This window comes from Lygodium microphyllum, chromosome 7 (genome assembly GCF_053477565.2).
Source record: "Lygodium microphyllum isolate KBCC chromosome 7, Lygodium_microphyllum_v1.1.10, whole genome shotgun sequence".
Lineage (NCBI taxonomy): Eukaryota > Viridiplantae > Streptophyta > Polypodiopsida > Schizaeales > Lygodiaceae > Lygodium > Lygodium microphyllum.
Window position 1 is genome coordinate 59640652 of NC_141141.1, and position 127799 is coordinate 59768450.

The window sequence follows — 127799 nt, forward strand, 5'->3', positions numbered from 1 at the left end:
ATTCTATGGCCTTGATTTTCCTTTTTCTTCCTATATGATGGCATATTCAAAATATTTTTAATCTTTTTACATATGTAAGAGGAATTGGCTCAAGGACCTTAGAAAATATATATCTCAATCTTTTAAGAATGATCATGTCCTTATCCATTAGGGTCAATCTATGTGCATGAGCAACACAAATGTAAGCATCTTGAAAAAACTCAATCAAAAAGTCTATTATAGCCTCCTAGATGCAATTAAGAGTTGTTCCTGCCCATCTAAAATTGTTAAGATAATGCTTATCCTAAATCTCCCTATAAAGTCTCTAAAAGGGAAGCTTTAGAATTGCATTATTAAGAGCCCTTATTGCCTTCTAAATCTCTCGGAGGCATCTTAGACCCTGTGGAAACTTCCTCTTTCTTTTACATGCCTTGATATTTTTTATTGCCTTTGTAGATTGCTTAATCTTTTGAGGCAATTGTCTAGGATAAAAGTTATGCTTCCTTGTAGTTGTCTTTATTATTGTCATATTGATGATAATATTCAACTCTACAACCATCAAAAATTCCATTTATAAACCCTAAATAAAGAAAAAAAAACTTCAAAGCAACCAAATTTTATCATCTCAAGTCTTCATGCACTCAAATTATAAGGTCCATGGTAGCAAATATACCATTTAGCAAAGTTCATGGGGGCTCAACAACATGCCTTTCACCCATTGATATCCACATTATTGGATGGATATAAAGCTTGCTTAACAATCCTCAAGAATTTTGTGCTCTTGTGTATGAGTTGTAGTCAACCCAAATACCAAATGAAACCCCAAGCTTGAGTGGATCTTTAGAGCGACATTTGACAGGGAAGATAAATTTCTATTTGAAATCCCCTATGGATTGTCAAAGTAATGCAAACTTAAAAAGTCATTGCAAATTTTCTTGCACCCATTATGTGGTAAGGCACTTACATTGTAGGACAAGACACCTTAGATTATGATTGTATGTAGTTGTTAATTGGTTGCACAGCTTCAAAGACCCCTTTTTTTAGCATGGTTTAGCTTTAACTACCAAAAGTGGCAGGAGTCCTAAGGACAATAGCCACAGTACGCTTATTTTCTTTTATGATCATTTCTTCCAGCCATGTTTACTATTTTCTTGCATCATCAAGGCTTGACTCCATCAATATTTGTTTTCAACACCTAAGCCTTCAAATTGAGGTATGAAATTGTTGAAAATCTTTTCAAACAATCTTTAACTAATAGATTACATAGAAAATATTTTATCCTTATTGATGAAGATTGATTTATAAACCATGGCAAGTGAGTTGTTTCATCAACTTTGTCCAAATCTCCTATTTTCAAAACATTTTTACATACTTTTATCAAATACAAGATAAATCAAATTGTTTTGATGATATTTCATATAGTATTGCATTCAATATGTAACTTATTGTAGATGATTCAATTTTCTAAATTTTTGATACTTTGTCTCATAAAGCGCAAGTCAAAGTAGAGGGGGCAAAAGGTGTTGTTCTGTTTTTCTTTTCATGAGATACCATAAATTCTCGTGATATTTTTTTCAATGTAAAAAGAAATAGGCATAATTTAGGACTACAATGACCAAGAGAAGGCTTTCTTTGAAAGGCATGGAACATATGTTGTGGAGGAGACAAGTGAGGATAGACTCTTTAATTTTCTTCACAAAACAGGAAACTCCTCACGATTCAACTCCATTAGGGCTATACTTATGTTCCTCTGATTTGAAAAGAGAGGATGATCTTGTTTAGAAGCTTCAAGTCCACATGGAGTATTATTCCAACCATGTAGATACTCTTACAATTGATGGTTATGTGTATTATAGTTGTGTAATTAAAGCAACCGATGCGCCTCGGACAACTCTTATAACTACATGGAATCATATTGATCAAGAGTTCAAGAAGCATGAAGTGAATTTCCCTCATCACAAGAATCAATAGCAATCCCTCCTTATTGACAAGGATATGGGATTTTTGGTTTTCCTTCATTATATGGAAGTTCATCTTTAAATATAGTGCAAGAGGAAAAGGAAGAATATGATGCAAGTCTAGATAAAGAAGTTGAAGTGAGAGAATAAATATTTCAAGAGGAGATTGAAAACCAATTGGTACAAGTTTTTGATCATATTGTGTTCAAGAGAGAACATCACAAAAGTGGAGGAGAAGGAGATAGATTTGAATGCCGAGATTGAACAAGACCCTCTTCTTTGTGTGCCAACATTCCCAAGTTACCTCATTAACAAGACAAGATATGTATCGCTCAATGATAATAAACATATTTTCAATCTTATGGAAGTTTATTACTTGACTATGCTCACTTGCAATTCTTAATGTGGAGAGGAAAATCTTTCAAGATAGCTCCATAGCTTCAAAGTCATGTGTTGATCACATTGTGGACTATGAAAAGAAGGGGTTTCCCACCATTAAAGAAGAGTTCTCATAGGTTCCTTGGCATTGAAGACATGGGGTATGAAGACAAACTAATGCCTCCTTAAGAGGAGAAGCCAAAGAAATCAATAGATCTTTATGATGAGAGTCTTATTGAAAAATATGAAAACCCCAAGGTATATACAATTTTTTAAATATTTTTATTTTGTAGAATTATAATTTCTTATAAGGCTTAGAGAATAAGTGACTATCATTTTCACTTATTGAAAAAGGAAGTCTTTTTTGCTAGCTATGCAAATTGAAATTGAAGAACATGAACTCTTTCTTGGAAGATTCAAGGGCTCTAGGCCACTAAAGCTTGGAAAGAGTTCGAACCTGAACTACTATATTGAAAGCTTAAATAATCAAACAATTGCAATTTATAATAATAAGTTGTAAAGCTCTCAAAGTTTGCTAATAATGACCTTAAAAGATATTTCCAAAGGAGTGAAAATTACCTTAAAAGTGATTGGATCTCATGCTTTCAACAAAGGAGTGAAAAGTGTAATTTTGGTGGAGGAGCAAGAAGCCATAAGATTTTTGGCTACATGCCTAGTTATAGTGGATCTAGAGCCAGATATTTTACTTTAAGCTTCTACATATTTTCCCTTGTGGGAGATAACAAAGGTTTGAAGCTCCTCGAAGGCTATAGAAAATAGGAGTTCTTGAATGTAGAAGGCTTATTGAGTGGCGTGAAACCGAAGACCTCTCTACAACAATAGAATCAAACTGAAAGATATAAAATATTCAAGGGTTCCTTGAAACCCATCTTTTTCCTTTTCTTTTCCTAATTTGTAGCCATTCTGAAAATATCTATTTTGCACAAGAGTGCAAATATCCCTCTTTTCTTTTTTGAATGACCATTTATATAGTTGTTGCCAAAGATGATATATCACATGAAGTGGTTGTCTCTTTAAAGCTTGAGTCTATGACAAATTTGTCTATAGAACCATTGAAACATCTCTAACAAGCCATTTTCTTTGACTCTTCTATCTTTGTGTCTTTTGTATTTGAAGTGTTTTGTTCTTGCTTAATGATGTGACTTCTCTATGCCTTGAGTCGATCACATAGATAGAATTCCATATTGCTTGATAAAATATAGAGTATGGTTATATAAAATATATTGTATAGTTAACCAATAAAGAAAGTGAATTTAAAATCTTATTTAAGTGAGACAATAAAGACACATAAGAATACATGCTTCTTACCATATAGTAATTAAAGCATTGATAATCCCAGCCTTCTATCATTGTCTTTTTAAAAAGATTTAATTAGTCTTTCAGATCACCATCTTTCCATTCAAATTTGTCTCACAATAAAAATTTCTCCATTCAAATTTGTGACCCCACCAATAGATGGCTTTTTACTGACAATTTTCATCATTAGACTTTTGAGGATCCAGATAAATGAGAATATCATCTCCATATAAACCAATAAAAATAAACTTCCTCAATCTTGGTTATACCATCTTTTCTAGCCAACAAGGAATTCGACTTCCAAGTAAATCCAATATAAAGATGAACATGCTTTCCAATTATTCTAAAAAGTGCATGAAGTGTATAGATATGAGCATTGGCCAAAGAAATATCTTAAATCTGCTTGAAGTGTGGGTCCTTGACATGCCTTGAGGGAGCTCTATTCCAATTACTTGGGTTCAACTCTACAACTAGAGATATGTAGTTGAGGTAGGGATATCTAGATTTGGCTCCCTTTGACACATTATACATGCATTTGAGTGTCTTCTAATGCCCAACTATGTGTCATCCCATTGAGATATCTAAAGAAGGCAAACAAGCTCTTCATTGAGAAAGTGAAACTCTTGACAACATTTGGATTCAAGTGTGGTTTTAAATAGTATTCAATGACTTAAATTTTCACTTTTAGATTTATTGCGTACTCACTTTTTGGTTACATTTAGCCTATAAGCATTGACCTTCTATTAATTTCAAACAAGGTGGTAGTTCTAATATAGCCAAATTGTTACACAAATCCAAGAAGGGACTACCAAGAATAGCAATAGTTGATCCAATGACAATGAACTGTTATTTTCCTTAACAAGCACAAGTGCACTCACTAGGCTATCTTAATTTATATTCATGTATATCGAAAAATTGTGGTGGTATAAATTAAAAGACAAAACCAAGCAACTCACAAGGGTTTTAAAGATTTAAGTTTGTATCAAGAAAAGATTTTTATTTCATGAATCTTAATTATTTCCTCAAAGTGAGTGATACCTTCCATAAAATGATTGAGATTTAAAGATGAGACAATTAAAAATACAACAAGGTGTAGTTATCTAGAGATGCAATTAAAGGTGGGAGATTTCACTTCAATTTTAATATATTGAAGTTTTAATATGAAGAATTATAGACCTACCCACAAATGATATGGTAGACCAATAATGTTTTTTTGGTGCTACATGTGTGAGGACAACATATCATCGTTTATACTATGTACAATACCTACGTAGTATAAAGTTCTATTTCAAAGGTGTAGACATTGTTGAAACTATATAAGCATTCTTTTGAATGCTTGAACTTAATAAAATTCAACCACAACATTCTCCCTTACTTTGCTTCTTACATGAAATTGGGCTTTAACACATCTAGAAAATGAGAAGTGCTTTTACCTTTGATTCAACAAAGAATTTCCAAGTCAATTATTTAGTATTAGCATATATTTTCAACTCTAATATAGCTACCCTATTTCTTGAGATTATGCACATGACTTCAATCAATTTTTATGGGATGTTTCAAAAAAGTACCATTTTTAAACTAGTAACCATATTTTAGTTGTCACTATTTGCATGACCTTTGCATGCATGTCAATTGTACATTTATCTAAAATTTTATCTAGTGATCACCACACACACACACATACATGCATCTCAAGTGTGTGCACATGCACCCATCTTGTGAGTACTCTACATATGTGGGTATTCCTTCATGTGGCAAGGATTCAAGGATAGATATTTTGGGCAACTTGCCTTTGTAAGAGAAGTTTAATCTTGAAGTTCGCTTGGGTAAGGTGCACTTGTTCTTTGATTAGAAAAACTAGTTCATGTGGTTCCTTGGTGACCTATCCCAAGTTTTCAACAATTGCTCAAGTAGACGTGTCCCATTTGGGTGGAGGTTGAGTGATACTTGATTGTTTATTGGTCATTGCTACAAGATGCCATGGCTACCATAGGCGAGGTTTTGGTCTCTCCAAGTCTTTGGGCAACCAACCACAATCGCTTATATATGTTTTGGGACATAACATGAAAGCAGCCTAATTTGTGGCTTATCAAAGGGGAAACTTTTGCTAGTCATAGTTTCTCATGTTGTAAATTGGAACACTTTATGGCCGAATGTTGTGATCAACAAGAGGGACTTATTGACTTAAAGAAAGATGATGGCATGCTTCATGATGGTTATGGCATGGATTCTCATACTATTGAGTGGGATTCGGATAAACATAAACAACTAGTTTTGCCATCACCTACTATTGACTCTAGTTGGATAGATGTGCATAACAAAAAAGTGAAAAAGCATGATGTTGTATAGCATCCTAGCACCTCAATGGCTCTGTATAGGATTCCTTTCAAACATATGTATATCAAAAAGGACAAGCACTCTAAAAAGCAACTTATGAATGACAAAGGGCCTTCTAAATTAAAATTGTTTTATAGTTTGAGGCCTCAAGCTAATCAACAACATGATCCACCTTCACGCCTTGCCTTTGACAAACAAGGCAAGATAATTACCCTAGGTATAGGAGGTATCCCTATTCCACCTAAAAGAATGTTAATAAACCATCCACCTTAAAGTAGTTTTTGCAAGGCAGCATCGATGCGCACACTGATGGATTCTTGCCCAAGATCTTGGAAACGAAAGTTTTACCACAATACATACTATTTGTTCACTTTCCCTGCTGGAGTTTGCAATAGTCAAATAGCCAAGATGAACCCCTATTATTAGGGTGTATCAAGCGAGACGTTTGGGGACCAAATCCCATCTTCTAAATAAGCTAGGCAAGAAAAGCCTATTCCATGTAATCCAAGGCTTTCTCCAAGTCAAGCAATATTAAGATCATTCTTACTTTGTGTTACATAGAGTCAATATCCATTTGCACATTTATGATATTATGTAAAGCATTTTTCCCCTTGATAAACCCACACTAGCTTGGGTACACAATGTCAAGAAGATACCCATGCAAACAATTAGCCAAGACCTTGTATATACTACCCATTAGCAAAATGGGTCTCCGATGCTTAAGCATTGAGGGTGAGTGAACCTTCAAAATTAATTTAGTGACACTCTCTTTCCATAAGGCAATAATAATTCCCAACACCGAAATTTCCTAACACAGTGATCCAAGGCACTACTAGATGAGTGGCATAGGTTTCAAAGAGTTGACTTCTAAGGCCATCCCAACCAAGACTTTTGTCCTTGGGTAAATGCAAAAAGATAATCATCACCTCATCTTGACGAATATCATCCCTCAATCTAGTAGCTATATCAAGGGGAACATGATCCTATATTAATTCATAAAACATAGGACGAGAATTAGTAGTTCCATCCAGAATGGGCTATTGTGATCCAAATAGATCTATGAAGTATTACTGGCACATATGCATAATAGTCTAGGGATCTATGACCATTTAATAATCATAATTTTGCAACCACACCACATTTCCTCTACAAAATAAGAATATAACCCTCGATAACACTTATGCAACTAACAGTTATTATCCTTCAATCCCTCTGTCAAAGCTGCAATTTTAGCATGTTGATAATTGTACAACTAAAAGTGCTTAATGAGATTAGCCAATTGCACCCAAATAGTAAGACCAACAAAGCATTCCCTTGGAGAATCAACCAGAAGAGATCAAACCAATGCCTACAATCCCTCAACACCATGCAACCTTTACCTTCTGTTGAGAGTGGAAAAAGACTGAATTTTTGATTGATTTTTCTTGTTTTTTAGGTCTGAATGATTGATTTTTGATGGATTTAGAGTGATGTATGGTTGTTAATGGAAGTGTTTGAGAGTGTTTTGGATTATATTGATTATGTTTTGGAAGTTCATGATGATTCTTAATAGAAATATAAAGCTATGTGATGATCTGATAGGTTCTGATTGGTTCTGATACCTTCTGTATAGCTTCTGTTTTGTTTTGATTTTCTTATGTATGAAGCATGGATTGATGATTAATGAAGGTTGAAATATTTTGGAAGCTTATTGAATAGTTTTTTATAGTTTGGAATGGTTTTAGTATGAGTTATGAGGATCTATTGTTCTCTGTTGACCTTCTGTAACCCTCTGTAAACCTTTTGTAGAGCCTCTGTCTCTGCTCTGTATCTGTTCTATATCTACTCTATTCATGTTATATTCTGTTATATAGATCTTTTGTAAGTGTTATGTGGAATGTATGTGTGACTTTGAAAAAGTTTTATAACTTTTTAAAAGGATGAATCTAAGTTCAAAAGAGCTAAAACAAATGGAAGAAGTAGCTGCTAAAGGCTGAAGAGAAGATTGAAGTGACAATGACTGTAGTGAGCTATGAAGAGACACTGTAATGGCTCTGGTGCCTCTTCGACACAGACATACCTCTTGGGAGGTGCATCCACGATCTAAGAAGGATTATTGAGAGTCATTATTAGAGTATTATAGTGAGGAGATGATGTACCATTGAGAGAGAGAGAGAGAGAGAGAGAGAGAGAGAGAGAGAGAGCCAGAGATAGCCAATTCTATCAAAACAGTGTAACTGTATATGAGAGATTGAGAGAGAAAACTATGAAGACATTGAAGATTAATACTATGTGATTGATTTCCATTCAAAAATGGTATATTCCTTTATGTTCGTTGTTCTATTAAAGGATTCTATGAAGATGTTGAAGATTATGGTTGATTCTATCAAATCCGTGGGGGATATCTACTATGATGCTGCGTAAAGATTTGCAATTTTCTTTGTTTTGGTCATCAAAAGAATATAATAAAAGCTTGTTAATGTTACAAGATAGATTTTCTTGCAGTAGAATCCCCTTTTCCTTGGTGTCTCTCTTGGGGCTCCATGTTTTTGGTGCTCAGCCGGGGAAGCTTACCATCAACAAGCATCAGAAGAGGTTGAAAATGAAGAAAATGGCATTACCAAGAGAGAAGAATTCAATGGATGCTTGTAAAGTTCCTTCTTCCACTAAAGAGTTGGAGATCCCTATTGCCAAAGCCACTTTCCACAAGAAGTTCATCTCACAATGGCAAAAACATATTACCATCATGATGCATGCTCTATGGGGTGGACTGTTTCCTCTTCCTGTTGAGGCAATAGAAACTTGCATCTTGGTGGCAAATTGTTTGAAAACAAACTAAAGAGAAGAAGCAGAGAGAATGACTATCCATGGAATATTTAGTATCCATTGAGAAGTTTCCAAACATCATCAAGTGGGAGATTGTGAAGAAGCTTCAGGAGAGTCGTGATCTATGGAAGTTCACGAAAACAAGAAGGAAAAGAGTTGGAATTTGTTCATGAATGCTCAACAGCAAGATATGTGGGATGCTTGGTACACTAACAATCTTCTGTTTGTCCAATTAGCAACCCACTCGAAGTTGATAGACAGAATGTTTTTCACAACATACACTGTTGAAACCCTCAGAAGCTGGCATTATTATAATGATGACACAACAACGATCCTAAGAAGAATGAATTTTGATACTTTCAAAACGGAATATCTCCCCTTTTGTAGTGGTTTGAAAGCCAAATTCAGAGATGTTGAAAAGAAGGAAGTAGAACAGATATTAGCCAGAGAATACCCCAGAGACTGAAGCCCTCTCTAATACTATCATGTTGAGTACAGATCAACTGGTTGGAGCCAACCCCCTGATGAATGGCGCAATCAAGAGGCAAGTGTTAGCACAAGTCCAGAGGTACGTAAGAAGAGAGAAGGCAAAAATCAAGGCTGAGAACGAGCTTGCAACAGAAACCTCCCTTGATGCCCTAAAAGCACTCTTTACAGAAGTCCCCATGGCAACTCAAGGTCCCCTTCCTAGTCAGATTCGTCCTGGAAATATTGATGACAAGCCAGCAAATGTAGTCCCATTGCCAATTTTTAAGGAAGAGTACAATGAAGACCCTGATCTTCATGTAGCAGAATTTATGGTAGCATGTGTAGCTAACAATGCTAAAACCCCTGAGCATTGGTTAGCAATATTCCCTGCCACTTTCAAGGGTGCAATGTTTCAATGGTATAAGAGACAAGCAGCAGGAAATTTTGGCATATGGGACAATCTGAAGTTAGCTTTCCTCACTAAATTCAAGTGTGAAGGTTTTAAAGAGCGGATGCGAGAAGAGTTCATGAACCTAAGTCAATCCTCTGGAGAAAGAGTAGAAGCTTATGTCTCGCGAATAAAATCCATCCTAAAGAGATGGACTAACCATCATTTGGATGAAAGTATCCAGAAAGGAGTGTTTCTCATAGGCCTACGACCAAAAGTTTGCAAGTTCGTGGAATTGAGAAGACCAGTCAATCTGCAAGCTATAGTGCAAGGTGCAAGATTATAGGACGAAGTTGAAGCAAGGCTATCAATGACTCCCAGAAGAGGAGTCTTACCTTTTCCCATGCCAGGAATGGTATACCCACCAAATGCAGTCCCAGGGACGGTTCCCTACCCCTATCCTCAAATACAAACAGTGCCGCAGTATAATGCATATAATCCACTATGGTCACCACAGAAGACAGTGCCTCAAATGATGGTTCAACCACAACAATAGTTGCCTCAAATAGTTCCTCCAATGGAAACTCAACAAAAGTGAAACCCTACCAATTGGAATCAACAATCCCAAGTCTCAATAGGAGCTCTGAATCAGAACCAGAACAGAGAACCTTCTGGATCAACCCAACCAATGTATGCAGTAATTACACAAGCTTCCCAAAACCCTACTACAAGTACTTCAAGAGATGAAAATGTGAAGGACTACTTATCTAACTCAGTTGCGAGTATCAAGAAAGAGCTTATGGATGTGATTACAGAGCAGCTACAGACACTGAAGGTGAATACCGACAATATATCCATCCCTACGGGAACTGAAAGAGATGTGATGCGCTCTAATACATGGTGTGGAAAGAGTCATCAAGAGGGACATTTAGCCACTGAATGTACCCGAAAACCAACCATTCCTGGAGCCTTCTGTTCCTATTGTTTGCGGAAGAACCATACAAAGGATATTTGCTCTCTGAAAGAGATGCACGAATGAAGACAAAAGGATGAAAATGTAAGATTCAACTTGCTAGAATCCAAAATGACAACACAGCAAATTGGACCAAAGCCTAGGGAGTTTGGTCCTAATTTTGGTCCAAGGAGGTTTCTCTCTCAAACTTACATAAGACGACAATCAGGTGGATGGTCAGAGATCAAAGGTGGAATGTTATAGGTGTGGAGAAAAGGGTCATATCTCCCCAAATTATCCAAACCCTTGACGATCTATGGATTACAAGCCCTTATGAAACCGATGCAAAGAAGAAGACCACACTACAAAGGACTGTCCAATTCCAGCCCCTGTAAAGGCCAATGGCACTAATAGCCAACAGAAGGTACAAGATCCTGCCTCCAATTTGGTAGAGTTGGAAGTTGCCGCTATCACGTGCACCAAGAAGAAGAAACTAGTTGTTCAAAACGAAAATAATTCTCCTGCCAAGACTGTGAAGTTCAACCTACCAACAAAGGGACAGAGCAATACAGGACAAAATAGTGCAGTATAGAGTACTGCGGTGCCACAAAGAGTCATAGAGACAGTCCCAAAAACAAGACCAGAGGTCCAAGAGATAGACGATGTAGAAGCACCTCCAGAAACAGAAGAAGTATCTATGCTTCCATTGTTAGAAGAAAGAGGAAAGATGAAAATGGGTGTAGCCCCATTCCCCAACAGGCTGGAGAAGCCTATGGATCCTATCAAAGATTATGACTTGGTCAAAGACCTAGACACTTTTAAACCTAAATTAACATTTTGGCAGTTGCTGATGTTTTCTTCCAGCTACCAAAAGAAATTCAAAAGCATCTTGACAAGAAGACGTGGACTAAGGATTGATTCCCCAACAACAATAAAGTCCAACAGAGCCCCAGAGCCTATAAAGAAAGTAGATGTGGCTAACGCTTTCCTAGATCCTGGAACCCTAGAAATTAGTGTATAGATAGAAGGATGCTTTATTTCAGATGCATTGATTGATGGAGGTTCATCAATAAATATAATGACGGATGTGACAATGAAGGACTAAGGGTTGCAAGGAATTCAACCTACATAGTGGCTTATCAGATTGGCAGACCAAAGCAGAATTAAACCGTTGGGTATCCTCCCATACGTAAAAGCAATCCTTGCAAGAAAAGACTATTGGCTGATATATTTGGTGGTCAAACCAAATTCTTATGGGACCTCATACCCTCTGTTGTTGGGAAGACCTTGGCTTTTTGAAGCGAGAGCTAGGACAGACTGGTTCAAAGGAACCCTAACCCTAGGCAGAGGACCCAACAAAGTGGTGTTGAAGTTGTATGGATTGCAAAAAGGCAATGGATCTACATCCATCGAAGTCATAAAACTGACTCCTCCAACAAGGTAATAGATGGTACATTAGGAGACGAAGAGATTGTTAAACAGATCTTTCCCAAGAAAATAGAGGCATAGTCCCTAACAGTGGGCATTGTAAGCCAACTACCAAGGGAAGAAAAGTCCTTGTCCATGGGAGAATACCTCCTACCTCAACTAGAATTGACTTTTGAAATCACCTCTAACAGTGAAATAGAAGCATGGATATATTGTTATCCATGTTACATATCAGTCACAGAGATAGTAACAAAGACAGAGCCAGAGACAGAAGCAGAAGCAGACGCAGAGGCAAAAGATCTGTTATTCTCCTACATAGCCTCTATAGAAGCAAAGACCAAGCCTCCAGAGGAAGAGGATAAAAATGATGCTGATGAAAACGAAGCAGGTTATGAAAGTGCAGTTGAAGAAGATCCTCTGATAGTGGATGATCTTGTTGATGTCCCTACAGAGACCTCAGAGACCAAAGATCTTGGGATGTTGGATGGAATGACCATGGTTCCATTTGGATTGACCAATGGACCACAAAGTATGCAAAATCTGCATAAGCAATGGATTAAAGGCATAAAAATTAAGTTCACCAGTGGCTCTTGTCGCCCTGACCGTTCAGTCCAGAGAAAAGATGATGATGATGCCCCTGCCAACAGAAGCCAGAGCCATCAAAGCCTCGGCTTCTAGAAGGTCCGTGCTATATGACATTCCTAGACGCATCCTCTGAAGATGAATCCCGAAGTCCAAAAGAAATCACTACTCACAAAGAAGCAAACAAAGCTCTAATACCCTTCCACCAACCTCAACAGACAAATAAGTCATATGTTCAAAAAGAGAACACTAGTTCTAGTGGAACATCAGACGATGACACTACTCCCTTGAAAGAGTCAGACCTCTATCCAGAAGCAATCCGTGGGACATTTATCTGCAAAGTGGAGGGTGAAAAACAAGTGACGTTCTTGGATACTGACGGTATTGAACGTCACCTAAAAGTGGGTCTCAATCTTCCAGAAGAGGAACTAGCGATCCTGCGAGACCTACTCAAAGAGAACTTAGACGTGTTTGCTTGGTCGTACAAAGACCTAAAGGGGATTGATTCCACAGTATGCCAACATCACATTGACCTAGAGCCCGATGCCAAACCTGTAAGGCAAAGACAAAGGCGTATGAATCCTAATTATTCTGCTCTGGTGAAGACTGAATTATTGAAGCTTCTTGAGGCCGAGTTCATATATCCCGTGGCTAACAGTGAATGGGTTTCGCCCATTGTGGTAGTACCCAAGAAGAACGGGAAACTTTGAATATTTGTAGACTTTTGAAAGCTCAATTCAAAGACGAAGAATGATCATTTCCCTCTCCTTTTTACAGACCAACTATTGGACACAGTGGTAGGCCATGAGTTGTATTCTCTCTTGGATGGATTCAATGAATGTAACCAAGTCCAAATTGCAGAAGAAGACCAATCCAAAACAACTTTCACCATAGAATGAGGGACCTATGCCTATAGAGTGATGCCATTTGGGCTCTGTAGTGCTCCTGCAACCTTCCAACAAGTAATAATGGCTGCCTTCGAGAATCATTTGCATGATTTCATTGAAGTGTATTTTGATGACTTTTGTATCTATAACTTGATCGGACAGCACTCGGGACACCTAGAGCAATGTTTTGACAGATGCCGAGAGTATGGGATTTCTCTCAACCCCAAAAAATGTGTCTTTGGCGTCTCAGTAGGGGTTCTTCTGGGGCATATTGTCTCTGCACAAGGGATTGCAACAAACCCGGCAAAGATTGAGAAGATTGCCATCTTGATAGCACCAACAAACCTCAAGCAATTGAGAGGATTTCTTAGCCATGTGGGCTACTACAAAAGATTTATTGCATATTTTGCAACCAAGGCAGCCCCTCTGCACAAGCTCCTAAGGAAAGATGTTGATTTTCTTTGGATTGATGTGACTGTGAAGAAGCCTTTAGTACCCTAAAACAGTGCCTTATCCAAGCACCTATCTTGCAGCCCCCTGACTGGACGAAGGAGTTTCACGTGCACACAGATGCATCAGTTCAAGGGCTAGGTGTGATGTCATATGTCGAAAGGGCCCCTCTAAATTCGATCAACCAATTTATTATGCAAATCGGAAGGTCACTGATAGGGAACGGAACTACACAGTGACAGATCTTTGAGTGCTTGGCAATGGTGTTTGCACTAGAGAAGTTTCGACACTATCTATTGTCAACACATTTTAAGTTCTACGTGGATCATAAAGCCCTGTCCTTCCTGATGAACAAAGCAGATGTTAAAGGACGACTGATGAGATGGTTGCTCCTATTCCAGGAGTTCGATTTTGAAGTGATCACTAAGCCTGGCCATTCCTATATCCTAGCCGATCATCTATCACGGATCCCTCAAACTGCAGAAGAGGAACAGGATGATCCAGATCTTCCTGATGCTTCCTTGTTTCTAGTTGAAACAGTTACTCCCTGATATGCAGACATAGCCAACCTCCTGGTGACTCAACAGTATCCTCCTGGCATCTCAATCCGTGAGAAGAATAAGCTTATGTTAGAACCAGTCCCCTACACTTTACTAGGCGGTGCACTGTACAAGAGAGGCAAAGATGAAGTGTTGCAAAGATGTGTTGCAAGGGATGAAATTGGCATAGTATTGAAAGCATGCCATGATGAACCATGTGGTGGACACTTCACAGGAGAAGCGATAGCTAGGAAGGCTCTGTTGGTGGGATATTGGTAGGGCTGACCCTCCATGAGGATGCATATGACCACTGCAAGAGATGTGATGCTTGTCAGCAAATGGGGAAACCCACCAAAACAAGTGCCATGCCACTGCAACCTATTCTTCCCCTAAAGCCGTTCGAGAAGTGGGGGATTGATTTTATGGGTCCCATTGATCCACCTACCCAATGAAAGCAGAACACAGATACATTTTAGTATGTACGGATTATGTCACAAAGTGGTGTGAAGCTAAAGATCTGAAGCGGGATGATGGTAACAGTGTAGCTCTGTTCATCTACGAGAATATTATCACCCATTTTGGCACTCCCCTCGAGCTAGTAAGTGACAGAGGTACTCCTTTCCTTAACAAAATCATGGAGGAGCTGATGTAGTTGTATAAGATCCACCATCGCAAGTCCACTCCTTACTACCCAAAGCCAATGGCCAAGTTGAAGTCACCAATCACATCCTCTGCTCGATCCTGACAAAAACGATTGCCGCACATCGTCGCGACTGGGACAATCGACTTACAGAGGCCCTCTAGGCATATAGAACCTCCCATAAGGCAACTACAGGACAAACCCCTTTCCTGCTAGTGTATGGTACAGAAGTTCTCTTCCCTGTTGAACTGGAATTTCCCTCTTTACGAGTGGCAGTTAAAGAACGCTTGGGAGATAATGAGTCACTGCAACGCCGCCTCCTGCACTTGAAATAGTTGGATGAGATATGGGGGATGGCCCTACAGTGTATGAAAACTACTCAAGCGCGATGCAAGGCCTATCATGACAGTTTCATCAAGCACAAGGAGTTCAAAGAAGGTAATCTTGTCCTAGCCTATGATTCGAGATTTTGCAAGTTTCCTGGTAAGCTTCAACAACAGTGGATGGGCCCGTACAAGGTACTTGCTGTCAATCCTAATGGCTATGTTCAAGTGCAGACCATTGATGCCTCTAATGATCCTTTCTTGATCAATGGCTATCGTCTGAAGAAGTACTTCCCTCCTTGGGAATCTTGGCAATCATAGTCAACGTACCCTCTCCCTTTTGGGCGTCGCATTGTCCTTCTCTTTGTGCTTCTGATAGCCCTTATGATTCTCCTCATAAGGTGGTCTCATTCTGCTAGCCCCTCAGAGATATCTCTTAACCCGACCTTGTTCTCTTCTCGTTTGATCCAACAACGGTGGTGAGGTTGGTCCTAACGCATGGTATTTCTACCATTCTCTTTCCTACCTCCCTGGGTATGCCTCGTCTTCAAGATCCTGATGACAACAACAACCAACAGGATCTTCATCACCAACCCCTTGAGCGATGTGAACTTTCATCTTAATAGGATGGGAACATGAGTATGGGCTACCCTCTGTATCTATCAGAGAGTGAGACAGAGGGTGGGGTGAGTGACCAGTTTTTTCCTTCAAATCAAATGAGAGGTGAGATGTGTGAACAGGAGTGTTGCACGCACGAGATGGGCCTCTCAATGCATAACGCACGATCTGTTCCTATGCACTGCACCATAAGGCTCCTTGGCCTTCCTTCTTGCATTGTATGCCGCCACAGGGTGGAAAACACTGTTGTACCATCAAATGCGCACAAGGCATACAACATTTGCACAAGTGACAGTGAGGATTACATCAATACGTTTCAGGAATGGGTTGCCCTCTATATCTTTTAAACAGAGCGTGAGACAGAGGGTGGGTTGAGTGTGACTGGTGTTTCTTCAATCAATTATTAGGAGGTGAGGATTGAGGGATGTTACAACCATTAGAGTCAGGTACGTTTCTGTTTTTCTATGCATCCACAAGATGGGTCTCTGCCATCAGCACAGGACACATCACTCTGTTATGTATACTGCACTGCACCTACGCCAGACGGATTGGACGCACTCACGCACCATTAACTGTGCACATTTGCATACTCTCTCTACACCATTCCCTTCTCAATTCCTAAATCGGGGGTGAGCTTTGGGTTTCATCAATATTACCTCGAGTGATGTTAGTAATGGGGCGACTGACTGCTCTTTCATTCCATTTGACTGATCGTGAGTTGAGTGTAATATCCCTCGTCATCGACGAATTTCCTGTGATTCCTTCAATCAGCTACCTTCCTAGGTGATGTCGCTTGATCCCTGCCACGAAGGACATGTGCTGTGAAGAAATCTTGGTACCTCCTGCAGTCGACAACGATACAAGGCACAACCTCGATATTTGACATTACTCCTCGGCAATATGAGCCAAGTTTTTCTAACCCTACACCTTCTGTTTCTCAGTGACAGTCATGTCTTAAGTGTAGGGACATTTGTGGTGGGTCTAATGTGTGGTACTAGGTCCTTGATATTCAGTTTACCCTTCCTGTTAAGGTTTTAAGTGTGGGGACGTGTCCCTATGCGTCTATGTTGCATACCCCCATACATATACCCTACTATGATCATGCATCTATGCCATGACTTCATTTTATGCTCTAATGGGATCCCTTCCCCACTCATCCATTATATTTCACCCTGTCCTCGGAGCTGTTCCTTGACCGTTTGCCTTTATCCTTTGTTTTGTGATTTTTAAATGTGAACGCACCCTACATTCACTGAGACTCACATCCAATCTTACAGCCCTGATCGTTCCTTCAAATTTTCCATTTTTTATTTTTACCAACCCCTGTTCCAACAAACGGTTCTAATGTTATTAATTTTTGAAACAATTTCTGTAAATTGGACGATTTTCCATGTGAACGCGTCTTTACTGCTTCGAAACACTAATCTAATATGCCAGCCCTTCCCTATCCATTTCCCCTGACATTTTTCCTTTTTACACCCTATCCTTCCGATGCACGGTTGGTCTGCTACTAATTTTTACAGGTTTTCGGGCTCTTTTCGCGCCTATTTTTCACATTTTTCCATATGAACATGCCCTATTTTCATCGAACTTCTAGTTTAATTTGACATCCACGTTCCACTATCTTTCCCCCACTTTTTTATTTTTCCTTCCCCCTCTTTCGACTATCGGATTTTTAGTTATTAATTTTTTTGAGTGTTTTTTGTGTCTTTTTTGTGTTTTTCCCATGTGAACCCCTCATAGTTCCCCCAAACTGAGTTTTGATGCGCTAGCCCTGTGAGTCCCTTTTCCCCAGACATTTTTCCTATTTATCGCACTTCATTCCGGCAATTGGTTCTTCTCATATTAATTTCTTAGTTCATTTTCGAGTTTATTTTTTGGGTTTTTTCCATGTGAACGCGTCATATCTTGATCAAAACTATGTTTTGCGGTGATAGGGTTGTTGGACACATTATTCTACATAATTTCTTTTATTTTCGTACTTCATTCTGACGCACGAATTTTTCGATATTAATACACGTATGTGTTTTCGGGTCTATTTTTTGCATTTTTCCCATGTGAACACCCTGATTTTGCCCCAGAAGCAATGTCGCATTTTGCTATCATCTTTCCCTCGTTTCCCGACACGTTTTTCTTTTTTACGGTTTTTCAATCCGATGTACAATTTGGGTTTTATTAATTTTTCTTCATTTTTGTCGTGTAGTCACGTTTCTCGTGTCGCGCGTGAACGTCCCTTTTTTGGTTTTAAGCGCCTCGGGACTCCCCCTGGCGTCTGTGACTTGCGTGTTGCCATCCCCGTCCTGTCTAATCCCACCAATGTAAAAAAATTTTACTCCCGCCGCGTGCATGCGCGCGGGACGGGGATGCACTCACTTTTTTTTTCCTTAAAACAAACACACACAACACCCAAATTTTACAAAAACAAACAAAACACACAAACAACCACTCACATTAAAACTAAATAAAACCCAAAAACTCAAACAGAACAAAATACAAAACACAACACATACTAACACCCAACTTTAACGAAAGAAAACAAAACAAAACAAAACAAAAAATACAAAACAAAAAATTAAAAAAAACCAAAACAAAAACAACAGCACCAACCCCAATAACAAATTACTTCTACAAAGCATCAAACCCCACACAACCCAAAAACAAAAAGAACCCCCATAACCTTCTTTTTTTTTAAACACACGAACAAAAAAAAAACAAAACCAAACCAACAAAACACTAAAACAACAATAATAATAATACTAATAATAATTTTTTAAAAAACCAAAAAAAAAACCAAACGACTTACCTGTCGTTGCCCCGCGGCCTCCTCCTCTTTGTGTCTATTTTCTCCCTCGTCGTTTCCCACACCACACACGCTTCCTTCGCCTCTGTCCCACACCACATGCCCCGTGGCCTCACGCTTCTCCCTCGTCGTTTCCCACACTACACACGCTTCCTTCGCCTCTGTTCCACACCACACGCCACGTGGCCTCACGCCTCTCCCTCGTCGTCTCCCACACCACACGCCTTCTTCGTCTCGCCCTTCTCCTCTATCGCCTTGCCTCGTCACTGCCCTCGCCCCGGCCACCCCTCTCCCTTCCCCCACCGCTACCCACACCTTTCTCTCCCCTTCCCTGCCTCCCCTCGCCACCCGGCGCGTCCATCCACCTCCTTGGGCTCACCTGCCCAACACCTTCTTGCCCCCCCCACCCTTCTTGGCCACCCGCCTGACACCTCCCTGGGCACCCTCCTTGGGCCCCCCCCCCCAAACCTTTTTACCCACCGCCCATTTTCTTACCCCCGCCACCCACTTTCTTACCCACCCTCCTTGGGCATTGCCCGCCCATCTTCTTTCCTTAACCCCTCCCAACCCTAGTTTCTCACCCCCACCCAGTTACCCCCCCCCCCCCCCCGCCCCCCCAAACCCCCTTTCCCACCACCCCCACCTGCAGCAAACACGTCAACACCCCAACCCATCAAAAACACAAACCCACCCACACGCATGCCCCCTTTCCATCCTTGTGGTACCACGTGCTCGCGTGTTCATGCGCGTATAAGGATGTGCTTATGAAGTGTTTGTGAGCTGCTAGCGAAAGTTCACACGCAAGGTCCCACATCCGCCTTGTCCGTGCGGTGGTGTGTTGCAATCGGCCGTTCACACGCAGTCATTATCAGTTGTTCACATGCACTTTGAGTACTTGCTTTTAATTTCAAAACCCTAAAAACACATTTTTTTTAAAAAAAAACTTTCAAAATTCATTTAAAATTCAAATAAATTACCAAAAATTTCCTTAAAAAATGTTCAACATTTTTGAAATCATTTGCAATATTTTCTAAAGGGAGAATTCAAGAAAATAAATTGCAAACAATTCAAAACTTTAAAATTCTTTCAAAAATACATGCAAAATAAGCAAAATCCATTAAAATTTAGTAAAAAATCAAAAATACTTTCATAAAAATTTTAAAAACTTCACAAACCCCATTTCTCCTTTTGCCAATAATTTCTCAATTGAAAATGCTTTTATAAATGGCCAAAGTATTATTTGAAGCCTAAACCCTAATTTTAATACTCCACCTCATGAAAACTCATTTTAAATTCTAAAAATAAGCTAAAAAATCATGGATAAATTCAAACACATTTTTTACACTTCTTGGATTGTTGAATTCTCACCATTACACTTCACAACATATTCACACATTTTTGACACTTGTTGGATTGCTTCTATAAATGGCCAAAGTATTACTTGAAGCCTAAATCTTAATTTTAATACCTCACCTTATGAAAAATCATTTTAAATTCTAAAACTAAGTTGAAAAATCATGGATAAATTCAAACACATTTTTGACACTTGTTGAATAGCTGAGATCTCACCATTACACTTCACAACATATTCATGTGTCCTATATTCCATTTTAATCATTAAATTTTTTATTTTTAAAAAACACCAATCATAAAAAACCGAACATTCACCAAATCACACAATCAAAACACACCAACTTTATTAACATTTTTATAAGATATTGGTTTTGTTGTTGAAAAGCTTATTCTGTCAAAACTTTTCAATTATTAACATTTTATTTTTGGGACTCATTTTCATTATCTTGGGATTGAGACGTGTGTATTCCATTTCATTGCATACACACATATCCACTTCTAGGTATTTTTCTTTTTCTCTTCTCATTTTTTATTTTTTATTACCCTAAAATTCACGATTGATTCTTAAAATGAATCCTAAACACTACCATGACATACGCGCTCACGCTAAACACACATTTTTCTAATAACTTAAAATCAACCCACCATTCACTTTGCACGCACTACGTGCGCTTCAGATGCACTTTAATTTTTAATAAAAATGAACCAGCCGTCACAAAAATGCACGCGTCGACAAAGAAGAGCACTTCAAACACATTAAATTTTTAATCAATGAATATGCATTGAGAGACCTGAGTCTGGGGATCACAGTCCGAGTTGCGTTAAAAGCATAATTTTACATTAATAAATTGTAACTAACAATTTAACAATGAACCCTCGTTTTCTTATTAAGGTTTACAACCTAATAAAATTTTCAACCATTGTTAATAATTTCTTAAAATGAACCCTTCACTAAAATCATTCCCCTCACTACACTTTTTCCCCCTTTTCATTACATACGCTTCGTGGGATAGGTACGTATAGTCCTTTAAGCTAATAATGTTTATCAAAGTTCCGGTTAGGTCCTGATTAGGTTTTTGAGGAATTATGGTTTGATTGTGTGATACGATTACGAGTGTGGTTTGTAGTTTTCTTATCTTTTTTACCTGATACGGGGTCTTGGGTGCCTGCTTCTTGCATCACATGGAGCTTTCGGTCGCATATGTGTAGAGGTCATGCCGGATTTTTTCTAGAATGTGGGTTGTTTGGGGTGGTCAATTGGTTAGTTACCTTTGTGTGTACTTATTTTGATCAATTTCTTTTTTATAGCTATTTTGTTGTTTTGCAAGCATTCTTTGTGATTGTGTGTGTTCGTGGTATGTGTATATTCCATCTGAATGGCGCCTCACGCTCCTCCTCCTGTTCAGTATGTCTCATTGATCAGTAGGTATTATTCTTCCCTACTGACTTTTGAGCCTATTGCGAAAGCAGGTCTTGCAACTTTCATGGCTGCTTCACTTCCTTTGATTCCAAACGATCCAGCCCTATGTGATGAGTTTCTTGCGTCATACAGTAAGAAATCGGGCTTGGTTCGTCGTACTTCCATGGTCTTGAAACCTAGAGGGTTAGGGAAGGCTTTGTCTCTTCCCTAGAAAGGAGAACCCTAATGTCTCGCTACATTATGTCTGTGGTTTCAAGATAAAGTGAAAATATTGCAATCTAAGATGGATTTATTATGGTCTACATTTGAGCACTTTCACGAGTATGTTCCTCTGAATCATTTCTTTTTTGTCCACTATCACTTGTTGCAAAAGTTGGCCTTCTATATGAAGCTCTCAACGATGGATCTTCCTCTTCTAGAGGATGGTTGGAGTGGGGCTTGGTCTTCTGATTTGCTGACAGAAGTTGTCCGTATGGTCTTTGATGATTCTATGATGATGGATATCATGTTGCTGTCTTATATGTATCTACAAGGTGATATGTTAATTTCAAATGATGTAGATCTCGCTTGGTATGTGGGGGATGTGGTCTTACAAGCTGTCTTATATGTCAACCATTTGGAGTTGAGGATAGATTATATGCTCCAGTGCTATTCTTCTAAAGTGGCTGCTTGCCCTAACACTTCATGGCATTCAATGATTAATTCTATAGTCCTAAACCAACGCCAGAATACAGCTTTTACTTATGTGGAGAGCACTAACCAACTGAGGCTGGATCTCCTAGCTTATCTTTCTAAGAACCATCCATTTGATTAATCCTTCTTTGATGCCTACCATCGACGATCTGTTTTAGGTCCCTCTATTCCTAGCTTATTGTACTACCAACAAATGGCCGATCGCTATGATGCTTATCTTTCCCTTTATAAATCCAACTCAGCAACTATCTTACCTCTCATTTTCCAACCTCAAGGTTTTCCTCAAATTCCAATCTTTACGTATTGTTCTTTCATTGAAGATCGAGTCTTTTTTCCTTCTCCGCCTTGCCTTTCTCTATCTATCTATATATCTTCTACTTTTCCTGCTTATCAATTGACATCTTTCATAACTGATTCGCTTAAATTTTCAGCCACTCCTTTAGCTTATTCCTTATTTTATGATTTTGCCTACCCATCTCTTCATCCTCTTTTACTTATTCCACTTCCATCTCCTACCACTTCTATTTCTCAACCCCCTCAGTTGGTGAGTGGGTACGAAGAATTTCATCATAATATTCCGAGAAGAAAAGGATGGAGCTCAACTGATTCTCTCACGGGACCATAGATTAATTGGCCATTAATTCCAAGGGAGTGGACAACTACTAGTCAAGCATACTAAAATTACCTCCATTTTTCTCACCAATATTCACAATCTCTAGATCCTTCAGTAAGATTGACAGCCCATTTTGCTTGGTACTTAGCATATATGCATAGGCATTTCCATAACGATCAAAAGGCCATTCCAAAACTTTGTATGAATGTCAATGTGAACATTGATTCCCAACAGTTGGATGTCCTATATTTTCATACCCTATGTCTACCTAGCAGATACCTTGTTTTGCTAGAATGGATATACTACCTTGAGTTCTTTCAAAATCCTCCCAAGTCATTTGTGGATGAGTATTTCTCCATGGACCGTTTTCGAAATCATCAAGCCTTCAAAAGGGATCACCTTCATTGATACCTTTGCAATGTATTTTTGATGATTCTTAATGATATATATCTCTTTTTGGAGGTGTCATTCAGATGATTGTTTTGTGTTTAGTGTTTGTGTTGTGGGTTAATCTTAAGTTATGAGATCGTGGTGATTGTCTATTCGATTTCCTTTCGAGAGATACATTTTGGAAGAATTGCAGTGGTGGTGATGCTGGTTGAATAGTTGGAGATGATGAACAAGAAACCTCTTATATCCTTTACAAATTTGATACGACTTTCAATTGTTTATCAAATGTGTTAATAAATAACAAAGGTTTTCTTTAAAAATATTCTTTTCTACCACATACAGGTGATAAGTTGGGATTGTGGTAGAGTGATTGTTGAAGATACTGAAGAAGATCAAAATTAAGCTCTTTATTGAACTTATATTCTTCTTTTCCTTAGGTCGCGAGGACGCTTCCTTTCTAAGTGTGGGGATATGTTGAGAGTACAAAAAGACTGAATTTTTGACTAATTTTTATTATTTTTGAGGTCTGAATGATTTTTTGATGGATTTAGAGTGATGTATGATTGTTAATAAAAGTGTTTGAGAGTGTTTTGAACTATATTGATTATGTTTTGGAATTTCATGATGATTCCTAGTAGAAATATAAAGCTTTGTGATGATCTGATAGGTTCTGTTGAGGTTCTAATTGGTTCTGATATCTCCTGTATAGCTTCTATTTTATTCTGATTTTCTTATGTATGAAGCATGGATTGATGATTGATGAAGGTTGAAATATTTTGAAAGCTTATTGAATAGTTTTTGATAGTTTGGAATGGTTTTAGTATGAGTTATGAGAATCTATTGTTCTTTGTTGACCTTCTATAACCCTCTGTAAACCTTCTGTAGAGCCTCTGTCTTTGCTCTGTATCTGTTCTATATCTGCTCTGTCTGTTATATTCTGTTATGTAGATCTTTTGTAAGTGTTATGTGGAATGTATGTGTGACTTTGAAAAGGTTTAATAACTTTTTGAAAGAATGAATCTAAGCTTAAAAGAGCTAAAACAAATGGAAGAAGCACTAAAGGCTGAAGAGAAGACTGAAGTGACAATGACTGTAGTGAGCTATGAAGAGACACTGTAATGGCTCTGGTGCCTCTTCGACACAAACATACCTCTTGGGAGGTGCATCCACAATCTAAGAAGGATTATTAAGAGTCATTATTAGAGAATTATAGTGAGAAGATGATGTACTATTGAGAGAGTGGGAGAGAGAGAGAGAGCCAGAGATAGCCAATTCTATCAAAACAGTGTAACTATATATGAGAGATTGAGAGAGAAAACTATGAAGACATTGAAGATTAATACTATATGATTGATTCCCATTCAAAAATTATGTATTCCTTTATGTTCCTTTTATTGAAGAATTTAATAAAAATATTGAAGATTATGATTGATTCTATCAAATACGTGGGAGATATCTACTATGATATTTCGTAAAGATTTGTCGTTTTCTTTATTTTGGTCATCAAAAGAATGAAATAAAAGCTTATTGATATTACAAGATAGATTTTCTTACAGTAGAATCTCCTTTTCCTTGGTGTCTCTCTTAGAGCTCCACCTTCGAAGGGAAGCGCAATAAATTCTCTACTATTTAGCAACTTTTTGCACATTACTAATCAACATATTGAACAATGGTATCCCTTTACTTAGACACTCTCACATCATATAGCCATCAAATATATCATGTTATAAAAATGAGGAATTGAAACACAAAGGCAATCTACCCAAGAAGTTTGCAAAAGAATGAGTCCTAAAGTCGCACATAATAGTAAAGTTATCAAGCATTTTTTTCTATCCCAATCAGTTGAGCAAGGTTGCCCCGCCGTGAGTCCTCTATTTTTTGCTCTTACAAAGCACCTTGATCTAATAATGTTATTGCACTTAGCCATAAATAAGAGAATTGATGGGCTTAGCTCCTTTGGATCAACAATTTATTGACCTAGCATTAACTAATGATATTTTGGTGATTTTGAATAATGCAAAATAATATTCACAAAGCTTTAAATATAAAAGGCTTTTTATGCTAGCTTCAAGGCTGCACACTAACACCTTCAAATCAACCCTCATGAACAATATGAAATGCAATTTTCAAGCGTTTGAATGATCAAGGAACATCATACCCAAAGGAATTGTTGCATGACATTAGATTAATTTTTTGGTGAGTATTATAAAAGCCGAAGCAATTGCATAATTAAATGTAATGGCTCTGGTGCCTCTTCGACATAGACATATCTCTTAGGAGGTGCATCCACAACCTAAGAAGGATTATTGAGTCATTATTAGAGTATTGTAGTGAGGAGATGATATACTATTGAGAGAGAGAGAGAGAGAGAGAGAGAGAGAGAGAGAGAGCTAGAGATAGTCAATTCTATCAAAACAGTGTAACTGTATATGAGAGATTAAGAGAGAAAACTATGAAGACATTGAAGATTAATACTATGTGATTGATTTCCATTCAAAAATAGTGTATTCCTTTATGTTCTTTGTTTTATTGAAGGATTCTATAAAAATGTTGAAGATTATGATTGATTCTATCAAATACGTGGGAGATATCTACTATGATGTTACGTAAAGATTTACCGTTTTCTTTATTTTGGTCGTCAAAAGAATGAAATAAAAGCTTGTTGATATTACAAGATAGATTTTCTTACAGTAGAATCCCCTTTTCCTTGGTGTCTCTCTTGAGGCTCAACCTTCGAAGGGAAGCGTGATAAATTATCTACTATTTAGCAACTTTTTACACATTACTAATCAACATATTGAACGATGGTATCCCTTTACTTCAACACTCTCGCGTCATGTAGCCATCAAATATATCAACATATTGAACGATGGTATCCCTTTACTTAAACACTCTCGCGTCATGTAGCCATCAAATATATCATATTGTAAAAAGGAGGAATTGAAGCACAAAGGCAATCTACCCAAGAAGTTTGCAAAAGAATGAGTCCTAAAGTCACACATAATAGTAAAGTTAACAAGCATTTTTTTCTATCCCAATCAGTTGAGCAAGGTTGCCCCGCCGTAAGTCCTCTATTTTTTGCTCTTACAAAGCACCTTGATCTAATAATGTTCTTACACTTAGCCATAAATAAGAGAATTAATGGGCTTAGCTCCTTTGGATTAACAATTTATTGACCTAGCATTAGCTAATGATATTTTGGTGATTTTGAATAATGCAAAATAATATTCACAAAGCTTTAAATATAAGGGGCTTTTTATGCTAACTTCGAGGTTGCACACCAACACCTTCAAATCAACCCTCATGAACAATATGAAATGCAATTTTCAAGCATTTGGATGATCAAGGAACATCATACCCAAAGGAATTGTTGTATGACATTAGATTAATTTTTGGGTGAGTATTATAAAAGCCTAAGCAATTGCATGATTGAATTTGTACAAGAGTGAAAGAAATTTTTGTTTATTGAAAATTACGAGCACAATCTTTTCATACACAACTCACAATGGGCAAGACAATTATGGTGTCCATGCCTTCCTATTATTTACTATTATTACGGTGCCATGCAAAGCATTTCTTTGGCAAATGCTGATGGATGACCTCCTTTCTTCAACTCTTTATTGCCAAAACATCTCTAATAGCACTTGTTTCTTTTCCACTACAAGCATAGACTTAACCCACTAGTTTATCTCCTACCCATTTACAAGAAAAAAGTGATCCATTTTATCCTAACCGACTAATAAGACCTATCATACGTCTACATGATTGGGTTTTTAGCATGCCAAAATTTTTAGAAATCTTACTCGCATTGAAGTGGCTCATGAAAGCATGGGATGGTGGATACCAATGATAATGAACAACTAGATCAACAAAATGCACTTCAAATGCAAAGTACTTCTTTGGCAAATGCTAATGGGTGGCCTCCCCCTTTCTTCAACTCTTTCTCGTCAAAACATTTGTAATGGCTCTTGCTTCATTTACACTACAAGCATAGAGACTTCACCCACCAATTTCTCTCCTACATGATGAGAATGATGTGGTTTATTTTGTCCCAAACATGGCACCATGTGGTAGGACCTATCATACATCTACATGATTGGATTTTTAGAATGCCAAAATATTCAAATATTGTACGACATGAAGATTATGTTTCACTTCTTGCGATTCTAGGATAGTGTGTATAATTGGTCTACTCACAAACCCTTTTATCTTTAATTTCCATTTTGAGGTACAAAGTCATATTACTCGACTAAGAAGCCCCCTTCATTGACAGGTTGATATCGTGTAGCATGCAAGCATTCTCTTCCAACATGATTTAGGTTCATGGCACACAGTAGTTTTTTTCATACCTCCACCACCTTTTCTGTCTATTTGTGACTCTTGTACTTCTTCAATAATTAATACAATTAACCTTTATGGGAAAAAACAAAACAAAAAAGAGAGTTGTTATGACATTCTTTAAGACACCTCAAGGCAAACAAAAAAGGCTATATATCAAGATTTTTGTTACAATCCACGTTGGGGTGTCATTGGCACGAAAAGCAAAACCAACTCCTAATGCTGTAAAAGTTATTAAGCACATCAAGACCCTAAAACAACTCAACGCTTAGTAGGTTGGCCACCTTTGATAAGCTCTCTTTTCTAGTCACCTTAATCTTGGTGATTTCATGACCTGCTTGTGCTTTAAGTTGTTTGCGCCGGGGGGGGGGGGGGGGGGGGGGGGGGGGGGGAGAGGTTGGTTTGTGTTATCGCGTGTCTATTGTAAGCACAAAAGTATTGAAAATGATATTACTTTGTAACTTCTTTAGCTTTGAACATGCTCATGACAAGGGTGTAATCAATCTTGTAGGTTTTGCCCAAAATCTGGATTTCCCCTTTTAACACACACACACCACAGCTGTCATTAGAATGCAAATGCCAAACAGGTCACAGTTACTGCATACAAAAGATCATATGTATATTTTCTGCAGCAATGATATATGTCATTGTAGTGGCATAGCTTGTATTTGAAACCATGGGATATTTTCGGAGTGCATATGCTGAAAAGTTACTTTTCTCTCCATTGGTCTTACTCTGGATCTTTTATCAGCTGAGCTTTTTTCAGGTTAGCTTCTGTCAGAAGCAAATGCTTTCCTAGTCTGAAAGACCAAGCGAATGAAGAAGGATGAGACATAGAGTCCATACACAATCTAACCTGGACTTAACACCATTGATAAAGTGAACACACTGCACGTAATGAAACCTACCAAAAATTACCTTAGTTAAGCAAGCTTTTATTTTATTTGAAATCACTAGAACGAGATTTAGTTGGAATTTTTACTGTGACATCTATTCCCTCGAGCATCATAACATCTCAGAATTTAATGGTATCAAAATATCCAATTAATTAATTGGGTATTGTGAATGCTGTTCAGGAAATTGCAGCACACAAATCATGGTGGCCAGCAACATGCAGATAGGTATACATGGATGTACAATCATGCCCCTTGATAGCACAAATATATTGCCTTTGGGAGTAAGTCCCTAGCACAGCCAGCAGTTTGCCAGAGAATTCTTTGGAAAAGAGCTTGTGAACACAACCTGAGGACTACTTCACCTTGAGTATCTCACCTGGATCAAAAAATGACAACTTCCAATCGTAGTCCAAATGAAGACAACTAATATATCCTTGTTGGAGTATCAAAGGATTGATTGATTGGCTTCATTTTGATTGAAGAGATCATTGGATGGACCATCCTTCGCTCTTGAAAGAAATTATTAAACTGGGTGGATTTTCATCCATGCATTCTAGAAAATCGCATGTTAAGTACATCAGCTTATTTAACTCATTTTGTTGGTCCTTTACTATGGGCAAAGCTGCAATGCATATACCAGTCTAAGGTTTCATGAACACATGGAATACCCCAAAACGTGTACCTCGGATTGACAAAGGTGTGCACATGAAGAGTATTTGGGGTGCATAAGTTGGTTGGGATCCCATAACTATAACCTGGGCCAGATAGTTGAGGCCTCCTCTGAAGTAGAACCTAAGAGTTGCTGCAACATGGTTGGCAACACTCACACAAATGATCCCAGTCCAAGAACTAGGGCAACCTTTCCCATAATCATCTCTTCCAATTAGGAGACAAGAAGAGAGAAACAGCCCAAGATGCAAAGCATATGGGATATGATGAGAACATCCCAGGATATGGCAAACACGGGCCCCATGCATCAGTTTTTGAAGCATCAATCCTATTAGATACAACCTTCCATAAGCACAACATCATATATTGGCATGAGTGTTTTAGGGTAAGGGAGAATTCCAGCTTTGCTGTTTTAGGTTAAAGGGGAATTGGAGAGGCCCCAAATTATATCCAATCTGTGTTCCCATTGTTGAGCTAAAAATGCTTTACAAACTGATGAGCTCTTTAAAACAGCCCCAAAACATGTAACAAAACTATAGTTTCATTAAAGATGCATAGTCCTAGAGAGTTTCTATGTCCCATAAGCAAAACCCTAATTTGGGAGGATCCACTTATCTATAAATAGACAAGCTAAGCTGCCCACCACTCAGCCTATCCCTTGTCTTGCAGGTTTCAGCCATCAGCTCGCCTTCTAGTGGCTGTCAGGCCCATTGTGAATGCTAACATGTCATCACCAGCCCCAGGCACCTTGTCCACCGTTGCCGCCCTTTTGTCCAGCCACTTCCAATGCATGCTGCAGCTTGTGCTTATAACTTTATTGTAGTGCAAGCCCAATCAGCATCATCTTAACCTTCCTCTATTTTCGCCTAGCTTCCTATAGCCTCCGGTGATCAACTGCCATCATCTTCAAGCAGTTACATTGCTGTGTTTACCAGTTCCAACCCCAAAGACGATTGTGTTTTGGTTTCCAGCCTATTGCCCTTCCATTTTCAGACTCATCTCAACTCCGACTGGTAGTTACAGCACTCGGGATCGGTCTCCAATGAACGTCACACATCGACACCTCCCTCAGCCTGATCCTACGAGATCCACTAGCTGTTGGACAGCTCTACCCTTGAGCATCTTGTATACTCTTTCCTTCATTTACAGCATTCGCTCATTCACTTCAAAGTCATCTTTCTTCTATGTTTGCATTTTGGCTTTTGCGTTTTGCATTTTCGTACTTTGTGTTTTGTGTTTTGTGTTTGCATGTGTTTTTGAGTTCTCTTGTGTTTCAGTCGTGTTCATACATTATGTTTCCTTTTGCAAACCCTAGTGTCTCTCCACACCCATATCTAGCCATTGGGTCTTTCATTAGTGCATCAACTTTCACCTTCCACCTTCAAGTATCTAATTATGTAACCCTCCACCAAAATTCATGGCTTACTTTTCTTCTAAGGTACTACTTGGAAAGGTGTATAGCCATCTTCTAGGTAGATCATTTGATCTTTGAGGGCTCTCCTCTTGGCAAGGAAAGCTTTCCTCTTATTCAAATCTTCAAATTCAAGGATGAGTATCCTGTTTTGTAGCGACTTTTACAATTCATGTGCACTAATGGAGGGTGTGTCCTAGATCCCCATTTAAATATATAGTGCTATCACGTCGTTCATAGTATCTCTTCTCTCTTTCCATCACTTTATGGCCACATGCAGGGCTCCAATTTTTTCCTCTTCTAGTGCACCGTTCACTAATTCACCTTTGCTTGATGGAGCCTGCTTTGCTACAATCTATTTTCAATTTTCTTCAGCATCTTCTCGAGTCTTCTTTGTTGTCCTTGCCCATGTAGTAAGTTGTCTCTCCTTGTATATTTTCAGCTCATTAATTTCAGTTCTTACCCTCTCAAGCATGGTCTTTGTGATCTCTTCTAAGTCTCATTTGGGGAGCTCAAGCTGATTTCTATAGATGGCCACTTCATTCTTCAATTCTTTGATCCATTGATTGTATTCCTCTCTAGAATACACCACTTAATATTTGCCTTGCATGAGGTGGAACATTCATGCATCTCATCATGCACTGTGCCTTCTCTTTCCATGCTTGCATCTTACATGCATGTCTTTTCTCATTTTCTGCATTGCTTCGTCATATAGAATGTTCGTTATTTCTTTCATATCCTCCGCCACCTCCACTTGTATTTAAATATTATCTCAAATTGTTTCCACCCTTTTTTGTGTGGGTGTCTTTAATCTTGTTGACCCCGCTCCATATGGTGGAACGCTTCTCATTTCTCTCCCCATGTATCGCACTTGGGTGATGATGCCTTGTAATTTTTGTGCAACAATCCTGCCATTGAAAAGGGAAAAAATGAAAAAATAGAATAAAATCAATTCTAGGCTTGCTACTCAAAGAGAGAGAGAGAGAGAGAGACACACAGAGAGAGAGAGAGAGAGGGTTGTCAACTGGTCAACTAAAGATGGTGTGGTAGCAAGGTGGCAAATGAGCTAAGATGGCCATTGGCAGCGATACAAGAAAAGTTGAAGTGGCTAGAGAGCATGGGCAAGCCTTGTGTGAATTGTGTGGGCCCACTTTTTAGTGGGGCTAGGTAAAACTAGGTCCGTTGGGTATGCTCAAGTGGCAACAAAAAGCCCATGAAACAAGTGGGACTCACAAAAATGACTATGGATGAGCCTGGAGATGACATGGAGTTGGCAACAAGGGGGTGTGGTGATTTTATGGGGGGTGTTGGGGTTGGGGCTGGGTTGAGGTGGTCTTAGCTTGAAGCTAGTGTGGCAAGGTCTACATTTGCCCTATGGCACACAACATCCCAAATAACAAATCTGCAAAGAAAGAACTTGGAAGAATGCTCAAGAAATGGAATCTTTATACCAAGGCATGAGACTCTAAGTACATCGGTGAGTCATTGCCTAAGTGGGTACTAGCACCGGCTCTCTCTCTCTCTCTTCAACAGGACTTGGAAGTAGCAAAGTATGCTAACAATGATACACGAGGAGGAAACCCAGCCTATAAATAGACAATAAACTAGATTAGGTCGGCAAGCATTTGTGTATCAAAATACAGGTCGACCAGCCAAGAAATGCATCAAATAATCAATTTCCCATAAAAGAATTATTGCCCACTAATCATCTCTGGAAAAGAAATGCCCAACCCACTAAAACACAGCCAGATGCACACATGGACTAACTAATTTTCTAACACCCTCTCTCAAATCATGGATGATTTAATACAATACCAGATACAATGATAATGACTCATCATAGTGTCAACAACAGTGACCATCAGAATTGGACCATGGATGCCCAAGCAATGGATGATCAAGCCACCACCAAGGTTCCTCAAAGAGAACTTGAAGTCAATGTCGATCGTAATAGCTCTTGAAAACAAAAAGTAGTCACATCGGCTCTCTATATCTATCAAACAATGCACCTCCAATAGCATATGTGACCATCCTATCAACAATGCCTCTTGAGCATACATGACCATGGATTCTCCGACCTCGAACCACACTGCCAAAGTGTCCCCTCATGTGAACTCAAACTAGAAGCCAATCTCACTCTCTGTTGAAAAACAACCCATCATGAACCTAAATGTCAATCCCAACTCCAGGACTTTAAACCCGGCAATCTTCAATCATTGTGTCAAGTAAGATCCCTCTCTGGATCCTATGCACCTATATAACTATATAGATGGGGCTCAACTTCCCCATCTCACCACCCTATCATACTCCCTCTAAGGCATTGAAGAGTCAAATGACTGCATCACCAACACTTGAAAGCAACAAATGGAGAGGTAACCATGCCCTTCCCCTTCTCAATAGAAGATGACTCCTTTTGGGCTTTGGCCTTTGCCTTGACCAAAGGATTTCAATCGAAGTCAAAGTCGAAGGAGAATAACAACTCATTGGATAAGTCTGTATCCTCCTTCCGCAATGCTGCTTACTCCTTGCAATCCTTGCGCAAGTCCCTTCATCTCACAATCATAGCACAAGGCCTTCATCGTCTTCTTCCTGCCACCCCTTTTCAAAGCTACAAATGTCTCATCCTACCCACCATGTTGAGATGGAAGCCTCCCATGTAACCTCAAGGACGCCTCATGCTCAAGCAATATAGAAGAAATATGAGTGAAGCTCATTGGCATCAAGGATGTTTGGGCCACTCCATCAAACTCCAGAGGGAGCTTGTAGAGTACAATCTCCACTAGATGAGCCTTTGGAAGCATGGACCTGATGCCAATGATGCATTGGATTATGTCAACATATCCCACTCGGCTATCATACCATGCTAGTCATCACTGACTCATATAGTGCAAAGATCCCCCACATCATCTTGCATGGGATTCCTATGGCCTAGAGTTGATGTAAGAGTATGCATGTGGTTGTCAAAGGCCTTATGGAGATCCACAATATAGCAATATATCCTCTATTTGTGTGCTCGACCCTCCTCGATGATGGCACATAGGGTTAAAAACGGTCAAGGGTGGAATATCCTCACTTGAAGCCAACATGCCCATTTACTCTGTGCTCATGGCTCTCAACCCATTTGCTCAACTCATGCTCAAGAATAGAACCAAAAATCTTCTTTTTCAAGAAAATAGCTACTGAACCCTCCTCACTAAAGGGGGTTCCTTTTCACACTTGAGGAGGGTGACGGACCAATGGCACCTCAAAGTCTACCTACTTGAGCTTCCAAATAGAGAGATTCCCAACTATGGAAGTGGCACTTGAGCTAACAAGTGGGACCCACACCAAGAAGCCCTCGCAGACTTCTTTTGACCATGGGGCTACCATTTGATACGAGCCATACTTGAATGCCACCGACTAGGGATGTACACTGGCCCTAGAGGGGTTAATCTTGGAGAGAGCTACAAAGATCTGTAAAGCATGTCACCCATGGCCCAAGAGATGAGGCAAAGGCAGCTACAGAGGATGGATACATGCTATCATTATGGACTTACAAGAATGCCCACCTTGCCATCTTAGTGAAGAGGGCATATTCAATATGCTTCAACAACCCATGCAGACCATCCTCGAATGGCATATAGTCCCCTCCTTGAGCCAATTCTCTCACGAATATTGTTTCCTCCCCTGGCATCACCTTGCTCTCTCATGAGATAGTTCTACATGTAGTGTGCTACCTAGCACGATTGTAGATCTAGAGTAGTCTCGCATGGTTTTATTAATTTCAGCATTTTAGCTCTAGCTTACGCAACTCTTCCTTTCTTTTGTTCAAGTGATGTATACATCAGAACCATGGCATTGTATCCATTGGTTCTCATTGCCCACTTTTGGCACCAGCATGCACGTGTGCGTGCATTTGTGTGTGTGCGCGCACGCGATTTGCACTATGATCAATCGGATCAAGAAGGATATACCTTGCCCTCTCACTCATGTGTTCAAGACCACAGCAGTGCAACCACAGCAGAAAATTTAGGGTTGCTTGTTTCTACGAGTTGCACCAACCCTGGTGGTTAGGGTTGGTGGTTTCTGCGTGTTACAACACTTCTAGTGGCCTTCAAATATCAGCCTTGCCTACTCAGTTGTATTTGCTGTTGTCAACCCCTAGACCTTGAAGTCCCTACTTTTAATTGGGCTGCAGATCTCGAAGGTGCTGTTGTCAAACTTTGCTATTACAAGCTTCAAATTTGCTACTACGAATTTGGAACTTGCTACTGAGTCAAGGCATTTGACTGCATTCTTGCACATATGGGTAATTACCTGATTTTTCTCATAAGGTGTTTCATACCGTTTGGCATTTCCATTTTGGATATTGCCTTAAAGAAAATTGGGGATTTTGTAGCTTTACTTTTGACTCGGCTCTCATGCCTCTCGGGTTTTATTTCAAGTATAATTCAGCCACACTTATGTTGAGCTAAAACACGCTTTACAACTAATTAGCATTTTTAAATAGCCCCAAAACACACTCAATGAATGAAAAACGCAAGTTTGGTGCACGGTTTGAGAGAGTTTCACGGGTCCCCCAAAACCCTAATTTTTGCAGCACCCTTCATCTATAAATAGATAGGCTGCCCACCATTCAGCCTTATCCTTTTGAGCAAGTTTCTCACTCTACCATGCAGATTTCAACCATCAGCCACCTACCATCTGGCTGTCCACTCATCATGGACTGCAGCCCATCACTATCCAGCCCTAGGCCTATTTTCAACCATCACCTTGCTATTTGGAGGTCTCCATCTACTACGTCATCATAGCACCTAATCAACTTGTGTTTTCAGCATTTGGCACCAGGCGACAAGTTGCTACAATCTCTCCCACCAAGCAACTGCTATAGTACCTGCGTTTTTGCTGTCCAATAGGCCATCTACATCAGCAAACACCTCTCCCATTGTCCTCTCATAGTTCTCTCTGCCTTGGGTGATCAGTTTTCAGCCTTCTGCGGTGGTACATTGCTGCATTTACTAGATTTCAGCCTCCAACTACCATGTTTTGGTGATTAGTTTGCTGCCTTGCATTATTCAACACTCTCTCATCTCCGACTGGTGGTTACTACACTTGGGATCCATCTCCAATGGATATCACTCTTCAACACTGCATTGCTCTGCCCTTGAGCATTTTGTACACTCTTACATTCATTTACAATATTCATACACTTCAAAGTTTCTTCTTTCTATGTTTGTCCGAGATTTGAGTTTTTGTGTTTTGCGTTTTACATTTTGCATTTAGGATTTGAGTTTTGCTCTCTCTGTCTGAGTCTATGTTTCAATATTGGTCATACATATTGTGTTTCCTCAATGCAAACCCTAGCATATCTTCACATGATATCAGAGCCTATGCTCTTCTAAAGAGTATCCTACAGTAATTGTGGAGGCTAGTCTTTGTACAAGACTCACACGCAACTCGATTCTGACTCATAATTTCTCAAGCACCTTCTTCTAGGGATCTTATGATGCCCTATCAAGCTTCTCCATCATTGGATGCTCTAAAAGGCATTATGGTCTCAAGGAGGAGGCAGACACACCTTCACCTTTACCATCTTCCTCTTCTTGCTTTGGTCATCTTATAGATGAAGAGTTTGAGTACTTGTGCATCATGTACAATTTGGTTTACACTCCAACAAGTGCTACTACTCTGTCTAGACCAATTGGTGAGATTAGCCATCTCTCTATCTTGGAGGGACCACGACATCCGAAGCATTTGGCCATCCATCTTTTTCATCACAACCAAGCCTTGTGTCGAGTTTCTATAACCCTTTTGAGTCATATGAGCCAAAACCCTCTTAGTTTTTTTCTTTTGATGTGCAAGATTCGGATGGTTTCCAATATGTTAACCTTAATAGAGGAGGCTCTCAAAGCAAACACCCTTCAAGTATATCTCTACCATCTGTTTCATTTGAGCACATAAGCTATACTTCTCAACTTCTTCCCACCACTATCTTCTCCACATTCTTATCTGCTCACATCCTCATTCCAAGCTCTTGGATTTTGTTCCACTTCCGCTCAAAGCACACTAGGGGTTAGATCTTCCATCTCTGCTCCTAACACTTTCTCTTTCTCCATTCCACCATCTACCTATCCTCCATTCGCTCCACATCTCGATGACTCGTTAGGGGAAATGCCACTATTCAATACTATACATTCCACATACCCCCGGGGTCTTTACCACATCCTTTCACTCTAGACGGCTATGATGGGCATCCCCCTCACTACGCCTGGACACGAGCTAGGTTTGTGAGTTACCATACCCATACCCAATTTTCGAGCCCAATGTGCACACTTCTCACATGCATAGTGGGTACTCCAAGATTCCCTCCTCAATGTACTATGCTCCCCACCCTATCCCCCCTATTCACCCTATTCACCCTATCCCCATTATACACCTTCTCCATCTCCTACCACTACTACTCTCGTTGCAACGGTCAAAAGGTCTTCATGAATAAGACATGTTTCACCACTTGGTCAAACTTCATGCAACAAGTGCTTGAATCTCAGGGACTTTGGGACCTCGTCCTTGGTACAGACCCTCGATTAGCTCACCTTGATCGCATTTGTTTACCGCGGCACAGAGAAGCGAGAAATGGAAAAAAGGAAATAGCAAAAGGCGCAGGACAAAAGGAAGAAAAAGACGCCTTAACCAGTAACCAGACCCTGAAAAAATTAAAAGCACAGACACGACCCTCAAGAAGTCTTAGAGTAGCCCAAGGAAAGTAAAAGAGTAAAAAGCACACCATTAAGTGTGAAAGCGCTCCCGAATCCTTGTAAAAGAGCGCCAGGCTCACTCCTGTGCAAATTGTATGCATTAGTTGGGAATAGGATAGATTAGAACGGTGGGAAATGAGAAATGGGCCTAGGCTAATGGCCGGCCATATAAAAAAGGGGATGACCGTCCATGAAAAGTGGGGCATGTATATAAAGTTCAAAAAGTGAATGAGAAGATCATTCTTGTGTGTGGCCAAAGCTTCTTCTTCTTCTTCTCTTGTTTCTTGCCTTCTTGCTTGTGCTTGAGAGAGGAATTGAGAGAGTGTGAGGGAGTGAGGGAGTGATTGTGTGAGAGTAAGGGATCTTGGAGAAGAAGCTGTCCATCTTCTCTCTTCATCTTCCCCTCCTCTCTTCTCTTGTCTCGCGCGTGGCTATGGAGGATGAAGCTCATGGGAGAGGGATTGAGGTTGCTTGAGCTTGCCTCAAGGATCGTGAAGCTACCGGTGTGCACGAAAGAGGAGGGTACTCAATCGAGCATCAAGGTAAGCTCACTACACCCGTAAGGTAGGCACTGCGCGTTAGCTATGTGAGAGGTAGCCATGGCCGCTCGGTTCGAAACACTTGAGCAATAAGTGGTTCGTAGGTCTCGGGGTAGAGCTTATAGCTCCCCTTCATTTTGGTTCCGTTGCCGGGACTGACGGAATCGAGCCTTGAGTGTTGCGCGCATCAAATCGAGCATAGAAGTAGGGTTTGCAGCACGAACCGGTGCTCAAGATAGCTAGGAGATTTAGGAGTTTTTAATCCGTGAAACAAGTGTTTTGGTTTGTTGGAAGCATTAGTGTAGAACTACCATTCTGCATCTCTGTTTTGCATTTTGGCTACACTAGATTAAGGTTAGATTAGGTTAAGAAAAGAGAAAACAAAAGGTTTTGGCTGCTGCTGGAAACAGGGAAACAAGGGATCAGATTCAAATATCACGATTCTGGGTGCCATCGACTTGTGCTACTCCAGGTGAGTCTGGTGCTTCTTAGTAGTGCCCTAATCATATCTGGAAAGTCTCTTGTGATTGTGTGTAGCAAGCGTCAAGTGGGATCGAAACGCGTAGATCTCGCGCCTGCCGCCAGACGCAGTCGAACCAGGTCTCAGTGGTCCGATTCCCAGAATCCGACCACCCAAGTCCTGGAGTCGGACCGTCCGATTCCAAGAATCGGACCGTCCGACTGAGGGAGTCGAACTATGTGCTAGTCGGACCATCCAACATTCGGATCGGACCAAACAATTTTAGAATCGGACCCCACTGCCGAATCGAACAGTCCGATCGGACGTACCACGTGACACTCAGACCGCCCATCATAGTCGGACCATGCCACGTGACACTCAGACCGCCCATCATAGTCAGACCATCAGACTTTAGGAATCGGACCCAACCCGTCCGACTACTAGAGTCGGACCAGCCCTGTCCGATTCCCAGAATCGAACAGTCCGACTACTAGCGTCGGACCAGCCCTGTCCGATAGTCCGACTACTAGCGTCGGACCAGCCCTGTCCGATAGAATCGGACAGGGCTGGTCCGACGCTAGTAGTCGGACTGTCCGATTCTGGGAATCGGACCATCCTGCCAGAAGGAAAAATAAGGATCTTTAGTTGACCCTGCCACAGACCTGACCCCCAGGACACAACCCTGAACACCCCCAAGACCCTGTTTGACCATTAGAACCTCAAAGACCAATCGAACTTAGAACAAAATAGAAAACGCAGCACACACCTTCAGAAAGACCATACAATAGCCGGGAACCGAGCTTAGAACTCAAATCAGGCTCAGAATGTGGAGAGAAACAGAGTGGAGTTCGCATTAAACGCTTTCTGCATCAGCACTACACTCTTGTATTCCACTAAGTTTGCACTGCAAGAAAAGAGAAAAGCCTGTTTTCGCACCAAGCACCACAAAAGCACTAAGCATAACGTGTGAATAAGGATTGCAGCTGCTTTCAAATAACAAGGAACACATCAGGATATCTAATAACATTAAGAAACTCACTAGTAGGAGAAGACCCCAAGACTTACAAGTGCCTGAGTGCCCTACTAGTAGGACCTGGAGAAAACACGAAGACACGGAAAGCAACAATATAGAGGATTGAACGCTGCCGGAGCCGCTTCGATTTATTGACAACCTCGTGGAGCTGGAAGCAGAAACAATGTCCGGATCAAGAGGCGAACGAGGAGAGGACCAATTAGACTTAGGAGAATTTCCAACCTCAGTCCAAGAACTGGTCCACAACTACGATCTACTCACTAGGACCGTGATCCAGGGCAGACCTACAAAGAAAGTGATAGCAAACCTGGAAGAAGAGAGAAGAGCAATCAAGAGAGCGCTAGAAGGCATAATTGCCTACAACCATGAGCAAAGGGCTAGAAGGCTACAGCAAGACGTAGATATGTACGAGGCTAGACGAGTGCTAGACCTAGCTGGAGCGGCCAAATCTGGACCGAATGTAGAGAGGGAACGGGCAACAGAGACTGACATGACATTGAGCGAACTGGTAGCAAAGCGACTCTTAGATAATATGTCCGTTGAACAGAGTGTTGAGATATCAAGCTCCACTCGTGATATGCCAGGGTGACCGTTGTGCATTTATGTCACCAACGTGTCAGTTGCAGATGTGGCTGGTACACCACCCATGAATAATAGCTACATGACAGCTATCCTTATCTACTCTAGTTCGTGGCTCAGTTAGTATGCTACCTTAGTTAGTTGAGTTTGGCTTTGAGACCCATATATAGGGTTCTTCTATTTCTTTGTACAAGAGTTATTTTTTGCTTACACAACTAAGAAGAGGAAAACTGTTTTCAACCTCCACCTTTGTGTGTATTCCCCCATTGTGCAAGCAAGAAAGCTACAAGTGAGACTCCTTCCTTCTCTCCCACAATCTTGACATGGTATCAGAGCCTTGTTCGTGGTAAGGAGCTCAAGAAAGCAAGCGAAGCTCGTGGTGTTCTGGTAAGAGGAGCAGTGTTGCTTTCATTTTCTGTTTTGGAAGCAGATCTCTGCAAGTAGCACAGCCGGAAATTGCAAGAGTGCATTGTCTCAGGTTGAGACGCCCTTCGCGGTGAAGCAAGAGGACAGTATATGCTATGGGAAAGGGCTTTAGCCCTTTTGACGACCCTGTTTTTTTTTATTTGAGGCCATTTCGGGGCTTGTTTTGGAGGCGAAACTTTTCTGCACACACTCAGGAAAAGACCCTATTTTATGATGTGCGACCATTGTTCTACAGGTCGGTGAAAAGTTACTGTAGAAATTGCATCGTATGCTTGTGCGCACAGACATTGGGAGTTTCAGAATCATCCTTGGTTCCTGTTTATGCAAAATCATCACTAGGAAGTGATTGTGCGGTCAAATACCACTTTCGCTAGTTTTGCAGATTTGCCCTTGTGAGGGTGAAGCTGAGTTTTTTGCAGTGAAATAATTTTTTTGCAGTGTTCTGTAATGGCGTCTGATTCTCTTTCACAGATTGTAACTGAAAAGCTTGACAAGAACAACTTCCAGACATGGAAGTTTAGAATGACGAATTTCCTTATGGGAAAAGGATATTGAGAATTTGTTGCAAAAAATGAAGAAGAACCAGTTCTTCCTCATGTTCCCAATCAACAGCAAATGCAAGCATTTAAAGCATGGCATGAGAGAGCCAGGAAAGTTATGTACTGGCTGTCTATCAGTATTTCAAACTCTGATTGTGCATATTCAGGATGCAAGTACGCCAAAGGAGGCATGGGATACTTTGTCAAAAATGTATAGCACAAATACGCAAGCCAGGAAAATGCAGCTCAAGCAAGAGTTACATAATGTGCAAAGAGAAAGTATGAGCATCAATGACTACCACATGAAAGTGAAGAGGATTGCAGATGCACTTGCTTCCATCGGGTCGCCAGTGGAAGATAATGATTTAGTTTCTGTAACCTTGAATGGTCTAGGAAAGGATTATGCACAGTTTCGGACATCCATTTCAGTTCGTGAAAGATTTCCTAATTTTGAGGAGTTAATTGCTCTTCTAATTTCTGAGAAGCAAAGAAATGGTGGTGCATCTTCTTCAGGAGGAACTTCAAAAGAAGTTGTCTTCTACTCAAATGCTGGAAGAGGCAGAGGCAGAGGTAAAGAAGGCCGATCTGGAGGCCGTGGTAGAAATCAGAATATGTAGCAAACTCAAGAAAACCAGTCCTATGGAGGAGGACGTGGTAACTCTAGAGGCAGGGGGAGCCAAAGAGGTCGTGGTGGATGGCAAAGAGGCCAAAATGCAAACAGTAATGTTGAATGCTACTATTGTGGTAAAATGGGTCATATGGCTAAAGACTGCTATAAAAAGCAAAATGACATCATAAATGGGAAATTGCAACAAGGGAATTATGCATCTTCTAGTAGACAGGGTGATGACAAAAATGAGCATTTGTGCACATGAACAATTTTGTGACAAGTGCAAAAGAAAGCAACGATGTGTGGTATGTTGACTCAGGTGCATCAAACCACATGACAGGTCATACAGAATGGATGGAGGATACAAGGAAAATGAAAAAACCAGGATTTGTGGAGACTGGCGATGATACTGCACATCCTATTGTGCAGATTGGAAAAATTCCTTTGTCTATGCAGGGTGGGAAAAAGAAATACCTGTCCGATGTATTTCATGTCCCGAATAACACCAAGAATCTGGTTTCTGTTGGTCAAATGGTTGAGCAGGGCTTGCAGGTCAGATTTAATCCTCATGGATGCTTTGTTGAGGATATGAAAAATAGAGGTCGCTTGATAGCAAAAGGAAATAAGAAGAGCAGAATGTTTACGTTGGATGCAGACATGCCTGAATTGAGTGCAACAATGTTTACACATGGGACCGGTGTAGTTGCAGATATTGATATCTAGCATAAACGCATCGGTCATGTTAATGTACAGCGACTTAAATCAATGCAGGCCCAAAATATTATTGCAGGATTGCCAAAATTCAAGATTGCAAAAATGCATAAGGTATGTGAAGCCTGTTAGTTTGGAAAACAGGCAAGGAAACAATTTCCTAGACATGTTCAAGAGAGTGAGAAGCCATTGGAATTAATCCACTCTGATGTGTGGACTACTAAAGCTGCATCTCTTGGAGGCTGTCATTATTTTGTCACTTTTATTGATGACTATAGCAAAAAAGTTTGAGTGTATTTTATGAAAAAGAAAAGTGAAGTTTTCGGATATTTCAAAACTCTTAAAGCTATGGTTGAAAAAGAAACAAGCCTGCAAATAAAATGCCTAAGGTCAGATGGAGGGGAAGAGTACCTCTCAAATGACTTTGCAAGGTTCCTACAGGAGCATGGCATAAAGCAGCAATATTCATGCAGTCGTACCCCACAACAAAATGGAGTTGCAGAAAGGAAAAACAGACATATTGGAGAGGTATACTGGTAGGAAACCAAATATTTCTTATTTGAAAATTTTTTGTTGCATTGCATATGTACATGTGCTAGATGAGTTGAGATCCAAGTTGCATCCAAAAGCTGAGAAGTGCATCTTTATTGGTTACTCTCTGCAGCAAAAAGAGTATAGATGCTATAACCCTTCTACTCGTAAGTTTACAGTGAGCAGAGATGTTTTTGATGAGATGAGTAGCTGGTATAAACCAGTAAATGTGATTGATGATGTAGATGCACAAAATGGTAATGCTGCACAGAATTCACAGCAGCAGTCACAAAATATTAGTGGACCTGGAGCGTCCTCTAGCAGTGATTCACATTCTTAGCCATGGACAGGCAGATTGAGATCAGGAGAATCTTCTCAAAGCAATGCAGATAGTGGTATGCAGGTATCACGAAAAGAAAAAGAGAAGGTTAATCAGCCCATGTTTGATGTGAATGCAAGTCACTCTTATGTGGATGGTGAATCCAGTGGCTCAGAACAGAGCATTGATGATGAGTTAGGTATTCCTTCTTTTGTTACACCTGGAGTAAGGAAAACCAAGGATGTTTTGAGAGCACCTGGGAGTGAACCTATTTTACGCAGGTCTACGAGAGCTCGGTATCCTGTGGATGGGCTGAAATATGATGGATTTACAGCCATTTACTATGCATATATGGTCAAAGTGATACAGGAACCAGAACCCACATCTTTTGAGCAAGCCATGGAAAAAGAAAAATGGGAGAAAGCCATGGATGAAGAAATGGATGCCTTGGAAGCAAATGCTACATGGAAGTTAGTACCTTTGCCTAAAGGTAATAATGCAATTGGCTGTAAGTGGGTTTATAAGGTGAAGCACAATGCAGATGGTTCTGTGAACAAATACAAGGCAAGATTAGTGGTCAAGGGTTATGCACAAACATATGGCATTGACTATGAAGAAACATTCAGTCCGGTTGCAAGGATGGCAACCGTAAGAGCAGTCATTGCTATGGCTGCATCAAAGGGATGGTCTTTACATCAGATGGATATAAAGAATGCCTTCTTGCATAGTGATTTGCAAGAATAGGTCTATATGGAGCAACCACCAGGTTATGTGCATGCTGTTCATCCTGAGTTTGTTTGCAGGTTGAAGAAAGCCTTGTATGGCTTGAAGCAAGCACCTAGAGCATGGTCTGACAAGATAGGACAATATCTTGTCACTATTGGCTTTCAAATTTTCAAAGCACATTTCTCACTTTATGTGAGAAAAACGGAGAAATGTATTATGCTACTTGTCATTTATGTTGATGATTTGATTATGACAGGTGACAGTGATGAAGATATCCTTCATGTGAAAATGCTATTGAAGCAGAAGTTTGAGATGAAGGATTTGGGAGAGCTGCGTTATTTCTTGGGCATTGAGGTGATTAGATCACCAAGTGGGATACAGCTCTTGCAGAGGCAGTATGGATTGGACATGTTGTCCAAATATGGGATAACAAGCTGTAAGCCTATTTCAGTTTCTTTGGAGCAGAATGTGAAGCTGAGCACAGATGCAGGTGAGCTTCTGGAAGACCCTACTATGTACAGACGCATAGTAGGAAGCTTGATTTATATAACTATTACCAGGCCAGATTTGAGCTATGCTGTTGGACTGGTAAGTCAATTTATACAGGCTTCAAGGAAACCGCATTTGGATGCGGCTAGACGCATACTCAGGTATGTGAAGTCCACATTGCAGTATGGACTATTTTATGAGACTGGGGTTCAGATACAGCTGCATGGATACACTGATGCTGATTGGGCTGGTAGTATTTCTGATAGACGATCTACTAGTGGATATGTATTCTTTTTTGGGAGTGCTGCAGTCACTTGGAGCAGCAAGAAACAGCCTACAGTTGCCTTGTCGAGCACAGAGGCTGAGTACAGGGGTGCAGCAATGGCTGCATGTGAGATAGCTTGGTTGCATAAGCTACTTTATGATATGCATCAGCCTACAGATGAGCCAGTTGTCATTTATTGTGATAACATGAGTAGTATACACTTGGCAAATAACCCAGTCTATCATGCTAGAACAAAGCACATTGAGGTGCATTATCACTATGTGTGAGAGAGGGTTTTACTAGGTCTTATTGATCTAGTTTATGTCAGCACAGAGGATCAAATAGCTGACATATTCACGAAGGCATTGGGCGCAGAGAAGCTACGCAAGTTCAGAGACCTGCTTGGTGTGCAAGAATTGGAATTGAGCTCGAGGGGGAGTGTTGAGATATCGAGCTCCACTCGTGATATGCCAGGGTGACCGTTGTGCATTTATGTCACCAACGTGTCAGTTGCAGATGCGGTTGGTACACCACCCATGAATAATAGCTACATGACAGCTATCCTTATCTACTCTAGTTCGTGGCTCAGTTAGTATGCCACCTTAGTTAGTTGAGTTTGGTTTTGAGACCCATATATAGGGTTCTTCTATTTCTTTATACAAGAGTTCTCTTTTGCTTACACAACTAAGAAGAGGAAAACTGTTTTCAACCTCCACCTTTGTGTGTATTCCCCCATTGTGCAAGCAAGAAAGCTACAAGTGAGACTCCTTCCTTCTCTCCCACAATCTTGACACAGAGCACTACTGTCCTAGCCACCGCGCTACTATCAAGATTGAGAGTCACGCAAGGGGCTAAAGGGAAGGCTAGAATCCCCATCGTAGCAAAACAACTAGCTAGATACGAACCTAGCAGTGACCCGTACAACTTCATGGAGCAGTTCGAGCAAGTACGTGAGGCAAACGGTCTTACTGACCCTGCGCAGCGAGCTCAAGCTTTCGGCCTGTGCTTAGGCGATAAGGAGAGGACCTGGTATTCTAGTCTAGATGATGCAGAACGTACGAACTTTGTTCGCCTTAAGGGCCTCTTCATCAAGAGGTTTTCAGAGGCAGGGTATTCGGATAACCTCATCGTTAGGTTGATAAATATCAGTCAAAGGGAGAAGGAAGACGTTAGGGATTACGTCACTCAGGTGCGTAGCCTCTACAAGAGAATCCCTAGCAATGAGCGACCTACCGAGAGGGCAGTGTCTACAGTGTTCATGAACGGGATTCGGAGTAAGGAGCTCCACAAGGCTTTGGCCAGTAACTCCACCTTGCAACGAGACGTGCTAGCTAGAGTTTTCGAGGAGGCAATACGCGTAGATGATCAACTCAGGGAACCCAGCATAAGGACTACCAACCGAGAGAGTGCAAGTCAGAGGGACCCTGAGAGATCAACTACTTCAAGGGAAAAAGCAACTGCTAGTGTGCAAGATAAGGGAAAGAGTGTAGACCACGACCAGGGGATGGCAGAAATGAGAATGGAGATTGCACGGTTACAAGAGTTAGTAAGGAAGCCTGTGAGATCACATGTACAATGTATATACTGCGGCGGCAATCACCTCCCAGTTAAGTGCCAAGATCTTCGATCTCGGCCGTGCTCAAATTGCGGTAGATTCGGGCATGATGCACTGCATTGCAGAATGCTGAGGAGATTTCCATACGACAATAGTACAACCCTCCATACTTAGGTAATAGGCCACCCAATTTCTTTGGGAGGGGAGCCCAATTAGCTCTCCCAGCACCAACTGACTCAAGACCTGCCGTACCTAGGCTGGCGATGAACCCAACTGGTATACCCAGACCACCAGGGCCTTTTGTAACCCACCCATCTAGCAATGCTCCTGTTCACTTTGTGGAGGAACCTAATGAGGAAAAAACATATGTCAACCCGTACATATCCTATGACGAGGAGGGCAACCCAGTCCTGATGGACTATCGGCCGGTGGCGATGATGGCTTGAGGAAGAGGAAGAGGCAGAGGCTTTGGAGGGCCAAGCCAAGATCCAGTCACATGCTGGACTTGCGGCCACCCAGGCCACATTTCATCACACTGCCCAGAACGACAACAAGTTAACAAGGACAAAGCAGATCTCCGATGCACAGAGTATGGAATCACACATCAGTTTCCTGACTGTCCTAGGCCGAAGCCATCAACCAGCTCTGCCAACATGTCCCTTTGGGGCTTTTTGGAGTGGAAACCTTTGACAGTGAGGATACACCCATCCCACTACATGTTATGACACGAGCTTAAACAAAACAGGCAGGCATCTCTTTGCCAAGGCCAAGTAACCTTTACCCAACCTCAATAGGAAAGAAAAGCCGAGGAGACGGAAAAGGAGAATCTATGCAAAGATAACTCTCAAAACCGAGGAAGCGACTACATTAGTAACGGGAAAGAGGGTCACAGACGCAGAGGCGGAGACCTCAGCTCCTAAGACAGCCGAGCTAGGGAATGCCAAGGTAGGGAAATATGCCCATCCCAAACGGCAGCTCAAGGCTATAGCTAAGGTCAAGGAATGGATCAAGGACGCCCAAAAGCACCCAAGGATGCTGAACCCATACTAGAAGATCCTATTGACGATTTCTTCAGCGTGAGCACACCAATCTCACCTTCAAAACCACAAGCTGCGAGCATACCTACACCACTAGGGGCAACTCAGCAGCAAGGCCAAGGGGAAACTTGCCAAGGCAAACAGAACGCATGGCCTAGAAATGCTAGCCTCAGGGGAAGACAAGAGCCCAGTAGCCTCCTCACAACCTTGTTGTCTACTCCAATAACTCTAAGCTTGGAAGACCTACTTAGACAGAATCATTCCTTATGGCAGGAGTTAAAAGACTTGATGGAGGGACACACAGGACTTGCGGGTGCTGATCCGCAAGATCATGATGCGGTTACACAGATCCCAAGTCTAACTCTACACTCAACTCCTAAGTCTTTGCACATCAATGCTTTTTGGGAAGGCACTGAAATGCATGCAGTTTTACCCATCCTAGCCTTAGGAGATATGACGCGAAAAGGAATTGTAGACACAGGCGCAGGTGTTAGTATACTAAGCCATGCAGTCTTAGAGGCATGGGAAAACCCTCCTGTAGAGACTGCCAGGTTTAACGTCACGTTAGCAAATGGAATGAAGGTAAGACCATTCGGGGTCTTAAAGAATTGGCCAGTAAAGATTGCCGATATGTAGTTTTCCGTAAACGTCATTGTCATGAAGGGAGTGGATTACGACATACTATTAGGCCGACCTTGGATGAGAAATGCGTGTGTCATTGAGGATTGGGGCAATGGTTTGATTTTCCTAGGGAACAGAACTGCAGTAAGGGTAGAGATGGACACTTGGAAGACGACCCCTGTTGACCTAGATGCCATCTCAGCTATGCTGAAAGGCGATACTCAAACGACCAAATCCTATGGATCACTCACTAAATATATTCCTTGCCCCGAGGATGAGAGGGATTGGATGCACGTTTTGGCAACCATTGACCTACCATTCTCGGATGAGGAAGAACTATATCGACAGGCTGCTAAAGCCCCAACCATGCCAATTGAGGAGCCAATTGTGCCACTCTGCATGATAGCAGAAAGCTCACTCAACCCAGGCAAACCAGCCTTGTTCCATATCCCCAACAACAAACTAGAACTTCAAGAAATCGTAAAGTATCTGACCAATAAACTGGAAGGCAACTTGGCCACTAACTTAAAACCTCTACGTGATCTATTAGCTAAGCCAGAATGGAAATGGACCAAGGTCCACGACCTGAATTTGTTATATACCTGGGCTCTAGTCACTGATGACAAGGAGACTCGAGAGGAAAGCTTAGATGATGATGAGCAGTCAGAAGAACAGGACTCTGATAACGAGGAGTATGAGGACTGTCGCTCTACGGGAGAGGAGAGTGAAGAAGAGATAGATACAATAGAGTACGACACGGAAGGAAAAGCAATAGAATAAATCAGGGTAGACTCGAGGCCTAGGAGAGGAAGGACCAGTCAGAACGAAAAAGGAGTCATGCGAATGGAGTGTGACAGATCCTGGCTAGAACACATAGGAGCCGTGGATTACGAGCAAGCCGGAGTGGCACGACCATGGGTAATCCCAGTGCTCATGACGGATGCACCTACTGAACTACGACCCCCTGGGAAAACACCTTCCTCAAGTGAGGGGATACGAGTTTAACTCAGAGTCGGAAGTCAGCACTGAGAGTGATCCCGAGATACCACAACCTTCTAAAGTCAAACGCACCAAGGGAGACTTGCCAATCCACCTAAGGCGCAGGAGGCTAAAGGAGGAGGCCAGAAAGCAAGCAAAGGACTCAGAAGCAGAAAAGCAAAAGAAACCGCAAGATCTACCCAAAAGGTTTACAAAATTAAAAAAGGGTGACAGAGTGGTGATTCTGCTAGGTACGAAAAGACAAGGCCAAACTAGTGAACCGATCGAGGGACCCGCGAAAGTCAAGGAAGTTAACTTGGCTGGGAAAGGTGAAAAGCCAAGACCTGTATTCATTGCAGATGACTTGACGGAGGATGAGGAGACCAAACTTGTTGCACTCTTGCAAGAGTACATTGACGTATTTGCCTAGACATTGAATGAACTTAAGGCAGTCGACCCTAGGGTTATGACTCATAATATCCCAATCGTTCCTGATGCAGTGCCAACGAAACAACGACCTTACCCCATGAATCCCAAACACGCCCATGCAGTAAAAGAGGAGATTGATAAACTCATGAGGGCAAGATTCATATATGAGATCGAGCACACGGACTGGGTATCACCTATCGTGATTGTCATGAAGAAAAATGGAAAAATCCGAGTGTGCGTGAACTATAAGAAAGTGAATGCCGCTACAAAGAGAGATAACTATCCTTTACCTTACACCGAGCACATGCTTGAGAGGGTAGCAAGTATAGAAGCCTATAATTTTCTGGATGGTTTCTCGGGCTATAATCAAGTGCAAGTGCACCCCAACGACAAGCACAAGACTGCCCTTGCCACGGAATGGGATGTATTCGCCTACATTGTCATGCCTTTTGGGCTGATGAACGCACCTGCGACTTTTCAACGCCTAATGTGCACTATCTTTAAGGACATGCTTAGGCGCGAACTGGAAGTGTTTGTAGACGACTTATGCGTACACTCTAGTTGGGCCGAACACTTAAAGAAATTGAGAGCTGTCTTTGAAAGGTGTAGGTTATACCACCTCTCGTTGAACCCCTTAAAGTGCTAGTTCTGGGTGAAACATGGATGCATCTTAGGGCACGTAGTGTCAAGGAACGGCATTGCCACTGACTTTTCTAAAGTCAGAGTCATTGTTGACTTACCGCCACCCAATAACTACAAGGGAGTTCAGTGCTTCTTAGGACACACTGGATATTATCGAAGCTTTGTACTAAATTACGCACTAATTGCTAGACCATTGTACAAGCTGTTGGTAGTGTTCGAGTGGACTAAGGAATGCCATCGCGCATATGAGAAGTTGAAAAAGGCTCTTACTACTGCACCAATCTTACGAGCCCCTGACTAGAACATAACGTTTCATGTACACATAGACGCCTCTAAGTTCGCTATTGGAACCGTGCTATGCCAGCCTGGTGAACATAACTTAGATTACCCGGTGAGTTTTGCCAGCAGGCAGCTCACAGAGACCGAGATGAACTATTCCACGACAGAAAGGGAGGGGTTGGCCATGGTATTTGCGGTAAAGAAATTTAGGCATTACCTGTTGGCCACTCCCTTTGTCTTCTTTGTTGACCATCAAGCCTTACTATATTTTGTGAACAAGCCTTGCGCTACGAGACGCATAGCTAGATGGTTACTCCTTCTACTGGAGTTTGACTTCTCTATGGTTGTACTCGAAGGAAAGCAACATTACATAGCTGACCACATGTCCCACATACCCACAGGAGAAGCCGCTGGACAAGGCATACCTGACGATTTACCGGATGCTCATCTCTTTAACCTGTCTAGCGAGAGAGAATTGTTTAAAGCTGATCTGATGCCGTATTGGGCCGATGACATAGTGCAAGTGCTAGAGAGCGGACTACCTAAGAGACCCATTGAGAAGGCCAGGCTGAAAAGACTTATCCTGAAAATTCAGCCATACCAACTGATAGCCGGCCAACTCTATAGGTTGGGACAATACGGTTTATTGCGCAGATGCGTATGTGAGCACGAGATGCACAATGCATTGAAAGAAGCACATGGCGGAATCGGTGGAGGACACTTTAGCGGGGACACAATAGCCCGAAAGGTACTACAATCCCAACTATGGTGGCCCACCCTTTTCCACGATGCAGCTAAATTCGTAAAGCACTACGATGAGTGCCAAAGGACCAAAGTGCCTGTACAGAAAGACAAGATGGAGTTGACCCCTGTCATAGCCCGACGACCCTTTGAAAAATGGGGCATCGATTTTATTGGACCTATCAGTCCTGCAGCACAATATTCCCAAGCTCGCTACATCATAGTGGCAACCGATTATCTAACGAAGTGGGCAGAGGCACGAGCCACGAGAAAGAATGATGCTAGAACCACTGCAAAGTTCTTGTGGGAACACGTCATTTCACGGTTTGGTTATCCAATCGAACTTATAAGCGACCAAGGCACGCACTTCATTAATGAGGTGATTTCCCACCTGCTCTCTACCTTCCTAATAATTTATTGGAAGTCCTCTCCCTATTACCCTTAGGCTAATGGCCAGGCCGAATCCACGAATAAAATCTTAGTCAACGTGCTTACAAAGGTAGTGTCTACTTCAACAAGTGACTGGGACAACAAGCTAATGGCGGCCCTGTGGGCCTATCGCACAGCTTATAAAACGGCTGTAGGACAGACGCCTTTAAGGCTGACGTACGGAACTGAAGCCATTTTACCCTTAGAATTCTTCATCCCTAGCTTAAGGATAGCAATCCAGGAGCGTTGGGAGGGAAGAGAGGCTTGGACCAATCGCTTAGTGGAGTTAGAGCACCTAACGGAGACCCGACTTCTCGCCACTCACTCTCTAATTTGTGAGAAGGCTCGACGAAAGATGTGGTTTGACAAGCATGTCAAACAGCGAGACTTTGAACAAGGGGACCTTGTTCTGCTATACTCTGTAAAAGGACATAAACAAAAGATGAAGTTTCAGGGGCTAGGGCCTTTCAGAGTACGCATGATTGGTAAAGCAAGGAATGTTGAGTTAGAGACACTTAAAGGCGAAGGAATAGGCTTTTTTAATGGCAGTCGCATAAAGAAATACTATCCTCCTTCCCATCCATTACATGAGCCACCCATGCTAGAACCCCCAATGAACATCTGCATGGCTACTATAACCGACCTTATAGATCATGAGGAAGAAGCAGTGGCACCGGCGTATCTACGAATCACAGTCACAACAGGAGCGACGTATTCTTTCCATGCCTTGATTGATGAAGGTGCCAACTACATCATCTTGATGCATAACCATTGGACACGCATTGGTCAACCGAAACTACAACCCACTAATGCCAAACTCGCCCCGTTTGGGGGTAATGCTTATTCACTCCTAGAAAAGTGCAAGGTAGTCGTTTCTATCGAGTCTGAAAGTTTACCAGCTTTCTTCCATGTGTTGCCTGACACTAAAGGAGCCGGTAATATGTCACTATTAGGTCGTACTTTCAAGAAGCAAACGAACTGTAATGTGGATTACAACCTAAACCGCATTCATCTTGCTATAGGCAATGTATGTATAGTGACGACTTTCAGCAAGGGCTGTGCTGACGACTCCACCATTACGAAGCCACCGATAGTGTCAGAGTGCAGCGGTGCGGAAGCGTAGGACTGAGAGTGAGAGAACGCAGAGAGAGAAGGGAGAGAAAGAGACAGTGTACACTGAAGATCTGCTGTATAAAGAATGCTGAATACAAAGATATACACGGGCGCAGTGCGCTGGACTGCATGTCTCCACCTCGACGATGCGACCTGCTGTCCACCTCGAAGTCTGCTGCAGTCTGCACTGTCTGCTGTCAGAAATCTGCGAACAGAGACAGAAATCTGCACGGCACCGGTCTGTAATCTGCGACAGAGAATAGTGACCAGACTGCTGGAAACATCGACTATAAATAGTCGAAAAACTGCCTGAAATGGGGCGCCAGAAAATAGGGCGCAGCCTGAATAAGTCGGCTGCATTAAATGCAGCCGACTGGGCTGCTGACAGTCGGACTGCCACGTGGCAGTCCGACTGCACAGTCCGACTGACTGTGCAGGCTATGATCTGTCTAACACCCCCTCTCAGAGCCTGGACAGCGCAGAAGCCTGAGGGATCTAGAATGTTGCCGAAGTAGAGCCTGAGGAAGCGCCTTCGTAAACAAATCCGCAAGATTATCCTCCGTCTTGCAATACTCCACAGTGATGGTCTCATCCAAAAGCTTTTCTCAGATGAAGTGGTACTGGATCTCAATGTGCTTCGTCCGGGCATGAAAAACAGGATTCCTCGCCAAGGCAATGCAACTCTCATTGTCACATCGCAGCAATGTAGGACGAGTCTGGGGGCACCCAAGCTCCTCCAACAGTCTCCGAAGCCACACAACCTCGCATGTGGTGGAAGACGCGGCCCGATACTCCGCCTCAGTAGACGAAAGGGCTACCGTGGGCTGCTTCTTGCTACTCCATGAAATAACACCTGCACCCAAAGTAAAGCAGTAACCTGTTGTAGACCGCCTGTGGTCCACGTCACCGGCCCAATCCGAGTCGCTCCAACCTGCAAGTACAAGATCTGACCCATCTGTCCCTGCGGGGTAATGAATCCCCAAATCAGACGTCCCCCTCAGATACCGAAGTATCCTCTGAGCAGCCTGCCAATGCACCGTCTTAGGTTCACTCATGAACCCTGCCAAGAGCCCAACAGCAAAACATAGATCAACCCTGGTGTTGAGAAGCCAAATCAAAGACCCTATCAACTGTCGATAGCGGGAAGCATCCGCCAAAGGAGAAGCTGAGTGGGAAGTGGCCTTCCAGTTCGGATCCATAGGAGTAGAGAGGGCCCGACAATCTTCCATCTCAAAAGACACCAAGAGTTCCTGTACATATCTCTGTTGAGAGAGAAAGATCCCCCTCTGAGACTGAAAAATCTCATGTCCTAAAAAGAAATGGAGTAGCCCCAAATCCGTCATCTCGAACGTCCGATGTAAAGCTGACTTTGTCTCCTGGACCTGCTGTGCATCATCACCTGTGACAATCAAATCATCAACATATAATACAAACAGCACACAACCATCCTCGGAAGTGTGAACATACAGCTGCGGATCGGCCTTGGACCGCCGATATCCCAACTGAGTCTGGAGGAACGAATCAATCTTCTCGTTCCAAGCTCGCGGGGCCTGCTTGAGACCATACAGGGCCTTCTTCAACCTGTAGACTTTCCCATCTGAAGAACCAAAGCCAGGAGGCTGCTCAACGTAGATCTCCTCCTTCAAATCACCATTCAGGAAGGCCGACTTCACATCCAGCTGATAAACAGGCCATCTCCTATGGCCAGCCAAAGCAAGAACAGCTCTAATGGTTGCCATACGAGCTGTAGGGGCAAAGGTGTCATGACAGTCAATCCCTGGGCGCTGGGCAAAACCCTTAGCAACAAGGCGAGCCTTGTGCTTATCCAAAGTACCATCACTGAGATATTTGGTCTTAAAGACCCACTTGACTCCAATCACCTTCTTCTTCGGGGGGCGTGGCACAAGTGACCAAGTGCCATTCCTCTCAATAGCCTCCAACTCAGCTTCCATAGCTTTCTTCCATGGGGCGGACTGTAAAGCGTCCTTCACGGAGGTGGGCTCTCGATCCTGCATAACTCGGGACATCAAACAATAATTGGAGCACACAAGCTCCGAAGAATGCGCCTGGTGCCTCCGTGACCGCCGCGGACCATCCTGCGGTCCCCACTCCTCAGGAACCCCCTCAATCCCTGAATCACGGAGTGTGTCACGGGCCCAGCGAGGAGGAGGCCGAACCTCCCCTCGTCGTTCTCCATCAGTAGAAGACTCTGGAATGTCCACCGGTGGTAACTCCTCAAAAGGATCCGGTGGAACTGTAGACTCTGTGTCAGAAACAGAATCATAATCAAACGGCACAGGCTCCAGTGGAACTGTAGAAGGAGCCAAACTCTCCCCTGGATCTCCAAGAACGGGATGCTCCTCACCCGTTGAAGAAGCCAGAACCTCCACAAACCGCACATCACGGCTAGTATATACATCCCGCTTGACGGGATCATAGAGTCGGTAGCCTTGGGACTGGGAGTTGTAGCCAACAAATACCTGTTTGCGGGAAGCCGCTTCGAATTTGTCACGGTGAGCTTTGGGAATGTAAACATAGGCATCACACCCAAAGACCCGAAAGTAAGAAACATCTGGCTTCGACCCAAAATACGCCTCAAATGGAGTCATCCCTTCCACGGCCGAAGTAGGAGATCGGTTAAGAATGTGGACTGCAGTAGCCACAGCCTCGGCCCACAGAACCTGGGGGGTCTGTCGGTGCTCCATCATGGTGCGCGCCATCTCGATCACACTACGGTTCTTCCGTTCGAGAATACCATTTTCTTGTGGAGTATTCGTATTGGCAAACTCCTGGTGAATTCCTCTATCTGCACAAAACCGAGCAAATTCATTAGAGACAAATTCACCTCCCTTGTCGGATCGCAAGGTCTTCAACTTCCGGCCTGATCGGTTCTCCTCAAAGAGAAGCCAATCCTTGAAGTGCGAGAAAGCTTCTGATTTTAGTGCCAAAAAGTAGGCCCATGTCATCCTGCTATAGTCATCCACGATCAGCATGAAGTACGAGCTCCCACGCAGGGACTCATTCCTCATAGGGCCACATAGATCCGTAGATACTAACTCCATCGGTGAAGTAGACCGCCGCGAAGCGGTGTGGGGAATGGCATCCCTATGCTGCTTCCCCCTTATGCAGGAGACACATGGCTGCTGGCTCACCACTATATCCGGCAACCCTCGAACAAGCTGTCCCCGTGACGCCTTCCGAAGATAGTCATAGTTCAGGTGACCATACCTAGCATGCCATAATCCAGACTGTGACTGTGAGGTAAGAAGAAGAGTAGAGAGGGCAGTGGAAGACTTCAGTTCGTAAATGCCGTTCTTCTCATATCCAGATGATAGAACCTTCCTCGATTCACGATCAAGGACTCGCACTGTAGAACTGTCAAACTCCACCAGAAGACCAAGGGAGCAAATCTTATGGACTGAAAGGAGATGGTACCCCAAACCTGGTACATGCAAAACCTCTGAGGTATGGGTGCCACCTCGTCCATCCGGAATAAGCTGCATCTTACCCCGACCTGCAATAGAAACAGAAGAGCTGTCTCCAATGAGAACCTGCCCACGCGAAGGTCGCAGCTAGGCAACACCATCTGATGAAGGAGTCATGTGCCGTGAGGCACCACTATCAATAATCCACTCTCGAGATTGGGAGGCCGCCATCGCAGCATCAGACGCATTCGGTGAAGCGTCCTCAATGACAACTAGATGTAGAAATGCAGCTGATGAGGGTGCAGCCACCGCTCCAGAATCCTTGGTTTCCTTCTTCTTGGTGTCCTTCGAGTCTTTGTCAGGGCAATCCTTCTTCCAGTGGCCAGTCTTTCCACAAATATGGCATGTGGAATCTTTGTCCTTGTCCTTCTCCTTGTCCTTCTTGGACTTGTTATCCCCCTTCTTCTTCTTTTGGTCCTTCCCCTTCTTCTGAGAGGCTTGACCTGTCAACGCCTCCGTCTTGGAAGCATTCTGTCCCTTTAACTGTTCCTCTTGGTCCAAGACCATAGGAACCAACTCCTCCCACCGAAGAGTAGACTCTCGCCCCGAAGCAATAAGGGCAGAGTAAAATGTACCGAATCGTGGCGGCAACTGGGACAATAGTGTGATCGCCATGTCTTCGGAGGAGATCGGCTTCCCCGCATTCTGAACCTGCATCTGTAGCTGCCTTAGCTTGTTAATGTGTTCCCTTAGCGAAGAAGACTTATTGACGGACAAGGTCCGCATCTGTACCTCCAAAGAAACCCTCTTCATCAGGGTCATCCGATTGTACATTTGATCAAGCTCCAGCCATATCTCACGAGCCACCGTCAAGTGCTCGATGTGAGCGATCACGGCTGTAGTGCACGATAGAAAGAGAAAGGATCGAATCCTGGCATTCAGTTTGTCCCAATGAGACTGGGCCCTGGCCAACTCCGCACGAGCATCGGAAGAGAGTTTGGACTCATCTCTTACCGAGGGCCGGTCAATATCTTCCTGTACCAACTCCGCCAAATCATAGGACTCCAGAATGGCCAACATCATAACGCGCCAAATGCGGTAGTTGTCGCCGTCGAGCTTCTGATCTGTAGGAAGAGCCGGTAGGACAGGCACCTTCCGGTCCATAATCGCCTGGAACTCCAAGTCCATCTCTGTAGACATCTTCACCTGCAATGCCTTCTCAAACGCAAAAGCAGCCCCCTCTGACTGGGTAAACTCAGCCTGCTAAGGCTCTTCTGCGTCCCGAAGCTTCTTCACCCGCCGGAGGCGATGAAAAAGCAAAACCTGCACTTTTAGGTTGAAAACTCAAACTTTCTCCGCGTCAAACAGCAGTAAACAGCAGCAAATCCACCACCTGTACTCCTTTCCTGTGCGCCCACACTCGTTTCAGCCTTGTTCCAAGGCGCAGCCCTCCTGTCTGCCCTTAAACGCAAAAAACGCAAATTTGTGTCGCGATGGAAACTCCTCTTCAGGTTGATTCTGCGCTCAGTCAGCCCTCAAACACTGCTCTGATACCATGTCAGAGTGCAGCGGTGCGGAAGCGTAGGACTGAGAGTGAGAGAACGCAGAGAGAGAAGGGAGAGAAAGAGACAGTGTACACTGAAGATCTGCTGTATAAAGAATGCTGAATACAAAGATATACACGGGCGCAGTGCGCTGGACTGCGTGTCTCCACCTCGACGATGCGACCTGCTGTCCACCTCGAAGTCTGCTGCAGTCTGCACTGTCTGCTGTCAGAAATCTGCGAACAGAGACAGAAATCTGCACGGCACCGGTCTGTAATCTGCGACAGAGAATAGTGACCAGACTGCTGGAAACATCGACTATAAATAGTCGAAAAACTGCCTGAAATGGGGCGCCAGAAAATAGGGCGCAGCCTGAATAAGTCGGCTGCATTAAATGCAGCCGACTGGGCTGCTGACAGTCGGACTGCCACGTGGCAGTCCGACTGCACAGTCCGACTGACTGTGCAGGCTATGATCTGTCTAACAGATAGAAACCCCTACGACCACGCTTCAGCCCAAGTCTAAATAGAAGAAAACTAAGGCCTCATGCCAGGCTCTTGACCCTAGGCCCAAACCCACCAAGAGTGCTCACAAGGCCAAGGAGTCCAAGCTTATATGGGTGCCAAAACGGCAAAGACCACATCCGAGTAGACCACCCAAACGTAATTCTAAACACCAAAATAATCAACCATCAAGGCCTAAGAGGCAGTCTAGACGCTATCGACGTAGACATACAACCACGCCGCGATGAATCCCCAAAGATCTCTTGCGAGCACAAGGATACTACGAGGGCAACCCTTGGATTTGGGTGCCTAAAAATGGCAAGTTTAAAAGCTCATCTACAAGCAATCTCACCCCAGTGAGGGAGGCTTGCACACATGGTGCCCAGGGCATAGTCAGCAAACCATTGCCCGCTGTGGCTAGTAAGCCCCAACTCATCTATTGACCAAAGCAAACGCCACAAGCCTTAGACTTATCTAATCCAGAGAACTTAAATACCCCCATGACTGCTCACTCAGAACCCAGCACAACTCCCATGCCCCCAAAGCTTCCTACAGCACCTCAAAGTGCTTTGGAGTACAAAGCCACACCTGTGACACCAATGATGGAGTCACCGCTATCCAGTCCATTTGCACCATTCCCACCAGCAGGTCTTAAACCTTCCTACGCGATACGACCTTTCCTTTCCTTGGCTAAAGACTTCACTGTGATTTCTGGGAATGACTTAGTAACCTGCATCAAGATGTTGGACAAAACTTTCACTACATTCGCTAGAAGTTATGAGAGGCTAGACCTAGGTCTTCTTGACAAAACACTTGCTTCGGATGTTCATGCATTACCATACACTTGGGAAGAATACGAACTTATAACCCGGTAAATTCCCCAAAATTGCTGCTGAACTGATAGCAAACGATGAAATCTCAAAGGAGCAAGCTGCCCTTAGAAGACTAATCACTTCATATCGTAAGCCTCCTTATTTTGTTCCTGAGCACAAGTTGCAAGAGCTCACGCAGATGGCAAGCTCGCCTTCCACGTTCTTGCAGAAGTGGTTTGCTCTGAGAATCCAATGGGAGAAAAAAGGTTGCCAGATAATGACCAATACTGAGCAACGCAAGGCAGTTAAAACCATCGAATATGACCCTACTTATGTGGCACCTATCTCTTTTAGGGTTTTGGCCATCACCCGCAACCAGCATTTAGACGACCATATGCTCGCTCACCCTTACATTGACCAATTCCTTACGGAAGAGGAATTACATGTTGCAAGCCGCCTTAATACTGGAGATCTCTTTCATGATGTCTTGACCTACATCTCCCAAGTCTCCATCCAACCATCTGCTCTTGATTGTCATGCCCAACTCGAATACAATCCAAGCTTCTATGATTGGTTATTGGCTAAGTAAGTCAATCCACAAAAAACAGCATTTGCCTCGTACTTCCTGTGCTAATCCTAGGAAGGATTCCTTGAAAGATCCAAGACGGGGGAGGAGCAATGTGAGCAAGAGCAGAGCAAAATGAGAGTCAGCAAAATGAGAGTCATGCTATCTAGCAGAATGTTATGATTAATTGAGTTTCAATGGAAGATACTGCAAAGGGAAAACAATAGTAATTGCTACTATGAGCCTGTCTCTAAAATTCAAGCCTCTAAGCAAGTATACCATTTTTGACACATACATTTTTCTCTCAAAATTGAGTTTTGTTAGAAATAAGCCGATTTTTAAGCGTTAATGTTGGCATGGTATGTTAACAGGTAACCACCATGGCAGGACAAGACAAAGGGGGCAAACTCTCATTTTCTGAAGAAGAGATGACCAAGTTCGGCATCAGCGTCGAGACACGAGGATTCAGTCAATTCACCTTCAAACACACGCTGAACCTGGATGAGGCCATCTTGGAGGAACCTGCAGTCAAAGAATTGGTGGACAGATGCCACCTCCACAAGTATGTGGAAAAGGTGGGACAGGCCGTGGATTACGGCATGTGTGCTAAATTTCTGAGGATCTTTGACAAAGGCAGGAACTATGGCACTGTCACAGTGAGGACAGGGGAGCAGGAAAGAAGAGTTGAAGTGCCCCTCAATGCGGCAATTGTAGAGAAGGCCTTGGGGCTCGTACCAACGAAAGAGAGGCGGTCGAGAAGGGATGTTTACACCATGCTGGGGGTAAAGAAAGAAGAGGTGCACACAGTGGATGGAATCAGCTTGGCTGACATCCCGGATCCAGCAGTGAAGGTGCAAGCGAAGATGATCCACACACTCTTCTCGGGCCAAAGGTACAACGCATTGATGAACAGGATCGGGGTCCCGTTGTTAGAAAGCATCGCAACAGGAGTCCCTGAGGAGGTAGACTGGAATGAGTTCGTGCAAAAACCCATTCAAAGCTCAGCTGCCCTTCTCACTCCAGCGGAAGCACCAGCAGGAGGAGAATCCCCTGCCTCAACAACACGCTCCACAAGGAAGAAACCTGCCTCAAAGGCAGCCACGATTAGATATGGTGGTGTTTTGATAGCCATCATAAATGAAGCAATGAAGGATGTTGGAGTCATGGAAGAGCAAGCTACACATCAAAGCCCACCTCACCACGAAGGAGAAGAATCAAGTGAAAGAACGATAAGTGACAAGGGAGAACAAGAGATGCCACCTACACAAGCAAGCAAACCAGAAGGACAAAAGAAAGGGGACAGGAGACAGAAGAAAAGGAAAGAGGAATTAAGCAAAGAAGAACGAGCTGAAATCAAGAGGGCTCAAAGAGAGTCTAGGAGGGCTGAGGAAGAAAGAAGGAGGAAAGAGGAGGAAGAGCTTGCAAAGATAAGAGAAGAATCAAAGAAGGCAGAAGAGGACAGGAAAAAAAGGGCGGAAGAAAAAGCTAAAGAGCAGAGACTGAAGAAGTTGGCCGAGTTAGCAGAGGCTACACGAAGATCTGTGGAAGAGACCCATTGGGGTGGAGAGCTCGAACCTGTGAACCCCCGTCATAAAGCCGAAGCTAGTTCAAATGTGGAAGCAGCTCCAATGGCTGTAGGCAAGGACAAGTCCCTACTACATCCACTTCCTTCCTCTTTTGTACCTGCAACAACTGAAACCACGACTACAACCACCACACAACCCACACCTCCCCTCGACACGGCACAGCTAATGAACATGATGCAAATGCTAGTGAGCAAAGTGGCCGAGATCGTGCCAGAAACCGGATTGAAAAGGCCCGCTGCCGTAGATGCAGAGTCATGGCAAGACCCTAAAAGACAAAGGCTGGAGGCATCAACTACTACACCCCATACTCCCATGCCTGTCGACACTGACTATGACGCATATGTGGCTGAGCTACTGGTACAACTAGACAAGGCGAAGGAAGAGAAGAAAGTGGCCTTGATGGAGCTAGAAAAAGAAAAAGAAACGTCAGCTGCTCTTAGGCTAGAAGTCTCAAGGCAGGGAGTCAACCGACGAAGAGAAATGAAGGCCTTGCAGGACCAGCTAGTAGCAAAAGCAAAGGAAGCCCAGGACAACGAAAGCCGCCTTAGACAAAGGCTGGAAGACGAAGAGCAGAACCTGGTGGCAGAGCAAAGGAGTCTAAAGCTACTAGTGCAGCAATACAATGATCTACAGCAAAAGGTCGCTCAAGTGGAAACGCTAAGACAGGAGGTTCAGGAAAGCGAAGCCAGTACACCACAAGAACATACCATGGCGCTCCGTTTGTGGCAAGAGCTAGAAGAACAAAACAGATTAATAAGTGAAATCGAGTTTCTGAAGAGTGAAGGGCCAGGAGTCTCAGCAGCAGAAGCAAAACGGCTACAAGATGAAGCGCAAAGATTACAAGATGCGTTGGAGACCTCCCAGGAAGATGTAGAGGCCCTCATGGCCATGGCTTTTAATCAAAAAAGGCTATTCGTTGCTGAGATCCAAAGCCAAGAGAAGCTGGTGCAGAAAAAATCAGAAGTACTGGCCGAGGTGCAACAAAGGCTCGGCATTGTAGATCAAGCCAAAGGCATTGCTAAAGAGCAGCTGGCTCAGAAGTCAAGAGAAAGGAACCAGTTGTGGTTTTTAACAAATGAGCAGCAACAGGTAGTGACCACCCTGGCGAGCCAACTGGAGGAAGAGAGAAAAAGGATGAAAGAAAGAGCTATGGATTGGGAAAGGAATAATTTTGACAGGGTGAGAGACTTGACCGAACGCTTGGCAGTGGCAGAATGCGAAAGGGTGCTTGCAGAAGCCAGGGTTGAAGCTGCCGAAATAACTACTAAAACACAGCAGCAGGCCTTCCTCAGCACGGTACTCCATGTCACCCAAGCTGAGGGCGATGATCCAGTGGAAAAGATGAAAAAAAAGTTGGAGCTGACCACCCGAGCTCTAAGATATGGTCTTCAAGAGCGGGAGCTCCCAACGAGTACAAGGATCACTAATAGAGAACAATTCCACTACTTACGCTATACGGGCCTTTCCACTGCTGAGCTCAAGGAGCTAGGTTTTGAGGAGCATGAACAGCCACCACCACCACTGCCAGTCATCCCATCTCTGGTTGAGCGACATGTCGAAGAGGGTCCGGATTTCAAGCAAGGTGATGAAGAAGAGCAACAAAGAATGCCGAGTCCGCCTCAACCCGATCTCCCACAGGAAGAACCTGCAGATGCCCATCTGCCTGAGCATATAGTTGCAGCAAGGAGGAGAAGACAAGAATTAGCTGAGGAGGCCCAACGCCGAGCACACACAATTCCAAGACAACTTCCTGAAGAGCCCATGCCACTGAGAGGTGATGCACATTCTGTAGACTGGCCCCAGGAGTTGGTCATCTGGCATCAGCAAGAGTTCCAGAAAAGGCCGTTTGAGCTCTCATTTGCTTTCCCACGCTGTCTAGACCGGGCCCTGCCTCTAGGAGTCTTAGCCAAGATCAAGGATCTGGCTAATGAACTAGCAAACAGGTGGATTGAAGAGAGGAGCCTGATAATAACTAGGTGGCGACAAGAACCACAGGATTACTGGGAAGATAAGGTCAATCTGGTTTCCAAAACCGTCCAAGGCTACGAGGCACAGCCGAAATGACGAAGGAGGATTTGGAACACTAATTTTGATGCATGGACCGCCTTTTGCAATTCACTCCTCGAAGAGCGCAATGATCCTATCTACATATGCCCTACCCCTGTAGGCATGGAGTGGACTATGATAGAGACTTGCATGGGAATTACGACTTCCCAAAAATATATAATATAAATGCTAGGAGCCCTGAGGAATGCCTAGTGTTTAGGTTAGAAGATATACTTCCTTCTATAAATTGTTTCCTTGCACACTTCTCTTCCTTCCCAGATCCAACGTTTTTGACCACTTGTAATTACCTCCGACTTATCAAATTCCTGCTACTCCAAAAACCCACAGCAGAGGAAGCCCATCTCCCCCCGCTCTTCTTTGATATCAACCTTGGAATAGATAGTAGAGCTATGACTAGGTTAATGATGCGGGCTACTCTCCTTTCTTCCTTCTGTCTAGAGCTCTTAGAAAATATGAGTGACACCCGCTTCACAAGGTGTGATCACCCTTTCTTGTCAACCACTCCTCTGAGAGCTAAAGCCGATATTAAAGAATACCTACAAAGTCGCGCATTCTTATCTCAATGCCTGCGACCGCCCCGTGAATAAATGGGTGTGATATGCCTTGACAATTGTACTCCCTTTCTCATTCTCAAAAAAAAAAAAAAAAACAAAGAGAAAAAAAGCCACAAGGAAACAAAGACAAGGTGACTGGAGAGAAAGACAAGAGCAAAAAATAGCAAAGCTGAAAGATGAATCTACTACTAAGCAAGTTAACAAGGAGAACACTACACATGTGCTTGCAGTCTCCCTTCATTGTTATTGTACACCACACTCACTGCATCTAGGGTTCTCCCTAGCCCCTTCCCCACTTCACACTTAGGGCACATCAAGGGCAGGACTTTCAAACCTATCACCCTAAGTTTTGCACCGCACCTCCAACGACGCACGAACTAGGTCCTCAAGGATGGGACATTACCAAGGGCTTGCCCAAGGTTAGACCCATCTCCCAGTTCCACTGGCACGGGCACCATGCACTACATAGGGAGACAGACACACCCCCTAGGAAGTGCATAACTTTTCTTGCAGGTTATGTTCTTGTTTCAAGAACTGGCTGCTTGGCTGAAGAAGATCATCCACTACATCCTCCAATGACAAGGAATTTTTCCATAAGTCGGACATGACTTCATTACTGCAACTTCAAGAGCATCGCTGCAAAGGTTTAAATGGCTCAATAGATTTCATGTTGCCAATCATCCGCCTACTGATAGCTGCCATGACTGAACCAAATCAAGCAGAAGAAAAACCCAGTGATGGATCTGCCATTGGCTTGGATTTTGGAACCTCATCTTCCAAAGATGCATGCCTACCGCCTCAAGATCTACGGATCGCTTATTGATTCCACAAGCCTGAAGATTTTCAATGCAAGGTTCAAGATCTTCAGCTCAGCACTAAAGATCTTGAAATCAAAGCTGAAGATCTTCAAATCGAAGACAAGGATCCTCAAGATAACAAGATCTTCAAAACAAAGACAAAGATCTTCCATGCGAAGACAAAGCAAACCTTTATCAAGACAAAGTTCAGGGGGGTTTCTCCAGGATAAATCAACACCATTCTCCTAAGGGGTTGCTTATTGATCAAGCCTTTCTGTTGACCAAAGGATAACCGACTACCTATTTTCCACCAACCAATTGGAACCTCTATCCGCCGTCGCAGAATGGGAGCCACAACTGTGTGTGAAATCCCAAGCATTTTCATGAAGTCTAAAGCACGCCGGAATCTCTCCTGGTCATCGTCATCAAACTCCATCACCTCTCATTCACAAGCATCAGTGTCATCTACCCACCAATTGCACCTAGCAACAGCATCATCTATCCCACTACTTCCCACCACAGTGCCATGGGACTGGCACTTGGCTAGGAGGGGGGTAATGTTTACCGTAGCACAGAGAAGCGGGAAATGGAAAAAAGGAAATAGCAAAAGACGCAGGACAAAAGGAAGAAAAAGGCGCCTTAATAGGTAACCAGACCCTGAAAAAATTAAAAGCACGAGCACGACCCTCAGGAAGTCTTAGAGTCGCCCAAGGAAAGTAAAAGAGTAAAAAGCGCACCATTAAGTGTGAAAGCGCTCCCGAATCCTTGTAAAAGAGCGCCAAGCTCACTCCTGTGCAAATTGTATGCATTAGTTGGAAATAGGATAGATTAGAATGGTGGGAAATGAGAAATGGGCCTAGGCTAATGGCCGGCTATATAAAAAAGGGGATGACCATCCATGAAAAGTAGGGCATGTATATAAAGTTCAAAAAGTGAATGAGAAGATCATTCTTGTGTGTGGCCAAAGCTTATTCTTCTTCTTCTCTTGTTTCTTGCCTTCTTGCTTGTGCTTGAGAGAGGGATTGAGAGTGTGAGGGAGTGAGGGAGTGATTGTGTGAGAGTGAGGAATCTTGGAGAAGAAGCTCTCCATCTTCTCTCTTCATCTTCCCCTCCTCTCTTCTCTTCTCTTGTCTCACGCGTGGCTATGGAGGATAAAGCTCATGGGAGAGGGATTGAGGTTGCTTGAGCTTGCCTCAAGGATCGTGGAGCTACCGGTGTGCAAAAAAGAGGAGGGTACTCGATCGAGCATCAAGGTAAGCTCACTACACCCGTAAGGTAGGCATTGCGCGTCGGCTATGTGAGAGGTAGCCATGGCCGCTCGGTTCGAAATACTTGAGCAATAAGTGGTTCGTAGGTCTCGGGGTAGAGCTTGTAGCTCCCCTTCAGCATTTGTCAATGGAGAGCCTGCAATGCCACAACCAATGTTGAGTTAATGGAGAGGTTGCTTCCTGAGTTCCACTCTTAATTACAACATTTTGCCTTCGCATCCGAGTGTTGGAGTCATCTCATTGACTGCTATGTGGCTCAAGATTGCACTCGACATATCAATCTTGATTTTTAGCTTCAAGAGTTTTCCATTAAGAAAGGGGATGATCTGAAAGTCAAGTTGGCCGAATATCAATGGTTACTCGCTAAGTTTGCCACTACTGGCTCCCTGAAGTCAGAAAGTCAAGTTGGCCAAATATCAGTGGTTACTTGCCGAGTTTACTACTATTGGCTCTCTAAAGTCACACAACAATCAAGTCACATTTGCCAAAGGAGTCTGAAGATATCGGTCTTTGTATGTGGATAAAGATAATGAAGCATCCCTACTAAAAGAGCAAAAATAGAAGTCACCGCCATGATAGCATCAAGAGAGATAGTGCATGATCCACAGGAAGGGAAGCCTCCATGTTGATAGAAAAACAAAACTCCAAGTAGGTGGAACCATGAAAGAAATGACACACATCTCCTCTCTCCAACTTAGAAAGGAGTGGTGCAAGTGTACATGTTAGCTCTACACTAAAATACCAAATCCTACAAAAGAGATAAAAAACTCTGCTAGCACAAAGATGAATAGTGAGATGCTCTAAAAAACAAATATGAAAATAAAAGAAAGCAAAGCTAAGTGCAATACAATGAGTATGTAAATATGCTGCTAAAGTCTAAAAACGAAAAGGCTAAGTGTGTGGCCACCATTGCGTACGGCGAGGTGGAGAAGTGGTCCTAGAAGATGCAATGGATGACCTAGAAATGGATGCGTAAAGTGCAATAGGTAAGCCACTTACAGAGAATAATCAAGAGATAGGCTATTGAGACTGTCTGTGTGACACATATCTAGTAGCCGCTAGGACAAATGGAATAGACGGTCCAACATTGGGAGGCGTAGCCCCATTGGATTGGCCAATTGGAGTGGAGGCAATCACAACAATCTGAGGTGGTTTTCTATAAGGAAGACTTTGGGCCTTGGTATGATACTTCTTGTCCACATGGCCCGATCCCTAGCAATGTGTGTAAAATCTATTTTTCTTAGGAATTTGCTGCAAAAGGAATCGTGTTTCTTTGGTTCCATTCGAGGAAGAGGTGTCACCATTGTTTTCATTTACCTTCGTATCTTGCGAGGTCTTGCCACTAGTGGTTTTCCCTCCCGAAGAAGAGGCAACCAACCCTTACCCCTTTGAATTGATGTATATGGAGGACTTCTTGTGAACTTCATCATGCAATCTCGTATAACGTAAGAACTAACAATCAAACTCGTAGAAGGTCGGCAATCTAGATAGTGAGATAATGTGTTGGATAAAATAGAAGTATTTGTCAAATAACTTGTTCCAGTCAACATCCAGGTTGAGAAGAGGTTCCTACCCTTCTCGGTATTCTACATGTTTCGGCACTTGTCTTTGACACCGGCCTTTCCCCCTTATTATACCTTCCCCTATATGCATTGCATAATTTCATCATCTTTGTACTTAGGCACTTAGGCAAGTAAACAATTTCCCCACAAGAGATACTATCCAAAGTGATACCTACTACACAAGCATTCTTCAACATGTAGCATACTATACATCCAATTGTGCAGAACCCCACTGGATGGATCCTAAGCTTTTTTCATCAACGGATTATACCACCATCTTTATTCACATGATACTCCATCACCTTTCCCTCATCATCGCAATCCTCGAGTGGTTAGGTAAGCTTGTTCTGTTTTGTGATGTGTTAGGTGTATCATCCCTACTCTTGCCTTCTGGGCCACTGTTACTTAATCAACTACCACCTCTAAAATTAACTTTCCACCACCACCACAAAAAAAAAGAAAAACAATGTGATTCCATCCACCTTTGTAGGGCTTGATAGACCACTAGACGGCCAACGAGCACCCTTTGTCCAATGCCCTGTCCTCTTTGGGGTGACTACTTGGACTCCCTTGGTATGATAACCATTATCTCTATTGTCTTGGTAGGCCATTGGATAACCAACATGTACCCTTTGTCTGATGCCCTAGCTGCTTTGGGATGGAACGCCTTGGGATAAACATTACAAGCCTTCCCTTTTAGACTCAGTTTCAGGCTTGAGAGGGGATATTAAGCTAAAACACACTTTACAGTTGATTAGCATTTTTAAACAAACCCAAAACATGCTTGATTAATGAAAAATGTAAATTTGGTACAAATTTGAGAGAGTTTCAATGGTCTCCCAAACCCTTCAACGTCTATAAATAGACAAGTTGCCCACCATTCAGCATTATCTGTTTGTGCAAGTTTCTCACTCTTCAGTGCAAATTTCAACCATCAACCATCTACCATCTTTGCCGTCCAACCATCACCGATTGCAGCCCATCACTATCTAGCCCTAGGCGGCCTATTGTCAGCCATTGCCTTGTTGTTTGGAGATCTCCATCTGTTGCGTCATCGAAGCCCTCCATCAGCCTGCATTTTCAGCATCTAGTGCCAAGCGACAAGTTACTGCAATCTCTCCCACCATGCGATTGCTATAGTACCTACGTTTTTGCTGTCCAACAAGCCGTCTACATCAGCAAACCCCTCTCCTATGGTCGCCCTACAATTCTCTACCTTGGATGATCATTTTTCAGCCTTCTCTGGTGGTACACTGTTGCATTTACTAGATTTCAGCCTCCAACTGTTGTGCTTTGGTGACCAGCCTGCTGCCCTGCATTATTCAGCACTCTCTCATGTTTGACTAGTGGTTACTGCACTTGGGATCTATCTTTGGTGGACGTCACTCTCCAACAATGCATTGCTCTTCCCTTGGGCATGGACATTCTGTACACTCTTACATTCATTTACAACATTTATGCACTTCAAAGTTTCTTCTCTTTGTGTTTGTCTCTGTGTTTGAGTTTTTAGTTTTTGTGTTTTGCGTTTTGCTCGTCTCTATCCGAGTCTTTGTGTTTCAGTCTTGGTCCTACATGTTGTGTTTCCTCAGTGCAAACCCTAGCATATCTTCACAACTTAGGGCAGATTTGTGCATTGGAGCAATAAGTTTATGCAGTATGTAGGGGCCAAGGCAGACTTGAGCATTTGACTCAATGTTGAGCAACCATTTGGGCACTATGATTTGCAAACTCACAGTGATAGCCTTGAGAGCACATCAGGGATTTACTTTCATTTCGGGATTTGCCTTTATTGCTTGAGCACAATGGCAGACAACGATCTTTTCAGGCAATGCATTCCACAAAATCACAAACATAGTGGCAGACGACAATCTTTTCAGGCGGTGCATTCCACTAAATCACATGTCAAGTACATACTCTTAATTAATTTTTTTATTTGTTTTTATACTATGGACAAAGCTAGATTACATGCCAACCTAGGGTTTTATGAATGCACGAAACAACAAAAACAGCTAAGAATATGACAAATACAAATTGCAGCACCATCATTAATCCACCATTTCTACAGATGTGATGCAGGACTGGAGTGTTATAACTGGTGTAGCAACAGCTAGGTTCAGTATTGTTCTTGCTGTTTTGATTGACCTGCATGCTTTGCAAAATCTGAAATCATCAAAGAAGACTCTGCATCGCTCTAGGAGACTTTGTGATTTTTGTCGAATAGCTAAATCTGTTTTTGCAGATCCTTGAAGTTTACATGGGGACCCAATCGTGTTAAATCCTAGTAAAGGGCTACTTAACACTAAATACCAATATTTCAGAAAAGGGGTTGTGAAGCTTTGCATTTACAACATATTTCTCAATGGACTTATAGAAGTAGTATTCAGGCTTGGAATAGGTCTCACTCTACTGATGTGTGCAGTTTTCACATTTCCATTATATCCTATTTCAGAAGCCAAAAAATGAAGAAACTTAATAAAAGTTCTACATTGAGGAAGACCAAATATGAAGTAGAGCTATGCAATTCAGTACTACAATCTAAAAGAGTCTCTAGTGCAAGAAGTGTACCCCAATGTTCGAGGAAGACGATAGCCCCCAATTTGCACACGCTTCAAGGCATTGACCTTCACAAAGCACAATATGTGAGATTCACAAATTTTGAAACTCTGAATACAAAGTAGTTCAACAAAACCCACACCAGCAAAGTACACGGATTCAAATTGAACTAATTGCCAGCAAGCAAGAAGGAGAATCCATGAATGCCATGTAACTAGAGAAATTCCTTATCATAAGTGCATTCTTCATGCTTACAGAAGACAGCCTAATCTTTAGCCCTTTGTTTGTATGAACTCCACTTCTGGAAAAGCAAGGGCTGAATGCTAAGTTGAATAAAACAGACTGTAGAATGTACAAGACAGGCAGAGGTCAGGCCACTTACGAGTCAATGCATCACAACTAAAATGCCCAGGGTAAACTCTTATCATGAAATAGTCCTATGGCCAGTAATGAGAATATAGGCCACTGGCAAGGAAAGTACGAAAGCACACCTACAGCTTTAAACTGACCATCATGCCAACTGCTGGCCAACTTTGATGCAGCCTAAACCCCCCGCCAAACTGGAACACACATGCCATTACTGCTTGCACCAACTGACATACTTAAGTCCTGCTCCCATGTGTCCCCCTATCCCAGCCTACATAACTGTAGTCATAACAGCAGCACAACTTTCCAAATGGAAAGTAGAAGAACCTAGTGCAGCTCAATGGTTCAGAAACGGCTATAAATCTGTAAAATTTCCCCAGTACATATTACCCTTTGTATCAGTGTCATCAATTTCCAATATTTTTAGTTGTAAACTCTGAGATTTTACCATACATATTACCCAATTCACCACCATTTCCAGCACCAAGCATGGTATCCGTCAAGTGGCAGCTTTTAGAAATTTACATTTCTACAAATTTCCAATTAAGTATATTTGTTAGATTTATATTGAAACATTCAGAAGGATGTGTACACACCTTATGTGTAGCATTATTTGATCTGCCCTTGACCTTACATTTAGATTTTGGATTGTAAAAGTGTGCACAACCTTAGAAATTAAGACTGAATGAAGACCAAAAGCTTACTCAAAATAGACTTTTGCTTTTCTAACTCGCAAAAAGCCAAGCCATTGCAATAGAGGATATTTGTTAGATTTACATTGAAACATTAAGAAGGATGCGTACACACCTTATGTGTAGCATTATATGATCTGCCCTTGACCTTAGATTTAGATTTTGGATTGTAAAAGTGTGCACAACCTTAGAAATTAAGACTAAATGAAGACCAAAATCTTACTCAGAATAGACTTTTGCTTTTCTAACTCACAAAAAGCCAAGCCATTGTAATAGAGGACACAAGGGCTCTTTGAGAGGGGAAGAATGAGAATGAAAATTGATTTCTTAGAATTTTGTTCTGGCAAAGGAGCCACTTGTAACTTTGGATTTGAATATTGCATTATGGAGATGATATACATCATCTACCTCATGATTGGACACGGTTTGTACTCAATACTTCTTCTTTGTGTATCTCTATATTTAAAGGACTTTTGGTTACCAATTTTGTGCTAGTAAACCATAAATTTACTCTCTAATAAGTAGCCCTCTCACTAGTGACTACTGTCAATGAAAAATATTCTCGCGAACACAAAACAGCCCCCCATCAATGAAGAACTAATTGAGCAGGCTTGTACAGTACAGATGGTAAATTCCAATAATTGATCACGAAGCATGCATATTAGACGAAAAACAAATGGTTGATCACAGATTTCAAACAAAGCATGTGTACTTCATGAAAAATTTGTGCAGAGACTCTGAGAAATCAGAAAAAAGACTTTGGTAAAGCAACTTGCACATTTAATATTTGGGCAAACAGAATCAGGCAGGATTATGAATCCCTGACTTTTGAAAAGAAAATTATGTTTTCTGTACAGTTTCAGAAGATATTCACTGTGGACTTCCTTTGGATGACACTTCAGTGAGTAATAGCCTCAAGATTAGTATGACATACCTCCAGACCTGCATTCTCTACAAGCTGACGAACTTCATGGTTACGTCCCTCAGATACCTACGAATGGCACCAGGATCCAATAAAATGAACACTGAATTAATCCAAACGCAGCAGCAAACTTGGTCATGTTACATACCACAATCCGCAATCTGCTCTTTGTATCATCTCTCTCCACATCTAGTAGTTCAACCATATCTGGAATGCACCGCGCTCCTTGTACTATGGTGCCATCAGCAATTGCCTGAAGTTGTCTCTTACTAACTCTGGTGTCCACGGTAGCTATGTATCTGCATTATCAAATTAGAATTTAGGCCTTGTCTTTACAAGACACAATAAGGCCATAGCTTATTCTAAGTTTTTGACTATGTCATGCATATTTGAATGTTCCCTTATGCTGTATCATTTGAACTAACAAATTGAATACAGGTTTCAAATGAAAAATTGTACACTCAAAGTAACACTTGAAAGGCAACCACCCCAATTTATAACACTGAAGGAATAAAGAGAAAACCAAGCATACTGGTTGCTAGATCCTCTCTGGAAGGGAAAAGCAACAAAACAACCCTCCAGAAAACAACACACAAAAGAAGAAAATAAGGGGTACATGTTCATCTTTTATTCGATTCTCAAGAACTAGAGATAACAAAACCACCTGAACACATAGAACCAAATCATCCAAGACCAAACTGATTCAAATCTTGCAAGGATAAAATGTATCATTTAAAATAGAAGTTTATATATTCTCATGAAATTGAACTCACAAAAGAATAGCATGTCCACAAACCAAGATCAAAAGCAAGATGTGAGATAGAGATAGGGAAACCCAAGTTATAGCAAGAGGCCCTCAATCACCAAACTCCCCCCCCCCCCCCCAAAAAAAACCGCTACCAATTGCATCCGGAGAGCCTGTGATGCCTCGGCTCCATATTCTAGAGGAGCTTGATCCCCAACATGTTGTCAGTAAACATGTAACCAACCTTCCTCCTCGAATAGGGTGGTAAATAACCTGATTAAGCACTATTTACAGCAATTAACAAATTCACAAAATTGAAAAGTACACTTTACCATATAATCTTGGACATTGGACACCTTGTTGGCCCCAAAACAAGCACTCCTTTCGATATTTATTTAACTTAATTGAAGAAGAAGTTGATGTACAATGGGATTCTCCCAATTCCTTTCAATATTCCAACTCCCCTTGTTGTTCAAAATGACCAAAAAGCCTTTAATTTGATTTGCCCCTTGATTCGAGCAATCAATTGGCCTTCAGCTGCTTTGATGGAGATGAAAAATGTCCCAAATTCAATGATTTGCTAGTTCCTCCACTTGAATAGGCTAAAAACAGCCTTAGCCCTGTTGAATCCAAGTCTTGGAGCTTCCAATTTTCGGCACACTTGCCGAGGCTTCTGCTAAACCCTAATTTCTACTCTGCAGAGTAGGGTTTACAACAGAGAAATCTGAAATTTCTCAGCCTCTGGTAATCTCAATGTTGTAATCTTCAGAGCGAGGCTATAGATAGACTAGGAGATGAGAGAGAATGCTGAGGAGAGAGAAAATTCGAATTTTCTTCACGAAGAACTGAAGAAAATCTGTCATTTACTGCTGCTGCCCTATCTCAACAGCTTGTAGATACAAAGAACTGAAAAAAATCAATCATTTACTATTGCTGCCCTGTCTCAACAGCCTGTAGATGCTGTCACCTACTGTTGATTGGTCTTCTCTTGCCCCAGGCTACCTCAGAAGGTCTTCCAATGGCTGCAAATCAAACCTCCTCCCTCTCTCTTGTAGGCTAAATACACTAAAAATGTCTCCTCCAACCTCTAAAGACGTTTTTCAATCTTGCATGGGCATTTTTTACAAGTAGCAACCTTCCCAAATGGTTTTTCCACCATTATCCATAATTAAATATTAATTTTGAGTCCTTAAAAACTAAAAAATAATCTAATAATTATTTCAATGCCTTGAAAAATATTTTGATTTGCCAATAATTAAATTGGCTAGGCAACTTCCATTCCCCAATGTCTCTGCGTCATCTTTGACCATCAAATTGGCGTTAGGTACCATTAAATGTCACTTTTCTAATGTCACCAACTAACACTTATAGCCAAATGAATAACCTAGACCAATAGCTCGCACCATATACCACCAAGTACATGTGCGGCATAACTTATAGCAACTTTTGCCTTTGACATCTCGTGATTTCCTCGGGTCCCAAGCTCCTAAATTTATTCTAATCCCACTTACACCTCACATATGCAACATTTACTTAACCATGTGATTAAAAATTAATCCACATGTTAAGTGAGATTTCAAAAATACATGTCCTCATGACAAAACACATGACCCCAACCACCACACGGGAGTCAGACCCTCACCACGTTATCACCAAAGCTATGGGTCCAACATCTGCAAGGAGTTAGACCCTCAGCATATTATTGGCACATCTATGGTTATCTTCACAAGGGAGCCAAACCCCCAAAGCACTATCGACACACCTATGACACTACACGCACCATTGACAACTCAAACAAGATACTACATTTGAATAACAAGCAAACGTGATATTCATTGTCTTTCTTCTATTTACATCTCTTACTTGTGAGCTTCAATCTAGGTTAGATAAGGACATTGAAAGCTCTATCAAATATTAGTCTATCAATCATTATTGTGTGTCAGTCTTCTCCATTTCAAGCACATTAGGTTGAGATTAGGGTTTCTTCTCCATTTCAACCTCCTATTCACCATAGAAGCGGGAAATGCCTGGAAATGCCCCTTTACAAGATCTAAAACACCAAATTGTATGGAGGAAGACCAAAACGTGTTTCCCTATCCAACGCATTTCCCCTTTGGGGAAACAATTGCCACGTGGAGTTTCCCTTGGGGAAAACATTTCAGTTTATCCTGTTTCCCAACAAGCCCAAAACGTTTTTAGCACAATGTAGTGTATTGTTTATACTTTAAACATAGCATTATTAATTGTCATGATTTTTACACTTGGTAAGCATGGTCTTATTAATCGTCATGTTCTTTCGCTTTAAATGTAGCATTTAAAGTGTTATCAATCTCATGTTCTTTACGCTTTTTAATTGTCATGTTTTTTAAGCATTATTAATGTTTAATGTCTTAATGTAGTGTTTTCTTTAAAACTCATAACGTTAAATAGTCATTTAATATGTAATGTGCAAATGTTAAATGTTTCATGAATTAAGCTTAAATTGTTAAATATTTAATGTTTAATAGTTTAAAATGATTAAGCTTAGAGTCATTTCTATCCGTTTCGACTTTCTCCGTTAATGAGGATGATAATGAAGAGGATTTGCCTACAGCACAACTGAAGACTATAACAAGGATAAGGAAGAGGGAAACAAAGAAGAAGATGAACTAAGAGATCATAATTAGTTATCACTCACTCTCTTATATGATTTTGCACTTATTTACAATTGTTCTTTCTTTGCAATCAGCACCTATGCTATCTCTTATTTTTGCATTTCACGAGGCAAAAACCAAACCTAACATGGCAATATTAGGTTTAATGTTAAATGTTTCATGAATTAAGCTTAAATTGTTAAATATTTAATGTTTAATAGTTTAAAATGATTAAGCTTAGAGTCATTTCTATCCATTTTGACTTTCTCCGTTAATGAGGATAATAATGAAGAGGATTTGCCTACAGCACAACTGAAGACTATAACAAGGATAAGGAAGAGGGAAACAAAGAGGAAGACGAACTAAGAGATCATAGTTAGTTATCACTCACTCTCTTATATGATTTTGCACTTATTTACAATTGTTCTTTCTTTGCAATCAGCATCTATGTTATCTCTTATTTTTGCATTTTACGAGGCAAAAACCAAACCTAACATGGCAATAACCAAACCTACACGCCAAGCAAAGAATGATCTCCAAGGCTAACTTTTCAAGAAAAATTTTTATAAAAACGTTTTAGTATTTTGGATATCTCTCCCACCTTGATAAAAATTTGATTAAAGACTTGAAAGGGAGAGCATGTGCATTAACGCACCCCTCTCCCTTTTCCCCTGCTCTCTCTCTCTCTCTCTCTCTCTCTCTCTCTCTCTCTGTGACTTCAAGTGCTCCAAGCTAAGCAGGCATGGTTGCCTGCCTTGGCTTGTGTCATCATGCCATGTTATCAAGCATCAACGTTGACATCCATGTTGGTGTGGAGCTTGAAGTTTGTAGATGAGTTGATAGCTTGGAGAGGCAGGGGTGATTATGGAGAAGGAGCCATAGCTTCAAGCCACAATTTTGTGAAATGGACAATGATGAAGCAATTGTGAGAGAAGGGTTACAATGCTGCACTATGCAAGTCTAGATGGGATTATGCTTGTGGAATGCCAACTGGCAGTTACATCATCTGAAAGGAGACCTCTTGTAGGCAATAGTGGAAGATTATGATCTTCAATCGAACCACAGAAATTAGCATAGTGCTTTCTCCTTCTTTTGACGAGGCCATGCTGATTCAATCTTCGGTAAAGAGGAGTATTACAATACAAGCATCTCAAGTAGGACTCATCACTGCATGGATGGTCTTTTCCCCATTGATCAACATGCTAACAATCCATCTCCAGGTCAGCTGCCTCATATGCCTTTAGGCTACCTGCATCATCCTTGGAAGGACGCATGGTACGGGGGAGTTTCGGAAACGTTGTAACGGAAACGGGAAAAACTGGAGTTTCGGAGTTTCAGCCAAGTGTTGGAAACAGGGAAACGGCATTTCAGATTGTACACTAAAATAAATACAGTATTATGTGGGTATGTAAATATATCAATGTCTACAACAACATGTACCCAAATTTCATACAAAACTTTTCAGTCCATATCATATGATTGAAATCATGATTCATTACACATGTCATGACTCACAAGTGAAGATTGAAGAGTCAAGACTCAATGGTTGAAACGTAAGACAGCTTAACACAATTAAGACTCAATTTTCAAAACTTAAGGCAACAAATGATTTATAATTTATGACTCATAAATCATTTATGATCTAAAGAGTAGTGAAGACTGACATCAAGAACAGTGGAGACTGACATCAAGAACAATGGAAGAAGAATCAAGATGCATAATAAGTGAAATCAAGATACAATGATACATGTAACTACGTCACATGAATAATCAGTTAAAACTCCAAAGTCCAGTGAGCACTAAGCATTTTTACTAGTCTCTAGACTCTAGTAACTACTAAGTAATAAGTATCAACATCAATGAGCAACTGGCAACTATAGTCTGGACAACAAGGCCCGATGACTTTGTTAGGAACGCATGCCAACTTCCAAGTAGTCTTTCATGTGTGTTACACTCCCCGATTTCTCCAATCCAAAATAGTTGCACTGCCACTTCTTTGATCCGCCGGAGCCCTCATATCCCTTGATTGGAGTGACGTATCTCCAATATGGATCCGGCGCCATGATTAGACTTTAGGTAATGGGGAGAAGAAGAAGAAGAAGAAGAAGAAGAAGAAGAGGAGGAGGAGGAGGAGGAAGAAGAAGAAGAGGAGGAGGAGGAGGAGGAAGACGAAGAAGAAGATGAAGAAGAAGAAAAAGAGGAAGAAGAAGAAAAAGAAGAGGAAGAAGACGAGGAGGAGGAGGAGGAGTAGTAGTAGGAGGAGCAGCAGCAGCAGCAGAAGAAGAAGAAGAAGAAGAGAACGAAGAAGACGAAGAAGAAGAGGAGGAGGAGACGGCCGCGGCGGCAGGAGCTGGAGTGCCCGAAACGGACCGCAGGATGCCGAAACGCCAGTCTGCCGTTTCCGTTTCGGTCCGAAACGGCCAGTCCGTTTCGGCAGCTCCGAAACGCCGTTTCAGGGTACTATGGAAGGATGGGATGTATCATTATCATCATAGGGCTCATCAGACAAGGAAACATTGTCAAACTGCAGCCCTGAGTAGTATATTGGACTGTAATGGCAATCAAGACAAGATCCAGCCACAGCCGACTTGCATGCATGAGAAGGGATACCAAGAAATCTTCTGTTTCTGTCAGTTTGAGAAGGATCAGGATGTGAGCATCCTATGTATGCACAAGGAGGTTCCAATCCAAAATAATTCACAAGCTGGGAGGTGATGAAGGCAATGGCAGCACCTAAAAGCAAGATGATAAAAAGCAACAACTCTAGCACTGCATAAATGAAAGCTGGCACCTTCCAAGGGTCGCTTTCAGAGCTCGGCTCCAATCTTCCTGCAGCAATACGGGACATCTGGAACATCAGGCTCCAGAGCTGCACAAGAGAGCTAAGGTTGCTCGGTGATGACTTATGATAGAACATCCTGGCCTCTGTAGAGTGGCAAGTAAAAAGAAGATAGCCCACCACAGATGAAGTTTGAAAGTTGAAAACCCACCACAGGGTGTGGTCTGAAGTGAGATAAGCTCAGCTCTGGAGCTGCAAGATCCTCGAAGTTGCTCCTCTTAGAGATAGGGAATGTGACCAGCAATCAAGCTGCTGATCCAATAAAACAGATCCTAACCAGAATCTGCTCACTTGGATTAAGAAAACCTGATCTCCTCTCCTGCTGTTGTAACTCTGTTGCAATCAATCGATATAAAACAGATAATGTCCAGAGCATTTGAAGGCCAAAGAAAAATCCTTGGGACTTATATATCCACCCAATAATCAATCAAGAAACAGATGATCTCCAGATCATTTGAAGTCAAAAAAATCCTTGGAACTTATGTATCCACCTGATAATCCCAGAACCTGAACTTGTGCAACCGATAAGCCAGTGAGAAGAACCCTCTAACTGTGACCTCTGGATAATGATCAAATCAATCCAGTGTCAACATTACCCAATAAAGACAAAAAACGTTGAAACAATGTACCCTTGATGGTCCCAAAATCGGTGCTTTTGAGCACGTGAACGGATTAATGGTTACTCTGTTAGTAAACAAGAGAGAGCAAACTGGTGAGAGTTTTGAACATAAAACTTGAAGCATTCCGTTGATGATCCCAAAAGTCGTGGACTCTGAGTAAACAGAGATATTGAAAACTTGAAGCAAGGCACCCTTGATCATCCCAACAAAGTTCTGCTTTGAGCAGTTAAAGCAGATGATCAATGGGGGGACTCTGTTTGAGTAATCAGACAGATTGAACTGGTGAGAGAGGAGAAAGGATGGCAGAGGACTGATGGTTTTTTGGAACAGAAGTCTAAACAGGGCCTGTTTTATAAGATAGACACATAGTTTCCGACTAACAAGTTGTTTCATTGCAAAAAAAGCTTCCATTTATCAACTTAGTTGTCCCAATAAAATCCAAATCAAATATGGTGATAAATACATGTGCATACACACATGTAACACCCATATCTAAACATATTGATGGAAACTCGTGCAAATGTGTAAGTGCAGTTAATGAAATGCAAACACCTATAAAGCCAATGGATCCATGCTCTCCTAAATAAAACATTATATACAAACACATGTCCATATACACACTTGCACACACGTTCATGTACAAAACGTGAGTAAGCATGGATGAATATATGGGTTTGTGTTCGAGAGAGTTAGAGAATATGGTAGCAAAAAATGAACATGCCTACCTATCGACTGTCCAGGCACTTTTTTAGTGGTCCATCAAAAGACGAGTCTACGTAACACCGCCCAGCACTCCCATGGAATGTTACGGGGTTTGTCGCCTAGGGTTTCTCGAGTCTGTCTCGCAACAGAACGTTCGCGGCCAAATCCACTGGGATCGACCTGAAATCTCGGTTCCTAGTGGTCAAGGTCTCCTATCAACATTCTAGCGTCAAGTCTTGGACATCCTTCTTTGCGCAAAGATACCCAAGCCGAAGCAGATCCATGTCGCACTTGGTTCAAAAAGAATGGGAAACGAGAGGGATGCGCCGCTCAACCTCTCTACCCGTAGGCATAGTTCCATTCTGGCCCCTAAAACGGCACAAATTGGGGTTCTAACCTAACAACCGCTAAGGCTCGGACGTCGGTAAAATCTTGTTAGAAGCCTCCCAGTTCTCTAGGACCACCCTACCATAGGACAGACCCGTCAAGGGTTCTGCTGACCCGCTTCCCTCAATGGGCGTTCTTTAGTCATCTAATTAGATCCTATGACATTTATGTGTGACATTTAAAATCAGCTTCCTTAATTAAGCCTTATAGGGAACCAGGTTCATTCGCGTAACTTATATCACTGACACGAAAACATAGCAAGCAGTCCTTTTGACAAACAAGTTCCTTAACTTATCTTCTAGTTAATCTTTGTCTCTTGCCCATACAGGAGAAATTATATGTCCCTTCTGCCCTGCAGAAGTACTTGGTCCAATTCACATGGCACCATAATTTCCATCCTTTATCTAGAATAGGATCTTCCAATGCCACAGACATTGGGCTCACGGCAATCTTCAACTCCGTTCCGAACTAGACAATGGGTGTCCAGAGCTCCACTTGACCCCAAGCGGCCTAGGAGTGACACACCATTTCTGTGGTTGGCCTTTTCATCACTCAACCTTCAGCCCGTGAATCGAGCAGTGCGCTTCTCGAGTTGAAGAACGATGTGACCTTGGAGATGATCCACCCGCACAAAATATCCTTTCTTAATTAATCCAGTTAAGAATCAAGCACAAACAAGGCATTCAACCCTAATATCATTATCCAAGAAAACATTCATTTATTCCCATGGCAACTTGTCATCACAAACCCTTGCCATGAATTTACCACCAATCACAAGCACTTGGAATAATCATCCAAACCACAATCCAACAATCAGTTGAATGTACAAGCATTTAGGATGTTGTTTGATCAACCAACAAAAACCAATTGTATTTTTTTCAAACAATACAAAAATAAGCGCGATAACAATTCCATCGCATATTCGCTCTCCCCCTTGGGATCAAAGACAAATTCTTAATGTCATTCTTTTTACGATTATGCCATTCATAACCTCTGACGGATTATTCCTTGTAATTGCTCTATCAACGAATAAGCCATATGCAACTAGGTGCAATTAACTTTCCTTGGTACATGCACTTCGCAAACTCCATCTTTCGAATATTTGCGATAAATTTATCATTTTCAATAACCCATTCTCGTGCGGCATAGTACGGGCTTAATGTGTCTCATACGAAACTAAAACAAGCAACTTAACAACTTAGAAATGTATTATTTATATCCAGTACCATAGTTGTATTAGTGGTGGTACCCTCGCCTAAAGCTTTGTTGTTAGTTGTGGAATTGCTATCCGCACGCGATATTCTTCGCTCGGGGGCCATCACCCGCAAGTAGATTCGAGAGATAAAAAATGAGGAATGAATTTGAGATGAGAGAACGTAAGAGAAGATGACTTAGTCGAAGACCGAGATAGGGGAAATTGAGCTAACTCTCTCTCTTGCAGCCTCTCAAGATAACTCTCTCTCTCTCTCTCTCTCTCTCTCTCTCTCTCTCTCTCTCTCTCTCTCTCTCTCTGGGTCTCCTTGTGCTTCCCCATACTTCTTATTTATAGTGAATTAGAAAATAAGAGTTGTATTAACTAAAAAGAATAGCTCTTTGTAAAGGGAATCTTGAAAAAATCAGTAATCTAATGCTTAAATCACAAATTTGATGGTTCCGTTGGCTCGGAAAGATGAGTAAAATTCCAAGACACTTGCTTAGAAATCTTTCAGATCACTCCTTTTTCTTCTCCCTGTTCGAAGTGTTGTTTACTCTCTGCAAACTATAATCGCGGTACATGTAATTTCACCAATCTCTCTTTTTTTTGTGTTGAATCTCTAAAACTAGCTAAAAAATCACTTGCTTTTTTTTAATATGACATCCAATTCTAAAAATTTCTATATCTTTTTAGGATATTTACAATAAGTAATATCCAAAATATGTTAGTTTTTTTCCAAAAATCTAATATTTTAGGGTCATCCATACTATACACATTAACATTAGTGATTAATATGGCTCATAACTCTCATTCACGCTATAACTTCCGTGAAAGGTGGCTACGGTCCTTGTCAATCCAAGATAAATGTCAAATTACAACTCTCGATTTTATTTATTTATTTATTTATTTAAAAATCGTTAGTTATTAATGTTAGTTAGTTTTTGCTTTAGTTAGTCTTTAGCTAGTAATCTTACTAACTTATTAATTGACTAACTAACTTTTGAAGTAACCAACTAATTTTTAATTACATTGAAATATTACAAAAAAAGGTCTAACAAATTGAATTAGAAAAGTAAACCCCATATCAATTTATTTATAAGTTTTACTCACATCAATCTCTTTATACAACCCTTTAAGACAAGCGATAAATAATGGAGTCATAGGTGTTTAGTGTGATAGTTTGTGTAGTAGGGTTTAGGGTCTAGCATGGATTTAGGGTAAGGGAAAGGCATTTTCAGAGATACGGGTGCAGAGAGGGAGGGAGGGAGGGGAGGGAAGGGGTTATGTTTGCAAATGGACGATATATGCAGCACTCCAGCAAGTATAAATGTGCTTAGGCAATTGACCCATTCCCATTTGCCAAATTCTCATCCCCAAGAAAGGTAATAGAAGACACAAACCCTGCTATTATAATAGCTCAGAGCTATGCACAAGTATACTATAATCAGTAGTACGCTGTTACTTGCTCACATACATCTTTTTAAAGACAACGGGAGAACCCATGGAAAAAGGCAAAGAAAAATATGGAAAACTCAATTGGTAAGAGGATCTCACTCTTTAGTAAAGCCAGAAGAAGGATGAGAAACATTGAATGCAAAGTCTCCTGCAAACACGAGAGATTAAATTACTTGATCAGTACACAAGAAAACAAATGAAGAAAAAACAAAATGACTGCTACTAACTGAAAACTGTAAGTGAAGCTCATTGGCACCATCATTTGTAACAAATATGAGCCCAGTGGTAGCAACATCCAGACGTCCCACAGTAAATAGTCTGGGTTTTGGTAGTCCTGGATTTCTTTGAACCTGAAAGGAGTATCGGTCATTTATGTGACAACGACTAAGGTTGTGAAAATATTCTATTAAATGAACAATACAGTCAAAGCCCAAGGCCCACCCAGATCCTCATATAATCATCTAACAATGACAGCACTGACTTCGCTTCCTTGTCACTACTTGAGCAAATATATCTGCATCATTTAATAAAACTTTTTAACTACCATGGAAGTGTAAAACAAGTTTGATTCTTAGTTGAGCACCAAAACACAATTCTTAATAAATGCTCAGTCCTGACCCTTTAGGTTTGTTGAGGGCAAAGTACAACTTAGGTGCCAGCTTTTTTGGCAAGGATCGTCCATCAATATAAATGGAATCCTTCAGAGGATCCACTAAAGTCTGCCATGAGAGAGGTCATAAGTAGAATATAGGCATGCAAGTGTTGAAGTTAACAAGTCAAGAACATGTCTTAGGTGCATAATAATCCATTAAAGTTTTAGACTTCTAGATACTTCCCAGTTGAGTATTAATCTCAACTGTCTCAATATAAAGACCAATATACAAAGACGTCAAACAACTGACAAATGATGATACAGCAAAGCATATACCCTTTGGCATAAGAACTGCTTTGACCTATAACTAGCAGTGTAGCAAGCTGCCTGCCACAATGCATGTGAAAATTGAAGGCACCAACTCTTACCAAGATACAATCCTAGTTCATCTCTACTATGAAAGGCCAAAACTGAAGTAGCTTCTGGTAGTTTGGGGTGTTCCTTTCAACATGTGTGCTTTACAAAAGTTTAAACCCTCAACTACACAAAGAATCCACATGAATGCAGAATACACAGACAACACATTTTCAAAGTTGATCATTCTCAACTGGGGATACAACAAGAATGCCAGAAACCATCAGAAGACATATCAAGCTGCTAACTAGCAACGTCATCCAACAAAAAGTGACAAGCAGTGAAACAAGGTTAAAGTATCAAAAGAATATACACAAAAGACTGCATCATTTTGAACTGTCTCACAAAATGAAGAGCCCCATAACTTGTCCATAATACGAACCAAGCATAAGATGTCAATGAAAGTGGGTCTACAAAGCTGCTAAGAGAAGTTGTCTTAAGAATCTGGGTGTCAAACCAATGTCATCCAGAAGATCAGCAATTTTACAATTCCTCTGCCAAAGTTTGTGTTGTGTCCCTAGACATCCGGATGTGCGCTAGTAGCACTAGTCATAGTGGTCATGAGGTGACTTAGTGAGAATGCACAAAGGGCACCTTGGGTGAGCACATTCATTGTGCGATCACCACTCTTGGACTCTTGGCCCATTGGCCGATGCATCCATAAACGAGGATGGTGCGGGATGGTGGTATGGAACACCAGCCCTTGGGATGTGGTCGTGGCCCGGAGTTCTACTAGCTCCCAGGCTTGGGGGTGAACCCGTTTGGCTCTATGGCTAGGAGGTAGTTTGATGTCCAATTCCTTTTATTGCGAGTTTGGCTTGTGTCAGGTCTCGTGTGCTGGTTGGATCCTAGGGGAACATTTCATTGGTATCATAGCATCAACTTGCAATTGGGCTTGAGACTCGATGACGTGCACAAAACCACTTTTGCTCATAGAACCATGATGCTTCGCACCTAACAGGTACGCCTTTTTCTCATTAAGGGTGGTATGGTACACTACTAGCAAGAGGGGCGTGCACGGGGGCACCTGTTGTGGGTGGTGGATAGGAGAGTAGTGCATGTTTCATATCCCTGCTCAAGTTTTGTGTTGGGATGATGCTAGTGCGCAAGTGTTTTTTTTTTTCAATTGTTTCAATGGTTGGAGTCTGTGGAGCTGCCACTCCAGGGCTATGACAAACCGTCGTTGAAAACTGAAAATCTTGTAGGCCAAATCAGCATCACAAATTTTCATTGACAATAAATTTAACATTTTATATTAATGTTAGCATTGATTTTAATGTTAGTGTGGCATCAAATATTAGTGGCATTTTAACATTTGATATTTATGTTAATGCTACCATTAATTTTAATGTTAGTGTTTTCATTCAGCTTAATGTTAATTTTATTGTCAATCTTAATCTTTGGATGTCAAGGAGAGAAAAACACCAAGATGTGGTGACGGGGAGAGAGAAAGATTGTGATAAAGAAGAGAGATGATGACTAATAGTCATGGAGAGAGAAAATACTCTTTGTGCAATCGATGAGACATGAAAAGTCAAATGTTCCCGTGCAATCAATGAGAGAGAGAGAGTGTGTGTCTGTGTGTCAGATGCACTTGGCAGCCTAGTGATGAGTGGAGAAGAAATCACCTCTCTACTGCGACGGTCGAAAAGAAAGAATATAAAGCAATCGACAACTTGGGGGACAAGTGAGATGAAGGGGAGATGATAGACTCTCTACCCAATGAGTCCATGATGGTTTGACAGACTATCTAACAAGCAAAGATCTCTGTGACCGCAAGTATCTCTCAACTAAGGGGCGTGTGGCGTGTCGCCCAGTTGCATGGCGTTCAGTAAATCACTTGAACCTTTGGGGTGATTGACATGTCTTTCAAGAGGCCAGTGTGGAGATTTACGTGTCCCGGTTCATCTGATAATCTTCTCTTATTTCCTTATATCAATGTTTCGATTATTTTTAATAGTCTAAAGTGCTTTTGCTAAAGCAACCAAGCCCCTTAACATGTCCTCCTACTTGTCTCTCCCAAAACCCCCCCAAAAAGAAACTCCAATTCTGCATTAAATGTAGAACATTTTTGCTTCTTCTACTCCTCTCTCTCACACTTCTTGAACTCCAAAACAACTCCTCTTAATCTCTCTCAAAACTTCTCCTTTGGTTTATACCATGTCTTCTCATGGTGTTTCTCCCTTTGATACACCCATTCCCACTGAATCTCAACATATGGGGGATGTCCCTGTCCAGCTTCTCTTGAACCCGAACACACACGTGAATAGCATCCCAAAGCTGCTTCTTTCAAGTCCAAAGGAGATTTGTCCATTGTGGCGATTCTCCAAGCTCAAGTGAAAGAAATGCAATGCTAGTTAGCCAAGCTCCGCGCTCCCCAGTTTCTAATTGTGCCCATAACCATGAGGGCGTTGCCTCTTCAATTCCAAGTATCAGTTTGATGACGCTCGACACATCGGGCAAATACAAATCATGTTAAAGGGAAAAGCGTATGCTTGGTGGGCAAGCTTACGCCCTAAGCTAGTAACTTGGGCTGACTCTCAATCCGTTTTTCAGAAATGTTTCGTCACCAATGATTAGATTGAAATTTTTCAAATTTTATTTGAGCTTGATATGAGAAAAAAAAGCTTAGATACATACTCGCAAGAATTCAAAGATTTATTTCATAAGATGAAGGCCTTGGATGATCCTCGAGCACTGCTCTACATGTGACACCTTTTTGGATTGTCATCGATCTACCAAAATGAGGTGCTCTGCAATCCCCTTCACCTGCTTGAGGACGTCTATAGATATGCAAAGAATTTTGATAATACTTTGGCTACAAGTAGAGGCAGCCAATCGACTGGGGTTTCCCATCGAGTTGTCTCAATCTTTGAGTCAAAGAAATCAACTACCCCAACAACTACTTGTCAGCCAACTTCAAAGTTGCACAAGAAAAAAGACAGCAAGCAAAAGGTCACTCATAGCAAAGGTCACTCAAAGGGCCGTGGTTTTGCATGCCATCAAACAAGTATTTTTGTGGTGATCGCGAGTGTCCCCAAAATTAAAAAATGAAGTCTACTTCCAAGACTTCGATAAATACTCTTAAGGCTCCATGTATTTCTTCTAAAATTTTATTTGAAGAATGTTTTGTTAGTACTAGATATAGCAATACTAGTACCATTAATAAAATTGTTTTTGGCCCGCATGATCTTTTGGTCACAAGGCATATAAATGGCCAAGACGCTATAATTTTATTTGATAATGGTTCTACTTTTTTTTTTTCCTCACATGATGCAAAGATTGTCCTTCTCACAAAACTAGATGGTACAATGCACTTCTATGTTGATTACAAGTGTCTCAATAAAGTGACAATCTTCAACAATAAATATATGTTGCCAAGGATGGATGATATTATAGATCGACCTTATGGTGCACGTTATTTCACCAAAATCAATCTAAGATCCAAATACCATCAAATACGAATAGCTTTGGAGGATGTCCTCAAAACTACATTTCGAACGTAGTATGGACACTATTGCGTTTAGATCCTACTTTGTGGATTAACCAACGCTACCGAAACTTTCCAATAGATGATGAATAATTTATTTCATTTATATCTAGGAAAGTGGATATCATTTTCCTCAACAACATCCTTATTTAAAGTAAGTTGTTAGAGGAGCATATCAAACACTTGCATATCATCTTATGTCTCTTAAGACAAGAATAATTGTTTGCTAAACTATCCAAGTGTGAATTTTTTCGCACAGAGCTATTATATCTTGATTATATCACCTCAATTGATGGCATTCGAATTAATCCTGAAAAGATACAAGTAGTGCTCGATTGGCCTATTTCTACAACCACCATTAGACAAGTAAAATCTTTTTTAGGTTTTACAAGGTTCTTTCGGAAATTCAATAAAGACTATCCTCATATTGTTGAACCCTTGACACAATTGCTTAAAGGTATCCGAAGCAAGAAAAAACACATTAGTCCATTTATTGTTTGGACTAGTCAGCTTGATTAATGTTTTCAAACATTGAAACGGCTTGTTACCACTACGTCAATATTGCAAATTATCAATCTGAATAAACCTTTTGAGATTCATACAGATGCGAGTAATTATGCTTTAGGTGATGTCCTTTTTCAGAATGGTCAATCTATCGTGTTTGAGAGCCATAAGCTCACAGATACCCAAATACGTTATACCACCCAAGAGAATGAATTATTAGCGATCATCCATCTTAAAGTATGGCGCCATTATTTGTAAGAATTTGACTTCAAAATTTGCTAATGAAAGGGCGCAACTAATATGGTTGTTAATGCTCTTAGTCAAGTTCTTGAAGTCAATACCTTGTCCTTCTCCGAAATTTCAACTAATTTCTATCTTTCTCTCAAATGGCATTGTCAAAATGATCTTCACTTTGGTAAGATCTAGCGACTAGTTCAAGAGGGATCTAGTAGCCAAAGAAGCTTGGGCGGTCCAGACGTCCAAAGGCTAGCTACTGAGAGAAAGATGGTGGAAAAGTGTTCCATTCGAAATGGATTACTTTTTAAACGAGGCCAAGAGTGTGTATCTGATGATCTGGATATCTGCAAGAAGTTACTCGTTATTTTTATTGGCTGCATATTAAGACTATGGTTGAGTCTTATGTGCGAGAGTGTAAGTTGTATCAGTTTAACAAAGTTGAAAAGCACACACAGGCAAGGATGTTACATCCTTTACAAACCCCTTATAGGAAATGGAGTAGCATTTCTATGGATTTTGTAATAAGATTGCCTCATATGAATCAAGGTCATGACGCAATCTAGGTTATGGTCGACCGATTCACAAAAATGACTCGATTCATTCCTACAAAGACGATCGTGAAAAGCCATGAGTTACTTGGTTTTTTTATCAAACTTTATAGACTTTATGGTTTACCCGATGAAATAGTCAATGACCAGGATCTTAAGTTCACTAGTCATTTTTGGCAGTCTTTCAAAAGTTGGAAACTTGTTTGTTCTTGTCATCCTCGGAACATCCAAAAACAGATGGGCAAACCAAACAGAAACAAACTATGAAGAATATGCTTCGTGCATATGTTTCCTATAGACATTTTGATTGGAAGCGTTATCTTCCTCAGATTGAGTTTGCTTATAACAGTGCTTAAAATTCAACTACTAGTTATAACTCGTTTATGCTTATGTACAGTTATGAGCCGAAACCACCGATTGCCACAAAGCTCAAAGGGGTGAAAATGCAATCCATAGTTCACTTTCTACACAATATGTAAGAGATATTGACAAGTGCAAAGGAAAGCATTAAAATATTCAAGATCGTGGTACGTTTTATGCCAACCAACATCCTACTCCCAAAGAGCTCCACGAAAGCATGTGGGTTTATCTTAAAGTCCCAAAGAACTCCAATTCAATGACTACCAACAAGTCCTATAAATTGTCTTCGAGGTATTGCGGTCTTTTCCAAATTACCAAGAAGATAAGTGGCGTATCATATGAGTTAGATTTACCATAAGAAATCCAAGTTCATCATGTGTTCCAAATGAGTTGTTTGAAAGAACAACTAGGACAAGGTGAGTAGATTGTTCCAATTGAGGAAGTCTCGCAACTTGAGAATGCCACTCATTACATTCCACTTGAATCTGAATCGTCACTTCACCTTAGAACTAAAAATCCCATTGGAACGTTTATCTCAAGTATTTGGTCAAGTGGAAAAACCGCCTAGAGGCGAAGGCTACTTGGGAGCCATTACGTTCACTGAAGAGTCGTTCTCCTCACTTTGTTCCTAAGGATATTACTAAAGACAGTAATTATTCATAAGCATAGTTGCCTCCATGCGTTGTACGATACTATTAGTGTCGTATGATATGGTACGTATCCATATGAATTGGTACAGTCAAACTAGCCGTTTCTGGCCACCACATCTGGCACATTTTTCTATGTTCTTGCATGTTCCCACCTGCATATTTCTAGGTTCGTGTCATCATGCGTGGCACTTTAGGGGGGTGGGAAGCCTTGGGTACTTCAGCCCACCCCCTTTTCCAGCTATACACTCCTCCCCCAGCCCTGCTTGGATTTAATCCAGCTAACAGCCATGTTTGATTGTTGACCCCTCTTTGATTGTTTGACCCTTTTCTCATCTAAAAAAGGTGCTCCTCTCCTTCATGCTTCCACACCAATTCAACAAGCATTTGCTATTCTCATCTCCCTCTCTTGGATCTTAAATCTCGATGGTGATTTGTGATTCATGAATCTCTAGCCTCTCACTCTCTCCTCTTTCCCACACCCTATCAAGGTTCAAGGCTCAAGCCTCTCCCATCCCCTCTCTCTCACTCTTGCTCTTTCAACTTTACCCCAACCCTCTCCCTCTCTTTCAACTTCCAAAAGTCAAGACTCAAGCCTCTCACTCTCCCTCTCTCTCTCACTCTCCCTTGGGCCTCTCCATCCGACATAAGCACCATGACTTGTGAGAAGCATATGGCCTTCAATTTGCATGCCATCCATGTAGAGAGGGACACAAAGAAGTCCAACTCCCACCATTGGATGTGCAAGTATTGCGGGAAGCGATATACGAGTTATGCAACCCAGCTTCTCCGACATCTTTTCAAGACCAGGGGGCAAGTTGCTCCGTGTAAGGAAATCCCTCAAAACATCGCAAACAAGATTCTTGCCAAGATAAGAGGGATCCACAAGAGGAGAAGGAAGTGGCATATCGACACCAACTCCTATGTCTACTAATGAGGAAGTATCGAATGTGGGTGTATCTTCAAACAATGCAAGAGAGGCCTCCACCATTGGTGGTGAGGGCTCCACATCCCTATCCGGCTCTAGCAAAAGACAAAGAGTAGAGGCTCATGCAGCACCGAAGAGGCAATCCTCTCTCTCTCTCTCAAGCTCCAAGTCATGTGCATAGTTGCACTCGTACGTAGTACGAACTGGTTCATACTATACGGTCCGTTTGGGTTTGGGTTGTTGTTGGTGGGTTTGGGTTTGGGTTGTTCTTGTTTGGGTTGTTGTTGGTGGTTTGGGTTGTTGACTGTTGTTGTCGTGATGGTGGTGGTGATTTTGTAGCCTTAATCGATCAACCAAGCAAGGGGATGGAAGCTTGATTAGACTCCTCATACATGTTTTGTTATGATTTATCCTAGAGCCAAAGGCCATACATAAGGTATTCAAGCAGTTCCAAACGTTTCTAATTGATGTCCCATCCTTTTTTACGATATGTTAGTGTCATCAATAAATAAATTCAGCACCATTTGAGAATCATCAAGTAGATTAATCCTATTGATTTTATCTTTGTTCACAGATCATTTTGCACCACCCAATCCAAAACATTAGTACACATTGCTAATAAAACTAGGCCACAGGATAGCTTGGCCTAATGTACCTTCTGAGAGTACACGAATTAGTGAATGTACCATCTGTAGCTACTTTAGCCTTAGCAATGCCAAACAAAACCATGACAAAATTCATAAATCTTTTACCAAAACCTTTGGTGGTTTGTTTGGTAACTGTTGGTCTCACAAGTCATTTTGGCCTCTTGTAGACGTTAATAAAGCATCTCATTTCATTTCATCTCTCTCTCTCTCTCTCTCTCTCTCTCTCTCTCTCTCTCTCTCTCTCTCTCAACCTTCTCTCTCAAGCATACATGCCTCTTATTTGTATGATCATTCATGTATGATGTATCCACTCCTATGTATGTACTTGTAAGTTGTAGCGCATGTTGCGTATGCGGCATATGCCATACAGGTTTTGGTGTGTTACCCTCAAGTATTAATCTTATATACTCCAATATCATTGCTATTTAGACTTTAAACATCTGTTCTATCATCTATAGTTCAAAATAATGAAGTTTTTTTTCCGTACTAATATCATATTGTACCTTATAAAATCTTAAGATACCATTTAGTACCATATTTTATCGTACCGTACTTTTTGTACCTGGCAACTATGGTCATGTGCATGGATCGGTTGCCTTTCTTAGAGAAAGGCAACGACTTGCAAACATTAAAATTGCACACACGGTGATTGAGTGCAATCTTGCATTCAATGTCCTAAAGCAAGAGCAATGAAAGAAGATAGTAAAAGCCATTGCCAATGTGGATCCATGTGAAGGATGGACCGGTATCACGTGCAACGACGCAAGAACAAAAAAGATTGATGAAGAGAAGGAGAGGATTGATAGAGCACTTGATCCTATTCAAGCCACATGTATAAAATATGGTTGCTTCATTCTCACCGACGGATGGTGTGATCGTAAGAAACAGGGTATCATCAATATACTCATCTCATGTCCACTCGGCACCTACTTTTTGCGGGCTGTGAATACCAGCAAGAGGGAGAGGAAAACAACAGGCACATTCATCTACCGCCACATTCGACAAGCTATCATTCAGATATACATTGTCTTTTAGATTTGTTTCACTTTCTTTCATTATAATTTATGCATAACTATCTATCTCCCTATTCTCTCTATCTCAATTCTCTCTTCCCCCCAAACCTCTATCTCTCTTGATTCTTGAATCTTGAAAGGCCTAACTCTCTCTCTCTCTCTCTAGCCTGCAAGTATTTTTATTTGTAATTTGTGATTATAGGTGGGCCCCTCGAATGTGATGCAAGTTGTCACCAACAATGCATCGAATTGTTGGCGCATGGGCCATTTGCTTGAGGCGGAGTTCCCCACAATTGTGTGGACTCTATGTGCAAGTCATTGTTTGGACTTGCTCATGGAGGACATCAAAAAGCTCAAGTGGATGAAGAGGGTGGTCCGTAAAGCTACATCAGTTATCACCTTCTTCATGGTAAAAATAAAGGTGCTTGCGATGTATCGTGAGAATAGCACACTCAAGTCGAAGAAGCCTTCTTCAACTCAATTTGCTTACATGTAGTTGTTGCTTGAGCACCTTTATGACGTGTGATCTGCCTTGCGATAACAGACAATGGTGTCCACTCTATGGAATGAGTGGGACGAGCATGAGACAAAGGAGGCCAAAGCCATGCAGCGCTTGTGTCTCAATGAGCAATTTTGGCAAAAAGTTTGTGCCATTTTCATTGCCGTGACTCCCTTTTATAGGATGTTACATATAAGTGATTGTGAGAGTCCACCATGGGCCTTCTTCGTCAATTCTTTACAGCAACATTGGTGGAGGCACATGCTTGCATGGTGATCACAAAGACGCAGCGTGCACATGTTCTAAAGATAGCAAAGAGAAGATGGACATGGATGCATAAGCCCATCCATGATTTTGCCACATTGGTACATCTAGCCTTCAAGTCGTTAGCAATCATGGATGATAAAGAGCTCCATTTGGACCAACTTGCTTATTTGACTCGTGTGGTCCCTGTGGATAACCACAATGCAATGCTGGAGAAGCTAGGACGCTATACAGATCAGAGAGGGCATGTGGCTTTTGCTTCTCCCACTTGTTGGAGGAGTCACTTGTGAAACCTCTATTTTGGTGGCAAAACTTTGGATACACATTGAAGACCCTTCAACCCTTAGCCAGAAGAGTCCTTGCTCCAAATTGCTCTTCAAGTGCATGTGAGAGAAACTAGAGTGCTCATTCTCTCATTCACACAAAGATTCGCAATCGGCTTAGCACTCGACAATTAGAGCAACTAATCTATTGTTGCACTAACATATGCATGATGAGGGCTATCATGAGTATGGGTGGTCCAAAGCAAGCAAACACTTAACCATAAAATTTAACATTTATTATTTTAAACTTTAAAGTTTATACTTAACAATTTAGACTTTAGCATTTACAATCTTATGTGCATTGTGTAGGTAAATGTTGATACATTCAAATTGACAGGCAGCACTTTTTCGAGTGTACGTTAAGAGATGGATGAGGAGGAGGAGATGATCTTTTTACAAAGCTCTATAGAGAGCTTATAGTAGCAAATACTCATGACATTCACAGTCAGCATGCTCGTGGGCGAGAAGTTTGAGTAGGTCGTAGCTAAGGGAATGGTCATTTGGTGCCCTCTGACATCGAGGAAGGGTGGTTCGACCGGCTTACAAACATATGTAAGACGAGGCTCTAATAGCTCCCATCTCATGCCTCATGATGACATCCCTCCATTGCCTACACAATTAGCGCTAGGGAGCCATCATTTGATGATGATGGTAACCTTATCAATGAGAATGAATATAAGAGTGTCTCATCATCTGATGCCAAGGAGTCATCTTCAAACTCTCTTCATGAGCACTCAAATGCATCTGATGATGATGATGATGATAGTGGTACCTCATCATAGCCTATAAATTCATTAAGTCTCCCTCTTTTTTGTATCTACTATCTTTGTATCCACATGCCACTATGATCCATTATCCATGTATCTACTAGTCGTTAGACTCTAGTTGTATTGCATGTTACACACAACACATACGACCACAAGGGCTATCCTCACGTATTCATCTTATTTTGTAATGAAATGGTTATTTTCACTTTAAACATATGTTGTGTCATTTAATGATTTATGGTTTTTTTAATCAAGTTTTTTCCCGTACTCATATCGTACCATATCTTATAAAATCATAAGGTACCATTTAGTACCGTATTTTATCATACCATACCGTAATGTACCTTTGTACCTGACAACTATGTTCATAAGGGGAAAAGTATTATGTCCTTGGACCTCCGGATGGGTACTAGTAGCACTACTCACAAGGGTCATGAGGTGATTTAGTTTGAATGCACTAAGGGTACCTTGGGGTTATAGCAACCGAGTCCTATAAATAAGACTCAAGGCCCTATTGAGCACATTTATTGTGTGATCAGCACTATTGGACTCTTGGCCCATTGGCCAACACATTCGTGTATCGGGATGGTGTGGATTGGTAGTATGGGACGCCAACCCTTGGGATGTGGTCATGGCCCGCAGCGTTGCTAGCTCCCAAGCTCAAGGATGAACCTGTTTGGCTCTATGGTTGGGAGGTGAATTTAATGTCCAATCCCTTTTATGGTGAGTTTGGCTTGTGGCATGTCTTGTGTGCAGGTTGGATCCTAGGGGGACATTTTAGTTTGGCCAATTGAAAACACTCCAAAAATACATATCCGTAAGAACACTCATTGTTGAAGGAGTAACTTATTTTTCCATGGCTAGCAAATAGATGGACATGGGAAAGATACAAGTTATAGGGTCTAAGGATAGTGATAATGTCACAAGGACGTGAAATTTTTGAGATATTTTGATCTTGTTAGTAAGATTCAATTAATTTAATAATCAAATGTGCAAGGTTATAAGGTCCATGTGATGAACATGGTAGTTATTTCATGGTAACAAGCTAAGGACCCAAAGGAAGCAATGAGTGTCAAAGGCAAAAGTTTTAATACGTTATGCCAACTAGGTTTTGGATATCAATTGGTGTCACTTTTGATCCTAGGACAATTAATTGGCCATTAAGTGTTAGTGATGACACTAGGGACTAGGCACTAATTAATTAATTTGTGTCTATCCAAGGGTCAATTAAGATTGGGGACCGCTTAGGATTGCAAATGGCCTAGCCAATTAAATTGCGGATGGGCATATTTAATTTTGGGTAAGGTCAAAAGGGCTGAAATTAATTTTCAAAACTTAAAAAATTTTGATAGTTTATTAATTGACTGGAAATTGCTAGAAGATAGAATTAGAAGGCTGCCACTTGGCAAAAATACCCATGCAACAGAAGAGAAGGTTGTTTGGGGGCTAGAAGAGTCTCATTCAATTCATTGGCTGGTGGAAAGAGAAAGGAAGCTGTTGCTAATCAATTTTGGGAGTTGCAAGAAGCTATTGATTGTAAGCAACGGCTACTAGGAGCCCTCCAAAACCAAGCAATAGCATTTATGCATCAAGGACAATAGGCAGCAACATTTAATGCAAGCAACAGCAAGATTGGTGGCTCCAGATTGCAAGTGATAGCATTTTTGACTGATCAATCGAAACAATAGGCCGTTTTGAAGCATTTCCGACTATAAACTCTAATTCTCGGTAAAAATTAGAGTTTTGCAGCCACCTTGGGACCTGTGCCAACGGTTACAGAAATCAACAATTGGAATTCAAGGAATTGCCAAGGATTTCAGATGCCAACCATCCCATTTGATTTGGGGTAGCATTGAGCCAATCAAGGGTCCAATTTGTACAAGTCCTCAGTGAAGATCAAGGGGCAAATTGCCCCGAAGACTCGCTAATCGGTTGTGATAGCAAGGGGCTTTTGGATCAGCCAAGGAGATTAAGAAATCTTAGTTGTACTCCATCCAATAGTAATACGAATTAAAGAAATACCTTAAGGGGCACTAGTTTTGGGGCCAACAAGGTGTCCAATGTTCACGAATGTTATGGTAAAATGTGCATTTCAGTTTATGTTTATTTGTTAATCGCAAAAAGTATGTTCTTGATTAGGTTTTACCACGCTCTCTCAAAAGGAAGGCTGGTTTCAAATGAATATGATACATTGTCACAAAGATGGGCTGTAATTAGGCTACAAAAAACATTGCCAAACTCATCTACTATGATGTCTTCCCCTTCAGAGCAAATATGGAGATCAGCCAATGCTATGTGAGGAGACCCAAGCCAAATAAGTTGCTACCGTCCTCCTATCTACAAGCAAAGCTTACCATTGCTATGTCGTGATCACAGAGTCTCTCGTAGCTAGGTCGGACCAAGTGTAAGAAAATAGCACTTGTCAAATCATTCTAAGGAACTAGCTATGTAGAGAACCCTCATTGACAAGGGATAAAAGGTGTTTTAAACGAACTACGATCTTCCTCAATATCAAGAAAGACTCGAGCTGAAATTATTAGTGGTTATTTCACCTCCTTGTTGTGAGCCCTACACTAAGTTAATGAGGAACATTAGGAGCTCTATACAAGCCCACTCACTTTGGTTACTTTTGTTCTTATTGTCATTTATCTCTATTTTTAGGCTCAATCCATCTTTTTGGCCCAAGGCACTACCCAAGAGTCTTTCTTTTAGGGTTTCTTGCCTATTTAAAGGCACACCTACCAATTCGTCATTCTCACTTCCTACCTTCTCTTCTAGCACTCTCAATGCAACCACACATTGTCATTTGTCTCTATTTTTAGGCTCGATCCATCTTTCTCGCCTAAGGCACTAACCAAAAGACTTTCTATTAGGGTTTCTTGCCTATTATAGGCACACCTACCAATTCGTCATTCTCACTTCCTACCCTACACATTGTAGCACATGGAGGGGCTGATCAAATTGTATTCAGCTTTTATCTGGCATTTGACGAGTAGATCCGTCATGCTACCTCCAACCTCAAGCCACTGAAACCTTCTATCCCTACAACTATCATCAGTCACCTTTGGAGTTGCCCAAGAAAAAGGATGGTAAGCGCAAAGTAACTCGTAGTAAGGATTGCCCTAAGGGTCATGCTTTGCCTACCATTAGATGAGGCACTATCATAGTGGTATAGAGTGTCCTCAGAACAAGAAGACCAAGTCTATTTCAAAGGCTTTAGTAAATATCGTAGAAGCTCCAAGCATTTCTTCTAAATTTTCACCAAAGCATTGCTTTGTTAATGCAAGTAGTTGTAATGGTTGCTCCATAAATAAAATTGTGTTTGGCCTACATGACCTTCTAAAGGTCATTGGTTGTTACAACGTAATTCAATTTCTTTTAATCATAACGTTGATTCTAATATAGATGTTAAGTAAATATTTGAATCCAATTCTACACAAGTATGCTAATGTCTTTCCAACCAAATTATTAAATAGACTTCCATGATCTTGCAGTACATTAGACCATATGATCGAGATGTTGCCCATAGCCATCCCATCTCTTGGTAACCTTATAGGGTTAGCCTGAAAGAGAACGAGATAGCTAGACAACTTCACGATTACCTAGCTAAAGGTTTTATTGAACCTAATAAATCTCCATAGGATACACCTATCCTCGCTAAAAAGAAGGATGGCATGATGTGTTCTATATTGATTACAAAGGTCTTAATAAGCTAACTGTCACAAGAACAAATATTTGTTACCTCAAATGGATGACCTTATAGGTCAACTTTGTGGTGCATGATATTTCACCAATATTGATCTTAAATTGGGTACCATCAAATATGCATAGCTTTGATGGAGAATATCCCAAAAATTTTGCATTTTGGACGCAGCATGACATTACAAATTTTTTGTCCTTCCTTTTGGATTAACTAAAGCTCCCACAACTTTCCAACAAATGATAAATGATTTGTTTACCTTGACGATATACTTATTTGTAGTAAGTTGGTTGAAGAAGCATGCAAACCATTTGCATATAGTCTTACGTTTCTTAAGATAAGAGCAATTGTTTACAAAGCTATCCAAGTGTGATTTTTTTACACTGAGCTGTTATATTTTGAATATGCCATCTCAATAGATGGCATTCGTATTGATCCCACAAAGGTTCGAGTAGTGCTATATTGGCCTATTCTGAGGACCGTAAAGCAAGTAAAATCAATTTTGGGTTTTGCTCAATTTTTTCGAAAGCTTAATAAAAACTATGCTCATATTGTTGAGCCCTTAACGTGTTTGCTTAAGGGTATCTGAAGCAAGAAAAAGCATGTTAGTCCACCAATTATTTAGACTAGTGAGTTCAATCGATGTTTTCAACATTGAAATAACTAGTTACCATTGCATTGATGTTGCAAATTATTAAGCCAAATAGATCTTTTGAGGTTCATACGTCTACAACCTAGTATACTATTGGTATTGCTCTTTATTAGGATGGCCACCCATCGTATTTGAGAGTTGTAAGCTCACAAATGCTCAAATACATTACACCACTCAAGACAAGGAATTGTTGGCAATCATCCATGCACTCAAAATGTAGCATCATTATTTGTATGGCACCCAATTCAATATTTAGATTGACAACCATTTGCTAATATACTTTTATGATGATTAGCCCGATCTCGGTGGCCATAAGGCAAGACGCGCAGAGCTTAAATAAAAATTTGTCTTTGAGATTTGTTATCAAGAAGGTGCAACTAATATAGTTACCAATGTCATTAGTCAAATCCCCAAAGTTAATGCCTTGTCCTTCTACAAAATTTTGACCGATTTCTACCTTTCTCTCAAAGGGCTTATCAAAATGATCTCTGATTGGCAATTAGTTCAAGAGGAACCTAGTAGCCCAAAAAGCTTTGGAAGTCTAGATGCTCAAATGCTAGCTACTGAGAGAAAGATGGCACAAAATTATTCTATTTGCAATGGATTACTTTTTAAACAAGGCAAAGTGTGTATGCTTGACAATTAGGATATCCACAAGAAAACTTTATACGAGTGTCATGGTGCGCTAAGCGCGGAACACCCTAACATACACTAGACTTTAGTCTTAGTTACTCACTACTATTGACCATAGATCAAGACTTTCATTGAATCTTACATACATGAGCCCCCACAGTGTCAACTTAATAAAGCTAAACAGCACAAATAAGCGGAGGTATTACGTCTTTTATAAATTCTTGATAAAAAGTCGAGTAGCATTTCTATGGATTTTGTAGTAGAATTGCCCTATACAAATCAAGGTCATGACTCACACAATTTGTGTTATGGTCAACCAATTGACGAAAATGGCTTGATTCATACCCACAAAGACAACTATGAAAAGCCACAAGTTGGCTTGCTGAGAATCTTTCTAGACTTTATGGTTTGTCCGATGAAATAGTCAATGATTGAGATCCTATATTCACTAGCCATTTTGCACATGCTTTATGCAATATGCATTGAAAAATATGACTCTCATAGACAATCTAATTAAGAGCATTATCTTCCTCAAATTGAGGTTTCTCATAGCAGTACTAAGCATTTGGCTACTAATTATAGCCTGCTTATACTTTCATATGCTATGAGCCAAAAACACCGATGCCATCAAGCTCAAGGGAGTGAAAATTCAGTGTGTGGTCCACTTTCTACATGATATGCAAGAAATTTTAACGATTGCAAAGGAAAGTATTAAAATGGCCCAAGATCGTGCCATGTTTTATACTAACCAATGAGCTCTAGGAGAGCATGATGGTTTACAATTCAATGACTACCACCAAGTGTTATAAGTTATCTTCGACGTATTGCAGTCCTTTCTAGATTACCGAGAAGATAAGGCCTTAGGCAAAGGCCCTCAATCCACATGGCTGAATCATTAAAATCAAGCCCTATATGGGCTGCAGTGAACTAGGGGCTCAATGACCTTTGGCTTGACCAAGAAGCCTTTTGGCTAACTATGCAAGGCTTCATTGGCTGATGCAGTGGGTGTTAAGGCCTAAGTATTGAGAAACTATTTCTTCAATTCACACACTTCATTTAGGGTTTCGCATTGATAGCCCCAAAAAAGACTGCATCCACATTTTGGCCACTTTTTCAATGGGCACCCACACGGTGGTGCGCCACCTTGGACAGCTTATGCCTATAAATAAGCAATCACTTCATTCATTCTTACCACTCTCTCTTCAATCATTATTCACCACCTTCAATCACCACCACTTCCCTTCTCTCCCCAACCCCTTCCACTACCCTCACACCCCTTCAAGAGGACATTGTGGTTCATGGCTTGTGGCTACCTTCACCCTTCCTCTTCTACTTCAAGCACCCTGTTCCATCATCAAGCCTTGCGTTTGAAGCATCTTCCATCTAGTGTCACCATCCTCAGCTTAGCATCAACACCCTTCTCCTTCAGGCTCCACCTTCACTTGGGTTTTTCAATCTGGAGATCTTCTCCTTGCCTAGCGTCATCATCTCCAGCTTGGCACCAACATCCTAACCTCCGGCGGCAATCTACACCACCTAGCATCAATTATTTCATCATTTGTCTATCACAAGGGCTGTTGGGACTTGCATTTTAGCAAATGGCTTCTCTTCCATCACCTAGCATCACTCATCTGTCAAAGAGGCTGCTAGGACCTACGTTTTTGCAACCCAGTGTCAAAAGATGACGTACCAGCGAGGTAGTAGGGTTGGTGGGAAGAAACACGGAGTAAACTCGGCAAACATGGAGAAGAGAAGAGAAGAGAAGAGAAAAAAAACTCTAATGAATGAAATGTAGTTCTGAATCATGGAGTGTATGTGATACAAGGGAACAAGGGTGTTGTAGCACAAGGAAGATGATGATGACAGCCACGAACCACGAACCGCAATGTCCTCCTGAAGGGGTGTGAGGGTAGTGGAGAGGCTAGAGAGAAGAGGTGATGGACTAAATGAATCAACCATAAGGAATAAATGAGAGAGTGGCCTATAAATAGGCACAGTCAGTCTAGGACGGCACCCCTTTTTGGGGCTGCAAACCCTAAACGCAAAATGCAAAAACACAAAAACACAAAAATGCAAACTGCGGGTGAAGGGTGAAGGGTTTCTCAACACCCCCTCTCAGGCCCAAAAAGGGGAACAAGAGAAGAGTGAGGTGGAGATGCAATGCTACATACTGAAGAATGCTCATGCAGCAGGTGCCACTTGGACAATGTCCCTCGTGGGGAAATTGTTCACTTGCCCAAGCGCCCTAGTACAAAGATGATGAAAACATGCAATGCAGAGAAGGAGGAAGATGTAGAGAATCCCTAAGATCCAAGATTTCCACCTGAAAGTAACTTGTAGTAAAGAACAATAGACAGAGTGAACTAGAGAACATGAAACTCAACCTCGGGAGAGAAGCCTAGCTCCATGCATCCATGTTGGAAGGAATACGAAGGTCTCATCACCAAATCGCGGCAGAACCTCCGAGGTCCCGATCTAGGTGGTACCTGAAGATCTTGGGTATCGGTAGAAGAGATGACTGGTCGAAGACAGACATCCCAAGAAAGTAGAGGATGGATGAAGAACTTCATGCAGAGTAGGTTCCCCCTCTAAGATGGGAGGTGGAGGGGCCCCCGCTGAAGTCGAAGAAAAAGTAGATGCCCCTCTGAGGGCAAAGAAATAACATCCCCCTCTGAAGTAGATAAGGAATCCAAAAACTCATGGATCACGGACTTCGAAATGTTTGATGATGAAGGAAATGCTGCCGATCGTACTGAAGAAGATATCTAGGGTGCCGAAGAGCTTCCAAAGATAGCCTCTCGAACCTGAGTAGTCAAGGGTGGGGAAACGTGGGGCTCAAAATAAGCGAGAGGTGGACAATAGTCGCTATCTCTCAGTGGAGCGAGTTGGGTAGCCGAAGAAGAGGAAGGAGTCAAGCAGCCACTATCTCTCGAAGGAGCTGACTGACGAGGAGACGGTATCAAACAATCACTGTCTCTTGATGGAGCGGATTGCAGATCCATAGGTCGTGGAAGCCACTGTACCTGAAAATAAGTGGGAGAAGACTGTCGCTGGCATTGCAACAATCTCCAAGAGATTATAGCACCAATCGATCCTCCATGTGCTCGAAAGGACATAGTGCACATCGGATGCGTCTTATTGCCTTGAGCATAGTACGCTGATAGCCAATGCAGAACAATCTCTGTGGCCCAAAAAGGAGAGGTGGCACAAGGAGTGCATGGTGGAAGACACATATACTCAAGGGGGTTGGGAAGCAAAAGTCGAATTCGGCAAGCATCAGTGGTGTTTTCAATGATGCCACAGTAGAAGCACCCAATAGTCGGGTTATCTGTTGGTAAAGAAGCCATGGATACCAATGTGCCTTGCTGAAGAAGAAAGAGGTTAGCTACCATGAACCACGAACCGCAATGTCCACCTCAAGGGGTGTGAGGGCAATGTGAAGCAAGAAACCGCAATGTCCGCCTCAAGGGAAGGGGGGTTAGTGGAAGGACTGGAAGTGAGCTGCTAGTGGGAGGAGAATGTGACCAGCAATAAGAGACTAAAATCTGCAAAAACGAGATTGTTTTCTGAATGGAGAGTGATCAGCAACAGTCGTTCTGCTGTAAACAGCTGCAAACTACGGGTGGAAGGCTAGAAAGGTGCCAGACTATAGATGACAACAAGGGACAGCTGAGACTGCAATGTCCTCCGCAAAAATGGCGTGGGCTGCTAGCTGAAAACACCTGAAACCTACAAAAACGAGATTTTGATGCAGCAGAAAAAGAAGAGAAGGAGATGCCGAACCCACCACCAGTCTTTGCCTTCACAAGAGTGGAGGATCTTTGCCACTATCTGAGCAAACCAGCTCTGATACCATGTTAGAAGATGATGTACCAGCGAGACAGTAGGGTTGGCAGGAGGAACACGGAGTGAACTCGGCAAATATGGAGAAGAGAAAAGAAGAGAGAAGAAACTCTGATGAATGGAATGATGAAGTTCCGAATCATGGAGTGAATGTGATACAACGGAACAAGGGTGTTGTAGCACAAGGAAGATGATGATGACAACCACAAACCACGAACCGATGTGTCCTCCTGAAGGGATGTGAGGGTAGTGGAGAGGCTGGAGAGAAGAGGTGACGGACTAAATGAACCAGCCATAAGGAATGAATGAGAGAGTGGCCTATAAATAGGCACAGTCATATTAGAGATCATAGCCTGTCTAGGACTGCACAATCCAGTCGGATTGTACAGTCGGACTGCTACGTGGCAGTCCGACTGACTGCAGTCCAATCGGCTGCAGACCGACCTGCCTGTTTTTTCGCCTAGATTCTGGCTATTTATAGCCGAGTTCTTCAGCAGTCTCCCACACTTTTCTGCGCGCAGATTTCAAACAGGTGGCTCACGCAGATTCCATCTCTGTTCGTAGATTTATGACAGGAGACAGTGCAGATTGCAGCGGACTTCGAGGTGAACAGCAGGTTGCATCGTCAAGGTGGAGACACGCAGTCCAGCGCACTACTCCCGTGTATATATCTGCATATCTTTGTATACAGCACACTTTATATAGCAGATCTTCATCTTCCACTGTCTCTTTCTCTCTTCTCTCTCTGCGTTCTCTCTCTCTCAGTCCTACGCTTCCGCACTGCTGCACTCTGACATGGTATCAGAGCAGTGTAGAAGGGCTGACTGAGTGCAGAACCAACCTGAAGAGGAGTTTCTATCGCGACACAAGGCTGCGTTTTCAGCATTTCAGGGCAGGCAGGAGGGCTGCGCCTCGGAACAAGGCTAAAGCAAGCATGGGCGTGTAGGAAAGGAGTCCAGGTGGTGGATTTGCTACTGTTTACTGCTATTTGACGAGGAGGAAGTTTAAGTTTTCAGCTTTCAAGTGCGGTTTTTTTTTTTCATCGCCTCCGGCGGGTGATGAAGTTTCAGGACACGGAAGAGCCCTAGCAGGCTAAGTTATCACAGTCAAAGGGGGCTGCTTTTGCATTTGTGAAGGCATTACAGGTGAAGATGTCTACAGAGATTGACTTGGAGTTCCAGACGATTATGGACCGGAAGGTGCCTGTCTTACCGGCTCTTCCCACAGATCAAAAGCTCGATGGCAACAACTACCGCATCTGGCGCGTCATGATGTTGGCCATCCTTGAGTCCTATGATTTGGCGGAGCTTGTACAGGAGGAGATCGACCGGCCCTCGGTAAGAGATGCGTCCAAACTCTCTTTCGATGCTTGTGCGGAGTTGGCCAAGGCTCAATCTCACTGGGACAAACTGAATGCCAAGATTCGTTCCTTTCTTTTTCTATCTTGTACTACAGCCATGATAGCTCACATCGAGCACTTGACGGTGGCTCAGGAGATATGGCTGGAGCTTGATTAGATGTATAACTGGATGACCCTAATGAAGCGGGTTTCTTTGGAGGTTCAGATGCGGACCTTGTCTGTGAACAAGTCTTCTTCATTGCGGGAGCACATCAACAAGCTAAGACAGCTTCAGATGCAGGTTCAGAATGCGGGGAAGCCGATTTCCTCCGAAGACATGGCGATCACACTCTTGTCCCAGTTGCCGCCACGATTCGGTGCTTTCTACTCCGCCCTTATTGCTTCGCGGCATGAGTCCACTCTTCGGTGGGAAGAGTTGGTTCCTATGGTCTTGGACCGAGAGGAACAACTAAAGGGACAGAATGCTTCCAAGTCGGAGGCACTGACAGGTCAAGCCTCTCAGAAGAAGGGGAAGGACCAAAAGAAGAAGAAGGGGGATAACAAGTCAAAGAAGGACAAGGACAAGGACAAAGAATCCACATGCCATATTTGTGGAAAGACTGGCCATTGGAAGAAGGATTGCCCTGACAAAGACAAGCAGGACACGAAGGATTCTGGAGCGGTGGCTGCACCCTCATCAGCTGCATTTCTTCATCTAGCTGTCATTGAGGACTCTTCACCGAATGCTTCTGATGCTGCGATGACGGCTCCCCAGGCTCGAGAGTGGATCGTTGACAGTGGTGCCTCCCGGCACATGACTCCTTCATCAGATGGTGTTGCCCAGTTGCGACCCTCGCGTGGGCAGATTCTCATTGGAGATAGCTCTTCAGTGTCTATTGCAGGACGGGGTAAGATGCAGCTTATTCCAGATGGATGTGGTGGTACCCATACCTCAGAGGTCTTGCATGTACCAGGTTTAGGGTATTATCTACTGTCAATTCATAAGATTTGCTCCCTTGGACTTTTGGTGGAGTTTGACAGTGATTCGGTGCGAGTCCTTAATCGTGGGTCAAGGAAGGTTCTATCATCCGGATATGAGGAGAACGGCATCTATAAATTGAAGTCTTCCACCGCCCTCTCTACTCTTCTTTTTACCTCTCAGACACAGTCAGAGTTATGGTATGCTCGGTTTGGTCACCTCAACTATGATTATCTTCGAAGGGCGTCACGTGGACAACTTGTTCGAGGGTTGCCAGATATAGTGGTGAGCCAGCAGCCATGTGTCTCCTGCATTCGTGGGAAGCAGCATAGGGATGCCATTCCCCACTAAGCTTTGCGGCGGTCTACTTCACCAATGGAGCTTGTATCTACGGATCTTTGTGGCCCTATGAGGAACGAGTCCTTGCGAGGGAGCTCGTACTTCATGCTAGTCGTAGATGACTACAGCAAGATGACATGGGCCTATTTCTTGGCATTGAAGTCAAAAGCTTTCTCCCACTTCAAGGATTGGCTTCTCTTTGAGGAGAACCGATCAAGCCGGAGATTGAAGACCTTGCGATCCAACAAGGGTGGTGAATTTGTTTCTAATGAGTTTGCTCGTTTTTGTGCAGATAAAGGTATTCACCAGGAGTTTGCTAATACCAGCACTCCTCAAGAAAATGGCATTCTTGAACGGAAAAACCGCAGTGTGATCGAGATGGTGCGCACCATGATGAAGCACAGACAGACACCTCAGTTTTTCTGTGGGCCGAGGCTGTGGCTACTGCAGTCCACATCCTTAATCGATCCCCCACTTCGGCCGTTGATGGGATGACACCTTTTGAGGCTTACTTTGGGACTAAGCCCGATGTTTCTTACTTTAGGGTCTTTAGGTGTGATACCTATGTTCACATTCCCAAGGCTCACCGTGATAAATTTGAAGCAACTTCCCGAAGACAAGTATTTGTTGGCTACAGCTCCCAGTCCCAAGGCTATCGATTGTATGATCCCGTCAAGCGGGATGTGTACACTAGTCGCAATGTGCGGTTTGTGGAGGTTCCGGCCATATCAGCGGGTGAGGAGCATCCCGTTCTTGGAGATCCAGGGAAGAGTTGGGCTCCCACTACAGTTCCTTTGGAGCCCGTGCCTTTTGATTCTGATTCTGTTTCTGACACAGAGTCTACTGTTCCACCGGTCACCCCCGAGGAGTTACCACCGGTGGATATTCCAGAGTCTTCAGCTGATGGAGAGAGACGAGGGGAGGCCTCCTCCTCGATGGGCCCGTGACACACTCCGTGATTCAGGGATCGAGGGGGTTCCTGAGGAGTGGGGACCGCAAGATGGTCCGCGGGACGGTCACAGAGGCACCAAGCACATTCTACAAAGCTTGTTTGCTCTAACTATTGTTTGATGACCCGTGTTATACAGGTTCGAGAGCCCACCTCCGTGAAGGAGGATTTACAGTCCGCACCATGGAAGAAAGCTATGGAAGCCGAGTTGGAGGCTATTGAGAGGAATGGCACTTAGTCACTCGTGCCACGCCCCCCGAATAAGAAGGTGATTGGCGTCAAATGGGTCTTCAAGACCAAATACCTTAGCGATGGTTCTTTGGACAAGCACAAGGCTCGCCTTGTTGCTAAAGGTTTTGCACAACGCCCAGGGATTGATTGTCATGATACTTTTGCCCCCACTGCTCGTATGGCGACTATTCGAGCTGTTCTTGCCTTGGTTGGCCATAGGCGATGGCCTGTCTATCAGTTGGATGTGAAGTCGGCCTTCCTCAATGGTGATTTGAAGGAGGAGATCTATGTTGAGTAGCCTCCTGGCTTTGGATCTTCAGATGGGAAAGTCTACAGGTTGAAGAAGGCCTTGTATGGCCTCAAGCAGGCTCCGCGTGCATGGAATGAGAAAATTGATTCGTTCCTTCACTCACATTTGGGATATCGGCGTTCAACGGCCGATCCGCAACTTTATGTTCACACTTCCGAGGATGGTTGTGTGCTTTTTGTGTTGTATGTTGATGATTTGATTATCACAGGTGATCATGCACAGAAGGTCCAAGAGACGAAGGCAGCTTTACATCGGACGTTCAAGATGGCGGATTTGGGTCTACTACATTTCTTTTTGGGCCATGAGATTTATCAGTCTCAAAGGGGGATCTTCATCTCTCAGCAGAGATATGTACAGGAGCTCTTGGTTTCTTTTGCGATGGAGGATTGTCAGATCCTTTCTACTCCTATGGATCCGAACTGGAAGGCCACTTCCCATTCAGCTTCTCCTATGGCGGATGCTTCCCGCTATCGTCAGTTGATTGGATCATTGATTTGGCTCCTCAACACTCGTGTTGATCTTTGTTTTGCTGTTGGGCTCTTGGCAGGGTTCACGAGTGAACCTCAGACGGTGCATTGGCAGACTGCTCAGAGGATACTTCGATATTTGAGGGGGACATCTGATTTAGGGATTCATTATCCCGCAGGGACAGATGGTTCAGATCTTGTACTTGCAGGTTGGAGAGACTCGGATTGGGCCAGTGATGTGGACCACAGGCGGTCTACTACAGGTTACTGTTTTACCTTGGGTGCAGGTGTTATCTAATGGAGGAGCAAGAAGCAACGCACGGTAGCCCTTTCGTCTACTAAGGCGGCGTATCCGGCCGCGTCTTCCACCGCCTGTGAGGCTGTGTGGCTTCGGAGATTATTGGAGGAGCTTGGCTGCCCCCAAACTCGTCCTACTTTGCTGCAATGTGACAATGAGAGTTGCATTGCCTTGGCACGGAATCCTGTTTTTCATGCCCGGACGAAGCACATAGAGGTCCAGTACCACTTCATCAAAGAGAAGCTTCTGGATGAGACCATCACTGTGGAGTACTGCAAGACGGAGGACAATCTTGCAGATTTGTTTATGAAGGCACTACCCCAAGCTCTACTTCGGAGACATTCCAAATCCCTCAGGCTTCTGCCCCACCCAGGCTCTGAGAGGGGGTGTTAGAGATCATAGCATGTCCAGGACTGCACAGTCCAGTCGGACTGTACAGTCGGACTGCTACGTGGCAATCCGACTAACTGCAGTCTAGTCGGCTGCATTTAATGCAGCCGACCTGCCTGTTTTTTCGCCCAGATTCTGGCTATTTATAGCCGAGTTCTTCAGCAGTCTCCCACACTTTTCTGCTCGCAGATTTCAGACTAGTGGCTCGCGCAGATTCTCTCTGTTCGCAGATTTCTGACAAGAGACAGTGCAGACTGCAGCAGACTTCGAGGTGAACAGCAGGTTGCATCGTCGAGTTGGAGACACGCAATCCAGCGCACTGCGCCCGTGCATATATCTGCATATCTTTGTATACAGCACACTTTATAAAGCAGATCTTCATCTTCCACTGTCTCTTCTCTCTCTGCGTTCTCTCTCTCTCAGTCCTACGCTTCCGCACCGCTGCACTCTGACAAGTCAGTCTAGGATGGCGCCCCTTTTTGGGGCTGCAAACCCTAAACGCAAAACGCAAAAACGCAAACTGCGGGTGAAGGGTGAAGGGTTTCTCAACACCTGGCTCATCCTCCATCACCTAGCATCATCATTATCCACCTAGAGTTAGCATCTAGGCTACTCTCCCTACATTTGACAGCTCCGACACTTTGGAATTTGTGTTTTAGTACCCAAGACACTCCCCGACCTCAGAGGATTGTGATTCGCTCCCTCGACAACTAGTGATCATCTTCCATATCTTCGACGGCATCAAAGGGCTGTGGTCTACTCCCTTGATAGCTGTCTTTCACCTTTCAATGGTTACTTCGATAGCCTACTATCTCAAGGACTGTGTTTCACTCCCTTCATTGTGCAAATTTCCCACAAGTGTTGCCATCTAATTCAAACAAGACAGTGCAGTTATCTTCTAAGCTTCGGCTCCGCTATATCAGCTTTTCCTCTCATAGCATAATTAAGTGTATCATCACCGTGTTCTTCATGTATTTCTGAGTTTCTCTTCTCTCTCAGTGTTTGCAATACACACTCTGTGTTACTCCCCACAAACCTTATTGTCTCTCTGCACTGTCACTTATTTTAACATGGTATCAGAGCATACCTGTTATTTATTACATGGTATCAAAGCCCAAGAGCTCAAAGAGCTAAAGACCCTAATCATCAGAGAAGGCACAGACGAAGGCACAAACAAATTGCAAGTTCTCTACTGATTTCCCCCTTCATTTCTGCTATATCACTAGGAGACAAAGATATCCTTCTCTTCCTCTCCCACCCATCCACCCTTCTACAAGTTGATACTCTAGTGCTACAACTTCTTCACATGCAAATGGACAAACCACCGTGGGTACTCCTCTTCTACCGTCACCGAAACCCCCATTGATACTTGCTGCCATGGACCTTTGCTCCCTACCCCGCCAAAGTATATGTGTCTACCCCCAAGCACTCATTGTGCCACCTCTTCCTTCTAGGCCACAAAGTTTATTCTACACTAGCTTTCAAATTTTTATGCTCAAGGCAATAAGTTGCATCCGATGCCCCCTCAGCCCTTTCGAGCCACAAGAGGATCAACTGGTACCACATCCTCCTTGCAACCACTGCAATGCGCTATGAATGTTGCTTCTACTTCTTCTAGGGTTGTAGGAATGCTACCTCAATAACTTGCAGTTCTACAGCCCACTCCCCCAAGAGACAGTGACTGTTGGATACCTTCCCCTCAGCAATCTACTCCTTCGAGAGACAATGATTGTTCAACACCCTCCATTACTTCGGCTCCATTGTCCGCTCCAATGAGAGACAATGATTATTGCCTGCCCTTTGAGCCTCCCTTTTCCCCACCCTCGACTACTCAAGTTCGAGAGGCCAGTGGCTCTTGGAGTTCTTGATTATCTTTAATACCCCAACCCAAATACCTACCTTTTTCCCACTTCCCTTCTCTTCCTAGCCCCTTCCACTACCCTCACATCCCTTCAGGAGGACATTGTGGTTTTATCGCTTGTGGCTGCCTTTACCCTTCCTCTTTTGCTTTAGGTGCCCTATTCCATCCTTAGGCCTTGCATTTGGAGCATCTTCCACCTGGCGTCACCATCCTCCGCTTAGTGTCAGCAACCTTCTCCTTCAAGCTCCACCTTTACTTGTGTCTTTCATTCTAGAGGTCTTCTCTTTGCCTGGTGTCATCATCTCCAACTTGGCATCACCATCCTAGCCTCTGGCAGCAGTCTACACCACCTAGCATCAATGATTTCATCATTCGTCTATCACAAGGGTTGTTGGGGCTTGCATTTTTGCACCATGGCTTCTCCTCCATTACCTGGCATCACTCATCTGTCATCACAAAGGCTATTGGGACCTGCATTTCTACAATCCAACTCATCCTCCATCCTCCCTCGACAACCGTTGATCATCTTCCACATCTCCAATGACATCAAAAGACTGCAATCTGCTTCCTCGACAGCTATCTTTCACCTTCCAGTGATTACTTCAATAGCCCACCGCCTAGAGGACTGTGTTTCGCTCTCTTCATTGTGCAAATTTCCCACGGGTACGTGCTACCGCCTGATTCAAACAGGACAACACAATTATCTTCCAAGGTTCGGTTCCACTATATTAGCTTTTCTTCTCATAAGATGGTTCAATGCATCATTACCGTGTTCTTCTTATGTTTCTGAGTTTCTCCTCTCTGAATATTTGCCGTATACACTCTGTGTTACTCCCCACAAACCCTACTATCTCTCTGCATTGTCACTTATTTTGGCATGGTACTAGAGCATACTTGTTATTTTTTATATGAAGGTATGAGTCAACGTGTAGTAAGGTTGATTTGGGGCTCTAGTAACCACTTTTTGGAAGGGGAAAACTGGAGATGATAAGAACCCTCAAGATAAGAAAGCAAGCCAAAACCAAGCTAGCACCTCTTCCTCAAACAACCAAAGAAACTAAACCCATCTAACAACAACTCCCCATAAAAAATAGGTTTTGCACACACTACTAGTGTTCGGGCCATGTAGACGAGAAGCGTCGTACTAAGGCCCCAAATCTTACAGCTAGGAAACCATAGTAGGCTGCAACTACATCCACAAGCGGTACTCTCCTTGGACACTCCAGCAAGGTTACACCTCTAACTACTACACCACCTGCTCCTTTTGGCACACATACTACTGGTGGACATGTCACATATGGACAACCCCCTCCTCCCCAACCTTACAGTATCTTGAAGGTTTTGAACGACTAGTCTCCTAACCCCACTTAAGTAGCACTTTTCTCCACTATTCCAAGGTCTCCTCTTGCACCTCCAAGTCAAATCCCTTCCCCACCTCGCCATGAGTTTCATTAAAAAAGACCTGCTTATGCACTAGTGGCCACACCCTTGGGCTAGCATCTTTTTAGGTTCTTTACGGTCCTCTACCTAGTCTAGCAATACTTAGCAATCTTAGTTCCCTAAGCTAGTGAGTCACGCCCATAAGCTACTTTGTCCTTAGGCTACTAAAACTCTAGGATTTCCTTCCTTTGTTTTAAGTTGCATTTACACATTCCCATGTTACTCTTCTATTTTAGCTTTATTTTTGTTATGAAGCATCTCACTATGAATCTACTTTTGCAATCTAATCTCTTTTATAGGGTTTTGTATTTCAATCTAGGACTAACATGCAAGTTTACATCAATCCTCGAGCTAGAGACATGGGAAGCTCACCATTCCTTTGTAGTTTCATCTTCCTGGGAAACTCGCTCTTCTACCAACATGAGACTTCTACTCCCAAGGTGGATCTTGCAACATCTCTCAATGGTATCATAGTGGTACCTCCTCCAATTAGGATGCTTAATCCTCGTCCTTCTTCATGGTTTTTGGCACCACACAAAGACCGATATTAGGTCCCTCTTTCTCCTTTAGCATTGATATCCATGATTGAGAGGGGGTTTCTACTCTTCATTGGTACTACAGGTTTTAGCACTCGTCTTCAACATCGGCCTCCCTTCCTCGTCCTTTTGCTTCGCATTGCATTATCATCATCATCTGTGTAAAAGGGCACTCAAGTAAGCACACAATTTTCTCACAAGGAACATTATCTGAGTGGCATCTTGCAACATGCACATTCTCATCATGTAATTTCCATGCATTCATCTCATTGTGTAGAGCACCCATGAGCAGATCCTGAGTTGTTTCCACCACTGGCTCTCTTACCATCACACTTTCATACTTATTCGCCATTTCCTTTGTCACATCGACACCCTGAACGAGTAGTTGGGATAGTCTTCTATTTTGTAATGTTGGATCTGACCATCCCTTTACTTTCCCCCATGGGCACAATTACTCACCCAAAAAAAGAAGAAGAAAGGGGGGGGGGGGGGGGGGGGAGCGGCGGCTGGGTGGGGGCGGTGTTGTGTGTTCAAAGTGATTCCAATGCCTTTCCAAGTCTTGGAAACTTGCAACCAGCTTACCACACTGCCCTAAACCAAAGATTGCTGAGCCTGAACATTTTATTATTGCCTTCTTGTCAAACCTATCCACATTCCTAGGTAACTACCATAGCCAACGTAAGTATTCACCATGGCAAGACCATCTACAAAAGTCCCCCAAATGCTCCACAATAAAAAACCATATGTGCATACTCGTCCAAGCAATTGTCAAACATACAAACTCCACCTATGTGACATCATCATCCCAGTGCCTCAAGAGGCCTCTGTATTACCAAGTAGAAAACTGCCAACTGGCTTACCATCTCACATCCTGTTCAGGTCTTCTCTGAATAGAAACCTGAACATCGTAATCCCATCAAAGGCCACATGCGGTTAGCTATAAGCCCAAAATTTGACTGAAGATTGATGCTGACACACTGATCCAGCTAATTTGAATGCAAAAACCAAAAAGACATACATTTCCTTAAGGAAACAGCACAGTTTACATAGACCAATGGATTGGCATTCATTTAAAAAAATCTCAGCATCACATGCAGAAGTCTAAAGCATCAAAGAATAGCCAACCTGGGGCAGCTTGCACACGTTGCCATTCACAGTCACTCTACCTTCAAAAATAACATCTTCACTTGCACGCCTTGATGCCACTACAAAGTAAGGGCACAATGAATCAGCAGAACCACTGAGCCTGAGTGACATGAAGTAAGATAGACATGCATATCTGGGCCCAGCACATCTGTACGGCTCAAAGAAACTTAGTGACATGGGAGGCCAAATAACTATTCAAACTAATTGCGCACACTACTTAAATTCTCATTTCAATGGTGCATTCACCATGCCCGTGTGTTGCCGAAACCATGGTTTGAGATGCATTTCCTAATTGTGCTGGATGAAAGATGACCGTTCAAAATTCAAACATGACTAGATATACGCTTATAAACACAACCTCCATCTGTTTCAGTATGTTTACAAACGGTCCATCAAATAATAATTACATACAACTACAAAATTTCGGATGCATAGTTGACAGCTGAATGAAATGTGTGGTACTAGACAATATTTATTTTCTTCCGTACTTCCAAATCAATGCTTCTTTTTATTCCATACAGCTAGAATTGATTCTAAAACTGTGCATTGATGATAACTGAATCAGAACCATTGAACCAGCCACCATGCTAACACAAGACTTACCTCCTGCAGCCGCCAAAACCTTGCCTAGCCGTTCCGGTTGTCTGAAAGTCTCATTGTAGAACCGACGAGCAGCCTTAGAGTATCTGGGAGCTGCAGTGACCGTTTTCTTGCTGCGGCCGGGCCGTTGTGCCGGGCGGACAAAAGGAGGGGAGGTAGCATTTTGCTTCTTCTGGTGGTGCGGCTGAAGTGGGGCAATGTCTTCGAGCCGAGCAGCGTCGTCTGATACGGTGACGTTGTTGGGGAGCTTCAGGCTGAGGTTGCCATCCGCGTCTTGGACAAGCAACGGTATGAAGGCACGGCGGGTTCTCTTGGGAGCCTCTTGGCTTGGAGGCTCTGCTTTACCAGCAACAGCGGCAGCGACAGCTGATGATGATAATGATGCTCTTGTAAGAAGAAAGGGTTGATGCAGGTGCTGCTGCTGATGCTGCCAGTTAGACAAATTGAGAGACGAGAAGAAAGCCAGGTTCTCTGCTATGCTGCTGGGCAAATGCGTGCTCCTCGGCCATGGTGAGGAGAGAAAGGATGCCGTGACCGTCATCTCTCTCTCTCTCTCTCAATTGGCCTTCACGATACCAGCCGTGAGACTTCAAATGCTTGAATTTGAAAGGCAACCTCCACTAAGAATCTCAAGGACTGAAATAGAACCTCAACTACCACTTTTATCAAATACAACTTTCAAATCCTAGTCCTCATGACCATGTTCAATAAGAACATAACCATGAGTTCTACCACACCTTCTAGGAAGTATACGGCAAGGATTTTTGTGATTTTGCAAATCACTTCACAAAAGTAAGAACCCCTAGGGATCTATTAGCTTTGGAATGATTAAACTCATCCCTACATCCATGGATAGGAGCCTCATCACACAATGGAGACCTTTGACCATGTTAAATGCAACTTATAAGAAGGTAGCCAAAGCTTGCTTTGAGAATCAAGTTTCTCTTGCCCAAGTTTCTACACATGGACAAGTACGAATCCCTACATGGGAAACCTATTCACAATGCAATATTAAATTTGATTCTCTTAGTTGATCTAGCATTGAGAAATGATGGCCGATTTGTCATAGTACATATGGACATGGATAAGGCTTGTGACAAAATTAGGTGGGAATTTATCATTGCAACACTCAAGAAGATGGGATTTGGGTTACCCTTCTACAAGATCTCAAGTTTATTCATGCATGCTACAAGAGCAATCGATGTGAATGGCCTTATATCCCATTCATTCAAACTACAAAAATCAATTAGGCAAGGATGCCCCCTGGCACCCCTATTGTTTGTAGTAGTATTGAGCCACTCCATAGATTGATTGACTATGAGGTCCAACAAGGGGTGCTAAAAGACCTTCCTTTATCGAATGGGTTGGTATTCAATACCCAAACATTTGTTGATGACAATTCGAACATAGTCAAGGCAAGAAAGGATAATATCGATGTCCTCCTTGGTGTCCATGACCTATTCTGCTTTGTTTCAGTATCACCAAGTAACTAGGGCACCCAATGGGAATCAGAGTGACGAAGAAGCAAAGATTCGAGTGGCTTTCAAACAAAGTGGAGAAGAAGACATCATTGTATGAGAGATTCCAGATCACTCTCAGTGGCAACAGTGTAATTCTAAATGTTATTATTAACCCAAATGTTGTATTTGTGGTAGAGGCAAATGCTTTTTCAATGACATGCTAGCAATAAATCAAGAAGGTGGGGCATGACTTTGTATGGAACAACCCAAAATGCCATAATTGGCATGCCATTGCTTGGAATACCCTTTATAAGCCTCGACCTAATTGGCATGCCATGCTTATCCTAGGATTGGTCCCCCATTTTTTACCAAGACCAACCTTGGGCAAAAATCATGATTAGCTAGATGGCTAAGGCCATACTAGTAAAGGGAAACTGGACTCTAACTAAAAGCAATGCTAATTCAAATGAATCATTAAAGTCTTCATGAGATGAAAATGGAGAAAAATAGGTCATGTTATCAGTGTAGAGCTTTTCGATTACTACAGAGATAATGTATGAGCCTAAGAGATGTTGTATGTGTCGAAGAGATGAGGTTTGAGCCTAACAAATGATGTATGTGCATGAAATAGGCATGCTATTGTGGGGAATGATAATGCGAACTTGTAATGGGTTTGTAAGATCGATGAAAAATATAACTCTATCTTTTGAAATATTCATGAAATAGCATACAACTTCCTAATTCAAAGATCATCTATAGAGAATATATAAATTTCAAAAAAAAAACACATACTTTTGTAGCAAACATCATAGTCAAATGCAAAAACCTGCAATCCTCAAACTTACATGTTGTTTACTTCCTGAATCAAAATTCAAATCACCACACACACCATTCTCTACTTTGACTTGAAGTTCACAATCACTCAGTCAAACACAAGCAATGCCCTTCTAAGGAGCAAGGAGCAATCTCTAAGATCCCTTACATGGTCGTCCTAGTGAAAAGAGGAGGCAACAACTCACTTTTATTACACGTCAAGCTTTCCCCATTTGCATATAAAGACAAGAAATCCCCTAAGGACTAGAGGAGATTAAAGGCATTTGAAAAGAAAGGAATCAAGCATTGACTTGATGTATGAGACTCCTAGAAAGGTGAGCTGATGGGCACTAATTCAATCACTAGATGATTCATGCTCAATAACAATGAAACAAAGTGTCTGAAGGAGACTTTCACAATGACCAAGGATACTTAGCCCACCCCAACAACATGCAAACAATCACACCCAAAGGGAAGGAAAGATTTTGATGAAAGGAAATTTGAAGAATTTGTCAAATTGCAACTGGAATGGAAGAGGGGATTTCCAAAAGAACATTGGAAGACATGGAGGTGCAAATTGGGGAGGGGGAGGTCAACACCTTCAAACAAAATTGATTTGTTCCTTTGGAGGGTTTTTCCAAAAAGCTAGCAATCGAAGATAGATTAGCCAAGTTCATGAGGGTTGGGCAGCCTTGCATGATGTGCCTAAAGGCGAAGGAGAGCATCCCCCACTACCCAAAGTGTCTGGAAGAGGGTAAAGGACTAGGTCCATAAAGTAGCCCTAGTTGTAGACTTGAGAATAAAGAGCACGTTATTTGGTAAAAGAGGAAAGTCGGACAAGGAATCCCTCAAGCTATTGGATGTGTCGAGAGGGATCACTCTAAAAGCAATTTGGACCAATAGAAATAATGTTATGATAGTAAAGGAAAACAACTTGCTTACAAAATAGTGTCTTTTGGAATATTGCAAGGGAAGCATTGGTGCTTCTCAAGAGACTTATGAAGAAAAGACAAACCTTCAAAGTTAGCCAAAAACTACGGAGTAGAGTTGTATTTTAGGAAGATTGGGGCTACTTGACGTACCTCCAAGCCTTACAGCTAAGCAATGTTTGTGAAGAACTACAATTTACCTCTTTTTATCCCCATAGCATCTTACAAATATTTATTCTCATTTTTTTCAAAAAAAAGGAGTATAACCATGTGAAATAAGACCACACTAACTAACAAGGGTTGGTCTCATACTGTGTGAAATAGCATAAGAATCAATTGGTTATTTTTTGGGCAACATAGATGGATTGCAATCATAAAAAACATAATGTTTACTAAAACACTACAACCATAAGCAAGCTAAGGAGCATCAAGTAAGTCTCATAACAAATATATGTTGCAATAAAAGCCATTTTAACAAATTTTCTTTTAAACGTAAGCATTCTTAGATAGCAACTGAGCATCCATGACATTGTGCAATGGTGAAGCGTGGATGTTTCTTTTGCATGAATGATCACCAACATTGGTCTTTAAGAACTTTCTTTTACCTGAAAATAACACTTAAATCATTATCAATCAAAGACTTGCATTGAAAAGAAAGTGAAATCAAAGAGAAAATCTGGCTACAATCACTTGAATTAGAGGATGTGCGAATCTCTATTTTTTTAATCTCAATCATGTCACAGTGCAATTGACGCACCCTAGTTAAGCAAGAAAGATTCATGAACTCATGATACACCCAAAATTGAGGGATGTGTAAAGAATGGGTTTTTAAAATCAAGAATGAATCCAAAGGGGCCAATGCATAAAAGCATTGGATGTATCCCCCATAGTAAACCTCAACAAAAGCTATACTAAAAGAGTCAACGTATGGTATGGTAGGTTGGCACTCCACAACACTAATAAGGATACAATGCATAATTGGATTGTCAACACTAAAGTGAATTACTCTTGCAAAATGAAGTTGGGTTTTTGAAGTATGATAGTGTATGAAGGTGCGTATACAAATGAAAAAGTAGTTAAAAAAGGAGAGATCTTGAGCACATTAAAGAATGTAAAAGAATGAGTGAAATTTCAATTGAAGAAAGAAAAAACCAATTTGCATATACACATTAAAACCTCCAAGTTATCATAAGAAAATTTAGAGAGGATTTCACAATGCACAATGCATCATTCAAAACAATCACTTTTTATAAAAAGTGTGACCCATCTCAACATTTATCATACTTGTTGAAATCAATAACCAAATAGAGATAGTCTTAAGGGTGCAAAGAGAAAATAAAATTACTAAACAAATTAGTCATGGTATGTCAAGGGCACCAATATAGTTGCATAAAGTAACATATTGAATTCGTGAATTTAGTATTATAATAAAATGAAAATGACAAAATGCATGTCCTAAGCAGCCTACATCATGGCTCAAGTGAAAGAGAGACGCGGGACCATTTGTGTTAATCAACAATTGAACCTTATGATAGACATCCTTAAAGAGGGTCATTCCTTTTGCATAAACTCCACTTGTTCTATACACATAGAAACCAACATCTTGCAATTCTCCATTGAATCAATAGAATTTCTCTCATTCTCTATTCTTCCTTAAAGAAGGCCATATTTTCTTCACTATATCATCTATTAAGTGCCCTATTTCATGCGCAACCTCTATTGTTGTGCCTTTTAGTTCATAGCACAATCATTGACAACATTGTGAAGGTGTATACTCTCATTTCTCGAGAAACTTCTTACAAATATGCAATCTGAATTTGTATGTCTTTGAAGAAATTGGCAACATGAATAAACAATCTATCTAATTTGTTTCTATCTTACAAAAAATCCAAGTAGTCGGAGAACTCCTCGCTGCATTGATAAGTATTAGACGCTTCAAGCTGCAAGGACACACTTGTTTCTCTCCCTCTTTGTTTTATTATTCATGTGTTTCATCACCAAAAAGGTATTTGGACTATAAGTGTCAAAAGATAACCAAACATCCATGGCATTTCTTGAGAATGACGAGAGCCACATGGATAGCAACAATCAATGAAAGAAGCAAATAAATTCTCTAAATATAATTTCAATAGAGCCGTGCAGTTAATGGATATCCAATTTTTTTAAAACATGCATGAAATATGTCAAAAGTATGGAGAAAGTATCATACCTTGTTGACAGACACCAAGAAGGCAAGTGTATTCAAGAAGTCATAGATTTACCATCTTTTATCTTGACCAAAGGTATCGTATTAGGAAAAGTCACAAGGAATGTACTCAACAAGGGCACATGTACTATAGGGAATAGAGGATTGTTTGTTTTTCATTGTTGTGCAATGACAAACAAAGCTAGTGGTAAAATTTTATTTGCTTTCTACAAGACTTCATGACATACAACGTTTATGGTGGTATACAAGTTTGCACTCTTGTCTTTCAACAAAATTGTGATTGAAGTAGTTGACTTAACATGATTGAATGCAACATAAAGTTCACCATGGGAAAATACCTGCATTTTGAGGTATAGACCTAAATACTTCAATGTCTAACCATGAGACTTGTTGATTGCCATTGCAAAAGCCAATGGGAAATTTTATTCTTCTCATTATGTATGGCAATCCTACAAATATTATAATAAATGTGATTCTAGGTATGAAGATTGAAGGGAGTGAGCACAAAGTGGAAGCACGTGAGCCAAAGTAAGAGCTATGGTGGAGAGAGAGAGAGAGAGAAGATGAGGAAACTCCAACAATCACAATGTGTAAGTGGCCTTCCCTTTATTCAAATGTCATTGAAAGAATAAAGAATGAAGTGATAGTGATAGGCGCATGCCACCTACAATGTGCAAGTGTGCGGGTACTATCAATGTAGTAATACACAGGCTGCTAGGCACATGCACATTTACCCCCAACAACCTCCCACTTAAAGGCAAATGTGCCCCTAGTGAGGAGAGAATGGAAAAAAAGTGACAAAGTACAAATGCACATAAGTACAACAAGATGAGGAAAGGTGTCATCTCATCCAACGCCCATCAACTTCCTAAGGAAGGCAAAACACTTTGCTGAGAGACTTTTCATGAGCAGATCTGTAGGATTTTAGTCAGTTGAGATATTGAGAAGATCAATAGACTTGTCCTCAACAACCTCTTTGATGAAGTGGTAATGTACCTCACTGTGCTTCATCTTCACATGGAAGACAGAATTCCTGACTAACTAGATAGTACTCATAGAATCCGATTGCAGTGTAGGGTCCACATTGGTAATACCAAGGTCTACCACCAAATAGCCTAATCAGAGAGTCTCCTTGTACATCTTGGTGGTTGCAATATACTTGGCCTCGATAGAAAGGGCCATGCATTTTTACACCCTGCACATCTAGGAAACAACACCTCTAGCAAATGTGAAAACATAGCCAAAGGTGGACTTCCTACTATCACCATGTCTTACATAATTAGAGTCAGTGTACCCCATGGCTCCTGCATCCTAGCCATCATAACATATGCATATAGCTACTATGCTGAGATCCCAATATTGTCTACTAGGTGTAGCCATATAGCATGCCACAACTCCCACTGCAAATGCTATGTCAGGATGAGTGGCTATCAAGCATACATCAAAATGCCCACACTACGGATGCATCAAGGGTCTTGACCATCTCAACCTTCTCCTTATCAGATTGCAAACAATCGACCTGACTAACCTTCACATGAGAAGGTAGGGGATATACAAGCGGCTTACCATCTTGCACATGAAACCACTCAAGGACTTTCTAGATATAATACTTCTATGACAAATAAAGGAGCCCCTTAGAGTGATTGTGCATGATATGCATTCTAAGAAAATGCGAGGCCTATCCCATGTTCTTCATCTCAAACTTTTTCTTGAGCTGATTTTTCAAGGCATCCAACTCCTCATGAGCTCTCAACAATAAGCATATCATCCACATAGAGTACCAAAATCATAAGGCTACCATCACAAGCCTTCTTTGGGTATTAAAATAGGTCAGTAGCACTACAACTATATCCTTGTGAATGCATAAAAGCATCAAACTTTGGTACCAATGCCTAGGTACCTGCTTAAGGCCATAAAGGATCTTTTCCAACTTGCACACTAGGTGTTCCTTGCCTTTTTCTTAAAAGCCCTTAGGTTGTTGTATATAAATCTCATTATACAAGTCCCCATGTAAAAAAGACATATTTTCGTCTATCTAATAAAGGTGCAAATCTAGTTGAGCAACCAATGCTAGTACCAATCGTCATTTTGAGCACAAGAGAAAATACTTCATCGACTTGAAACCCTTAGCTACCAATCTAGCCTTATAAGCGGACTTGGGACATCCAAGGATACTTTTCAACTTGTATATCCACTTGCATGGCAATGCCTTCTTGCCACCAAGCAAACAAACCAAATCCCATGTATGGTTGGTATGTAAAGAGTCAAAGTTCGATGGCATAGCCCTATCCCATGAGTGACTATCATCTCTATGCATAGCCTCATCATAAGAGAGAGACTCACCTATATCAGTCACCATAACATAATCCATGGAGAGTATAAAACACTCTGTTGATGTTTAGCTCTAGTAGAGCATCTCAAAATAGACTGATCCTATACAACAGTTAAAACCTAGGCTAGTGGAGCATCAATTGCTATAGACTGTCTAGTTGGTTGGATGGTAGTAGGAGGCTCCTCTTGAAAGATCACCATGTATATCTCAGCCACTTGCTTAAGCTACTTATGCATCTTTTCCTCATGGAAAACTACATCATGGCTATAGGATAACGTTGCGAGCCTACGGATCCCATAGGCGATAGCCCATCTCACTTGCATCTCGATAACCAAGAAAGATGCATTTCATGGACTTAGGATCCATCTTATTGCCCTTGTCCTTCGAAACATGGCAGAATGCCACACATATATGATGGAGGTTTCCGAGTCCATACCTCCTCTATATCCTAGCAATCAATAGTAGTGCAAGGGGATTGGTTAGTCAAGTGTATGAAAATAGTAATTACCTCAGCCGAAAAGTGCTATGGTAAGCCTACCTGGCTAAGCACAAAGCAGTCTCTCTCATAAATTATCTTACACATGCATTCAGCAATACCATTTTGGGAAAGGGTGTAAGGGGTGGTCAAATGACACTTAATGCATTGCTCATTGCAAAACTGTTCAAAAGCTTTCAAGACATACTCACCCCCATTATCAGACCTTAGGCATTTCAGCCTATACCTAGACTAGTTCTCAATAAGAGCAAGCCGACATTGAAAAGTAGACAACACATCTACTTTCTACTTAATAGGGTAAGCCCAGACCTTATGTGAGTAATCATCAATGAATGTGATAAAGTACTTCACACCAACAAGGCATGGGACCACACACATTTGAATGAACAAGAGCCAAAGGCTCACCCATGTGTTTAAAGTTAGACTTCTTATGTGTACTACGTGTTTGCTAACCATATAAACAATGATCACATGACTCTAAACACTTATAGTTGAGAGGCGAAAGATACTACAAACTAGTAGGCATTTTTATTTATTTCAAAGACATGTGCCCAAGGAAATAATGCCAGGGACATACATGTGGAACTACAATCACAACCAAAACATGGTCGATTGACCTAGATATAAACAATGGATAGAGGGTGCTAGACTTAACACCACATGCAATGACAAGATTCCCACGGGTAATCTTCCATGAGAAATCACCAAAAGAGACCACATGATCTGCATCATCCAAGGTGCTAGTAGAGAAAAGGCTCTTTGTAAAAGCTAGTACATGATGTACATCATGAAGAGTGAACATGCTACCTCAACCGAATTGTAGCTATGGACATCACCAATCCAATTATCTCCAATGCCAGGTCATTATCCAAATAGATAGATCCAATCATACTACAATATGAGTGAAACCACTCTCTATGAGGGGTCACATGAAAGAAAGCCCCTAAATCTATCACCAACATTGAGTATAGTCAAACATAGCATCGATCAACTGTGAAGCATCCAAGGAAGAGACTACTAATATAAGATCATCGTATACATTAGCCTACACTACATTAATCCCTTTAATCTTGATGCTAGACTTGTTAGGCACAATGTTGCGATCAAATAGGCTGCTATAATACCCTGCAAATTAGTCCAAAAACCACTACTAAATCAAGTAGGAGACAATAGATATTGCCAAAGTAATGAGATGTCCACAAACTATAAGCAAAAGACTATTAAGTCCAAGTGATTGCCCTCGAATATAATGCATAAAACTAAAATGATAGGCTATTGTAATAAACTGCAGTGATATGACAACAACCAACTTTGAGCAACCAAGAAAGAAGAAGCCAAGAACAATCAGCACTATAAAGACTATCACAACTATAGTATATTAGTAACCATACATGCAATAGGCATAGACATCATGCACAGGGTAGTTCTCAAGGGTAAATGAAGAGAACTATCAAATGCATAAACCACTAAGCAAAGCTCAATACATAACCCAAAGGCATATAAATACCACCAACAACACCCTAACATACAAGAGCATGTACATGTCACAATGAGTCCTATTATCTTGTTGTAATAAGCTCAAGCTCAATTGCATAAACCAAATGCTATGTAGTACATCCAAGTACCAATGTGGCTCAATACATAAAGTCGAATAGCTTGGAGGGCAGGCAAATCACAGTGATTTATTGACATGGCTTGCTGCTAATGCTAAGCCAAATGTGGCACAAGGGAAGCTCCAATATATCTCAGGGAAGTCTTGGAACAAGCCTCAAGTGATGGGAAGAAGCTGGGAAGAGATGGAGCTTAATGCATACCTTGAAGGTTGAAGCTATAGTTGCCCATGACAGTGAACTAGTATAGGTATTTGAATGCAAGGTGAGATGGGCATGCAACTAGGCATATGCACATTTACCCCCAATAAAGATAATTTCATAAATATTCATCCCTATAATTATTTTAGCCTCCAATTCCTTTCCATGGAACTCCTTGTATACCAATCTAGGACCATTGAACAAGCCCATTGCAGGGTTCAAGTTTCTCAAAAGTATCACAATAGCATTTTTTTCAACACCAAGCAAGGAGGAGGAGAAGCACCATTGAGATCAATGGAGTTAAGATACTTGGTGGAGTAAAGGAAGGAATTTGCATCACTCTTAACTATGGAATAAGCATTTTAGTAAAAGAGAATTACTAGACATTGTTTACAAAGTAGCGATATTCAAGGAATCAAAACAAGGTCCTTGTTTTTTGAAAAACAATATATAGTCACATACAAAATGGATATCCATACAAAAATCAGAGATAATCTTATCCATGGTAGCATCATGCAAAATCATGTGTGGAGGAATTGCAATACAATTACAATCAACCAAGCAAATTTTATCATTGCCAAGAGAGAGAGAGAAGCCAATTAACAAAGTTTAGATTTTCAAAAGTCTCTCCTCACATGGACATTCATATATTTTGAGATAAAAATAAAATGTGCATATGATTCCACAAGGGAGAATAACAAAGTGTTATATCAACTATCTCTTTACCCTTTGGAACCACATGTAAATTTGATAGAAATCTCCACCAAAAAGTATCACCTTTTCTCCAAATGACCTACTGCAATCCATAATATCTCATAAAGTTCTATCCAGTGCCCAAAAAGTATATCAATGTATCATCAATGCCTCATCCTAAATTATAAGACAAGCAACCCTTAACATTTGTGCCAACTAGCCCTATACAACAACATTATGCAAGGATATAATCTTTAGTTCTAATCAATCTTGAATCTTGAGTGTGCTATTTGTCCCTTCAACAACAACAATATAGCAATACCAGAGGATATAGTTGTTAGTACAACTTTTTTCTCCCCTTGCAATTTTGCTAATAAGTAAATTTGGGGAAAAATAGGTCAATAATATGCTAGATAGAGCACATGATCACTCTCATGACTATGATAGATGATAGATGATGAAACAAGAAGTTAGAATGCTCTAGTCTTGCAACATAAACTTTAGAATATGACAAAAATGGTGTGACGTGCCTAACTAATGAGATATATGTAACTATGTGGTCACTAAAAACACATTTGATAAACCCTTTTATAATTGATACAAAACATTATCTTTAAAATTTAAGAATAAGAATTACATTCTTTAATAAAGATACCAATCAACCAATTTAACATATATGCAATTTAAAAAGTTTGCATGCATAAAGTTTCATGTGATAATAAGGTAACTTTATTTCAAAATTTCATTTGCATTGTAATAAAAAAACACATATAATTAATACACAATCTTTACTTAATAATTCTTAATTTTTAATACAAAATTTCAAGAACAAATGAATTTTTTTCTATATCTCCTACAAAATTAATAACCACTACTATGCTCCCTTAGTTTGCGGGTTAGGATGGATACTTCTATGCTTGTTTCTCTCTCTTTTTCTCTCGCCCTCTCTCTCTTTCAATTCATGAATTTATTCCATATCAATGGTATGCCTACAGAAAAAAATGAGAAAAAGATGATATTTTGATCCAATGACACAACACATACATTAAGCAAAAACCCTTACAACATATTGTGAGAGTCTTTAAATACTTATTTAATCACACTCTCATTTATACTCTAAATTTTTATACATATGAACCTTCCCACACATTTGAAGCTACGTCCGTTTGCTATTCATAACTTTGTGTACCAATCCTGAATGCTCTATTGATGGTTTTTTTATATATGTCTAATGTGTTCAAGGATCTTCCTATCTGTTTGAGTAACTCTTCCAACATAATAGAATCGAATTGCATTCTCCTTTATGTACTTTGGTAATCACATCTTGAAGGAGTCTCAAAATACTTTGGTAATCACATTCTCCTTAACATTCCGAATTTTTTTATACATTGGTATCCCCTTATGTATGCATGATATGAACCTTCCCACACATTTGAAGATACGTTTGTTTGTTGTTCCTAACTTTGTGCACCAATCCTAGACATGTCATCCAATACTAGAGACTCTATTGATGGTTTCTTTATAATTGTCTAATGTATTCAAGGATTTTTCTATCTTTTTCCTATCTATCTTAACAAGTAACTCTTCCAACATAATAGAATAGAATTGAAACTTTTCTTCTAGGAGGAATGTGTGTCTAATTCCATGTCTCCTATGTGTAAGCCCTTCAAAATCACATTTCCTGACACTCTTGAGATTTGTAATCTCACAGCCCCTCATCCCCTCCTTACACATTGCCTACATAGAGTGATGTGACACAATTGCTTGATATAGAGAACTGTCTTCACTCATCGTAGAGCTTGTCTCCACTCCTAATTTCAAATAGTCCACTTACCATGGTATTGTTAGTTACCCTATGATGCAATAATAGCTACAAATTGCCTTGGTAGCTCATTTGCCCGTCATGAAGCACATAACTATTTTATGTGATACACCATGAGTCTATCGATATTTACATATGGAACCTCATATTGTTTAGATTAAGTTTGGCAAGGTACATCTAGGTGATGATGTTGGACATATTGGGTATCAAGTTAGGACAATCCAAAGCCTTCAGAAAAGAAAAACTATTGTTTGCCCAAAATTGCTTTCTTGAGTTCTTTGTATTTCATGGAAGAAACACATTGCCCCTAGTAAAAATGAAAAAGTACCTAGTGCTACGAAGAATGTTATTGAAACATCTTAATTCACTAGTGGACAATGGACATATCAAGTCCTTGTTTCTAGAACATTATTAAACACACACATTGTCCTTACAAGTACAAACATTACAACAATGGGTTTGAGGTTTTTTCACCACGTGTTGTGTGATGTGCTTTAGCCCTTACTTTTTAATCTAGTAAACACTAGCATTGGAAGTATTCATACACTTGATAGTTTTCATGCACTTAGTTATGAATTACTTTGTTACTAGCATGTGAGTACTCATTCACAATGGAAACTAGTGAGCAAAAATACTTGTATCCATACACATAAATTACGTCACTTGGGTATGTATGATAGGTAATACATTCGTGCACATTTGCACACACAACATTGCATCAATTATTAGCTATTGAACCCATAGTCACAGTTCAGCCTAGTATGACATTACATTAGAGGCAATTAGATTATATCTTCCACTCTTGAGCATTGCATAACTTCCCTACTTACTTACGTGTTCTAGGTAGTTCAACTTTGTAATGTCGGATATACACACACCCCCCAAACCCATACCTACTATACACCTTCACACACCTAGTCGCACAAACATATAGATCATATGTATACTCAAACTCCTCTTAGGCACACCATCACCCTGAGAATATCCCTCTAATCTCATAACATGTTTGAGAGTGATGTCCATGTTGACAAGTGATTAGCGTTGATTAAGAGGCATTTGAATGAGAGCAAATAGCTTATGTATCGCTCCATGGGTCACTGATCTATATGATCATCAGCAACTTGTAACTGGAAGGCTTAAGCCTTCTAATGGTCAAGTAGATGGTAGTAATCGAATGCAATGGTGAATACTAAGTATTAAGTCTACTAAGGACCATATTTGATTGCGTGACGTGTATTGCTGCCAACCAGCTCCGGATTGCTGGCAAACATGACGAAATCTTCCCGAGTTGAACTCTATGACGCATAGGATGAAATCATTGACGCCCCTCCGGATCCACAAAGCCATAACTAGTGCGACTGCCAAAGAAAACCGCCTTTGGTTATGGGATTCCTGGTGAGGTGTCATGAGCCATGCGTCAATGGGGCATTTATGAATAAGGTCCTCCCCTTTGGCCGTATAAAGGCTTGAAATTCTCCCGCATTGTGCCTCGTCTCGCCAAATACATCCCTTGGCGGCAACTTTCTTTGAGCAGAAGAGGCAAGAGCCCTACTTAGGCACGATGTACTAGTGCTATTCTTTCTGCATAAAGCCAACAACATTAATACTATTTCGCCCTTACCCCCCTCCTACAATATCTTACTACTATATTATTTTAGCTATATGTTCAGAAAGCACCGAACCTCCAGAGGGTTTCCCGAACTTACCCTCTTTTCCAAACCTCCCTTTTTCAATCAAAATGTCCTCCTCTCCTCTCTTTCTCACATACAATATCTAATTTTCTCTTTCCCTTCCCTTTTTTCATTAAAGCCTTCTCCCCCCCCCCCCCCCCCATCCCTTTTTAAAATTAAAACCCCTTCCCCTCTCTCTCACTTATAATCTCTCTCTTTCTTTTCCCCATCCCCTTTTTATTTAAATTCTCCCCCTCTCCCCCCGCCCTCTCTCTCTCTCCCTCTCTCTCGTGTAGGGCCTAAGTTTTCTCTCTCTCTCTCTCTCTGTGTTAGATTAAACTTTTTCATTTAATTTTTTGAACTTAGTTTTTCACACTTTGAGGACGTAGAATAAGAGAGAGAGAGAGAGAGA

At 41.7% G+C, this 127799-nt stretch overlaps 1 protein-coding gene across 3 annotated transcripts; it reads right to left on the reverse strand.

Annotated features, from left to right (window-relative positions):
* Positions 1–28075: 28075 nt before the first annotated feature.
* Positions 28076–113789, reverse strand: LOC148033495 (putative ribosomal large subunit pseudouridine synthase SVR1, chloroplastic). 3 transcript variants are annotated; one of them, XM_087681434.1, is made up of 10 exons: positions 113159–113788; positions 112535–112614; positions 82828–82928; positions 82651–82723; positions 82466–82559; positions 82309–82357; positions 71782–71932; positions 71646–71702; positions 69666–69721; positions 28076–28456 (listed from the first exon to the last, which is right to left on the reverse strand). In XM_087681434.1, the coding sequence occupies exons 1-10, from the start codon at positions 113694–113696 to the stop codon at positions 28387–28389; spliced, it is 1269 nt and encodes a 422-aa protein (XP_087537560.1). In that variant the 5' UTR covers positions 113697–113788; the 3' UTR covers positions 28076–28386. The 3 variants fall into 3 exon arrangements, with proteins under 3 accessions (XP_087537560.1, XP_087537562.1, XP_087537561.1); XM_087681435.1 differs by lacking the exon at positions 28076–28456 and adding an exon at positions 69159–69540 and having other exon boundaries at positions 113159–113789; XM_087681436.1 differs by lacking the exons at positions 82651–82723; positions 82828–82928.
* Between the last annotated feature and the right edge of the window lie 14010 nt (positions 113790–127799).

Bases quoted from the DNA above. Each gene is read 5' to 3' on its own strand.
- LOC148033495 (XM_087681434.1), bottom strand. From the start codon at position 113,696: ATGACGGTCACGGCATCCTTTCTCTCCTCACCATGGCCGAGGAGCACG. The intron at 82,724-82,827 runs GTCAGGACTGAG...TAAATGATGCAG, and splicing joins GCCCTCAACAAACCTAAAGG to ATATATTTGCTCAAGTAGTG. The intron at 82,560-82,650 runs GTGGGCCTTGGG...TACTCCTTTCAG, and splicing joins ATGATTATATGAGGATCTGG to GTTCAAAGAAATCCAGGACT.